The 135,979-nt window shown below is 43.1% G+C and overlaps 3 protein-coding genes, 2 non-coding genes and 1 pseudogene across 12 annotated transcripts; 4 read left to right on the top strand and 2 right to left on the bottom strand.

The window, feature by feature from the left end:
* Positions 1–27,894: 27,894 nt before the first annotated feature.
* On the bottom strand, positions 27,895–30,652 carry LOC116907279 (annotated as a pseudogene).
* Positions 30,289–60,585, top strand: LOC116908309 (zinc finger protein OZF-like). Of its 5 annotated transcripts, none has more exons than XM_032911590.1 (9): positions 30,289–30,513; positions 30,738–30,837; positions 47,368–47,534; positions 48,664–48,818; positions 49,497–49,585; positions 50,360–50,486; positions 53,609–53,689; positions 54,766–54,845; positions 55,245–60,585. In XM_032911590.1, the coding sequence occupies exons 4-9, from the start codon at positions 48,794–48,796 to the stop codon at positions 56,655–56,657; spliced, it is 1,815 nt and encodes a 604-aa protein (XP_032767481.1). In that variant the 5' UTR covers positions 30,289–30,513; positions 30,738–30,837; positions 47,368–47,534; positions 48,664–48,793; the 3' UTR covers positions 56,658–60,585. The 5 variants fall into 5 exon arrangements, with proteins under 5 accessions (XP_032767481.1, XP_032767480.1, XP_032767483.1 ...); XM_032911589.1 differs by having other exon boundaries at positions 30,289–30,502; XM_032911592.1 differs by having other exon boundaries at positions 30,289–30,502; positions 48,717–48,818.
* Positions 60,586–62,465: 1,880 nt separating this feature from the next.
* On the top strand, positions 62,466–90,587 carry LOC116906911 (zinc finger protein 426). 4 transcript variants are annotated; one of them, XM_032909828.1, is made up of 7 exons: positions 62,466–62,879; positions 67,842–67,992; positions 77,463–77,545; positions 78,457–78,583; positions 86,084–86,164; positions 87,561–87,643; positions 88,249–90,587. In XM_032909828.1, exons 2-7 carry the CDS (start codon positions 67,965–67,967, stop codon positions 89,506–89,508), a joined length of 1,662 nt encoding a protein of 553 aa, XP_032765719.1. In that variant the 5' UTR covers positions 62,466–62,879; positions 67,842–67,964; the 3' UTR covers positions 89,509–90,587. The 4 variants fall into 4 exon arrangements, with proteins under 4 accessions (XP_032765719.1, XP_032765720.1, XP_032765721.1 ...); XM_032909829.1 differs by having other exon boundaries at positions 88,252–90,587; XM_032909830.1 differs by lacking the exon at positions 67,842–67,992 and having other exon boundaries at positions 62,469–62,617; positions 62,823–62,879.
* Positions 75,611–75,717, bottom strand: LOC116908333. The gene has a single exon (XR_004388888.1). It is a non-coding gene; the product is annotated as a U6 spliceosomal RNA (small nuclear RNA).
* Positions 90,588–91,712: 1,125 nt separating the features above from the next.
* Positions 91,713–91,874, top strand: LOC116908434. Its single transcript, XR_004388964.1, has one exon. It is a non-coding gene; the product is annotated as a U1 spliceosomal RNA (small nuclear RNA).
* Positions 91,875–102,117: 10,243 nt separating this feature from the next.
* LOC116908113 (zinc finger protein 26) lies at positions 102,118–120,637 on the top strand. Its single transcript, XM_032911394.1, has 9 exons — positions 102,118–102,230; positions 109,619–109,771; positions 110,209–110,291; positions 110,910–111,018; positions 112,999–113,084; positions 113,818–113,944; positions 114,964–115,047; positions 115,641–115,723; positions 116,670–120,637. The coding sequence occupies exons 2-9, from the start codon at positions 109,747–109,749 to the stop codon at positions 118,941–118,943; spliced, it is 2,871 nt and encodes a 956-aa protein (XP_032767285.1). The 5' UTR covers positions 102,118–102,230; positions 109,619–109,746; the 3' UTR covers positions 118,944–120,637.
* Positions 120,638–135,979: the final 15,342 nt, after the last annotated feature.

A 135,979-nucleotide genomic window follows, 5' to 3' on the forward strand; every position in this document is an offset into this window, starting at 1 on the left:
AATTGTACTTCCGTTCAGTTACGTATTGCTGATGATCAAAATGAATGCAGATGCGCTCCTGAAGACACAGCAGAATACAGCAAATGCAAGCGTGTACCAGCAGGAAAACCACTGAACTGAGAACAAGGACCCCTGTTGAAGGAATCAGAGAAAGAACTGAAGAGCTTGAAGGAGCTCGAGACCCCCATATGTACAGCAATGCCAACCAACCAGAGCTTCCAGGGACTAAGCCACTACCTGAAGACTATACATGGACTGACCCTGGACTCTGACCTCATAGGTAGCAATGAATATCCTAGTAAGAGCACCAGTGGAAGGGGAAGCCCTGGGTCCTGCTAAGACTGAACCCCCAGTGAACTAGACTGTTGGGGGGTGGGCGGCAATGGGGGGAGGTTTGGGAAGGGAACACCCATAAGGAAGGGGGGAGGGAAGGATGTTTGCCGGAAACCGAAAGGAATAACACTTAAATGTACATAAGAAATACTCAAGTTAATAAAAAAAAAAAAAAAAAAAAAAAAGACACGTGCTCCACTATGTTCATCGCAGCCTTATTTATAATAGCCAGAAGCTGGAAAGAACCAGATGCCCTTCAACAGAGGAATGGATACAGAAAATGTGGTACATCTACACAATGGAATATTACTCAGCTATCAAAAACAATGACTTTGTGAAATTAAGTAGGCAAATGGTTGGAACTGGAAACTATCATCCTGGTGAGCTAACCCAATCACAGAAAGACATACATGGTATGTACTCATTGATAAGTGGCTATTAGCCCAAATGCTTGAATTACCCCAGATGCCTAGAACAAATGAAACTCAAGACGGATGATCAAAATGTGAATGCAGATCGCTCCTGAGAGACACAGCCAGAATACAGCAAATACAGAGGCGTGTGCCAGCAGGAAACCACTGAACTGAGAACAGGACCCCTGTTGAAGGAATCAGAGAAAGAACTGGAAGAGCTTGAAGGAGCCTAAAGGACCCCATATATGTACAGCAATGCCAACCAACCAGAGCTTCCAGGGACTAAGCCACTACCCAAAGACTATACATGGACTGACCCTGGACTCTGACCTCGTAGGTTGCAATGAATATCCTAGTAAGAGCACCAGTGGAAGGGGAAGGCCTGGGTCCTGCTAAGACTGAACCCTAGTGAACTAGACTGTTGGGGAGAGGGCAGCAATGGGGGAGGGTTGGGAGGGAACACCCCTACAAGGAAGGGAGGGGATGTTTGCCCGAAACCGAAAAGGGAATAACACTCGAAATGTATATAAGAAATACTCAAGTTAATAAAAAAAAAAAAAGGAAAAAAAAAAAAATAAAATAAAATTGTTTGAGATAAAGTCTCACTGTGTAGGTCTGACTAGTGTGGGACTTCCTACGTGGGCCAGGCTGGCCTCGAACTCACATGGAGATCCACCTGCCTCTGCTAAGGGCTGAGATCACAGGTGTGAGCCACCACACTAGTTTTACTTTGTTTGAGATGGAGTCTTGCTTTGTGGTCTTGGCTGAAAGGGTATTTGCTATGAAGCCTAGGTTGGCCCTGAGCTCAAAGCAAGCAATCTCCTTGCCTCAGCCTTCCCAGTGCTTGGACACAGGCACGTGCATTACTCTAGGTTCCCAGTTGATCTTGTACCTTGAAAAGGAAAGCATTCTGCACAAGACCCACCATAACCTCCTGCTGTTGCTCCTGGAGTTAGAACAGATAAACCCAGGCAGACGATGTACTTAGTCAAGAGAAAACACACTCGGCTAAACCACTCTTGCCAGGCGCCATCAGGGAGAAGCTAAAAACTATCAGGTGATCTTCCTGAGATGGTTCTGCCATGGAATTAAATCTACAATGGATTTGCTCCTTTAGGCAAGGCGGAGGAGAATTTCATTTTAGGAAAGATCCCTGTTATTAATATGCTTTTCCTGTTAGTAGGTATTCATGTAAACATTCTCTGTTGTAAACTTCTTATTCGTGGTACTGGCTGAGGATGATCTTCAAACTCCTGATCCTTCTGCCTCACCTCCAAAGCTCAGGGAATCTTGCCACACACCACCATGCCTACCACCCAGTACTAGGGATGGAACTCAGCACTTTGTGCATGGGGTCCAAGCATTCTAATCACCTGAACCCCCGCCCTAGCCTCTGGGCTGGAATTCTAAGTTGCTTGAAGAGTTTGTTGTAACAGCTTAACTATGTTGAATTTATGAGGACATCAAAGTCTCATCGGCACCTTTTGCATAAACCTAGAATTATATGCATTTGGAAAGTGACCTGCACTGGGGTTCTCAGTCCAATACCTGCAACTCCAAGGGCAATAAAAATGCGTAACTAGGAGAGATGGCTCAGTGGGCAAAAGGGACTTTCCATGAAACCTGGTTATCTGACTTCAAACCCTATACCCTCCATGGGGAAAGGAGAAACTTAACTTTGACCTCCACACAAGTGCTGTGGTACATGCATGTCTACATACATACATACATATGTACATACATACATACACACACGATAAATAAATGTAAAAATTGATCTGACAGGATTAGGTCACACAACCATTATACTCTGGCCTCAGTGAAATAAAAAATATGTGGTGTTCTTTGTTGTTTGTTGGGAACTAGGGTTCTAACACAGGGTCTCATGAACACTAAGCATTCATTCCACATGTAAGCTATGTCACCAGCCTGAAACGTGACCTTGACAATTATTTTAGCCTCTGTGAGTCAAAGATTCTCAGCACTCCTTCTGAATGAGACAGTTTTCAGACAGGGACCAACAGTTTGTTGTAACATGGGCAAGGGTTCCAGGGTCTTACTCTACAGCCTGGGCTAGCTTAGAATTCACTACGTATCGCAGGCTGGTCTTAAATTTGAAGCAACCCTCACACAGCCCCCACAGGCTAAGATTAAGGCACGAGCTACCACATCCACCTTGGTTTTGTTTATGCAGTGCTAAGGATGCAGCCCAAGGCCTCACACACGCTAGGCTGGCACTGCACTGGGTCCAGCCTGGAGCCTGTGCTTTATGGGCTATTTTGGTGGGGGTTTTCATAAGGCAAAGTGTTAGGAACCAGGTGGTCCCACACACAGCCTGCCTTCAGGGACTTAGTGTCAGCCACGTCATCACCAGCAGCCAAATGGAACACATGTCCTCTTTTTAAGGTCCCTGCCATCACTGCCTGCTCTGTTTCTCACTCTGTTTTTGCCTCACTCTTTTTCCTCCACCCTTGATCAGAGACAACCTTTTTATAACTCCCTCCCCCCACTAAAATCTCTTTAGTGAGATCTGTTGTGTGGTATATCTCTGCAACATTCTCCCCTTCCCCGATCCATCAAGGTATTCTTCCTTCCACAGCAAAACCCTAACACAAAGTATAATCAGCAGATGAGTATGGAGGGCCGCTGGCTCAGGGTCTGTGAGATACTCTATGCTCTAGACATCCTGGTGTGTAGCCAGCAATTATAGTTTCGAGGCTCATGCTAAGAGGCTGAGAGGCTGGGGATTTGGCCCGGTTGGTACAGTGCTTGGCTAGCATGCAGTAGGCCTGGCATCCAACCCATTGCATAAAGCCAGATACGGCGGTGCATGCCTATAATCCCAGCATTCAAGAGGTGAGTACAAGGTCGTCCTTGGCTACACAGTTTGAGATCAGGTTGGAATATATGAGACACTATCTGTGTCTTCCATCAAGAGTAGGTAAGAAGATATGAGCCAGAAGCATGGCCCCAAGACTCCGGGAAGCCATTACCATGATGGAGTCTCTGAAGGAAAATGGGAGGACATGTAGTGTGAGATCTTATGTGTGGAGATGAGAGAATCATTTGAAACTGTTGACTCCATCCTTCCACCATGTCCCAGGAATTGAACTTAGGTTGAGCTGTCCCATCAGCCCTGCACATATATGGCTTTAGTAAGTGTCCAACACTTTAAAAGAGGATGTTTGTAGACCAGGGTGGCCTCAAACTCAGGAATCTGCCTGCTTCTGCCTCCCTAGTGCTGGGATTAAAGGTGTGCACCACTATCTCTGGGTGACTGTATTCCCTCTTATGCTGTGAGCCAGTCTTTTTCACCTTAACTTGGTTCTTTCAGGCACTTTGTCAGGGCAAGGAGAAGAATATGCTCAATATTTTGTACTCAGTATGAAAAACAAGCCCTTCTCAAGGTCTTCCCTCTCTTGCTGTTATGTTCAAACAACAAACTCTCATTTAAAATTACACCTCTCCACTGACTCTCACCCCAAGGTGGCAGTATTGTGCCCGTTTTGATGGTCACTGTTTCCCTACTTCTGAACAATATGTGGACTGTGAGATGCCCTCGGAATCACTACAATGAAGCAAGTATGGTGGTGTATGCTCTGGTTAAGGTTGAGAGAGAAGGATCATGAGTCCAAACTATCCTGGGCTACCAAAGAATCGGCTTTTTTTTTTTTTTTTAAAGGGTGGCCCGACTCCCTGAAATTATCTTTCTACCAAGGCTCACCTAAAAGCGTCGGGATCACCAGATACCTGCAGCCGCAAGACTTAAGAAGGGACTAAACTAAGTGTTTGTTGACAGATTAATTTTTTTTCTTCTGAAAAATAAAATCAAAAACCCAGAAAGTTCTCTAGCGGCTTTTGGAGAGGGGAAGAGACAAATGAAGACAAACTCGAGTCAGGCATGGAGGCTACGCCTTGTAATCCCAGAACATCGGGATTACTGGGCCAGGAGGATAGACGTTCGAGACCTCTCTTGCCTACATTCCGAGACGATGTCTCAAAATGCTTAAAAAAAAAAAGAACAAAAACCACCCCGGATACATGGTGTCTGATAGGATGCTTCCTGCGAGCCCAGGCGCGCTGGCTTCTCCGCCTCCTCCTCCATCCGAACCCTCCACGCCACTAAAACCGCTCCAGCCAGGAAAGGACCAATCCAGAGTCTACACCAATTTGTTCTTTAACAAAAGTGGATGGCGGCGGCGGAAGAGAAGACTGCGTTATGGTGTCACTTCCGGAACAGCTTCAGGCACGGCCCGCGAGCTGAGGTCCAGCGGCTGCCAGTACTAAGCGCACCGCGACGTGGCTGCCAAACACACACCCACCTAGCGCGCAAGTTTTATTGTCCAGCTAGAACAGGGGAGGCGGGCATCCTTCCTGGGGGTGGGGCATTCTTTCTGGGGGCGGGGCCTGTTGTGCAGGGTCGCTTCTGTACCTCGAGGGCAGGACCTCCTTCTTGAGGGCGGGGTCTCTATCTTGAGGGCGGGACCTCGTACTCTGGGCTGGGCAACCTACTCTTGGGGTGAAGCCGCTATCCAGGTTAGGTGACGTAGCTTCTCTGCCCAGGATCGGGGCGGCTACTACTGACCCAGAGGCCATGGCTGGGAACCCAACCGTCCAGGTTGAGTACCAGAACCCTACCCTGGAGCGGGTCCATGATCCAGCGGGGAGCCCAAACTTCCAAGTTCGAACTGGAGGTGGGGCCCAGATTGGGTGTGTGGTGTGCACAGCGGGATAGACCTGAAGAACAGGGTTTCGTGTACGGACTTGCCCTACCGGATGCTCAGAAAAGCCTTGCGTGTCTGTCGTCTAGCTATTCACTAGAGCAGTCCAACCTACGCAGACTGGTCAGAAGTCACGTAATGGGAATTTCAGTTCTAAATGCACAAGGGCGCAGAAACTGAGAACAGACTGGCAAGATGAACAGGACTGGGCTCTACTGTAATCCTAGTATCCAGGGTGTGGCTCTTCTGTTGAGCCCCTGTGTACTACGTATGAAGTCCTGGATTCTAACAACAGCACAGCAAGGGAGAACAAACAAACAAAACAATAATACAACAGCAGAACTTTAAAAGTTTTAGGACTTATTGTGATGGAGGAAGGGTACCACTGAAAAATCTATTACTTGCTTGCTGTGTCTTTTTCCTTTTCTTCTTTTCTCCTTCTCCTCCTCCTCCTCCTTTTTTTTTTTTTTTTTTTTTTTTTTTTTTCGGATCTGGGGACCGAACCCAGGGCCTTGCGCTTCCTAGGTAAGCGCTCTACCGCTGAGCTAAATCCCCAGCCCCCTCCTCCTCCTTTTTTAAAGTTTGTAATGGGGATCAAACCTAGGGCCACCTTGAACCTGAGGACCTGAGATCTATCCTTAGAACCTATGTAAAACCAAAAGCCTGGTGTGGTGGTGCACATTTGTAACCCCAGATTACAGATCTGGGGTAGAGAAGGAAGAGGAATCCCAGGGATTTACTAGCCAGCCACCCTAGGCTACTTGCTGAGTTCCAGTTCAGTGAGAATTGTTAACATGCCTCAACCCCTTGCAACTTTTTTTTTATTCCTCTAGGGATGGGCTCTCCTGTTTGCACAGTGGGAGTCTGAAACTGCAGTCCAGGCCCCCAGCCTTTTGGTTTTCTTCAGTGTAGGCATTGGGTGTATTTGGAGTTGGGAGCGGTGCAGGTATGGCCTGGGAAGAATCCCTTTCAAATTAACTTTTTTGAGACAGGTTCTCTTTCTTAAATTCTATTACAAATTCATTTAGCGTATATATTTTTGTGTGTGTGTGTGTGTGTGTGTGTGTGTGTGTGTGTGTGTGTGTGTGTGTGTGGGACATCTTGCAGGAGTCAGTTCTCTCCTTTTACTATGTGGGGCCCAGAAACTGAACTCAGGTCCAAGAACTTGGCAGCAGAGACATCTTGCTGGCCACCCTTGTGTGTGCTTTGTTTTGTTTTTAACTCATTTTGAAAAACAACTTGTTTTTTCCCCTAATTTGAGCATGTGTACAGTCTAAAGAATAAAGTTCATGATCATCATGAGTAAAGGAAGCTGAATATGGGAGATACAGGCCTGTGATGCTAATACTTTGGAGACAGAGGTAGCAGATTCAGGGATCCAAGGCCATCCTCCACTACATAGCAGTTTTGAGACCAAACTACTGGGCTTCTGAGACCCTGTGTCAGACAAGAGAGAGAGAGAGAGAGAGACAGAGAGAGAGACAGAGACAGAGAGAGACAGAGACAGAGACAGAGAGAGAGAGAGAGAGAGAGACAGAGAGAGACAGACAGAGAGAAAGACAGACAGAGAGACAGACAGAGAGACAGACAGAGAGACGGACAGAGAGACAGACAGAGAGAAGAGCTAGGATGTAGTAGCGTGATGCTTGCCTAATCTATGTAATGGAGGGACCCTAGATTCCATCCCCAAACACCAAAGAGAACTTGTAAGAGGAAAAGATTACTTACAGAAGTTTGACTTGAAAATGCTCTTGTGGAAAAAAATACAAATTTCCTTCGGCTGGAAAAAAAAAGAGGAGAAATTAAATTATGCTACCCTTGTTGAATGAAATAGTTTTGAAAACAGTAGCATGCAGACTGTGCAAAGTTAGTTTAAAATCCTATCAGTTGAGCCGAGGTTGTGGTCCAGGGTCAGAGCAGACTAAAATTGTATGTTGGCCCAGCTCCTTCCTTCCTTCCTTCTTCTCACTCCCTTCACCATCCCTCCTCCTCTTTCCCTCCCTTCCTCCGAGTCATTTTCTGCACTATGGATCCAGCCTTTGCCCGCCTGCATCCTGGGGAAGTGCCCGGGAGTACGGACTCCCCATTACTACAGTCTCTGCTTGAGGTTCAAATGGTGAAGGATGCCCGTCTGGGACTGCTAGAAAAATAAACGTATTTTTCCAGCTTTTCCAGCTGGAAAGATGCCTCTGTGGTTAAGAGCATTTCCTGCTCTTGGCGACAACCTGGGGTTTGAGTCACAACACCCACAGAGTGGCTCGAAACCGTCCATAACCTCACTTCTAGGAGATGGCTTGCAGTGGTAGTAGGCATGCAGGCGGTGTGCAGACATACATGCAGGAAAACCGTAACACATAAACATCAAAAAATTTAAAAGCAGTCCCGTTGTGCCCAGCTCAGGGATAGCTCCTGGAGGTTGGCTTCTCTCCTTGACCACCTCCAGATGAGCACCCCATCCTCTTCTGTAACAAATGAAGCCCAAGGCTCTGCAATTGGAAAGGAGGGACTCCAGGAGGTTGGCTCAGCTGGGGCCCTTGGGAAAACAGTGAGGGTCTTCATTAACAAGTACTAGGTTGGGAACAGGGTCTCTTAACTGAGGAAAATGGTGAGAACAGAGAGGAGACACAGGTTTAGAAGGCCTTAAAGGGCTTATTCAGACAGCACTGGTCCAGAATTTCCGAGAGTCCAGTCATACAGGCAGTGTGGGGTGAGGAGTAGGAGCAGGGCTTAAGAACTGAGCACAGCAGAGCACTCCCACCTGCTAGTCCTCCTGGGAGTCAGTCTAGGGAGGGCCAAGGCTGGCCTTACATCCCACTTCTAAGCCTTGACCTCCTAAAGTAGCTGAGTCCTGGGAACACATGTTAATCCCATCGACCCCAAACCCTACGTGACCTGACTTTGTGCAGAGTGGAGGCAGAGAGGGTGAAGTAGTTTTACAAAAACCTAAAACCATTAAAACTTCCTGAACTTGCAATACATGGTGGGGGAAGAGAACTAATTCCTAAAAGTTTCCCTCTGAGCTTCACATAGGCCCCCTTCATAAGTAAATACTTTAATTTAAAAAAGTTCTAGCTGGGGGTGGGGGGAATAAATAAATAAAAAAGTTCTGATTGGGCTGTTAAGACGGCTCAGGGTTAAAGGCTTTTGCATAGGATTTGAGTTCCCAGTACCCATGTAGAGCAGCTCAAAACGGTAACTCTGGCAGCTCTAGAGGGATCCTATAGCCTCTGCTGGCCGTGTTCTCCTGCACACACTGCATACAGACATATCCATAAAAATATAATATCTTTTAACATTCTGAAGAACTGGTCTCCAGCCTCTTGCCTCCACAAGGTACCAGCCCCCTCTTGACAGGATGGGGCCCAGAGAGGGAGCTGTTGGCACAATGAAAGGCAAGATACTTAGATTTCCAAGATGACTCCCAGACAAGGCCCCTCTAAAGCTGGGGTACTTCTTTGTTAGAAACACCCCAACCCTTGGGAGAGTGCATGGCAGCCTCACTGGAAGGGAACCAGGTCGGGAGAACTTTCGGCTGGAGCCAGAGGTCATCGGTGGAGCCCCAGAGGACCTCGTCCCTGGAGTCACCATCTGTTTGGTGGGGTTTGTGGTTCTGTTTGTTTTTGAGACAGGGTCTCACTATGGAACCCTGACTGACCTGGAACTTGCAAAGATCCGCTTGCCTCTGTCTCTCCCAGTGCTGTATTCAAGGTGCCTGCTACTCCAATTTTACATTTTAAATTTATTATTTTATGTATATGAATGTTCCGTCTGCATGTATGTACGTATGTACACCATGTGTGTGCCTGCACCTGTGAAGATCAGGAAGGGGCATCAGATCCTCTGGGACTGGAATTAGTGTTAGTTCTGAGCCACCCTGTGAGCACTGGGAATCAAACTTGGGTTCCCTGCAAGACCCACAAGTGCCCTTGACTGCTGGGCCAACTCTCCAGTCCCCTAGAAATCATCTTTTAGGTTTCAGTGGAGGATACTGTCAGCCTCCCTGGACTCTGGTCCAGATCCAGGACAGCTCAGAAAAGCGAGGACTCAGAACCTGCAGGGCTGGCAGCTGCTCCCAGGGCAAGCTCTCTGGCCTGATTTCCAGGAACCAGGTCAGTGAATTCCTCCATATTCGCATGGTGACAAGGAAGCTGTGTATTCCATCTCTCCTCAGTGGGATAGGCTTAGGCAAAGTGGCAGGAGTCATGCCGACTACACAGGTACATGCAATAATAACATGGATGAATTATGCACTACATAAGAAGTCAGGTGTAAAAAGTACATGTTTGCTGTGATTATTTTGAGGTGGGGTCTCACTGTTGTCCACGCTGGCTTCAAATGGACTGCCTACCTGAACTTCCTGAGTCGTAGTGGCTTGGTTTGGTTTTAGTTTTTCGAGACATGTTATTGCACTGTATAGTCCTGGCTGTCCTGGAACTTGCCCTGTAGACCAGGCTGGCCTTGAACTCAGAGATTCACCTGCTTCTGCTTTCCGAGTGCTGGGATCCAAGGCACGCACCACCACTGTCCAGCTTGTATTCAGTTTTAAAACTAGGGTAAGGGCTGTAGAGAAGGCTCAGCAGGAAAAGTGCTTGCCTCTAAGTCTGATGGCCCAAGTTTGAGCCCCAGGACCCACACGGTTGAAGGAGAGAAGTGACTCCCTTGAATTGTCCTCTGATCGCTGCACAAAAGCTATGACATTTGTTCACATCTGCACACACACACACATATGCACATAACCAAATACATAGCAAAGTTTTCCCATGTACTTCTGGGCCCATTTACAGTTCACAGGCTGGTTAGGTCACATGGTACAAGGAGTAGCACCATCAAAAACAGGCTCAGCTATAACCCTCAAGGAACAAAAGCCCTGCGGGGGCACCAGCCCTAGCAAGATCAGGCCTGCCTGCAGAAGTCAGCCAAACGGAGGCAGAGTGGAAAGGCAAGGGCTGCTGGCTTAAATTATTGCAAGCAATTCGTAAGGGAGGAGGCCATGGCGGCAAGTGTCGAAACCTACTCTCCTGAAGCAATGTGTCCGAGTCTCTTCTCCCAGTGCCTGAGTTGGCTGTAAAAAGGTACAGGGACTTCGCAGGCCAAGTCAGCAGGGACTTTGGCGGTCATCAGCTTGGCTTCTCTAGCAGGCTGGAAGCCATCTTTTCATTGTCCATGATGACGTCCGACTGATGTGCTGCAGCTGCAGGTAGTGTTAGCAGCTCAGGATCAAGGACCAAGGGTGGCAGTGATACTGAAGATGGCTGTGACCTGCCCACAGTGGCCCATAGTTGACATGCTCAGTGCCCGGAGGGGCTTCCTTGGTGGCTAGCTAGAGCAGGTTGGAACTCAGGCTGCACAGGACTGTATAGCTGTTCAGATAACAATCTTTGTCTGTTTAATAAATTGGGCAAAAATGGATCCTCATGGGGGGGCTGGAGAGATGGCTCAGCAGTTAAGGGCACATCTGCTCTTGCAGAAGACCTGAGTTCTTTTACCAGAATCCACATCAGACGGCTCACGACTGCTTGAAACTCCAGCTCCAGGGGCTCTGCTGCCTCTCGCCTCCAAGGACAATGAACTCAGTGCATATCCTCCCCGCACACATACATTTTAAAAAATTCTAAAAAATAAAAATGTCCTCCCCGAGTATGGGTTAGGTGGCTTTTAAAAAGGAACGGTTTCAGTTTGGGAATAATGTTCCCTGTCTGCTCTAAGGGATGCTTTCACAGAATGCATAGGTCAGCTATTTGGGCGAATCTGCAAAGCAAACAGTAGAAAGGCTGTCAAAGGGAGAGACAAGAGCTTAAAGCAACACCCAGAAAAAAAATTAATTAAAAGAGTGAGAACTGCTGGGAAGATGACTCAGGGGGTGAAGAGCTTGCAGCACAGGGGTGCCGACCTGAATTGAGTCTCAGGATGCAAAGAGGGCTCTGTTGTCTCAGGCGTCCATGGAATAAATGAGAGGTGGAGACATAAGACACCAGAAGCTGGCAGCCTGGCAGTCTGAGTGGGAAAACAGACCCTGTCTCAAAGTAGACGGTGAAAGCCAAAGCCTGAGACTGTCCTCTGACCTCCATGGTGCATGCAGAGCTGCACTCTGTACTCATACATGGGAAGACACACACACACAGAAACACACACACACACACACACACACACACACACACACACACACACACACACAGACACACACACACACACACACACACACACACACACACACACACAGACACACACACACACACACACACACACACACACACACACACACACACACACACACAGACACACACACACAGACACACACAGACACACACACACACACACACACACACACACACACACATACACACACACAGACACACACACAGAGACACACAGACACAGACACACACACACAGACAGACACACAGGATACACACACAGACACACAGACACACACACACACAGCACATACACACACACACAAGGATACACACACAGAGACACACAGAGACACACACACAGACACACACAGACACACAGACACACAGACTCACACACAGACACACACACACACAGACACACACAGACACACACACACACAGACACACACAGACACACACACACACAGACACACACACAGACACAGAGACACACACACACACTATACACATATATGCATGCGAAAGGAAAAGTATTGACTCAGGACCCCCAAGACCAAATTCTCAGCACATTAAGACATTTGTCCCAGAGGGACAGAGGATAGGGATAAGGGACAAAGACAGGATATACAGGAAGAGACAGAATGGGGAGGGGAACAAAGGAGAGGGGGAAGGAGTATTCATCCCAGCAGGGAAAGGACTGCCTCTGGATCAAGAGGAGACAGATGTTAGCTCATAGAAAAATGGCAGTTCATAAAGGTAAAGGAGGAACCATACCAGGACGAGATGTTTAATTTTAATTGGGACTGTTAATCAGGGCAGCCAAAGGGGACTTTTTGTTTCAAGCTGGTTCGTGGTGGTCAGCTTCAGGAGAGGGAAGTGGCCAAATAAGGGAATAGACCTTGGGGGCTAGCTTTAGGAATGCAATCTGAAGGGTTTTTTTTAGCAAGGCAGAAGGAATTGAGGGGAGGGGTAAAGCCTAGAGCAATGTTTACCACACTCAAACTGGCCAGAGTCAGCCACATGTGAGGACACGCTCAGAAGGGTTTTGAAAAAGGAACAAAAATAAATACAAAGAGAAAGCAATATGAAGAAGAAAACAACAACAAAACAAAAAATAAGAATGAAAAAAAAAGTTCCAGTAGTTAGGAGCACTGGCTACTCTTCAAGAAGACCCAAGTTTGATTTCCAGTCCAGGCATGGTGTTTTACAACTGTCTATAATTCCAGTTCCAGGGAACTCAATGTTTTTTTCTGGCCTCTGGGTACCAGACAAGCAGGTGTAGCACAGACACATATGCAGGCAAAACATCCATACACATAAAATAATAAAAATAAATAAAACCTGGATGGTATGGTGGCATTCAACATTACTCCCAGCACTCAGGAGGCAGGGTCAGTCAGATCACTCAGAGTTCAAAGCCAGGCTGGTCTACATAGTGAGTTCAGAGTGACATTGTGAGGCGCTTTATCTCAAAACCAAAAAAAAAAAAAAAAAAAAAAAAAAAAAAAACAAAAACAAAACAAACAAACAAAAACCCAACAGCAACAACAAAAACAACCAGGCAAAAGCAAATGTAAACTCCACAGAAATAAAAATGAGTAAAAATCAGTCAGGCATAGTGGTGCACACTTGTAACTCAGGAGGCAGAGGGAGTAGGATTGTTTTTGGAGCCAGTCTAAATTGCATAGAAATAATGGCATCATCTAGGGCTACTAGAGGCTTGGGGAAGCCCTGATTACCTGGCTAATGCAATTGTATGAGTTAGGTGTCACTCATATTAAACTGGATGCAAGAGACTTAGAGTCTCCATAGAACCTGCAATGTGCAATGTGTTCCAAGAGTGGAACGTAAGGGCTTACACTGCAGATGCACAGGGCAGGCCAACTGACAGGAGCAGCATGTTGGAACTGGCTCTGAGGGGCACACAGGGACAAATACCTGAATGATGGTTTGTGACACACAGCTAATCACCCATGCTACTCCTTAAAGGATTGTGTGCAAACAATGGGAGACTCCTGGAAGCATCCAATGCTTGTCGGAGTGGCTGATAATCTCACTGCCATACCTTTAGGAACTCAAATCAGGAGTAGGACAGTTGAATATTTAAATATTGATTGATTGATTGTGGTGGGTTCAACTCATGCCACACAGTGTGTGTGGAAATGAGAGAGCAGCTTGGGGAATTGGTTCTCTTCTTCTACCATATGGATCTTGGGGATCAAACTCAGGCCATCAGTCTCTCGGCAAATGCCTTTGCCTTCTGATCTGTCTCACTGGCCCTGAGACGTGATAATTAAAACCACATCTCCTGCTTATAAGCGAATTATCAGGACTCTGCTAACAAGCGATATAGACAATTTATTGACTGTATTTTTAAGACTGTAAAATTAAGTGCTTTTAAAGGTAATACAAAAAGGGGGATTGAGCGATTGGACTGTGGGAAAGTAACCCTCCTATGTGCATCATGGGAGGAGAGCTTACATTTCTCAGAGACCAACTCTCACTGCCCTTCTTCAGTCAGAGGTGCCGTCCATGTGTGTGATAAAATACATGGAGTGGCTAGCCAAGAACTGAAACAGATGTTTAAAGATAACGCCTCGCAGGTACAGACAGCATCCTTATCCTCTGGAAAGCCCCCAGCTGATTCGTCTCTGGAAGCCCCATTACTATAGTGGCTGTTGCTTCTCTGGAAGCCCCCATTACTATAGTGGCTGATGCTTCCCTGAAAGCCCCCATTACTATAGTAACTCCTTTTGCTTTATTTGTTGATTTGCTCTCATAACTGGAAAGCCCAACTTCAGAAGCTAGGGTGACCTGCAAAGACTGTAGACCCCTTGTTAAGGTCATAGTTGGTTGGTAAAATGGGTCAGCTACCATATTCCTGACTTTAGTGGATCCTGGAGATGAGGCCTGTTTCATTTATGGTGTTCCAAAATTGCTCAAAGAGGAATCAGTTACAAATATTAGATGAAGGGAGGGGATTTATGATAAACAAGCAACGATTCCATTTCAAAAAGTGGCCAGCTGCCTAAATGGGAGGGGGGATGGAGTAATAGTTCCCGTTTGAGAGTAGATTGTGAACATTGATATGTTAAAAGGATCAAAACTAAATTAAAATGATGGAACTTATCAATGTGGAGTCAAGACTTTCTTGTAAGCCTCAGCAGGCACCTGGGCTGGTGAGCTACTAAGGCAATTCAAATGAAGCAGTACCACCAGGTGGACGGGAAGAAACATCCGGACTGTGGAGGATTGGGAAGTATACATTTTGGTGCCTACTACTACTTAGTGGAAAATTCCATATGGCCTGTTAGCAAAGTAAATGATCATGGAAGAGGACCAAAGACTGCCGGAGTTAAGTAAGGAGCTCCCCTCGCATCTGCTGTCCAGGTGATGTCACCTCTTTAGAGAAGTACAGTGCCATCCAGGCACTTGACCCTGTCATAGATCTGGCTAATGCTTTCCTCACTGTACACTTGTCCTGATCAATGCAAGCGGTTTGCTTTTACCTGGCAAGGGCAAAGTGATGTGTTAATAAAAAGATAAAGAGGTGGGGGGGAATGGTCTATGGAAATATGGGGGAGGGGAAGTGCATCCCTTCCCCCTGAGGGACCAGTCACAGGATGGTATAGTATAGAATAGAGTTTATTCAGGGCATGGAGAGGGGAGTTAAGAGGGTGGTAGGGGAGAGAGAGAGAGAGGAGTAGAAGAGTAGAGGCTGGCCGTGAACACAAGGAGATGGAGAGAAGTGGGGAGGGGAATGGGAAGAGAAGGGACAAAGGGGGAAAAGGGTAAGAGCAAGAGAACAGAGAACAAAGAGAGAGGAGGGGCAAGCAGCCCTTTTTTTTTTTTTTTTTTTTTTTTCAGAGCTGGGGACCAAACCAGGGCCTTGCGCTTCCCTAGGTAAGCGCTCTACCACTGAGCTAAATCCCCAGCCCTGCAAGCAGCCCCTTTTATAGTGTCAGGCACACCTGGGTGTTCCCAGGTAACTATAGGGGTGGAGCTTAGACAGAATGCTAACACAAAGAACATATATTTCCATGCCTACCCCAAGGATATATTCTTGGTCCTATCATATGCCACCACGTCACGGCAGAGCATTTAGAGAGCATAAAGGTGTCTGTCTCTATTCGAATGATGCATTACGTCATAATACCATCCTGCAGAGGGTGGAGAGAGCTACAGAGTCAGAAGTTTTAGTGTTAGTGACTGCAGGATTAAAATAATTTGGGTGGGAAATTAACCCTGTGAAAATTCAAGGAATGGAAACTACCATTTAATTTGGAGAAAAGTATTCTGTAATCAAGGCAGACAGTAAATATTACCTAAATTCAGACGGAAGATATTAGTAGTTCCCATTCTACGGGATAAAAAGAGAACCCATTGGTCTAATTGGATTTTGGCACCACCATCTAGAATAGTTTGAATCTCCTACAAAAACAGTTAGAAACAAATTTCAGTTTGCATGGGACCTAAGCAGGGGCGAGCATTTGAACACATAAACCACAATATTTGGCCTTAGAGCTCTGGCTGGCCACAACAGGCCCCACTGCATTACAGGTAACAGCTAATGGATGTACGCCAACTGGATTAATGGCAGGGATGAGGAGAACAGAGGGGCTTCAGGCTTTTGGAATAGCAATCTGTCCTCTGCCAGCGAAGCATGATCCCCTTTAGAGAAACACTTGCTAGCATTTTTCTGGGCTTTGATTGAAACTGAACCATAACTAAATGCCTATCACGAAATACTGATGAGAGTCCACAGTACAATTACAACACAGACACATCTCAAGCCCACCTCTCATAAAGCAGGGCACACACAGGAGCCTGGTGTCTTTAAGTGGACGAGGCATGCGCAAGACTCGGCTTGGATGGAGTCCGCTCCATCCGAGCGGAGTCTTGGCTACGTGAATAAACCAGGAATGTGCTCCCAGCAAAATATTACTGTCCCCTCCCCCGATGTTGCAACAGAGTCTACAATTACGTTCGGGGAAGTCTTTTGATCAATGGTCTTCACAGCCTCTGGTATGAGCAGCCAATAGGCAGAGTGACATGCTGTCTATAAAGCTGTCCCAACTGACTCAGGACAATGCCGTGTGTACATAAAACTGCTCTGTGGCAAATGAAATGGCCATTTGGATGGGCCTGAGAGTGAAAACATGAAGGGACCACAAATGGCAAAGAAGTGTGGGGAAAGCCTACATGGGAGGATATTTGGTCAGTCAGTGATACTGCACTTCACGGTGATGCTGTGTGTTTACTTGCCTCCACAGAACAAGCTCTTCAGAGGAGGAATCCAGACTCGTCAGCTCTTATTTCACTGAGTGTGTAGCTCCCTCTGAGAAGCACTAGGGAGCTTCTCACGAATGTGGGCATTTTGGAAAGTATGCTGCTCACAGGTGGGCAGAGGACTATAGGATACCTACTATTTATCAGGACATCGTAAAGCAGACTGTTCTCAGAGGTGTCCTCCACCAGCAGACGCAGAAGTGGGATATCCTGCATCACTGGAAAGATCGTATTCATCAGAAAAAGTCATTAGGACAGATCTGGCAGATCAATAATGTGAGAGCATTGACCTGATCTCAAAATTGTCAGTCTGTCTCTGTGGCAGTAGATTCTAATATGTGGATAGTTGATTGTATGTCCATGTTACCTAAATGAATTCTATATGGACTCCTTAAACAAAGTTATGACACCCCCATACAAACCTAGAGTGATAATGGAAGCCACTTCAAATTTACAATTAATATACCAGTGCACTAAGATGAACAGAATAAAATGAATTTTTTCACGTTCTCTGTCATCTGTAAGTTGTGGATTTGGTAGAAAAAAATAGGATGTTATATTGGTCAGGATTCTCTACAGGAATAGAACTTGTAGAATGAACCTCTACCTATTTATCTATCTATCTATCTATCTATCTATCTATCTATCTATCTATCTATCATCTATCTATTTATCCATCTATCTATCACCTATTTATTATATATGGGTTTACTATATATCATTTTATTATATATTAGATTTATTAGAATGGCTTACAGGTTGTGGTCCAGGTAGTCCAACAATCTATGGATGTCTACTAATGGGAGATCCAGGAATCCAGTAGCTATTCAGATCATGAGGCTGGATGTTTAGCTGGTCTTCAATACACTCAGAAATTCTGAAGAAGTGGGCTCTAATTCCAGTGGATGAATGGACTTGCTAGGGAGTGAAGGCAAGGAGGCAAAAAGAGTTTCCTTCTTCCTTGTTCTTTATAGAGGCTGCCACCAGAACGTGTGGCCGAGATGAAAGGTAGACTTTCCTACCTCAAAAGATCCGAATATGTGGGTGGTGGTTGTGGGCACCTTTATTCTCAGGCAAAGGCAGAGGCAGAGGTAGGCAGATCTCTGGGAGTTCAAAGCCTGCCTGGTCTACAGAGTGAGCTCCAGAACAGCCAGGGCTACACAGAGAAAACCTGTCTTTAAAACCCAACCCCTTAAAATAAGATCTGGATTAAAGGTGTGTCTTCGTACTTCAAAGATTAAAAGTGGGTCTTCCCACTTCAAATGATTTTATTAAAAAAAAAATCTCTCACAGGTATGCTCAGCCATTTGGGTTTTTGTTAATTCCAAATATAGTGAAGTTGACAATCCAGAATAGCCATCAGTGGTTAAGAGCACTGACTGCTCTTCCAGAGGTCCTGAATTCAATTCCCAGCAACCACATGGTGGCTCACAACCATCTGTAATGAGATCTGATGCCCTCTTCTGGTGTGTCTGAAGACAGCTACAGTGTGCTTACATACATAATAAATCAATAAATCTTAAAATAAAAAATAGCTATCAGAGATGCCAAAACAACAGCAGTTAGTGACTGCTTATGTGTTTCATATATTTATATTTATAATTTAAACATATATTTATATTAAATTTATGAATATACTTATATTCATTCATATAATAAAATAGGGTAAGGTTCATTCCATAAGTGGAAAGATGATTTACTCGAAATTGTACAGATCCTAATAGGCCATAAGACAGAATGGGGCACCATTAATACGAATGATGACTCAAACTCTCCAAACTGTAGCTGGAGACAAAGACGAAGTGACAGTCCTGTTACAGTGCTAGGAGACTAAGGCCGGTGCTCCTATGCCTTTGTGGGCAAGTCCTGATGGGTGCGACTGCATCTGTACCTTCCCATGGAGTCTAGGCCACACCTACTGGAAGTGTACACTAATCCCTCCTAGATTGTGTGGGCTGGTCTTGGTAAAGCCAAGTCTGCCCATCCGGGACCTCAAACACTAAGTGGAGTGATGGGACCAGATCATCAAAGAGAGATTAAGGTGACTTTACACACTGTCAGAGCACAGATCTGCCCGTGCAAAGGTGTGACAAAAAAGAGCTTGGTTAGTGCTCTTTCCATTCAGTGGAAAAGGGACCCCCTGAAAGCACTCCCCATGCTCTGAAAATTGTGACATAAATTTAGAACAGTACAATAGTGGTCATCTACACAGAAGATGGTCAGCTATCGTATATACTCATTAATCACATGGATTTGGTGGATCCTGGGTTTATTATTTGTTTATTTATTTTTCTTGAGACAGGGTTTCTCTGTGCAGCTCTAGCTCCCCTAGAACTTGATCTATAGACCAGGCTGGCCTCAAGCTCACAGAGATCTGCCTGCCTCTGCCTCCCGAGTGCTGGGGTTAAAGGCATGTGCCACCAGGTCTGGCTGGGTCCTGGATTTTATATTGGTTGTGCCTAATGTCTCGGTATGTTGCTGAAGGCTGCTTGATTGTTACCAATTCAATATTCTTCCTCTGGGAGCTATGCTAATTTTTGTTGCTGGCCTGACCACACCACTCCTGTCAGGCTGGTGGTTTAAAAGAGGAAGACAACTGAGGTATTTTCCCAGGCCAACAAGGACATCTCTTATTTCAAGAACATTACTGATTAGCCCCTGATAAGGAACTTTCATTTCACCATGTGAGTCCCTAGAGAGACTCAAACGGATGACAGGAACTTTACCTTCATCAAAAATAAAAGGCAACCACGAGATTGACCAGTAGGTGAAGGTACTTGCCACCAAACATGAGGACTGAGTTTGAAGCCAGGAACCCATGAGCTCATGTGGTAAAAAGAGAATCTACTCTGACAAGTTGTCTCAACATTCCCAAGGATGCTCTGCCACGGGCACAACTGTGCTCTCCCTCCTGGAAATAAACGAGTGTAGTTTTTAAAACAACTGAAGGGACTAGAGAGGTGGCTCTGAAATTAAGAGCACTTACTTCACTTGCAAAGGCCCTGGGCTTGGTTCTTAGCACCCACATAACAACTTATGACCATTAATATGAGGGGGTCTGATACCCTCTTCTGACCTCTGTGGATTCCTGCGCATGTGTGGTGCACTTATGCAGATCCAGGCACCCACATAAACACATAAAATAAAAACAAGTTGAGCATAGTGGCCCACACCTTTAGTACCCCACACTCAGGAGGCAGAGGCAGGAAGATCTTTGTGAGTTCAAGGCCAGCCTGGTCTAGCAAGTGAGTTCCAGGCCAGCCAGGTCTATACAGAGAATCCTTAGCTTGAAAAACAAAACAACAACAGCAACAACAAAACCAAATTTCAGGTTGGCTTTGGCTCAAACTTTAATCAGTTCCCTTTGGGTGTTCATGATAGTTACAGTCCTAGAAAACAGCCTCAAGGGCCAGTGAAATGGCTCGGCTGGTCAAAGGCTTGCCACAAAATCTAGTAATATGAGTTCAGTCCCTGGGGCCTACATAAAGAAAGAACTGACTCCTGAAAGTCGTTCTCTGACCTCCTCACTCAGGCCCCAGCAGGCCTACATACCTCTTCTACACTCCACCTTCCCCCCAAAATAAATGTGCAAGTGTAATTTAAAAATTAAAAAACAAAACAAAACAAAACCCTGGGGTTAGAGCAATAGTTAAGAGGGTGTAGTGTTCCATCAGAAGACCTGGTTCCGTTCCCAGCGCCTATGTGAGGAGGTTCACAACCACCTGTAACTCCAGCTCTAAGGGAGATCTGATGCCCTCACCTGACTCTGTGAGCACCTTTACTCATATGCACAATATACATAATTAAAAAATACATCTTTAAAAATGTCCTTTGCTACAAAATCACCTGATAGAGACCGGAGTCAGTGGAGACATTTGTAAGTGCTACAGGTATGGACTATGCTCTGCACCATATCATCCCTTAACGCTAATCCACTAGACACCTACAGACTTTGCCATTACCGATGGTTAATCAGTACTGTTTTCGTAGAATCTGAATCACTCCAAGAATACAATGTAATTCTTCTGGCAATACCATTTCTGCACAAGCCACATCTAGCTTTTGAATGGTGTCTGCTTTAACATATCTTCTGATCATATACTAGTGAGATATATGGGCTCCACAATAGGGATATAGGGTATATACTTCTTAATAACAGATCCTTACTATAAAGAACTCTGCCTTTTGTGTCAGGCATACTCTTCCTCCATCCTTGACAACCTCTCATCCTTGTACCTACTTTGACTTCAGTAGCTGCACTTTTGCTAGCGTTCCAGGGCTTACTACTGGGTTGCAAAATGAAATTTCAGGTTAGAAGCTTCACCACTAGCGAAGTGAGCAACACTGTCTTAGCCTTAGCTGCTGTTAAGAATTAACCAAGCTGCTGCTGCTGCTGCTGCTGCTGCTGCTGCTGCTGGTGATGCTGTTTCCTCCTCCTTCTCCTTGGGGTGTGTGTGTGGCAGGGGAGAGGGGGAGGGGAGAGACACCAAATGGCAGTACAGCAGGAGGGCCTGGAGGACCCAGGAGGTCCCAGGATTAAGAGGCCAGTGGCTTCCTTGGAGGATTCTGATTTAGATTCTTTAGTGGTCTTAGGGCTTGTTGTGACGCTGTGGCAGCCGAGATACAAGGACGTAGAAGAAAGAAACTTTGCTTTTTCCCTGCTTGCACTCACTCTTGCTAGTTCTGTTACCGAGGCATTTCTTAAGCAGTGTTAGAGTCAATTTCTTTGGGATTCCAACATAGATTAGCAGCTCTCCAGGCATCCTTCAGGACTCCTGGGCTGAATTGGGACAGCTGAAACATTCAGTTTTGTGGACAGATTAACCACCGGATTCCTGGACATTCTAGCATGACACATGTACCCAAACTGGATCCTGTAAACGAACACAACACAGATCTCCTTTTAATACATTGTAAGGGGTTGAGTGAGAAAGTCACTTACGAGAACGTCCCATATTTGAATACTTGTTCCCTGTTGTTGATGCTTTTGGGGACATTTAGGAGGTGTGGCCTTGATGGAGGAAGGATTTAAAAGTTCAAAGATCTGAGCCATTTTCAATTAGTTTGTGCTTGTGGTTCAGTATGTGAATTCAACATTCTGTTCCCGCCACCATGCCTGCTGCCTGCTGCAATGCTGCCCTGCCATTATTGGTCTGGCTCTCTGAAACTGTAAGCCTGAATATATTCTTTCATACCTTGATCATGGTGTCTTATTATAGCAACAAAAAAGTCTGTCTGTCTGTCTGTCTGTCTGTCTATCTATCTATCTACCTATCTATCTATGTATCTATCATCTGTCTATCATCTATCATCTATGTACGTATCTATCTATTTATCAGCGATCTATCTATTATCTATCTATGTATCTATCATCTATCATCTATCATCTATCTATCATCTATCTGTTTGTCTATCTATCATCTATCTATTATCTATCTATCTATCTGTCTATCTACCTATCAGCTATCTATCTATCTATCTATCTATCTATCTATCTATTATCTATCATTTGTCTATCATCTATCATCTATGTATCTATGTATCTATGTATGCATGTATGTATGTATGTATCTATCTATCTATCTATGTATCTATCTATCAGCTATCTATCTGTTATCTATGTATCTATCATCTATCTATGTATCTATCATCTATCTGTCTGTCTGTCTATTATCTATCTATCTATCTATCTATCTATCTATCTATCTACCTATCAGCTATCTATCTATCTATCTATCTATCTATCTATCTATCTATTATCTATCATTTGTCTATCATCTATCATCTATGTATCTATGTATGTATGTATGTATGTATGTATGTATCTATCTATGTATCTATCAGCTATCTATTATCTATGTATCTATCATCTATCTATGTATCTATCATCTATCTGTCTGTCTGTCTATCTATTATCTATCTATCTATCTATCTATCTATCTACCTATCAGCTATCTATCTATCTATCTATCTATCTATCTATCTATCTATCTATCGATGTATCTATCCCTATACCTTTATAAGTTCTATTCCTTTAGGGAGAACCTTATTATACCCTGCCTTCTTTTGTGTGTATGTGGGGGTGGGGCACTGGGGGCGGGGACTAAAGAACAAATTCAGAGACTTCTGTATGCTGGGTTAAGTGCTCCACATTTCCAGCTCTTCATGTTAAAATGAGATTTATTTCTGTGTATATGGGGGTATATGCACAGAGCGTGGGTGCTTATGAGTACCAAGAGAGTGTAGGATTCCCTGGAGATGGAGTTACAGTGGGGTGTGGTTTTATCGGATGTGGTTTCTGGGACTCCAACTTGTATCCTCTAGAAGAACAGCAAGTGCTATTAACAAAGCCATCGCTCCAGCCCTGCCCCGTACTTAAAAACCAAACCAAACCACATTAACAAAAAACAATCAACTTTTTGGGCGATGGTCTATGTATTCCTGGCTAGTCTGGAACTTTCTATGTAGACTAGGCTGACCTCAAACTCACAGATATCCCATATCTCTGCCTTCTGAGTGTTAGAACTAAAGACATACACCATCATGCCTGGATTTAAAAACTGTTAATATTTTTCTTTTAGTTATCTATGTGGATACTGAATTACGGTGGTGCTCTAGTGGAGGTCAGAAGGCAACCTTTGTAAGGTCACATCTCACCTTCCACCTTTACTTGGGCAGAATTGAACTCTCTCTGTAGACTAGGCTGGCTTCAAACTCACAGAGATCTGCTTGCCTTTGCCCCTGCTGGGTGTGCCGCCCCCAACCTGCCTCCATTTTTTGAAGTTATTGTGTCTTTTCTTTTTTTTTTTTTTCTTTTTTTTTTTTTTTTTGGAGCTGGGGACCGAACCCAGGGAAGTTATTGTGTCTTATTTTGCCTTCTTAGGGAGTTGGAGGCCATCTTGGCTACAGAAGAACTTGTCTCAAACAAGTAGAAAAAAAAAACTAGTTAACAATTATAGTTTGAAAGAAAAATGTTGGTTGGAGAGAGGACTCAGTGGTTAAGAGCATTGACTGCTCTTCCAGAGATCCTGAGTTCAATTCCCAGCAATCACATGGTGGCTCACAACCATCTGTAATGGGGTCTGATGCCCTCGTCTGGCGTGTCTGAAGACAGCGACAGTGTATTCACATACATGAGATGAATAAATATATCTTTTAAAAAAAGAAATGTCTCCCATAAATTTAGGGTTTGAACATGTGGTCCCCAGCTGGTGGCACTGTTTGGAGAAGTCATGAGGACATGAAGCTTTGCTGGAGGAAGGATGTCACTGGGGTGGGCTTTGAAAGTTTAAAACCTTGTTCCTCTTCTAGTTTACTCTCTCTCGCTTCTAACTTGTGGGAGTTGTGACCTCCAGTCTCCTGCTTCAGCTGCCATGCTTGACTGATGCCTGGATTTTGTTCCATCATAGATTCTTATCCCACGAGAAACATTAGCCCAAATAAACTCTTCCTTTTGTAACTTCCTTTGTAACTTAGTTTTGGTCTTTATCGCCAATCAACACCGATACGCCTTTATACACACACACATTTTTAAATGTTTATTATTTTATTATGCGTATGAGTGTTTTGTCTGAGCGATACTTTTCCTGGTGCTTGTGGAGGGTGCCCTGGAACTGGAGTTATAAACGGCTGTGGTCTGTCATGTAGGTGCTGGAAATCAAACCTGGGACCTCTGGAGGAGCAGCCCATGCTTTAAATGCTTGAGCCATATATATCAATATCAAATATATCATATACTATGTAATATTGAATGTACAGTATACTACACAATATTAAGTATATATTCTACAGTAGCAAATATATTATGTAGGAATATGTAATATTAAATGTATTACATGAGTCTATATTAAATACTTAACAAAATTTTATTTCTATGTCTGGGTGTTTCACTTGCACTTCACCTGTGCACCTGCTGGATGCCCACGGAGGCCAGAAGAGAGTTTTGGGTCTTTTGAATCTGTAGCTTTAACAATTGTGAGTCTTCATGTGGGTTTACTGGAAATTGAACTCCGGTCCTCTGGAAGAGCAGCCAGTGCTCTTAAACTGCTGAGCCGTCTCTCTGTTATCCCTCCTATATACTTTTTATTATACTTATTTTGAGATTGCATATGTGGGGGCATGAATGTGCCATGTTATATATAGGTGTATGTTAGAGGAAAACTTGTGGGAGTCGGGTTCTACCCTTTGGGTTCTGGGAATTAAACGCAATTTATGGGCCTTCAAGGCAAGCGCCGTTATCCATGTGCTACCTTGGTTGCCCCATGGACAATCAAGCCTAGCCTTTTGGATTTATTTTTGCATAAATAAGTTAAAAATGTAGGAGGCTCGGGCAACTTGAGGGTGAAATAACAAACAGGATAGCTGTCAGCTGTCAGACTTTCTTACCTTTGGAGTGTTTAGCCAAGGCTTGCACTGAACTCTTGATCGTCTTGCTTCTACTTCCCAGGTTCAGGGACTCAAGGCATGAGCCATCATGCCCAGCTTGCCTCATCACCGCACCTACATTGTATTTATTTATTTTCTGTGTGAGCTGGGGCACACATGTGAAGGTCTGAGGACAACCTGGGGGAGTTGGTCCTGGGTTTCGATCTCAGGTTCATCAGGCTTGGTGGCGGGCACCCGGGCCATCTTGATAGCCCTTGCTCTTTATTTCTATATTTGTAGAGCCCAGGGACACCAGTCAGCCGACAGGGAAAGGCTGCAAAACACTCAGTGGCCTGTTTGTCTCAGCACTACCAGCTTTTCTGGTTTGATACTATCTCTGGCTTTGAGATGGCTCAGTGGGTAGAGGCGCTTGCCACCAAACCTAATGATCTGAGTTCAATCCTGGGATCCCTGAGTTCATGGGATCCACAGGACGGAAGAACAGCACCAAGTCCCCTGCGGGTTGGTTGCCTGATGTCCTCACATGCACCAAGGCATGCATATGCACATACACAAATAAATGTGATTTAAAAAAATTAAAACCAAAGGTTGATATCAAGACGGGCTCAAACTGGTACGGCTCTGACCTGCAATTTCAGTTTTGTACATGACCAACCCAAAAACTCCCTACTAGGAATGCGATCCCCCTTACAATAAAGTCCACACCTTGCGTGCTCCATGGATTGCTTTTATGAAGGAATGAAATCAATACTCATCATATTTTTCTTTTCTTTCTAAACCTACTGTTGGCTTACTTGTGAGACGCCTGTCTCTGCAGGAAAATCTGGTAGTTGGAGGAGCTAAAGCTCAGTGGTCAAACACTTGCCATATATTTAATCTCCAACACTGAAAAAATGAATAAAAATAAGGAAACCTAGCTTCGAAGGTGGCACATGTGTGCCACTTAGCATATGTAGAATTCAACTTTGCACAGCCCGTTGTCTGCTCTCCCTTTCTGGGGATCAAACTCAGGTAGTAAGGCCAGCACAGAAAGCATCCTGACTGACTGAGCCACCTCGCTGGGCTTCCTTCCTTCCCTCTTGCCTTTCTCGTGTGTCCTGCCCTACCTGTTGCCTTTTCCCATCAAGACATGAAGACTGTCATTATATCTCTCAGTGTTCACAGCTGGCTAAGGTTGACGATTCCTTTCCTCCTTTGGTAGCATGCATAATACCTTCCAGTGTTATGATGGCTGGCCAGTAGGTATGAAGATTCAAGGTCAGTTCCATGACTTAAGTATGTGGTGTCTTCAGCAATGGGTTCTTACTGTTAAGTTCTAGAAGTTATCAAGTAAAATGACAGTAGATTTCACGTTACCCTAGTCAGAAGGGTTAAGGTCAAGAGTCATAACAAATGCTGATGTGACTATGGGGCAAGAGGAACACTTGCTGCTGGTAAGTCTAAACTGTCATAGTTACTATGGAAATTAGTGTAGGTTCCTCCAAGAGCTAGAAATAGATCCAGCACATGACCCAGCTCTACTGTTCTTGGACATATAGAGGGCTTTACATCCACCTACAGAGACGCTTGCTTGTGCACCGAGGCTCTGGCTGCTATAGCTGGGAAATGGAAACAGCCTAGATGTCCACCACCCGATAAACAAATGATGAAAATAGGGTACATTCGCACAGCAGATTACTGTCCAGCTCTTAAGAAAATGAACCTCTCAGGTACATGGACAGAGCCAGCAATAATCACTCAGAGTGAGGCAACTCGAACCAAGGAAGAAAAATACCACAGTTTCTTTCCTTTGTAGATGTTAGGTTAGAATTTTTAGATGTGTGCATTTCATCTGTAATATCCACAGAGATCAAGTAAGTAGAGGGCTGTAGAGGTGGGAGATCAAAGGAAGGAAGATACGATGCAGTGATATAGAGGGGGAACGGAGAATAACAGAACAGGAAAAGTTAAATAGGGCGGACATGGGAGGGCCAGGGAGAGAAGGGAATAGAAAACGAGAGCACACTACAGACCCTTTAAAGGAGCCATATGAAACTCTACTGCAGAGGCTTCTAAAATATATACATGTATACAAAATATTAATGGAATTACTCCATTATAGGATGAGCATCCCCACTAGACACAAGCTCACAGATAAAAAGTCCAGTGCCAGGCATGTACTATGCCACTCTTGTCAACCTTACACATTACTTATAAGTAACCATCCATCTTATGCAGTTACAAACGCTGACAGCTATAATAAATGATCGGCCTGCCACGGGCCCACAACTGGTCAAGATGCAGAAGAGAGAGATGCCCAGTGCTCCTAACCTCTGAACCATCTCTCTAGCCTCTGTTTACATAATCTCGCTCTTATCTAAAGTTTTCTCTTATTTTAGATTTATTTATTTATGTATGTGAGTACACTGTAGCACCAGAAGTGGACATCAGATCCCATTACAGATGATTGTGAGCCACCCTCGGGTTGCTGGGAATTGAACTCAGGACCTCTGAAAGAGCAGTCAATGTTCTTAACCGCTGAGCCATTTCTCCAGCCCCTGTTTGTATATTCTTTTTTTTTTTTTTCTTCAGCTTTTAGGAACTTTATTTTTAGTTCCACCTTTCTCCCCTTTGCTCAGGCATCTGCAGGGCAGCTCAGGACCACTCAGTGGTGGCTCCAACCCACTCCGTGGCCTGCGCTGTGGGAGCTGCTGACCAGTCCTCAGTGGCTGGCTGTGCACTCCAGTCTTCCGGGGGGAACTGCTGCACCGGCACAGAGCGCACCTGCACACTCTCAGATCAGTCGGCCACCTCAGGCTGAGCAGCAGTGAACTCAGGCGCTGGTGCAGTCCATTCTTACCCTGGAATTCCTCCTTGGTCACAGCCTTCTCAGCAGTAGCCTGCTCCTCCTTCTCAATCTTCTCTGGGTCTCTGTAGAAGATCAGGCATAACCTCCCACGGGTGCTCCTGGGAGATAGTACCCCGCATGCGCAGTACTTCCCGGGCCAGCATCCACCACATCAGACCCACTGAATGAGCTCCCTTGTTGTTACACGGGATGGCAATGTCCACATTGCGCAGGGGAGAGTCTGTGTTACACAGAGCAATGGTGGCCGGGTTGACATAGAGGCCTCTGTGAGGGGCTGGTGGTCAGCCCTGGGATCGGTCACCACTAGAAGCCGTGGCTCCCTGAAGGCTGCTTGGATCTGGTTAGTGAAGGTCCCAGGTGTGAAAGGGCCAGTGCTCTTAACCACTGAGCCATCTCTCCAGCCCCTTAAAGATTTTTTTTATTTATGTGTATGTGTGTGTCTGTGTGGGTGGCTGCAGATGCCAGAAGAGGGCATCGGATCCTCTGGAGCTGCGGTTATTAATGGTTGCTAGCTGCCTGACATGGACACTGGGATGCAATATCCTACGAAAGAGCTGCAGGCTGCTCTTCCAGAGGTCTTGAGTTCAATTCCCAGCAACCATATGGTGGCCCACAACCATCTGCAATGGGATCTGATGCCCTCTTCTGGTTTCTGGTGTGTCTGAAGACAGCTACAGTGTACTCACATAAATCTTAAAAAAAAAAAAAAAAGAGCTGCAAGCACTCTTAACTGCTGAACCATCTCTCTAGCCCCTTGTATGTGTTCTCTAGTCAGCAGAGTAATAAGGTTTCATTTGTACCTTGTATTGGTTGACTGACATTTATTCTGCAGCTCCCACCTCCCCAAAATGTACCCTCTTCTTCCTCCCAATTTAATGCCTTATTTCTACTCATTATTATTGTGGTGATGTATGGGTGTTTTTCTTGCATGTATGTCTGGGTATTAGATGCCCGTCTCATGCTCATGGAGGACAAAAGAGGTATCAGGTACATTTGCAACCGGAGTTCCACATAGTTGTGGGCTGCCATTGGGGTACTGGAATTTGAACCAGGGTCCTTTGGCAGAGTAACAAAGGTTCTTAACCACTGAGCAATCTTTCCAGTCCAACTTCTCGATTTCTTTAAAACATCTTTTGTTCCCCCATTCATGGTCCCCTTTCTAGGTTCATGACTTATACTCACAGTCAGTCACAGTCATATATACCCCCCCCCTCACATTAAAAGCCAGGATACATATGAAACTATGAATAGTAGTTTATATCCCTGTCTGGCGTTGAACTCACAGAGATCCACTTGTGTTTGCCTCCTGGGGGATTAAAGGTGCACATCGCTATGCCTGACCTAGTTTTACTCTGAATTACTCCAAAAATAGAAAACACCCAAGTTGTTAAACTGCCTCTAAAAAGTAAGTCATTTGGGCCCAAAAGCTGACTAAGTGGGTGAAAGAGAAGCTGACTTCTATTCTTGAAACCCACAATAAGAGAACTGATTCCTGAAAATTGCCCCCCTGAGAACTTTGCCACGTACATAACTGCTTATTCTGTTGAACACATACACACACATACACACACCAAAAATCAGGGAAAAAAAAATGTTAGGAACTAAGCATTTTGGATACAGGGTTTCATGTATCCCAGGCAGGCTGGCCTTGAATTTACTATGTAGCCAAGGCTGGCCTTGAACCTCGGCTCCATCTCCCAAGTATGGGAGAACCATCTGCGGTACTGGAGATGGATCCCAGGGCTTTGTGACGCTAGGCAGGGACTCTACTAATTGAGCCCTGAATGGTGATGGTGGGTAGTATTTTTATCCTGAAAACATGACAGAATCAACGACTGAGGTGTTAGCACCGTGTCCCGAGACACACAAAGGCAGGTCCACATAAAGGTGTCTGGAGACAGCGATAACCGAATGGACCAGACGGATCCTTTTTCCAGGGTTGGCAGATTGTGCAACATGGCTAAGGGCACTGCGAGCGTGAGGGAGAGGCGGGAGAGAAAAGCTTTTGTCAGCTGCATCTCCACCGGGGCGTCCCCACCCCCATCCTCGCCCCACCGGTCCGCCATCAACCAAGGCGCACCCCGGCCTGGTCCCGCCTCTCGCCCCGCCCCCGCATTGCTCCCCCTTCAAGGTCTCGCTTCTGACCTCGACCTCTCGGCTCTTTTCTAGTCTCAACTCCCCTCTCGAGCCCACCCGAAAAAGGGCGCGACTGCGGGGACGCGGGAACAAACAAGTTTTCCCCTCTAGCCTGGAGAGCTCCAACGTGGCCGAGAACTCCAAGGCGGAAATGGAAGTGACGTCACGACCAGTACCCCCCCTTTTCTCCGAGCTCTGAGACCTTCTCGGCGTTTGTCCGAGGGCTCTCCACGCAGCTCGGTGAGGATTCGGTGAGGAGGTGCGGGGGCGGCACGGGGAGGGAGAGGACTCGGTAGGCCTCTGCGGGGAGGCGGGCTGAGCTCTGCTCGCGGGGTCCCGCGGCTTCCCCGGCTCTGCAGCCTTTCCAGGTGCGGCGGCCCGAGTGCGCATCACGGCTCAGCCCTGAGCTGCTTGCACCCACCTTTCTTCTAAAGCCCGTGTAAAGTAACCTTCGTGGAATTGCTTTCCTCCCCAGAAAGAATAAACTTTCCGCCATTGGCATCACATTGAGACGCTGCGTTTTCCATTCTTGGACCGGGCGATTCTGTTTGCTGCAGCCGAGCTTTGGCTGAAAGGTGGGTGAGGACAGCCTTTTCCTCTTGTTTTTCTTTTTTTTGTGTGTGTGTGCGTGTGTGGAAAGGAATGCTTTATCCGATTATTTCGCCTTCGTGGGACATATGTTTTACCCGAGACACATTGCATTCTGATTTTTTAAAAAAGGCAACTTCGTTGTAGACTTTTGCAGGGTGCATTATCTGTATGTAAATAGAAACGTACAAAGACCCGGGTCTTTGTGTGGAAGAAAAGTAAGGAGACCAAGTTACTCTTCATTTGATGCTGGGGTTGCAACTCGGAGCCTCACGATGCTAAGCACTCTCCTGCTGAGCTACACCCTAGCCCAAATAGTTAGCTATTGTCTGAATGTTGTAGGCCTGTGCCTCCTTGCAGACTTTAAAAAATGGAGGCTTTGTTAGGTTAGTACTGATTGAACTGTTTGGTTTTTCCAAGGAAAAATAAAATAGAGTTTATGTTGAACTATTTGAGAATAAGTTGAGAATTTCAGGCATGATACTTTTACATAATGGGGTAATACATTTTCTAAAAAAAAAATGAAGATAGTGAGTGACCCAGTAAGAACTTAATACTGACCTTTCAGCCAAGATAATTAAAAACAATAATATTATCTAATATCTTCTTTGTGTGAAATCAGAATTCTTCATTGTTATAAGATAGCTTTTTTGGGTGTTTTTGTATCTAAGATCTTTTCAAAGTTTCTTTGTTTTTTTTCTAATAGTGGGAATTGAATCTAGGGCTTTGTGCATGTTTGGTAGGCTCTCTGCCACTGAGCTAGAAACCCAGATCTCTTTAAGGCATCTTGTTTAATATATTTTAAATTGTTAATTTTTAAAAAAAAAATTAGATGTTTATGTATGGGGTGTGGGTTTATGCCCTTGAGTGCAGTGCCCTGGGATGTCACAAAAGGGCATTGGGTCCCTAGAACTGGAGTATAGGAGGTTGTGAGCCACCCGGTGTGGTGCTGGGAACCAGATCTCTGGTTCTGGAAGAGCAGTCTGTACTTTTTTTTTTTTTTTTAAAGATTTATTTATTATATATAAGTATACTGTAGATGTACATCTGACATCAGATCCCATTACAGATGGTTGTGAGCCACCATGTGGTTGCTGGGAATTGAACTCAGGACCTCTGGAAGAGCAGTCAGTGCTCTTGACCACTGAGCCCTCTCTCCAGCCCCCCAGTCTGTACTTTTAACGGGTAAGTCTTCAGTCTCCCTTTTAAAGGTGTTACATTGAAATTTTCAGATGTCTTTTAGAATCTTTGAACCTAGGGTGGGTCATGTTTGTTATAGTAACTTTTTAAGGAGGTGTGCATTTTCGACATTTCTGTGTATATTTTGATAGTTTGTTTCTGTTGGCATTTTTCTCTATATAAAATATTTTCTCCGTTTTTGATTGTTTATAGCTCTTGCCTAGACTGTGTGAGGTCCCAGGTTTCATCTTCAGCACGACAGTGAAGGGGAGGTAGTGAAAAAAAATACAACTTCAGCCTGTTCTTACAGTAATGAATGTATTACAAATTGATCAGAGCTTTGGAAGGTCATACACTCTACTGAGTTTGTTACACTCTTGTTATATGAGAGTACATGAAGGTAAGAGGTGTGTGTGTGTGGGGTGTGTGTGTGTGTGTGTGTGTGTGTGTGTGTGTGTGTGTGGTGTGTGTGTGTGAGAGAGAGACAGAGACAGACAGACAGAGACAGACAGACAGAGACAGAGAGACACAGAGAGAGAAACAGACAGAGACTGAAGTGGTGAACTTAGGGCCTTGGACATGATAAATAAATGCTCTGTCATCGAGCTCTGTGCCCAGTCTTTTAACTGCTAAACTACATTTTATTTTGCCCACACGAGTGTATGTATATCCTAGGGTATGTGGTATCTCCTGGGGTATGTGTCAGGAGTCCATTCCTTCATCAGGTGGGTCCTAGGAATGGAACTCAGGGTTTTAGTCTTGGTGGCAAATGCCTTTACACACTCAGCCATTTCCTGGGGCTGGGGCTGGGGTGGCTACTGCTGCTTCCTCTTCCTCCTCTTCTTTCTCCTCTCTTCATCTTTGCCCCCCCCCAGCACAGATATTTCATATACCTTTTTATTTGACAATGTTGATTATATAAAATAATGGGTTTATTATGACATTTTAATTCATATGATATATTTTGATCATATTCACTTAGATAGAAGTGGGTTCTATCTAGGTTGAGATTAAATGACAGGGTATAGGAATAACCACCTTGAAAGTGAAGGGTGTAGGAGGTCAGGGGACATGGTAAGCAGTGACTAGTTATATTTGTACAGTGCAAGAGGAGAGCTTCAAGAGTTAATCCCATGGGTGACAGTAATCTCACTTATTTTCTTTGGTGGTACACGAACTCTAACAAATGGGTAGTGGGGACAGGCAGGAGTATCATCGCAAGTTTGAGGCAACTCAGGACTGTACAGCAAGACATAAATAAACAAGGGGCCATGGTGGAGAACACTGGCTGCTCTTGCAGAGGACTTGAGTTTGATTCCTAACATCCACGTGGCAACTTACAACCATCTGTAACTCCAGTTCCAGGGAACCCAGTGCCCTCTTCTGGTTTCCATGGGCACCAGGCACATAAGTGGTGCACATACAGATGGAACCGTCATAAAACAAATAACTAACAACACAGAGCAGGATAGAAAAGTCGCCTGTTAGTCATCGGTCTTAGGAAATGTTTGTGCTCCTCAATAGTCAAAGCCCCTCGGAGTGTTTTCAGACGGCTTCAGGTTCCCCAACCCGAACTAGGACTCAGTTTCCCTGGGGGAATGTTCTAGTTCTTCTTACAGGAGGAACCAGACCTGTGTGACTACTTAACAGCTACCGTAGGATTTGGAGCCACTCCAGGAGTCAACAGCCAGAAGACTCACCTGCCATTGTGGTGTGTCTGAAAATAAAAGGGGCCACTTTGGCTTGACAGTGTCCACGTTCTATATTTACCATTCAAGGGTCAAAAATTAAAAATTGATGATATCAGACAAATAAAAAAAAAAAAAAGAAACAAAAAGGAGCTTGAGTTCTAGGCCAACCTGAGCTACATAATGAGTTCTAGGTAAGCCTAGGCTACGTGAGGCCTTGTCTCAGAGAATTCAACCAGATCCCCCCTGCCCCCCAAAGGGAGTTGTTACCATACGGTTGGTAAGGTTGTACGTATACTGCTGGTATGGGGTTTAGTGCAGGTATCATTTGGACTATTGGTAGTAGCTGATAAGTTTTCACATGTGAATATTAAAGGGACTCAACTATGAACTGAAATTCCGTTCAATCAGAAACAACCGTGGGAGCTGGAGATGCGGTTCAGTTGGCGGAGTCCTTGCCTAGAGTGTAGGAAGCCCTGGGTTCTGTCTCTAGTTCCGCATAAACTCGACTGTGCCGTGTATTTCTTTAATCCTGGACCCAGGAGATGGAGACAGGAGAATCATCTTACCAAGCTGGAGGGATAAATCGATAGATAGTGAATACCACACACAGAGGGATTGCTTTGACGTCTCCGTTCCTACCCCTTGGGCTCTGAATGCTAAACCAGTGTTGCTCGCCGAACTGTATTCCTGCCTTCTACCCAAGAGTGTCTGCCCCAGTCAAATCTGGATTCTGACTTCATTAGAAAACACTTGTTTAAAAAAAATTGGCAGAGTCCAGGCAGTGGAGGTGCTCGCTTTTGATTCCCGCACTTGGGATGAGAAGCAGGCAGATCTCTGTGAGTTCAAGGCCAACCTGGCTTTTCGATGGATTGAGTTCCAGGACAGGCAGGGTTATACAGAAACCCTGTTTGGAGGGGGTAGGGGGGGACGAATGAAAAAGAACGAACATGTGCATCTTTATGTATTAGTTCCTAAGAAGCTTTAACACATTTAAAACATCACACGACTGAAGGTGTTGAATACCTGAGCTATGTAGCGAGAACCACAGATGGGGGGGGGAAAGAGCTCGTGTATTGTATAGCGTGTGTTGAAGAAGCACTTGAGGCACCCTGCACCAGCCTACAGTGTGGTTGCTCAGCTCTTTTACATGCGTTTGACACTTGACATAGTAATTAAACAAGACTGTTCTGCCTAAGAACGCACACGGGAAGTCGTAACTCTTCCCCGAAGTGAGGAGAAACAGTTTCCAGTAGACATGGTGTCACCATCACAAGCTATATCCATCAGTTCTCACATTGACATGCATTCTGGGTGAATAGCATTGTTACTCAAAGATTAAATTTGAGCTAGGACAGTAACTCTGACCTGTAATACTAGCTACTGGGAAGCCAGGGTAAGAAAATGGAGAATTCAAAGCCATTAAGGGTTATAAAGTAAGGTCAAGGTCAGCATGGTCAATGTAGTGAGCCCTTGTTTCGTAAGTGAAAAAGAGGGTTGGCTGTCTCAGTGGTAGCAGATGTGAGGCCTTAGGTTCATTCCCAGTACCAGAAAGGATTCTGGGAGCTGAATTTGAAGCAGAGTCTCGTAGAGGTAGGATTTTGAGTGGAAGGTCAACATGGATTATATAAGGTCAAAAGGAGAATTAAAAACATTTTATCTCGGGGTTGGGGATTTAGCTCAGTGGTAGAGCGCTTGCCTAGGAAGCGCAAGGCCCTGGGTTCAGTCCCCAGCTCCGAAAAAAAAAGAACAACAACAACAACAACAACAACAACAAAAAACATTTTATCTCCAATATTAAAAAAAAAATGGAAAGGAGTTTGAATGCTTAGACACAGTTATTACACTGACTGCAGCTCTTCTCATGGAGCTTAGGCTAGCCTCAAACTGCAGCCCAGGCTGGCCTTGAATTCTGTATCCTTTTGCCTTGGTTTCCCAGTCATTAGGACTACAGATATATGCTACCGCCCCTGGCTTTTTACCTTTTTTCCTCCTTTTCAGGTAATGTTTCCATATTTCCCCTCAGCAAGAACACTTATCTACAGAACACCCTTCATCCTCAGTGTGACTTCCATTGTCTCTTCTTTAACCGATTTTTTTTTTTTTTTTTTCGGAGCTGGGGACCTGGGGACCGAACCCAGGGCCTTGCGCTTGCTAGGCAAGCGCTCTACCACTGAGCTAAATCCCCAATCCCTACCGATTTTTTTTAAGTGTGTGTTTGTGTCTGCCTGTTGTCTGTCTCTCTGTCTGTCTCCAAAGGCCAGAGGAGTTGGATCTCCCTGTGGTTGGGGGTCTAGGCAGCTGTCAACATTAGTGCTGGGACGTGAATTCTGGTTCTGTTCACATCCTTAGCCACGGAGCCATCTCTGCAGACCCTCTCCTTTGTTTTACTTCGAGCTGCCACTTTCTTTTAACTTTATGCTGTCATGAAAGCAGACGGGACTCCAAACTTCCCCTTCTGCTCAGAATGTGTCCCCGTATCCCACTTTCTCTTTGGTTCTTGGGAACAATTGCTGCAGCCAGTAGGTTAGTGCCATTTTGCCTTTTTTTTTTTTTTTTTTTTTTTTCTTTTTTTTTTTTTTTTTTTTTTTTTTTTTTTTTTGGGGCTGGGGACCCGAACCCAGGACCTGCTTCCTGGGGCAAGCGCTCTACCACTGAGCCAAATCCCAACCCGCCATTTTGCCTTTTGGTTAGGTATTTGGTTCTAGGCAAAACTCAGATGACCAGGTGACAGTCTTCTTTCTAGTGTCTCCTAAGGAATGCTGCCCCTGGAGTCAAAAATCTAGGTTCTTGGAACTAGATACAAAATGTCTGTGTGTGGAGTCAGTTTCACATGTCCTCCTCTGTGTTCCCACTCAAGCTCTGTGGGGGAGACCCGGCCATGCAAAGTTGTGATTCAGCCTTCCGTAGGCTCTGTGTTAGAAGCAAGTGTTACACTGCCCTGACATGGATTATGTGGGCAGTTGTTGCATCTTTTAGAGGGAGTTTTGCTGTAGCTCAGAATAGCCTCACATTCACTATCCTCTTCTGCCTCCTGGCCTACATGCCAACATCACCCCATCCATTTGGAGTTCTTTTGCAGGGTGGTGGGGCTACAGGGTTTTTTGGGGGGGGGCAGTCACATGTAGCTGAGTTTGTCCTGGAACTCACAGTGTAGTCCAGGCTAGCCTCTTAAATGCTGGTGTTACCGTTGTGGGCTCCCTTTCATCACTGTTGTGTGTGTATGGACTTTACCATTATTTCTATAACAATACTGTGACAACCACATAGCATGGAGATTGCTGTATTAGGATGCTTTTGTCTTTTAGTCGGGGTCTCATGTTGCCCCCTGCCTTGCCTTTAACTTACTATTTAGGGATTAAACCCCACTCTACTCCCATCCCCAGAGACAGGGTTTCTCTGTATAGCCCTGGCTGCCCTGGAACTCACTCTGTACACAAGACTGACCTCAGACTTACAGAGATCCGCCTGCTTCTGCCTTCTGAGTTCTAGGGCTAAAGGCATGTGACAGCTCCATCTAGCTCAGGGATAATCTTGAACTCGGGAACTTTAATCTCTACTTTGTAGGTGCTGAAATTTCATGTTCTAGTGCCTGGCTTATGCCAAGGATGGAACCCAGGGCTTCATACATGCTAGGCAGGTTCTCTGCCAACTGAACTACGGTCTCAGAACTTAGATATTTCGAGTAATCTGGTGATATCATATCAAGAAGTACGTAAGTAATACATAGATACAATACGATTGTATGTAAGGGATTTAAGCAGCTGCATGTTTTAGGGTCTCCAGGGCACCTGGGACCCCAGGGAACATCTGTGTACTAGAACAGTCTTGGGCTGGAGAGATGGTTCAGTGGTTAAAGCCCTTTCTTGGTTCTGGAGAATTGAATTGGGATCCCTAGAACCCACATAAATATTGGGCGGGTGTGGCAGCTACTCTGTAATTTTAGCACTTAGGAAGCAGAGATAAAGGATCTGTTGAGTAAGCTGGCTAGTTAGACTAGCTGAGTCTTCAAGCTCTGAATAAGATGGAGGGCAATTAGGGATGGCTCTTGATAAATGGAGTTCAGGCCTCCTCATGAAGGAACACACTTGTACCTAACGAGTGCCTGTGGTAGCTGTCACCGCTTGTTATAAAGCCCAAGCTTTTGGCTATGCTTGAGGAATTTTTTTTTCTTAATTAAATCACTTGAAGTAGAAAGGACCAGCTAGCTCTCTGGGATCCCCGGAGTGGAATATACAGAAGGTGATAAGGACATTTTAAAGCTGTCTGTCCCCATCAGGTCCCTCTGGCAGTTGATCTCGGCAAAGGAAATTTCTGGCTGTTACGCAGTGAGTAATTCCAGCTCCCAAGGTGTGTCAGCATTTATCAGAAGTTCCAAGAGCTGGGTAACTGTGGATACTACTTCAGGGAGGGGAAGGGCTAGTTCGAGTAGAAGGAGGAATTCCGAGATGCACTGCAAACAACTCAAGCTCGTACCCCTTTACCTTGTGCTAAGGAGTGAAGCCAGGGCTTGAAGTTGCCAGGTGAGCACTCCGTGCTACTGAGTGCATCCTGCCCATGGGCCTACTCTCTATGATCACTGTAGATGGGGTTCAGGCAGGTCACAGATACCCTGATACCTTCAGACAAGGCAGCCCAGAGTGTGTGCGTGTGATTGTGCATGTGCGTGTGTGTGTGTGTGTGTGTGTGTGTGTGTGTGTGTGTGTGTGTGTGTGTGTGACAAAGACAGAGAGATAGACAGGAGAGGGGGGCTACAGACAGAGACAGTCTAACTGTGTTGCCCAGGCTGACCTGGAATTCCTTAACCTTGGTTACAAGTGTGTGCCCCATACCTGTAGTAACTTCATATAGATGTCCTTGTCACCAGTCTTGTTTGCGTATACCCTTGACCATCCAGGCAAACGGTTGACCTTTCCTCATGAGTCACTGTACTGGTGTCCTGGCAAGGCGAACAGCAAACATTCACTTATCGTTTGCTTTCTAAAAACATCTCTGTGTGTATGATGTGTGTGTGCATATGAGGTGTGTGAGTGTGTGTGTGCATATGAATGTGGAGTCAGGGCAACCTCAGATGTGGGTCCTTGCTTTCTGCCTTGTTTTGAAGCCGAGTCTGTTTTTGCCTCTGTGTCTGCCAAGCTTCTGACATTTCTGGGCTGCTTCTCTCTACTTCCCACCTCCCTGTGGGCCCTGGACACTGACATTCATGTTATTGCTGCTTCTGGGTTTTGCATTTCTGGGGATTTGAACTGAGATCTTCATTCTTGCCTCCTCCTCAGCCCTCGGGGATGATTTTCCATAAATACAGATCTTCAGAGTTCAGGGGGACCGCAGAGCTTCATCTCTTTGCTGTGCCTGTCATGAGTCTCATTTGTGAAGTAGGCCTTGTCCTAAGTTCATAATGCAACTGAAACCAGTGTCGGAATAATCTCACAGCGCTTGCCACAAGATCTCCAAGTTTATTTTTGCTCACAGAACTTAGGGTCTAATTTTTTTTCCTTCTTTTTTTGTGGGGAGATTTGGTCTTACGTAGTGCAGGCCAGCCTTGAACTCTGAGGATGACCAGCCCTCCTGCCTCTGCCTTCATGGGGTTGACACAGGCACATGCACTTGCTCCTAGTCCGGGTTTTATGTAGTGGTGGGGACAGGGCACAAGGTGTTATGTGTGCTAGCCAAGCTTGCTGCCCATTGAATCAGATCATCAGCACATTCAGTGGTTTCTTTTTGCCAAGGGGTCTTGGTATAACCATCAGACTGGGGTTGATTTTTGTGCCTCGCCTCCTGAGTGCTGGCATTACGGGTGTAGACCACGCGCAGCTTGAGTGCAGTGTTAACTATTCTTATTTGATGGCAGATTGATGTCGCATGCCCAAACATACCGCTGGATGGGCCAGGTGACTCATTTATTTTAGGAAATTCCAGCCATTTGACACGTTGATAGCTTGTAGTTGTTCAACCTTTATCATATGCCAGGGCCAAGATGTTCCTCCTTTTAAAAATAGCTTCATCCAGAAAGTGTCCCAGGCTTGGTCCTAGTTACCTGAAAACTGACATTGACATGGAAACAGGACAGTCTCCTTCCTCATGGTCCATGTCTGAGAGGGACTGTTAGCAGCGTGCTGCTTTCTCTGGTCTGCAAGGTCATTTAAACAAATGCTGGAGAAGCCTGTACTACAGCCCAAGCGTCTACAGAAAATGTTCTTGGTCTCAGTTCTTAAAAGTGGCTGTAGACTGGCTTAAAAAGAAGAGAATTCTGTCATTTGCGGCTGTGTAGATGAATGTGGGTATTTCTGTGAGGGTGGTTCCACAAAGGATTAGATCATGAGGGCTTTAACTTATGATTTGATCCATTGATGGACTCAAGGTTTTTGCAAACGATTGCATAATTTATTTGTATAAACTATGATGGGTCTGACTTAGGAAGGCCATTGGACATGTTCTTGGGGGGTGTGTCCTGTCTTGGCTTCTGGTTACTCTGCTGCTCTGTTTCCTGCCTACCCTGTGTGAAGAACCTTGTATGTCAGATGCTCCTGCTGCAGTGATGCTCTGCCCAAGCACACACACCAAGTGTCCCTGGGCTGATCCCTTGGAAACCAAGCAAGTAAAAACCTCTCTTCAGAAGTTATTAATTTATGCCAGGCATGGTGGTCTTTAATCCCAGTACTTGGGGACAGGAGACAGAGGCTGGCAGATCTATGAGTTTGAAGCCAACATGGTTCACATAGTGATTATCAGATCAGCCAAGGCTACACAGTGAGGCCCTGCCTCCCAAAAGGTAGGTGTGTGTGTGTGTGTGTGTGTGTGTGTGTGAGAGAGAGAGAGAGAGAAAGAGAGAGAGAGAGAGAGAGAGAGAGAGACTGTGTGAGATGTGAGAGAGCATGTATGAGAGTATGTGTGTGTGAGAGTGTGTGTGTGTGAGAGAGCATGTGTGTGTGTGTACATTTCTCTCTCTGATATGTGTGTGAGAGTGTGTGAGAGAGTATGTGTATGTGTGAGAGAGTGAGTGTGTGTGTGAGAGCGTGTGAGCGTGTGTGTGTGAGAGAGAGTGAGTGTGTGTGTGACAGAGAGAGAGCATGTATGTGTGTAAGAGAGTGAGTGTGTGTGACAGAGAGAGAGAGAGAGCATTTGTGTGTGAGAGTGTGTGTGTGTGTGTGTGAGAGAGCATGTGTGTGTGAGAGTGTGTGTGTGTGTGTGTGTGTGTGTACGTACATGTCTCTCTCTGATATGTGTGTGTGAGTGAGTACATACATGCCACTTTGAGGTTTCTCTTTCCACTGTAGGTTCAGAAATTAACTCAGGCTGTCAGTCTTAATCCACTGAACCACATTGCTAGCCTAGTAATTCCTTCTTTTAATTGGCTGGGTAGCCTATACCTGGGAAAAGTGATAGAAGGGTTTAGATTACAAACATTAACTTGTTATGAGGCAAGGTCGTGTGTATCCCAGTCTCGCTGAGAACTCACTCATCAGCCAAGGATGACTTCGTTCATCACCCTCCGTGTGCTGGGTTTTTAGGTCTCATCACCAGTCTGGCTAATGTGCTGGGGCGTAACTAAGGCTTCATGAGAGGTGGGCAAGCATTCTATCAACTGAGCTACCTCCTCAGACTGTTTTGTTATTTTAAAGATTCGTTTTACTTACTCTGTGTGTGTGCATGTGTTTTGTGTATATAGAGGTCAAGTGACCTTTCATTCTCTTCTGGCCTCAGCGTGTGCACATGCATTTGCCTACAGCCTCATGCACGATCTCACGCCCACACCACCCTCCACTGACTGTCTCACTTATTTGTTGGTCGTGGTAGGTGGGTTCAGTGAGTGTATTGTGTCACATGGTGTGTCGACACCTGTATTCCCAGCATGCATTTCTCTCCTGTGGGGTATTGGCTCGCTCGTGTGCTGTACTGTAGCTTGTCCCTGGGTTTTGTACTACTGTGAGTCGAGTTACAGCAGCAAGTGCTCTTGAAAGCTCATTAGAAAAAAGAGCTTCCTGCTTCCAGCCATCTCCCCGGAATGAGGGTTTTCAAGTAGGTCGAAGGTTGTCTCCTGAACAGCCAGTGGGCGTAATGTTTCCCTGGTCAAGGGGGCTCAGGAGGTGGTGGGTGCTCAAGAGTGTGGTTTTCATCTGAGCCCAAAGGGAGGCCTCCAGCTCACTTTCACACTCTTTTCACTAAAGGCATCGTGGGGTCCTTTGAATTAAAAATTTAAAATTTTTTTGTGTAAGTGTTTTGCTTACCTGTATATCTGTGCACTGTGTGCATGCAGTGATCTCAGAGGCCACAAGAGAGTGTCACATTTCTGGACTTGGACTTACAGATGGTTGTGAGATGCCACGGGGGTGCTGGGAATCAAACTTGGAGGCCCCTGAGGAGTAGCAGACCCTGTTAACCTCTAAGCCGTCTCTGGCCCCTGTGTTGAATGGTTTATTGTATTTTTTGATGAACATGGAGTCCTCTGCCGCAGGAATGTTAGGCAAGTGTTCTGCCAATGAGCTCCATCTTTAAGCCGGTTCTGTTCATGTTTGACAGGGACTCACCGTCCCCCTGCCGGCCTCAAAGTCAGGCTTTGTACCTCAGTCTCCATGGACATCTTGTATTTGTAATTTTTCTTTTTATAGAGATTGTGCCTCATGTAGCCCAGACTGGTTTTGAACTCACTGTGTAGCAGAGGACGGCCTTGAATGTGTACTCCTCCTTCCTCTATGTCTGCTGTGAGCTGGGGTTAGAGACGTGTGCTACCGTCCCTGGTTTATGCTGCTAGAAGTACAGGCCAGGGTTTTGTGCACTCTTTGCAAGTGGTGCTAACTGTAGTACAAACCCAGCCACTTGCATTTTAAATGAAAAACAACCCTTCATTTATTTTATGTGTACAGGTATTTTGATTCTATGTATGTCTGTGCACCATATATGCTATTCCAGTGGAAGCCAGAAGAGAGCATTTGATCCCCTAATCCTGCCTGGTCTTACAGAGTCAGTAGTTAGCCACTATGTGGAAGAGCAGCAGATGTGCTTAACCACTGGGCCATCTCTCCAGCCCTTGTATTGTAACATTGCAAATACAAACATCATATTTTCTAAATGCCACAATATCACTCAGCCAAGTCAGCTGTGTGCACTAGTGTGATAAGGATGATCTGTCCCTCAAGTTGTCTTCATTGTCACCATTGATTGTGACCCATTGATAGCAGTTAAAACCCTCCACGGCTCTTGCATGTATAGTCCACCCAGACTCCCAGGAAAGACTCCTGTCTTTGTCATTGACAGACGTTTGTCAGAGAAAGATGCAAGGCTTCTCTCTCCATGGAAGATGAAATTAGGCCCATTTTTCCGAAGTTTCATCAGTGATCTGTCTGTGCCTCCTGGCTGTAGGCCTTAGATGCTGACCATTCAGACACAGGGGCAAGGCACAAGACCAACCTTCAAAGGCAGTCGGCTCCAGGGACCTACTTCCTCCACCTGGGTGCTGTCTGTCATCTCTAAGGTGGCCTGTGATGGATTGCACTGCTTTCCACCTGATAGCGCTGGCCATCACCGGGAGAGATGGTCTAGAATAGGCTGATGTCGGTGGGCGGCACCCCAGTCTAGAGAACATGGTGGATAGATTGGGTGCTGGACTGAGAGGAAGGCACGGAGCAGTGTTCTTCATTGCCTTCCGACTGCAGATCAGTGTGACCAGCTGCTTCAAGCCCCGACCTCATGACTTCATCATGGTAGACTGTCCAGATCTGTGAACCAAAATAAACTCTTCTTACTTTACTTTGGTCACGACATTTTATCACAGCAACAGAAACACTAAAATACCTGTCAGGTTATGAATGCCTCAGATTGGTGGACCGTTAATGAGGCCACTTTCCGAACGTGTTCTTTTTCATTAAAACACCCTTTTGTAAGAGACTAAAGCAGAAGCAAAGTGTCTGCTGGGCTCTTTAGGGACTTCTTTGTCAATACAATTAGTGTCAATCTCTTCACTGTAGCCTCGGTAGACTCTTCAGACAAGGGCAGAAACCCACCACTTCAGTTCTTCCCCAAAATACCATAAAAACAGTCCTTAGGTCACATACTGACATTCTTTGCTACTGAAGAATTGGGCTAGATCTGCACAGTTCAAATCGCTCTCAGGAGCACAGTCTTCCATATTCATAGTATGATAGCCCATTAAGCCCCATTTAAAGCATTCCACTGCTTTCCAGATCCAAAGTCCCCAGATCCACATTCTTCCAAACAAAAGCACGGTCAGGCCTATCACAGCAATACCCCACTTCCTGGCACCAACTTCTGTCTTAGGGTTTTACTGCTGTGAACAGACACTATGACCAAGGCAACTCTTCTAAGGACAACATTTAATTGGGGCTGGTGTACAGGTTCAGAGGTTCAGTCCATTATCATCAAGGCAGGAACATGGCAGCGTCCAGGCAGGCATGGTACAGACAGAGCTGAGAGTTCTACATCTTCCTCTGAAGGCTGCTAGCAGAATACTGACTTCCAGGCAACCAGGACAAGGGTATTATATTAAAGCCCACATCCACAGTGACTCACCTACTCCAACAAGGCCATACCTCCTAATAGTGCCGCTCCCTGGGCCAAGCATACACAAAGCATCACCGCTACTGACCTGCCAATCTAGACAGAAATCCCCAAGTTCAGTAAGAGACCCCGTCTCAAAAAATAAGAGCCGTAGAGGAAGATACCAAACATGAATTTCTGGCTTTCGCAGATGCCTGCACAGGGGAGTACAGCCACATACACAGGTAAACAAAAGTCCATTCACTTATCCTGCATATGTGTGATTAGCTGTGCTTGTGCCATGCCATATCCATTGAGGCCAGAGCACAGTTTAGAGATATGGGAGTGAAACTCAGGTTAGACTTGACGGCAGCCACAAAACATTCCACTGGAAAGCTGGGACTAGGGAATTGCAATTTTGAGACCAGCTTGGACTGTGAAATAAGGCAATGTCTCAAGCTCTATTTCCACTTAGGCTGAAAAGGAAACAATTAACCGCTGTTGTTAGCAGCAAAAGCAACATTTGTTTGGCCTTTCAAGGCAGGTGCCATAGTTGGCACTGTAATGCAGCACCCAGAGATAACAGTGCGAGTCATGTGATTTACTGGATATCTTTCTCACTGTAAGGAACACTGCTACTTCCTGTATTTGAGAGGCCCCAACATGGATTGGCAAGGGACCAGAAGGACAAGATTGTAGGGGTAATTGTAGTGGGCACTATCTGTCATTAGAGAGAGTGTAAATGTGATTTTTAGGACATTAGCCCATTTAGGATTGTCAGCTAGAGAGAAGGCTGCATAGGGATTTTATGTGGCTGCGTTTGCTTGGTGGATAATGAGCTGTGAGACTTCCAGAGTTCATTGAAATGCCACTTGGTAGTGCACTCCTTAGGCTGGTGTTCTACTGGACTTATGAAATCTTAGTACTGTTTGTGGGGAGAGAGCATATGCCACAGTGCCATGTGGACATCTGAGGACAATGTTCAGAAGTCACTTCTCTCAGTCCTAATGGGACCTGGGGACAGATAGGACTGGAGTCATCAGGCTTGGCAGTAAGAACCTTTGCCTGACCAAGCCATCTCCCTGACCCTTATTTATGTGTGATGTGGGGAGGAGGAGAGGATGGGGAGGTGGGGAAGTTGGGTACTGGAAATTGAACCTAGGGTGTGACATGCTTGCTAGGCAAGTGCTCTAACACTGAACTACACTTAGCCTTTTTTTTTTTTTACTTTTTGAGACAGGAGCCTGCTAACCTGCCCAGGCTGGCCTTGAAATCATTCTGTAGCCTAAGCTGGCTTTGAACATATCTTTTTGCTTCAGCCTCCCCAATAGCCCAGTAGCTGGGATTACAGGTCTGGTGTTTTTAAAAGATAACATTGTTTATTTAGCTGGCTTGAAGTCTTTTTGCTTCTGTTTTGGAAGTGTTGAGATTACAAAGCTACCCCCATTATACCTGGCTTTCATGGTTTTTTTTTTTCTTCTCTTTTTTTTTTTTTTTTTTTTTTTTTTTTTTTTTCGGAGCTGGGGACCAACCCAGGGCCTTGTGCTTGCTAGGCAAGTGCTCTACCACTGAGCTAAATCCCCAACCCCTTTCTGCTTCTTCTTCTTCTTCTTCTTCTTTCTTCTTCTTCTTTCTTCTTCTTCTTCTTCTTCTTCTTCTTCTTCTTCTTCTTCTTCTTCTTCTTCTTCTTCTTCTTCTTCCTCCTCCTCCTCCTCCTCCTCCTTTTTTTCTTTTTTAAAAAGAGCCAGTCTTCATTTATTGCAAGATAACAATAAAAGAAAAAAAAGGAAATTTATTGAAGAAATGAAAACAAACTTGAAAAGGAGAAAGTCAAGCTCTCTGGCTGTGCATACAGCTTTAGTGGTTGAGCACTTGCCTATTGTGCTCAGAGTCCTAGGTTCTGTCCCCAGCATCACACGAAGAAGGACTTCGATAGCACATGCTAATACTCAGAAGGTAGAGGCAGGATTGTGAGTTCAAGGCCAACCAAGTCTTCCTGTTTGGAGGGGTGGGGCGGATAGAGAGAAGAAAAAGCCAAAAGAAAATGGACACTTTCTATTTTGAACACCTAATACTCTTTATTGAAAAAGGTAATCCATACTAAAGAGCTGGCAGTTTTGACCTGTCTTTGACCCTGTGCCAGTATGAAGAAGAAAGGGCCTTTGTGTATGATTCTAGTCTTGCCAGCCGAGACCCTCGTCCTTGAAATGTGCTCTGAGCTTGTGTGTGTGCAGAGGCCAGAGGTAAATGTGGGTGTCTTCTGCAGTCGCTCTTTACACTGCTTTTTTAGTTTTATTGTTATTTATTGTGTTTTCTCTGCCATGTGTGAGTACACGGGAGGCCACAGGAGGCCATTAGAGTCCCTGGAGCTGGCGCTAACAGGTGGTATGAGTTGCTGGGTGTGGATGCTGAGAATTGATGGGGTGATGGGCCCTCTGCCAGAGCAGCAAGTCCATCTCTGTTCCTCATCCATCCTTACTTTTGAGACAGGGTCCCTTGCTGCACCCACAACTCCCTGATGTGATGGGAGAGGCCAGGGAGCCTCCCCAACACTGTCCGATCTTCATGTGGGTTCTTGTGCTTGCACGACAAGCACTTTACTGACAGAACTGTCTCCTCAGTGGGGTTTAAAAAAAATTCCTTTCTTTTCTTTTCTTTTCTTTTCTTCCTTTTTCGGGTTTTCAAGAAAATTTAAAATTGTTTATTTTAATTATCATTACTATGTTTTTTTATATGAATGGGTTTTTGCCTGCATGTGTGCGCGCCCCTTTTATGTCTGGTGTCCTCAGAGGGTGTTGGATCCTCTGGGGCTGGAGTTACAGTAATGTGAAATGCCGTGTGGGTGCTAGGAATTGAACCCAGGTCCTGCGGAAGAGCAGCCGGTGCCCTTAAGACACCTAGCTGTCTCTCCTGCTCTCAGTTCCTTCTTAAAAAAGAAATAAAATACCTGTCAGTTCTTGTTCTAATCCAACGATGATATAGCCAGTGCTAGTTCTCTTTTTGTGTTGCCATCTTGTCCCAAACCAGTTTTCAGTTTTGTGCTTCCTGTGTGCACTGCAGGGCTCTCTCCTCACCCGCTTGGTTTTTCTTGTAGTCCTTATGAAGTAACATACCAGTTTTTTTTTTTTTTTTTGTTATGATTATATTTCCCCATAGGACTTCTAGATCTTTACGGAACAGAATATTTTCTGTGTCCTTCCCTGCTCTGCTCATGCCTGCCACAGGAATAGGACTTCCTAATCATTTGCTGAAAGAATTAAAGAATAAGCCAGACCTGAGATAGACCAGTACCTCCAGTACTTCCAGTAAATGAAATAGAAGAGGTAAGATTATTTGTAATAATGTTTTTATTTTAACCCGTATATTGAGAATACCATTTTACTACATTATAAAAATTCAGATGCTTACTTTCTTTCCAGACATGTTTGATTTATGTTTATAATAAATGAGATGAGTAGTTGTAAGAGATTCGGAACCCGGGGTGTAGAGTGTATGTTTAGCTTGAGGCCCTGGGTCTAGGTCAGTCTCACATGGGGAGGGAATTTAGCCCCATGGCATAGTCCTTGGCTCATATACACAAAGCCCTGGATTCTGTCCTCAGCATCACATAAACCAGGTCGGGGGCGGGGTGGGGGACACATCTGTGATTGTGAGGTAGAAGCAGAAGGATCAGTGGTTCAAAGTCATGCTCAGCCACACAGTGCATTCAAGGCTAGCCCTTGTATTACATGATAGTCTGTCCTTAAAAGAAGAAAGGGGGAAAAGAAAATAAGTGGATTCAATAGATAAGATATTTCAAGCTTGTTTTCTTCTTTAATTTTTTAAAGAAAGGTTGTCTTTCTGTAGTTGAGGTGCTAGCTTACAGCCTTCCTGCCTTAGCCTCTTAAGTGCTAGTATTATCAGTGTGTGCTGTCAGGCCCTGGGCCAGACATACTTCAGAGTTCTCAATGACAGTCATGTTGACTTAAAAACAATTTGAATTTCAGTTTTTAGAATTAAGTCATACTGTGTACATACGCAGTAGTAAGTTACGTATGGAACCAGTGGCTCCTGAACAGGGCTGTGGTGGGTCCATATCTTCTCGTCATGGTAGGGAGCAGTAGCAATGGTAGAAATCAAGCTTTGTGGACAAACTCAGCTTCATCAAGTCTCAGTTCATTTCCAAACCGGGTAACACCAGGCTGATCACTAGCGCTGCCTGAATGTGGGTGTTCCGGTGTGGGCCACGGTACCTCCCGTGTAGGACGGTTACGGTAGCACGTGGGCTGATGTAAAGGGCCTAGCACACCTTCTGACAAATGTAGCAAAGATCAGTTGGTATGAGTACGGCTATGTTAGTGAGTAGATGTTTGCTGGCGGGTTTCACATATATAATCTGCAGAGAGTGAGCACTACTGTGTGATGTTTGATGACTGACGTTCGATGTTGTTGATTAACGATTGATGTGAACAGGACTCCATATAACCCTGTATTAAGAGGAATGGAGATTGCCTCTGTCCACTTAGATTCATAAGCTGTCCCGAAGTGATCTTGGCCTCAGGGAAGGGAGTGTTCAGGCACATTTCACCATCAGCATCACGGGATGGCAGCCATTGACTTGTCCCATGGTAAGTCCTTGTCGAAGCTCTTTTTCAGACTGTTTTAGGTCTCTCCTGCACAGCAAAGGCCAGTGGGCAGGACTTTCGTAGTTTTGTCTGTTCATTTTACCAAGAGCTGAAGTGGGCTGTACAATAGTGGTTTGTGATTTAGGGCCCCAGCGTGTGTGCTTGCAGAGGAGATGATGTACAATTGTCACGAGTTCTGTCGCCAGGGGAAACAGAGAGTCATATGTTTCTTTTTACATTTTCTTTGACTTATTATTGTGAGTATGTGTTTGTATGAGTGAGGGTAAATGTAGAAGTCAGAGGACTTTTAGGGGACTCAGTTCTCTCCTTCCATGTGAGATCCTGGGATTAAACCCTGGGCATTAAGCGTGAGCACTTGAATTAACCAAATGTGCTGTCTCACCAGCCCCAGAGTCCGTGTTTTATACCTTAAGTTCCTTTATTTATAAAGTGAGAAGAACACTCTCTTTCTCAGTTGGCAGCCCAGTTCCTAGCTCGCCCTCTGGCTCCAGGGGAGGCGTATGTGCTGCGGCATTTTCTTGGTAGGACTATGTATTTATGCGGTTTGATGAGTGTTCAGATGACAGGGAAATGTCACACTGTCGTGGAGTGACTTCATGGCATGTGAAGGTGGGCATTAAGGCAGCTCTGGGATTTTATGCTGTCTTTCTTTCCTGTCAGGCCTTCTTCCTAGAGAGCCTATCTACGTCTACGAAGCAAACATAGAGGTAGAAGGAACAGTGACTGACAACCAGGCAAACTGTTACCAGGTAAAGAGAGGGAGTGTCGTTCTCCCAAACAGAGCCTTTTCATCTGTGATCCAGATGCATTTCCTTTTAGAGTCTAGAGTTTAGACAGACTCAGTCTCTAGGGCTTCTTAAAGGAAGTGCATTCTCACTACTGGGTGAGAGTATCTTTTCCCTGGGGAACGGAGCCTTGTAAATTTCTGTTAGTGCTTGTTAAGGTGTTTGCTTGGCTGGGGATGGAGCCAAGGACTTTTTATCCATGCTCATCACATGCTCTACTACTGGGCTCTACCCCCAACTTCACTAATCGATCTTTGTTTGTTTTAGATAGAGTCTGGCTATATAGCCTAACCTTGAACTCTCTGTATGGCCCTGGCTGGTCTCAGCCTCCCTCTCCAGTGTTGGGGATCACAGACATGGGCCCCCCACTAAGTAATCTTGAGCTTCATTAATAACTGTGTAACTCTTATTTTGTTGGGTGCTCTGACAGGTGGTAAGGCAGGTGAGAGCACTGTTTCCTCAGATCTATTTATCAGATACCTGCAGTTTGCTTAGGGACATGCTGCAATGACACAGTAGGACCAGAAGAGCTTCCAGCCTGGCCGTGCTGGTGGAAATCATGCTTTAAAGTCATGCAACAGTCGAAGGTCAGCAGAGAGTGAGTGTAGAGAGGAGTTCCTGGGGCCATGGAACCCTGTAGCTGCTCGAGGCTGATCTGAGAACCACCTTCCTAATTTCCCATTGAGGAACTAGCAGGACTGTTGTTTGGCTCAAACCAACCTGTGTGTAATGGTTTAGGATTCAGTGACCTTCGATGATGTGGCTGTGGAGTTCACCCCGGATGAGTGGACTTTACTGGACCTGACTCAGAAAAATCTATACCGAGAGGTGATGCTGGAGAACTACGAGAACTTGACTTCAGTAGGTAAGGCTGCCAGCATTCCTCGTCGCCTTTTATGAAACAGATACATATTACATGCTTCTTAATGTGTTAGAGATGGATCATGTTAGTTATGAATTTAGTGAAATGACATCAGGGCAGGCTTTCTCGCTGAACTTAGAGCTCGGTGTCTTTCAGACACTAAGCCCCAGTAGTCCTATCTGCACCCTTCACAGCACCGTAGTTACAGGCACACTGAAGACCATGCTCAGCTCGCTATGTGGGTCGCTGACATCCTGACGCAGGTCCTCGTGATTGTACAGCAAACACTTTTAGCCAGCAAGCCATCTTCCCAGGTCTAACAAGCAAAATTCCTGGCGTAATACATAACAGTCTACAGTGGCAAATCTTTTTTATTTTTTTCCTTTTCTTTTCTCCCTCCCTTTCTTTAAAAAAAATCTTTTTATTTTTTGAGATTATAATACAGTTACACCATTTTGCCATTCCCTTTCCTCCCTCTATACCTCTTCCTATATCTCTCTCATATATACTCCTTGCTGTCTTTCACATTCATGGTCTCTTCATTAATTGTGTGTGTTCCTAACTCTATAAATATAATCCACATGGTTTTACTTGATGTATGTTTTTAAGACTGACCATTTGGTATCGGATAACCAGTTGGTGCTCTCTGCCCCTGTGGAATTATTTCCCCACTCTCAGCTCACCGTAGTTGTCTGTGGTTCTTTGTGTAGGGTTGAGGCCTGGTGAGCCTCCCTCTCCAGTGTCCTCCCTGCCCAGCTCCTGTTGAAGCAGTCATGTTGCTGAGACTAAGGCAGCCTCTGATATTATGAGACACAGTCTCACAGCAGACTCCTTGATCCCTGGCTTTTATAATCTTTACACCCCTTCTAAAATGTCTTCTGAACCGTAGGTGCAGGAGTTGTGCTGAACATGTATGTGTTGGGACCAGGCTCTACAACTTCGCGTTTTGATTCATCATGGCTTTCTGTAATAATTTCCATCTGTTACAAATCGATGTTTCTTTGATGAGGGATGAGGACTGCACTTACTTGTGGGTGTAAAGACATGTATTTGGAATGTAGGTGGATTGTACTTGTTTAGTAAAGTGGAGACTGTAGGCTCTCTGAGGTCTGTGGTTTCTAGCCTAAGCTCCCTCTTCTCAAGCGGCTCTTCGGGCCGATTGGAGAGCGTTGGTCGTGTGTGTCATATTTCGTATCCTTATGGTTGTTAGGCCATGCTGGTTGCCGAGGTGCAGAGGCGTCAGAGCTCGGCTGGACGCTTGTTTGCTTCCCTGTTGTGGTACCTTCTGGTGCCATTAAAGCTAGTCCTCAGGTCAACTCTCAACTCAGGCCTATGGGCCTGTGTTCGATGTGAATGGTGTCCTCACCAGTAGGAACTTAACCTTCTACCTCTGTGGGATAGCCAAGGGGAGCAGCAAAAGTGTGTGCTATTTTTGGAGTCTAATGTTTTCAGACGCTGTTTCTGCTATTTTGCCCTCCCTCCTTGTATATTGTCTCCCTCCCTCCTCCTGATTAAAGCCCTCCCCCATTTCCCCGTTTCCTATCTCCGATCACTCACACTCTGCTATTCTCCTCTTACTGCCCCACGCTCCTGACTGTGGCAGTGGTCCGTTCTCCGTTCCTGCTCTCTGCAGTTTCTCGGGGTTGTGTATTCACGTCTGGATGAGGTGTGGAGTGAGGAGCCTCAGAGAGGAGAGAACATGTGACCGCTGTCTTTCCGGGTCTTGTGCACCTCAGTCCCTGTGACCCATCCTTCACCTTCAAACGTCACGATTTCGTTTCTTTCTCCACAGCTGACTGGTATTACATAAGTTATGTGCACCACACTTTTGCTGTGCATTTGTTGGTTGAAGGACGTGTAGGGTGTTTCCAGTCCCCAGCTACTGTGATAGAGCAGCAGTGAACATGGCTGAGCAGGGGTCTGGGGTAGGATTTTTTAGGCACGTGCCAGGGAGTGGCGCAGCTGGGTCATGTGGGAGGTTTACGTTAGCTTTTGGAGAGTTCTCCACACTGATTTCCATAGTGGCCGCACCCATTTGCAATTCTGTCAACAGTGATTGACGGTTCCCTTTTCCCCTCCTCTCTGTCAGCGTTTGTTATTGGTTATTTTGCTGGTCTGTGTCATTTTGCATGGAATAAGATGAGATCTAAGCCTTTTGGATTTGCGTTTTCCTCAGTGCTAAGTGTGCTGAGCATTTACAGAAGTGCGTTTGATTGCGTTTTCCTCAGTGCTAAGTGTGCTGAGCATTTACAGAAGTGCGTTTGATTGCATTTTCCCCATTCCCAGTTCCTTCCAGACCCCCCTGATGATGCACATTAAACACGGATTTCTCAGCCAGTATTTTCTTTGGAGAACTCTGATTTGCTTTTGTTTCCTTTCATTCTGCTTTATTTTGTTTTTTAAGATATGCTCTATTTACATAGCTCAGGCAAGTCTTGAACTAAAACTCACAAAGATCTGCTTGCTTCTGCCTCCCAATTGTTGGGATTAGATGTGTGTGCCACCATGTCTGTCTTCCTTTCCCCTTCTCTCCCCTTTCTGTCTCATTTTTCCTTCCTCTTCTGCACTTCTTTCCTCTTTTCCCCCTCTTTCCTTTACCCTCACTGTGACCCTCTATTTGGAAACAGAATCTTTTGTATGTAGTCCAGGTTGGCCTCAAACTTGGAATTCTCTGTCCTCATCCTCCCAAGTTAAGGGATTTTAAATTTCTTCCACTCCTGTGCCCAGTGTAGTAGACTTGGTGTTGTCAAGTGTGTGTGAGTGTGTTGTACTGGGTTGTGCATCCTTTGCTGGGTATGAAAGCCTAGGGCAGTGCACATGCTAGGAAAATGCTCTACCCCGAGGTGTAGCCCTTCTGGAAAGTGTACAGTAACTTCCGTTTGGCCTTCATGGAGTAGAACAAATCAGTCCTTTTTGAACATAGAAATGTCTTTTCTGAGGTGCTAGAGATTGTACTGAGAGACTTGCATGTTAAGCTACATCTTTCCCTTCCCCATATTTGAATTTTAACTCAACTTTGAAAGAATTGCCTTCCTCTCACTTGAACTATGATTTCCTTGGCCATAGGAAAGTTTGTTATCGCCTGTTTGAGTCCCTTCCACTCATATATGTTTCTGTATATGCAGGATGTCAGTTCTTCATTCCTAGTCTGACTCCCTGGCTAAAACAAGAAGAGTTAGGGGTGGCAGAAAGTGCTCTCCCTCAGCGTGAGTATTCATGGGGAAATCTGCTTTGATGACCTTGGTATTGTTTTGCAACTGTAATCAAATTTTCTTTTACTGGCCTCAGAAATTGAATCCATTTTTCTCTGTGAGATAATCTGACATTCCCCATAATCCATTATTTCTGTGTATTCAGGCATACCCATGATCTTACAGCCTATGCGTTCCCTTTCCTAAATTTAGTATTTCAATGTTGTTTTTCCAGAGCTTTCTGACTTTCCTGTTGCTGGAACTGTCACAGGGTCAGTTTGTAGTTCATACATAAAATGTTGACTCTGCTTTTTTTTTTTTTAATTATAGTTTTTTTTGTTGTTTTTGTTTTGGAGGTGCTGGGGATTGAACCAGGGCTTGGGCCTGTGAGGCAACCATTCTACCTACTGAACAGTCTTATTGCTAAATTTTTCACAGCACAGCACAGCTGTGGAGGCCAGAGAACAACTCCAGAGTCGTACTCTCTTTCCACCATGTCACTACCAAGGCTTGAACTCAGGTTGTCAAGTTTGGTGACAAGGTGACCTTCACCTTATATTTTGGGACCAGATCTCTCATGGAGGTCTGGGGTTTACTGACCACGCTAGGCTGGTTGTCGAGCAGTGAGCCTTAGGGAATCTGTTTGTCCCTGCCTTTCCAGTACTGGGATTATGAGTTTGTGCCACCATGCCCGGCGTTTTAAAGTGGGTTAAAGGGTTCAAGCTCAAGTCCTTGTGATTTAACAACTAGCCGTCTCCCCGGTCTCTTTTTCCCGTTTTTCTCTTAGTATAATTGAAACAGTCTTAGAATTACAGCCCAGGCTACTCTTGAAACAGTCTAAGGTTCTCTGACTTAGCCTCTTATGTATTAAGATCACAGTTGGGCACCATTATGTCTGTCAGTCTTTATTTTCTTATCTTTTTTGGTTTTTAGCCTTAGCCATTAAAGGCTGAGACAACTTTCCAGCCCTCACTTTTATTCTCTTAATTTGCATAATTTGAAAAGAAGAACAAACGGCTCTCGCCCTTTCATTCTTGTACACACCATTCGTTTTCTGACCTTCTTACGTTCCTCTCTCTATTTAACTTAAGAATTGGAACTGCAGCCTACAATTGACGACTCAGAGCTGGAGAATTATTTTAGGATGCAAAGTTCCAGTGCAACAGAAATGGTAAGATCAGCAAGGACTTTACACTTCACACTCAAGAAGGGGGTGGGGTCCTCTGTAGTAAACCATACAAAAGAGACCTTTGAGATGCATCGTATGCGTCTGAGAGGAATTGACGTTTCTGAAGAACTATCTGCAGTATCATGAATTAGGAGATTCCCCAAATATGTCATAAAGATTCTGTCTCATTGTCTCCACAAATACCTATTCCCACATGTGCCGTTAGACCTGAAACTTTTAAACAGTTTTATGGGGCCACTTTTTTTAGTGCATATAATCAATCATTAAGATTTTGGCAAAGGGATCTGTCGTTCAGTTTAGAAAAACTGGAGCTCAGAAAGTAATGGCATGGAAAAGAAACTGTAAAGTCCATTATGAACATAAAACTGTTTTTGTCCTCAGGTGGGCGATTCATCCCTTCAAGAGCAGTCAGGAAACCACAGTGAAGGGGACCTGCGTGACTCTAAGCCATGTGGAAATGTGTTGGGTGAACAATTATGCCTTAACACAGAGGTGAGCACGCAAAGTCAAGGCTACAGTTCTGAGTGTAACTGGTATGGGAAAGACATTCTTTCTTTGCTCAAGGAAACCTCTACTGGACAGAACGTTTCTGAGCTTAATCAGTGTGGGAAACTCTTCAGTCTGACTCCAAACATCATGTACCCGAGCACTAGCACAAACGAGAAGCCCTTCGAGTGCACAGACTGTGAGACAGCCTTTTTCAATCAGTCTTACTTTCAGCCAGATATGAGGCCTCACAATGGAGGAGAGCCCTATGACTGGAGTAAATTCGGGAATGGTTTCATTCATCCTACAAGCCTTGCTATGCATCTTCCAATTCTCAATGCAAGAAACCCCTACAAATTTGAGGAATGTGGAAAGGACTTTCAGTATTTTGCATGCCTTAATAATCCCATGGGAATGTGCACTGGAGAAAAATTCTGTGACTGCAAGGAATGTTGGAAAGCCTTCACGGTTTCCTCACACCTAACTCAGTATGTATCGATTCACACTGAAGAAAAATCCAAAGTGTGTAAGATATGTGGGAAGTCCTTTGCTAATTATTCTCGACTTTCTGCACATGTAAAAACTCACAACGAAGAAAAGCCCTTTGTATGTAAGGAGTGTGGAAAGGCCTTTAAAAATATGTCATACCTTAATGATCACGTTAGGATTCACACTGGAATAAAGTCGTACAAATGTATGGAATGTGGGAAGGCCTTCCTCCGATGGTCAGGCCTTACTGAACACATAAGAGTCCACACTGGGGAAAAGCCTTACGAATGTAAGGAATGTGGGAAGACCTTTTCTAGATCTACTCAGCTCACTGAACACATAAGAACACACACTGGAATCAAACCTTATGAATGTAAGGAATGTGGCAAAGCCTTCACTCAGTACTCGGGCCTCGCCACACATGTACGAATCCATAGTGGAGAGAAGCCCTTTGCATGTAAGGAATGTGGGAAGGCCTTTACCAGGACCTCTGGCCTGATTCATCATGTGAGAACTCACACAGGAGAGAAGCCTTTTGAATGTGTTCATTGTGGGAAAACCTTCATTACTTCCTCCCATCGCACTAAACACCTGAAAATTCACAGTGGCGAGAAGCCCTTTGTGTGTAACATATGTGGGAAAGCGTTCATATATTCCACATCCCTGAACATCCACATGCGAACCCATACGGGAGAGAAGCCCTATATATGTAAACAGTGTGGGAAAGCCTTCGCTGTTTACTCACGACTAAGGAAACACAGCCGAGTTCACACTGAGGAGAAACCCTATCAATGTGAGGGTGTGGGTGTTGCTACTTAGCCCGTCTGTTGCCACCTTTGAGTATTGACAGTGACACCAAAGATCATCAGATTAGTCTTAACTGCTTCGTGTGGGTGACAGTGGCTCACACTGGCCTTGAGACACCATCCTAATTTTTATGAACTAGGACATTTAGGTGCCCCCTCAAACTTTTCTTTTGGGTAGTGCTGAGGATTGACCTAGAACATCACACACGCTAGGCAGGCACTCAATCGCTGAGCTACCTTTTCCAGTTATCCTGGAACCCTTTTTTCATGGATATCTTGAGTCTGAGCACTGTGGGTCATAAATGAGGCCAGCATACAAGGTGGCTTCATTCTGATGCTTGACTCTTCGTGATCATAACGTTTCTAAATGCTATGAAATAAGACAGATCTGACCCTTTTGTTGGTTAATGGCTGCCACTGTGGCTTGTCAGTGTGAAAACTCACTGCAAGTCAAGATAATGCAGGACACAATTATCTTGTGGAAAGACTCTCCTAGGTAACTACTCTGACCCCAGTGATTCTGATGAGCACACCAAGAAATAGTTCCTGATTTTAATAGGTAGTCTGTTTACAGACGTTAACCCTGTGATCCTTTATAAAACTCAGAAAGCCCATTCTGTCCCATCTTTTGGATCCATTTTGGACTGGAGTGACAGTAACTTTGTCCATATTCCTCAGTTGGTTGGGCTTGATTGTCTGAGGGTTGAACTGAGGGTCTTGACGCTAGGCAAGTATTCTGCCACCAAGCTGCATTCTTAGCTGGCTTAGTCTCTTAGTGCAGACTTTTCAGTTACTGTACTGTGGATAGGCTGGGTTTGTTAAGGTACAGTTCCCTTTTGTTTTAACAATTCCTTAGCTTCAGTGTTCTCCCCTTTCATATCTTACTAAAAGCACTCAGGAGAAACCAAGTTGCTCCAAGTTTGAACACTTTAATTACAGATAAGTTTCCAGTTCTATCGCTCTCAAGTTCTAACTTCCACACAAAATGCTAGAATACAGATCTGCTTGGTTCAAGATCACTACATGGCACTGGTTGGTTTTTCTTCCTGTTCTAATCACATGTTCCTTCTTCCTAACTAAGGGAGTCCTTACCAGAATAGCCTCTACCTGTCACTCAGCTTCAAGGCTACTTGCATGTGTTTAACTGCTATTTTTACAGCAGTGCCACAAAACACTATAGCCAGTGCTGGCAAAATGGCTCAGAAGGTAAAGGTGCTTGTGAGCAGGAACTGAGTTTGATCCCAGGAACCCTCATAGTCAGAGGAGAGCAGAGTGCTACACAGCCTCTGCTTCTAGACACATACCACACCTGCACACGCTTGTACACACCGTACAGATAACACACAACAGCATAAACCAAGTTGCTTTAAAGTTCCCTCCTAAAGAAATGAAATTTTAGGTTAGCATAGTATTGGGTTTTATTATGGCGTTGTCATATCTATAGACCATTATACTTCTCATTAGCTTACCACTTTTGGATAAAACCTTAGGGCTGCGGGTTCCGCTCGGTGGTGGTAGTGCTTGCCTGGCATGTGAATAGCTAGTTTTTATCTCCATCAGTGGACAGACCGTATACAGCAATCTATTTTCTCACACAAGAATAGCAGCATGGGAGTTAGTGAGAGGATGGTTCAGAGGGCGAAGCTCTTGCCCTGCAAACACAAGGACCAGAGTTCGTTTTCTCAGAACCCAGTTAAGTGCCATGGAGGCCACCTGTAATCCCAGAGCCTGGGAAGTTAGACGGGAATCCTCAGGCGATTGGGGAGTTAGGTTACTTGACTCTATGAGCTCCGGGTTCAGCAACAGACCCTGCTTCAGTACACGAAACGGGAAGTGACTGGGGAAACCTGGCATTACCTTCTGGATTCTGCATGCCACGTGCAGATGCGGGAACACCAACATGCACACGCACACACGTGAAAACAGGAACAGCATGTTTGGCGGCTTGCGGAGTAGACTCTTCATGGCATGCAGTCGCTTTCACATGACAGAGCCTGAAAAGGAGGTTTTTTTTTTATCCTCTTCTGATAAAAACCACAGCGTTGTGGGATGAGGTTTCCCCTCATTGTCCTGGACTATCAGATGAAATTCTAAAGACCCGATCTGAACGGTCATGCCGAGGGTTAGATTTAATATGAATTTGAGAGGGTCATAGATTCTTTTGGGCCCCCAGACAGGTAATCCTATTTGTAGATAATGAATTTTTTTTTCTATTTTAGTTGTTTCCTTACATAAATTAGTATGATGTCCAGCACACTAGTGAAAGTAGTTAAAGCATATTTTTCTTTAGAATTATAATGAGGTATGCTTTCCATTATACTGATTTGCTTATTAGGATAGAGGGTTGTTTTAATATCTGGATTTTTACATAATGATTTTATAGTCTTTCTTTATTTGTGAGGCAAAATTCCCCTTGGATTTATTAATTGCTTTCCCTGTATCCTCTGAGATGACCACACTCATTTGCATTCAAGTACCTAGGATTTCATTGTTTCAAATAGTAAATACTGGAATGATTAAAGGACTCTAAAATAAAGGCAGTCATTTTATCAATGATTGTATATTAGTTGCCTGATGTTAATTTTAAGTTCTTAGATGCCTTCAACTTGGCCATTACGGTTCATTTTTGTTCTGTGGGACTGCTGAGGATGGAACCGACCCGGATGAGGCAGCCCTCTGTCACCGAGCGGTCTGTAATCTTGAGCCGAATGGATCGTTTCTACTACTTAACGTTGCTTATGCTTACTCACATGAAGATTGTCATAGATATTCTCAAGTAACGATGGCATACAAGTTTTCCTTATATGTAAGAAGAAATGGCGCAGGGGTAGGAAGAGTGCGCCTGTTCAGAGTGCACAGGACTGTCTGTGGTCTCAGTCCTCAGCGCCACCAAAACAGCCATGCTAAAACGAACTGACTGGCTCTTAGCTGTAGATTAGAACCGTGTCATTTACTGCCATGAATATATTCCTCTCCTTTCCCAAACTCTAAACCTGTTCAGTTATCCTGATCTAGATTAATTGATACTGTTTTAGGTACCCATTTTCTATTACCATAAACTGCACAGCATCTTATGTGTATGGGACACCTAAGATTTACAATATCATTTAAATTTTTTCGAGTATATTTTTCTAGGCATGCTTTCATTTTCACATTTGAAATTTATTTTTTTTTCTTGTATTCCTGATGTTTCCTGGTTGTATAATTAATTTACTTTGGGTCTGCCTTGCATTCTGCAATGATTTCTTGTAATTAAATTGAGTTAATCTTCAACCAGTATTCTTTTGGAGAGTATTTGTCTCAAACTACAGCATGTTGCCTCACACTAATCTTAGGGACTGGGAAGCCAAGGCAGGAGGGTCACAGATTTAAGGGTAGCCCGAACCTGGGCTACCTTGTGGACACTGTCTTAAAAAGACAAACATGAAAAATAAGACAAGACAAATGTTCCCAAAGGAGGAGTTGGGGCCTGGTAGATAATTTGGGAGGGAAAAAATTTGTCTTGAAATATTTAAACTTTCCAATATAGTTTTTATTCCGTTGACTCTGGCAGGTATTGACATGGCTAGATAGTTTAATTTTTGTATCCTTGGTTAAAAAAAATTTAGGGGTGGGGTGCTAGGATTCAAACTGAGGGCTTTACACATGCTAACCACTGACCTATAACCCAGGTGTAGATGTGTCTTTTATATATACTTTAGTTAGAGTTTTAAAACTCTGATTACTTGAAAGATCCTGATTAACAATTCTTTTAGACCATTATGTATAATGCAATTAGTAACAAAATTGGATTTTTAGCAACTTTTTTCTTCTGTATTTGTTGCATGTACCTTTTCTGTAATGATGTTTTTCACTGAAATTTCACCCAGTGCTTGGATTTGTGTATTCCATTTATCTTTTAGTTGCTATTCTAAACCATTAAATCCAGTTTTAAAATAGAATGTGTTGATGGTGTTTCTTTCTGAGTAGACGAGACCGCTTGCATACAGTTTGCTCTCATTAATCTCCTGAGCATAACAATTGCAGAGACCTAGAAGCAGGTTCACTCCTACACTGACATAGATATTCAAAGTAGCAGAATTGATGTCATAGAGGATTTGCTTAGGAGACATTAAATCATACAAAATAGGATTTAGCCAAAGGAGTGCTGTTCCCCAATACCTCAAAGATAAGTAGTGTGCTACTCAGGCCTGTTAGGTAAATTCATGGTGCTAGGATGTAAACGTTCGCTAGGATTGACTATCCATTAGACCAATCCCCAAAGAATGTACCTCTGACATGCAGCTCAAGGGGACAGAGCACAGGCGCAATGGATGTCAGCCCTGCCCTGCCATAAAGTTCCGGTTCTTTAAAAAAAAAAAAAAAAAAGCATAGTTCTAGGCTGGAGAGATGGCTCAGTGGTTAAGAACAGTGACTGCTCTTCCAGAGGTCCTGAGTTCAATTCCCAGCAACCACATGGTGGCTCACAACCATTTGAAATGGGATCTGATGCCCTCTTCTGGTGTGTCTGAAGACAGCTATGGTGTACTTGTGTAAAATAAATCTTTAAAAAAAACAAAAACAAAAAACATAGTTCTGCCAGCTGGGTAACATGACCCTGGGCCACATCTATTGGAAAAAACAGCACTGATGTACTTAAGTAATCCTGGTGATATTTTTGCTGTGTAAATCTCCCGTCTGTCCAAGTGGCTAGACTTGTAGTCTCCTGTCTCTGTTTAAATTGTTCAAAGTCTAATCAGGGGCTGGACCTAAAAGTTTTAAGGATGACTGTGTGTAAAATGCATAACTCTAAGATGTATATATAATTCAGTAAAATCTTATATTCAAGATCAACTCTTATTTGGGTGTTAGCCCAACTGGCCATGTGCTTTATGTAGTAAAGAGCTTTTCCTTGAGCTCTATGTGTGCAGTGATTTTGTTTTTACCACTGAGTCATTGGCATATTGTTTCTATAGCAACACAAGTCCCTGATGGAGCAAATTCATGGCAGAGAGGGTAAATGGGTCTCTTGACAGACTACCCATTGCATCCTGTGATAGATCAGGGCTATAAATTCTTTTAAGTTCATCAGAAGGTGATTATAGCATCCTTTCTCTTGATTTCACATCGACCAACAGACGTCAGCAGAATTCAGTCCTGAAAGTTCAAGAGGCTTCTAATGACATTACAGTTCTCAGCTACTCAACGGTTGCCTTCTTAAACTGGCTCTTCATTCATGTTATCAGGGGAGCATCAGAATCCAGGAGTGTAGAATCTGAGGGACTGGGCATTTTTGCTGTGACTTGAGATGACAAAAACCAGGATTTGAACTTGCTTTTTGATTACAGCATTCAATAGAACCAAGGACTTAGGAAAACAGTTGCTGGGACAAGTCCAAGGCCAACCCAGTAACTACTTGAGGATTCCCAATCAGAAACCTCGAATTATTCCCATTGGCTCCTGAGCCTAGTGAGGTAGGGTCAATCTGTTGAAGCACCCTTTATGGTCCCAACCTACCAAAAACAATTCCAACACCTCGAGAGAGGTCTAGATAAGTACGGAAGCGAGCCTGCCTTCTGTTTCCTACTGAGTTAAGGTGCTCTAGAAAGCAAGGGTTCTAAGAGTGCAGGGGAGGTTGGCCGAAGTTTCTGCCGAGCTTCCTGTGGGTTTAAGGACTTACTGCCCCACCGATTACTTCCTCTCCCACCCGTTCCTGGGCTCACAGCCTGGATTCTAATTCTGTCTTGTCATCAAGAACACTTTTGGCCTCCCATAGTAAAGCTATTACAGCGCCCCCGCCATCACACTGCGGAGAAACTAGTAATCTGACAGTTCAAGGGAGCCTCCCTGGCTCTGCAACCAACCGAGCGCGAACGGAAGTGACGTCAGGCCCGCGACCGTCTTTTCCGGCTCTTATCTGCACTGAAGAGTTGGGAGTTATCTGGCCTTTGTGAGTTCTGCGGTGCAAGGGCTGCCTGGAGGTTGAAGGGGAAGGTAAAGAACGAGAGTGCTGAGCTCTGCTCTCCCTGCCACGGCGCCTCAGGGCGCGGCCAATTCTGAGTCCTGTCCGGCTGTCAGTCACTGGGCTGGGAAAGTGCCCAGAGGGCGGGTCCTGGCGGGCTGCATCCAAGATGCGCCTGCTTTTCAAAAGCCGCCCAAGCAACTTCAGTGGAAAAAACTGTTTTATTTTTCTCCTCAGAAAGAAATGAATTTTTGCCGGAGTAGTTGGAGTGACCTTGCGATTTCAGCACCTCTGGTGAGCACTTAGTGAAAGGTGGCTTCTGTTAAGGGCCGTATTCCTTTTTCAAAAAATTAGAAACGAATGTCTGGGGTGAGAACTTAATTCATATTGTTAGACTGTATTTTATTTAGGGTGTGCGTGTTTTATTTTGACCATTAGCTTAAGCTACAAAGACATGTTTCTTAGTTACTTAGCATGTACGTCTTGAGAGAGTATAAACGTTGGTAGACCTCAAGTCCATTCATAAAAACCTAGCCGACAGGAGTTTACTCACAGCACACAGGAGGTGGCAAAAGGATTTCTTTGAGTTCTTGGCTAACCTGGTGTACAAAATGAGTTCCAGGCCAACCAGTGCTGAATGGTGAAATATTGTATTTAAAAAAAAAAAAAAAAGTAAAAACCCAATAAACAATAATAGCGAGTTCCAGAGTTCCTAGGCCTGTGTTTGTTTTCTCATCCCTTTTATCTCCCTGTGCTTGTGATCAAATTCAGGGCCTTGTACATGCTACACATATTTTTTTCTTAGGTTTTAGGCCTAGTCATCACTAAACTGCTTGGAGCTCACAGAAGAAATGTGGAAAGCTAGATGATTAAAAATCATTGGATTAACTATTAAGAAGATTGATAAATTAGGGTTCTCTCCCCAACAGTTCCCCCCATTTCTCTTTTTAAAAAAGTCTTAGATGTACTAGCATATTTGATGGTCCAGTGTCTGAGGTACTGTCACCTCTTTGCAGCAGTCTGTGTCTACTCTTTCCCCAGAAGATAAATATATTGTATGGTGACTTGTTTGCTAAGATGTGAACTGAAAATAAAGGGTGACATGGTGGCATATAGCAGTAATCTCAGGAGTCGGAGCAGTAGGAACATGATTTCTTTTCTTTCTTTTTAAGAGCTATTTATCTTATATATGTGACTACCCTGTCACTGTCTTCAGACACACCAGAAGAGGGCATCCGGTCCCATTACAGATGGTTGTGAGCCACCATGTGGGTGCTGGGCATTGAACTCAGGGCCTCTGGAAGAGCAGTCAGTGCTCTAACCGCTGAGCCATCTCTGCAGCCCTCTTGCTTTATCATCTTATTCTGGTGAATAGTTGTTTCTTTGTGTTTCTTCTTCCCCTTTTCTTCTCTGCTTCCTCCCCCTTCCCCTCTCTCCCTCCTCTCCCTCCTCTCCCTGCCCCTCTCTCCCTCTTCCCCCTACTGCTCTCTCCCTCCTGTTTCTTTCCCTAAGCAGCATTTTTGCTGTCTCTGAACTCAAATGAGTAAAATAAAGGTACTTTTAAGCTTCAATTTTTAGTTTTTTATTATTGGGTCTTACAGTGTTGTGGTTCAGCCTTGGACAACTGTCCTCCTACTTTAGACTTCCCAGCACTGTGACACGCGTGTCTGCCTTGAGTTAATGATTGCATCTTCGCTGTGTGATTTTTATTTTCTAGTCTGTAGATTGAACCCAGAGCCTTGTACATTCAAGGCAAATGTCCTACAGCTGAGCTCCAGGCCAACCAAGTTAATGATTTCAGAATGACCCCCACTGTTGTTATAAAAATATGAAAAATAAAAACATAAGGTTGTCTTTTATCCTCACTAGATCTGGCACTGTGGTGCCCCCAAGGTATCTGCTAGATATCTTAATTCTCAGTCGGCAAAGTGTCTCACCTGCTCTGCTCCATCCCATATCACACTGCCAAAGGCCTCTCTCTGAGTCTGGCAGCAATCTCTCTACCTATCTAGTTCCCAAGGCAAGTTTCCATACTAGGAACACAGATCCCAACTCCGTGGTAGCCCAGACCAGCCATAGCACACTTTCTTACACTTAAATATACACATGAAAGAACACACAACACAATAACCTTTGACCCAATTGATAAGATATAATTGCCCACCTAAACATACAAAGCCCAATATACATCCATCCCTTAAGAACATTAATAACCTGTATATACACAGAGCGGAATCTTAACGTCAGCCTCCATTGTTGTCCCTTGGCTCCTCTCCCTGTCCATCCTGTCTCTTCCTCCTTTCCGTTCCAGTCTCCTCCTCTTCCTTCAAACTTTTCTCCCGCCCATCCTTCCTTCTCATCCAATGACAGGCCTCCTTCTATCTTGTACCTGCCTCACCTGTGACATCATCCCACACCCCACTCAGGAGCTTGAAGTACAGTGTACTGTAATAGATTATGAGTGTTATTAGTCTTTACATTTTCATTTATGGTTTTTGAAATAGATTTTTATGTTAATCCTAGATGGCTTGGAACTCCCTATGTCTCCCATGCTTTCTCTGCTCCTACCTCATGACTCCTGAGATTTTACATTTCTATATTTCTGTATTTAATGTAAATAATATAAAGTCTGTGGTAAACTTTTGTCATGTGTAAGAAAATAATAAAACCAAGTTCTATGTTTCAATCTAATTCAAAATCTAAAAGTTATGTGACTTAATTTTCATGTGTCAGACTCATGGATAGTACCTTGCAGTGTATTCCTGTTCCTCGGGGTTATGGCTTCATAAGCAAAGCCCCCGTGCACAAAATTGAATATTGCTATTAATTGTGTTCAAGTCAACAACTAGCATATAGTTTTTACTTATATTTTAGCTAATGTTTCATTTTAAGTGCCTGTTTCCTTTTATTTATTACTCTTGTGGGGTGTGTGTGTGTGTGTGTGTGTGTGTGTGTGTGTGTGTGTGTGTGTCTGTGTGTTGAGAGGACAACTTGGTAGAGTTGGTTTTCTCCTTCCATCTTGATGTGGGTTCCCGGGATTGAACTCAGGTCTCAGGCTTGCATGGCACGCACTGCTCACCGAGCCTCTCACCAGCCCCTCGGGCCTGTTACCCGTGGGTTAGCTGTGCCTTTCCAGGCTGCCTCTGAAGTACCTCAGCAAGTTTGTCATCACTCACAGTCCATTCGGACAGCACCTTCACGGTTCACACTTTCCTCTAGGACCACGAGTGTGACTTTGATAGTGTTTTTTTTTCTGGCACACATATTGTGTGTGTGGGCTTGCGCATGCACATGTGTGCGTGTAGGACTACCATGGCATTTATGGAAATCAATTTTCCATTAGAGACCTCTGGGTCTCCAGACATAGAACTCAGTTTCTCAGGCTTGGTGGCAAGTACCTTTACCCACTGAACCGTCTCACTGGCCCTGACACACTTTTTTAACAATTTAATCTATTTTAATTTATTCATTTTTCATCTCACTCGCTGCCCTCCCTTCTGTCTCCCTCAATCCTCTCCATCCCCCACTTCCTTTCTCCTCTGAGCGGGTGGTGGCCCTCCTGGCACATCAAGTCTCTGTGAGACTAGGTGAGTCCTCTCCCATTGAGGCCAGGCAAGGCTTCCTAGCTAGAAGAGCATATCCTACATATAAGCAACAGCTTTTGGAATATGACCCCTGTTCAGTTGTTCAGGACCAATATGAGGACCAAGCTGCACATCTGCTACGTGTGTGCCGTGAGGCCTAGCTCCAGCCTGTGTATGCTCTTTGGTTGGTAGTTCAGTCTCTGGGAACCCCAAGGGTCCAGGTCAGTTGACTCTGTGGGTCTCACTCACTCACCCTTTTTTATTTTTTAATTATGCTTACGGGCTGGGTTGAGATGGGGGCCAATTTGGAATAGTTGGTTCTCTCCTTCCACGCTGAGCGGCTCTTGAGTTTGAACGGCACTCACAAGGCTTTATCTACTGAGAACCCCTTTATCTACCGAGCCATCTTGCTAGTCCTACTGTTTTGTTTCTGGTGGGAACAAATCCTTTATTTTAAATTTTTACTGACAAATTGAAGCCCATGGCTAGCCTCGTTAGTGCCCTTTGATGATCCTTCACTGTGAAGGGTTTATCAGTGTTCCTCAGGCCTTGTGGAGTGTCTGTCCCAGTCGCTTTTGTTGCCTTACTCTTCTGATAGAAGAAATTGCCCTTCTCAGCTTTGGGCCATACATCAAGCCAGCAGATGACATCCCACCTACTGTGCTGCCTGAGAACAGATTATCACAAATGCCGACTCCGTACCCAGCTGCCCATAATCTTCCAGGTCACGAGTATCCATTGTAGCAGGATAAAGATGCCTCCGGCGGTACAAGTAAGACACGGTGGCTGCTGATGAGGTTTAGGCCTTTTGCCGGGGCGGTCCCCTATGTAGCTTATCTGACTTAACCCAACTACCACCAAATGGCTAGCTCTGTCCCTCTGTGCTCTGGTGTGGTCATTTTCTGTTCCCCTCCATGTCCATTCTCAATGACTGCTTTCTTTTCTCTTGGACATTCTGTCTGCCGGAAGTTCCACTCCCTATTTCCTGGCCAGCTCCTGGCCCTCAGACCTTCCTCATAACCAGTCAGCAGCAAGATGACCTCCGACACATTTCCAGATTGCCTTTAGGCAGGAGTGGGAGGACAAGTATTTACCAAGTAGAAAATAGGGTGATGGGCCTTGGAAATGACAGTACCAAAGTTCTGCCAGCACTCAGCCCTCTGACAGTACAGAATTCACAACCGAAAATACAGAGACACACAATGTGAAGAAAGCTTCCTCCAACAGCCCGTGAAGCTGGCTTGGACACTAAGTACAAGCCAGTGTTGGCTCAGATCCGGGCCCTCTGATGAATCATAACTGTGGGACGATGTGGGACGATGTAGTCCCCGTTCCCAGGTGGATCTCTTAGACTCTGCTCAGGTTTTACAAGGAGCTCCATGGGTTTGATGTGTGAATAGCAATGTGAGTTTGTGTGCTGTGGGTGGATACTGCTGCACGGTGAAAAGGCGGTGCAGCTCAGTATGCTGCCGCTGCCGTCACCATGTTTCATACCTTCGTCTTAATTTCCTTAATAAAGGACAAGGGCAGGCACTAGCACACTTGTTCAGACTTTATGTTGTTGGTAGCATTAAATGCCGTAGTCAACTAGCTGTCTCGTTATCACTAGTGTTGGAAACTACTGAGCTTTGCTAAGCGTGTTCTCCTTTGTTGACTCTAATGTCATACTCAGTTTTGTTTTGAGACAGGATTCAGGCTGGCTTTGAACTCCCTGTGTAGCTGAGGATGACCTTGTACTCACGGACTTCCTATCCCCACCTCCTGAGTGCTGGGATTCCAGGTCTGCATCAGCCGGATGGATCTTACTCAGAATACCACTTTCTGTGAGTGCCCGTCCCCTTTCTAATGGCATCCTGGGCTTCAGCTGGGGCCCCAGGCAGCGGCACAGCTGTTTCTTTTTGCTTATCTCCCCACGTTTTCAGTACTGAAACCACTCCCGGTGTACAGCGTTCACGCCAGTCCCCTCTCACGTGTTACCTCCCTCCACCATCAGCTCGCTGAGTAATATAGGCAGTATAATGGGCCCCCTTATCTCCAGGAGAGACTTTTCAAATAAATGTGTTTTAACATCATTTGATCATTCGTGTACTTTGTGTATATATGCACGTGTAGTTTTGTGTGTTTAGATACACATGTGGCACTCAGAGGTCAACATCGGTGTCTCCTGCCTATCTTAATTCTTGAGTTAAGGTTTCTCATTGAAATTGAAGCTCACCATCTTGGCTAGACCAGTTGGCCAGCACGGCTCTGACCCCACACTCCTTCCAGCGCTGGGGTTACAGTCATGTGCTAAGTTATTAGATTTTATGTGGGTGCTAGGAATCCACACCCAATGTCTTCATGCTTACACAGCAAGTATTTTGCCCTGAAGCCATTTGTTCAGGTCCTATGGGAGGTTTTTTCTAAGGATGTCAGTAGATGCCTCAAACTGTAGAGAGTATAGAACTCTGTATACCATCTCTCCATCAAACATATGTATCTGTGATTTACAAATTCAGTACAGTAAGAGATGAGCAGAAATAACTGAGATATTGAACACTTTGAACAATAGACTGTAAGTTAAGTGGATATGGTTTCTCTCAATGTTTTATTGTCCCATAGCCACCTAATTTCTTCTATTCAGACTGATTGATCATGAATAGCATACTGAGATATAAATATGAGAGCAATTAGTGTGTTGAGTTGTGTGTTACTAGGATGTGCCACAAACACAAAGCCTTTAGTATTGACACTCATTCAGCATGTTTTGTCAAAATCATATCATAGTTGCCAGCCAACACCTTATCATTACCCTTAGCAATCGCTTAGTGGCAACCTGACATACGATATCATAAAATGCCCGTGATGGCTGGTTTCTTCTTCCCTTTAGAGTTTCATACATTGTATATTTATCATATCCATTTCCTCTACACCTTCTCTCGGATCTCTTCCCTCCTCCCTCCCTGCACAGCTTTTATGCTTCTGCCTCCTTCTCCTCCCTTTCTCCCTCCTCTTGTCATACAATTTGTGCTGCCCAGATCGTGCAGCCGCTGAACTGTGGACAACTGATCCTCCTATGAGCTGAGGACCAGCTGTTCCTCTGCCAGGTGTCAGACTCGGTCTCCTTTCCCCTCGGTGTGGGATTTGTCTAGTTTGAGCTTGCAGAGTTCCTGGTCATGTTGTCACCACCTCTGTTTGGGAAACACATTCATGGAGGTCATTTGTGGCTTCCAGCTCTTTCTACTCCCTTTTCCATGATGATTCCTGAGCCTCGAGAGGAAAGGTGTGATAGAGATGTCTTATGGGTTGAGCAGCTGACCAGTTGTGGGTCTTTGTTGATTGCCATGTACCTCAGGAAGCTTCTCTGATGAAGAGTTAGAGATGTACTAATCTACTGGTGTAGTGATAAGTTATTAGGTGTTTTCTTTTTTAATACTATGTCTATTTAGCAGAACAACAGTGGGAGGTTCCCCTAGGGTCTCAATCCTATCTAGCCTCAGTTTCTTGGTTCTGATAGCACTAGGTATGGGTTCACAGTTTCTTGGAATGGGTTCAATCTTGTGCAGAGAGCCTTAACTCCAATCAGAAAGTATTCCCATGACATTTGTGCCACTTCTGCATCAGTGGGCACATCTTTCCAGACTGTTCATTATTGTAGCTTGCAGAGGTCATAGCTGGATAAGATTTGTGATTCCCTTTCTCCCTTAGTGTGCATAACATTCAGCACTATAAAAGCTAGGCAGTAGGGATGAGGCTACCAGTTTGATTTCTTCATGTGCTAGGACTAAAGTATGTGGTGTCTGCAGCAATAGGCTCGTATCCTCACGTTGTGGGTAAGCAAGAGCCATGGTCTGTAATGTTTGGACGTCTGTGCAGCACAACTGACCAACAAACCCAGAAAAGGTAATTTGTTCCTGGCACTGAACTTTTTATGTGTTAGCCTGTGGTAGCCAGTAGAGGTATTGTTGTGTGGTTATAGGGTAACTCTAAGTCCTCTTTATGTAAGTCTGTATTTTAGGAAGGTAGGTTTCCTTATAATATTTTCAAAAGCCTTTTAAAATTGAACCCATTCCAAGAAACTGTGAACCCATACCCAGTGTTTTCAAAAGCCATGTCTTTCCTGTATTCCCGCTTTTGTTCTGCCCTCCCGTCCCTTCTTCATTTAACCCATCTTACTGGATTATTTATTTTTCTCCTCTGTGATGTGATAGTTAGCTTTTTTTTTTTTTTTTAAGATTTATCTATTTATTATATATAAGTACACTGTAGCTGTCTTCAGTCACACCAGAAGAGGGCATCAGATTTTATTACAGATGGTTGTGAGCCACCATGTGGTTGCTGGGATTTGAACTCAGGACCCTTGGAAGAGCAGCCTGTGCTCTTAACCACTGAACCATCTCTCCAGCCCAATAGTTAGCTTTTAATTGTCAACTTGTCAACATAGAATTACCTGGAAAGAGTCTCAGTAAGGAACTGTGTTAATCAGGTTTGCCTGTGAGCATGTCAGTGGGGGCATTGTCTTGAGTGTTAATTTCAATAGGAAGGCCCACTCTGTTGAGGGTGCCACCATTTCCTGATTTTGGACAAGAGAAATATAAGACATAAAGGACAAGAGAAAGCAAGCTGAGTATGAGGGAGCAAGCCAGCAAGGACCCATTCCTTTCTCTGCTCTCGGTTGTCAGTGATGTAAATAACTGCTTGAAGTCCTGCCTAGGCGCCCCTCAGTGACAGACTGTAGTTTCTAGTAGGAAGCCAATAAACCCATCAGCCTCTTAAGTTGCTTTCAGTAAGATTGCTTAGTTCATGGTTAGGTGGTGGTGGCACACCCTTTGATCCTAGTACTTGGGAGGCTGAGGCAGGTGGATCTCTGAGTTCAAAGCCAGCCTAGTCTACAGAGCAAGTTTCAGGACAACCAGGGCTACACAGAGAAACCAAACCAAACAATACAAATGACCAAGATTGTTTAGTTCAGTGGGCAAAACCACTTATGTTCTAAGTCTTAAAACCTGAATTTGATCCCTGGAATCCATAGTGGAAGGAGAGAACACGTTCTTGAAAGTTGTCATCTGATCTTAACATGTACATGCCTACACATACACACAAAATAATAAATATTTTTAAAAGTCTTTAGTGTGTAGTGAATGTGGGTGGCTTTTGTCCACCCACAGGGGAGAGAGAGAGAGGGAGAGAGAGGGAGAGAGAGAGGGGGAGAGAGAGAGAGAGAGAGAGAGAGAGAGAGAGAGAGAGAGAGAGAGAGAGAGAGAGAGAGAGCCATTCCAGCTGCATCCTGCTGCCTATATATTTCTTATACAAAACAGACAAGGAAATCCCAAAATTATGTTTCAGTAACCATCATTCTCAGCATTTAACTTTGGCCAAATACCCACAGGTACATAATTCTAACACTGCAGAAGCTGAGAGCAGGGTAGGAAGTTCAAGGCTACTCTGGACTCTCAAGATCCTGTTTTGAAAACATTACTTTGCATGAGAGGTGTCTGGTCTTGGGTATGAATAGCAAATGAAGTGTCTGGTTGAAATGGGTTCCAAACCCTTGCCGTAGTCTAATGGTACTCTTCCATGTTGTATGGATTTGGTTTTATCTTTTTGTTCAGTTTTCGAGGTTGGCTTTAACCTCACTGTGGCCAGGAGTGACCTTGAACTGATCCTCTTGCCACCCTCCTCAGGGGAGGATGACCAATGTGCTTTGTCACATGTCACGCTCTCCAGTTAGATTTATAATCCAGTGGGAGCTAAGTCAGACTGGTGTCAGGTGACAAGTGCTAGCTGTCACCCAATTGCTGTTTAAGATATTGAGCTGTGCTAGAACCATGGCTCAGCAGTTAAAAGTACTTACTGCTCTTCCAGAGGATCCAAGTTCAGTTCCCAGCATTCAAGTCAGGCCACCAGTAATTCTAACTCAGGATATCTAATACCCTCTGACACGTGCACTTGGACACCTGTGGTGAGTGCACATGTGTACACACACACACACACACACACACACACACACACACACACACACACACACACACACATGAATTACCAGGAATAAAGGTGCACATTTTTAATCCCAGCACCTGGGATGATCAAAAAGGAGGAGGGCCAGTAAGAGGGCTCAGCCGGTAAAGGTGCTTGCTGCTAAGTATGGTGTCCTGAGGCCAATCCTGGGGGCCCACATGGGAGGAGAGAACCACCTCCAAATTGCTCTTTGATTTCTCCGTGTGTGCCTTTGAGCACACTCACACATACATATAGTAAAATGAAACCTTTAAAAGGTACAGAGATGCTCAGTGGGTAATGCGATTGCTGTGCAAACTTGGTCAGAATTCAGTCTCTGGAACCCACAGTTGAAAGAAACAGCCTTCCAGAGTTTTGGCTTACTTTCTCCTGTATACCATGGCACATATACACTCGTGACACAGGCTATAATAACTAATGATGAAATATAGATATGTAAAGGACTAGAGAGAAGACTCAGCTGAAGTGTGCTTTCAAGTCTAACAGCTAGTGTTCAATCCCTCAAACTCACAGTGAGAGGACAGGGCCTATTTCTGGAAGTTGCCCTCAATCTTACATGTGTTTTGTCGTATACCTGTTCCCACACCACATCCATCATCATCATCACCACCACCATCACACTTTTAGACCAGAACCACTAAATTCATGGTTTTGGGGTGCTACAGAGATGGCTCAGCAGTTAAATACTAATGTTCAAAATGTGTGCCCAACCTGTAATATAATGTATATAGCAGATATTTCAAGGCAAGTCCATAATTACAGGAGACGATATTAATTTATTCCTCCCAGCTGTATTCTTAAGTAGGAGATAAGTTAGATTAAATATCTTGGGAACAGAAAGCTCAAGGCATGAGAGTAAAAATGTTTATTAGACCAGATACAAAGTTTTAATGAAGTGAGTATGTTATGGGGCTGTAGAGATGGCTCAGCTGGCTGACAGCCTGAGGGTGATCCTGTAACACACACAATGATGGGAGGTGAGAACCACTCCAGATATTGTCCTCGGACTTATACACGTACACGCACACACACAAACACATGCACACAAACACACATATACACATGCACACACATATACATATAAACACATGCATACACATATATATACATAAACAAATACACATGCGCACATTCACGTAAACACACAACTACACATACACACATGCACACATATACACAAAGACATACATTCACCATACATGCACACAACACACAAACACACATATACACACACATGCACACACACAAACACATGCACACACAAACACACATATACACACACATGCACACACACACACACATGCACTTGGGAGATAAAGACCAGAGGATTAGACGTTCAAGGCCAACCTTGGCTACACAGTGAGTTCGAGGCCAGTGCAGGACACGATACTGTGGTTTGTTTTGTTTTGTTTATTTACAGTACTCTAAAGGTGGAGACAGGTGGATCCCTGGTCTACAGAGCAAGTTCCATGTTAGCCAGGGCATCACAAAAACTCTGATCTTGAGGGAAAAAAAGGAACAAGAAAAAGAAAAAAAATGTGAAAAGTAAATGAAAGCAAACTTGGGTGTGGAGTTTAAACACTGAGAGGTAGAGCAGGAGCACCAGGGCAAGTGCCAGCCACCCTGGGATCTGAGGGACCGAGTGGGAGGATTGCTGCGAGGGTGAGGCCAGCCACAGCTGTACAGTGAGATCTTGACTCAGGCAGACACACAGACCCCCTAAGACAAAACTCCACTGTAGAAAGACGGGTCTCGGAGAAGACCCAGAGAACAGGAGTTGAGCACGGCCTGGCTTTGCGCTCACCTCCCCGGTGCCAGTGGGAAAAGGCATGTCTTTTGAGTTCAGTGTTTTCTACCAAAACCTTGCTGAGGTTGCTTACAGCTTAAATTATATTCTGAGGTTTCTCCCTGCCCAAATACCCTTCCATTTAAGAACTATTTAAGATAGTTCAGAGGTAGAACTCTTATCTACCACATATGAGACATGAGTTCTATCTCCCACACCTGTAAAACAGATTTAAATACTACCACCAAGAAAAATCTACCTGGAAACAAAAGAATTATTTTGGGACCATAAAGATGGCTCAGTGTTTAGGAACACTGGGGATCCAAGCACTGGTGTCAAGCCAGATGTCCAGCAAGCATGAGTAACTCCAGTCCTCAGGAGAGTGGAGACAATCTGGCTTTCAGCATTGCTGAGAAAACAGGAACCCTGGGTTCCGGGAGAGACCCTGCCTTAAATGAACAAGTGGAGAAGGATCAAATAGGGCATTGGACACCTCTGGTCTGTCTGCAACACACACACACACACACACACACACACACACACACACACACACACACAAACACACACACACACAAACACACACAAATAAATAAGAAAGTAATGATTTGCCTGTGTACATACAGTTTTACCACTTGTTAAAGATGAGAGAAAGTTTGTATGCTAATGAAAGAAACCCTTACCTGCCTTCAAGTCCTGCATCACCATTTATCACTGGATGATAAATGAGGAACAGTGCTCTGTGAACATAGACGCTTTCCTATTCTGTTTTAGAGTTTATGGTTAACTTCTCTGCATGTGTATGTAGCATATGATGTGGGGAGGAGGGTACACATGCCACCTCATGAGCTGAGAAGACAGTTTACTGTGATGGTTCTCTCCTTCTGCCTTTACATGGATCCTGAAGAGCAAATTCAACTTTTCAGACTTACATTATCCGGTGGCAGATACCTTTATTTGCTTAGCCATCTTGCTAGCTCCCTGTTTGAGAGGTTTTGTGTTCCAGGATAGCTTTGAACTCATAGCAATTCCCCTAACTTAGTCTCCCATGGGCTGGCATTATACATTATAAGTGTGCAACGCTAGACTTTGCTTTGACTGTAGATATTTTTAGGGCAGTGATATCTACTGTGAAGGGTGGTGATAATGATTAATTGAACACACACACACATACACACACCTCCTTGCACATTGTCTGCTACATAAATAACATTTCTCACTGAACTACAGTTAATATCACTAGGATTCATGTTTCATGGAGTACTGTGCTTAGTGGTCTTCTTGTGTATTTCCTGTATATAGTTTATGTGCAATTGATAGATAATGATAATTTGTGTTAATTAGCGATTGCTATGACAGGAATGCTAACAGTTGTGTACACCGGTGATAGAGCGCCACTGTTCGCTAAAACTCATCAGCTGCACCAAAGCGAGGCTTGCCTCAGTGAAAGGAGTCCTCATGCACACTTCCGTGTTACAGGATGGCAGCTCCTGATTCGTTGTCCCACAGTAAGTTCTACTGACACGATTTCTCGGAATTCCTAAGGTTCCCTAAGTAGTACTGTATATAGTAGCACAGTGTTCTAGGCCACAATAGCTTATGTTACTGACATTTTTACTTTTTTTTATTTATTCTCTTCTCATATATTACATCCTGAATGCAAAAATATGGAATGTGTCAAGAATTTGCGTGTCATCCTTGCATAGGGACCATGCTAATCTCGATATTGTTCCTCATTACGATTTTAGTAAATGTGCTGCCGAAGCAAGCAGTGATTCTTTTAAAATAATCTAAAACGGTGGTTCTCAGGAACAGAGAGATGGCTCAGCTGTTAAAAACACTTATTGCTCTTGTAACTCCAGTTCAGTTCCCAGCACTCAAGTAGTGCCTCACAACTTCCTGTAACTCCAATTCCAGGGGATCCAATGCCTTCTTCGTCTGACCTCTGCAAGCATTAGGAGGTATACATGTGGTGCACAGACATATGTGCAAGCCAAACACTAATACACATGAAATCTAAATACAGCAGGGTCGTTCTTTGAGAAGATACTCAGTAAGTAACAGCTGTGCACATCTGAGTTTGCCTTGTCCCTTTCCTGTGAAGGGGTTAAGCCTTTCACTGCTTTCAAGTGTTTCCAGGCAAGTTATCTAGTACTTGAAAGGTGCTCTAGGGGTTTTTGTTTTTGTTTTTGTTTTTGGTGGGTCCCTCCGTGTGTGTGTGTGTGTGTGTGTGTGTGTGTGTGTGTGTGTGTGTGTGCGCGCGCGTGTTCGTGTGTATGTGTATGTGAGTTCATGTGTATGTGCATATGTGGTGTGGGCACGTGGAAGTCAGAGATCCACACTGGAAGTTTTCCTCAATCATTCTCCACATTTTTTAAAGGTATGTTTTCTTCCTTTCTTCCTTCTTTCCTTCTTTCCTTCCTGCCTTCCTTCCTTCCTTCCTTCCTTCCTTCCTTCCTTCCTTCCTTACTTCCTTCCTTCCTTCCTTCCTTCCTTCCTTTTTGAGAGAGAAAGGGGAAGTGGGGAGGGAGCACAACTTTTAGGAGGCAGTTCTCTTCCACTGGATTGTTCTTTGGAACTGAACTCAGGTCAGCAGGCTTGGCAGGAGGTCCTTTACCCACTTGCTGGCCTACAGGGATATTGAAACTTCTCTGAAGTACGTTACAAGGGAAAGGTGCAGTCTTCTTTAGGAGTTTTATAATCATGACAAGTAACGTACTTGTTTTAGATTTTATATATATATAAATGAGTGTGTATTGTCTGAATGTTTGTCTATGCATCTTGGGGGTAGGGCCCACAGGAGCCAGAACAGAGTGTCAGAACCCTTGGGACTAGACAGCTGTAAGCTGCCATGTGGATGCTCAGAACTGAACTTGGGTCCTCTGGAAAAGAATCCAGTGCTCTTAGCCACTTAGCCATCTCTCTATCCCCCAAAATTTTTCATTTTTGGGATAGGGCCCTATGTAGCTCATGGAGGCCTCAAATTTGCTAGGAACCGGTTGATGGCCTTGACTTTCTGATCCTCTTGCTTCTACCACTTGAGCTGGGATAACAGATATGCATCACCACACCCAATTTTTTTGCTGAGATGGAAGGTGGCACTGCATGTGCCAGGCAAGTGCTGTACTGAGCTATGGGCCAGCCTGAAAAGGTAATATCTTCAGAGTATAAGCCTCCTGACTTGTGGACTGAGGTTGTTATTAATAAAGGTTACCCTAATAAGCTGCATGCCTTGCCTTCTTTCAGGTTGTAGATGGGGCAGGACTGTTCTGTGAAGGTGGGAAAGACCATGCAAGTGTGTGAGAGAGAGGCGGGGAGCAAGAGAGGGAAAGGGAGGAGAGAAATAGGTTGAGAGACTCAGAACGAGAAAGGGAGAGAGCAGTAGGGAGGGAGAGATCAGTATGGAGTTAGATCGATTACATACGGCTTTCGTTGTAGGCCAGAATGACTTCTGTGTCTTTGGATGAGAATTCTGAAGAACTGAGTATTTATACCTCTCTCTTTTTCCATAAGGTCCTTCAGGGGACTCAGTCTGCCTTCAGGAAGAAAAAGTATCAGCAGAAATGATGTTGGTTGATTGCCTGACAAATTATCAGGTAAAATGTGTGCATGCGCACACACACGGGAAAACATAAATGTAATGATGTGTGAATTCAGAGAACAATTTGCAGGATTCAGTTCTCTCTTTGTGTCATGTGTGTCTGTGGATCACACTCAGATGGTCAGCCATCTTGCTGACCCCTGGTCAGCACTGCATGTTTCTTCCTTTGTTGGCTGCTCTGATAGATGACAAGATAGACAACAGTGGCCTTTTCTACAGACGTTTATTCATGTATGCTCATCTGTCACATATCTTGGATGCACTAGTCAGTGCACTTAATACAGAGAAGTACCGTGGTATTTTCTTGTGTACTGCTGATATCAGTTGCTGTTCAGCAGTGGCATGTGACTTGAGGAAATCCAGAGTAAGAATAGGGCTGGGGATGGAGCTTAGTGATAAGAGTCCTGTCTAGTGTGCTAGTCAAGGGTCTGGGGTATTAGGGAGATGGTTCAGTGGGTGAAGGGCTTGATCCCCACCACCCATGTAAAACATGGCACTGTGGGTAGAGAGGGGTGGATTCCAGGCCTAGTCAGCTAGTGTAGCTGAGACAGCAAATTTCCAGGTTCAGTGAGAAACCCTGCCTCAGAAAATCAACTGAAAAAGAAATTCCAACATCAACCCTTGGCTTCCACATGAACTTGCACAGTTAAGTATTCCTACCACTACACATGTATACATACACAGAGACACACACACAGACACTCAGACAGACACTACATACAGACACACACACACAGACATACACAGACACACAGACACATGCAGTTTAGTAAAGCCACCTAACCCTGGTGTTAGATAATCGGAGGCCGGGGAGTTTTCTGTAGATGCTGGGTCCTATTTCTTCATCCACCCATGATCATTAACAGTTCTCATTTGGCTCAAACCAACATGTCTGCAATATTTCAGGAGTTAGTGAGCTTTGATGATGTGATTGTGGACTTTACCCAAGAGGAGTGGACCTCACTGAACCCAGATCAGAGAACCCTCTACCGAGAGGTGATGCTGGAGAACTACAAAAACCTGGCCACAGTAGGTGAGACTGCTCTTGCTACCAGCAGCCCCTTGTGTACTGACTGTTTTAGGAGTGGTGACAGCAAGTCTAATAAGACGGTTCCATCCCTAACTCCATGTTGTTTTGTTTTGAGTCGGGGGATCTCAGCATAGCCCTTGCTAGCCTGGAACTTGAGATGTAAAACAGGCTGACTCAAACTCACAAGAGATTATCCTTGCTACTGCCTTCTGGGATTAAAGGTGTCTACCACCCTAATATGTTTTAATCTACCAGGGTGTTTTTTAAAAGTCCAAGGTTTCTTCATATATATTTTTGCTGGGCATGGTGGCACATGCCTTTCATCCAGCACTAAGGATGCAGAGGCAGGCACATCTCTGAGTTTGAAGCCAGCCTGGTCTATAGAGTGAGTTCCAGGACAGCAAGGGCTGCATAGAGAAACCCTGTCTCAAAAACTGCCTCCTACTTCCCAAAAGAAAGTATATATTTTCCTTCTCCATATTTAATAGGCTAAATTGGAAACAGTGTAAAACTGTTTATCATTTCTGTGTCAAAAAATTCTCTGGAGTTTGAGAGATGGCTCAGTGGTTAGAGACCCATCAAGCCAGCTCAGTCAGTCAACAGGGTCTCAAGGGAGGGAGTGAGGATCGAAAAGAGAAAGACAGTTAGACAACACTGTAACATGTCTCTTGCCAGTGCTGAGGCTGAAGAGGGTTTACTTTTTCCCAGGCAGTTTTTATATCATTCTAGGTACTTGCAGAAAATAGGGTTAGTTCTTAGATTAAAGAGAAAGAGATCGAACAAGGTAATAAACTAAGCTCCCTGGTCAGTGTTCAGGGCCTTGTCAGGATGACTAAGATAAAAGGAATGTCACACATTCCTAGCCTGAAATTTATCTTGAGCTTTGTATTAGCCCAACTGGGAACATAACATTCTTATCTGAGCCTACTTTCTTGAGCCCATTGACTACTCAAATTTCTATAAGTGGCACCAAGAGCTCTCCACATCTCTCCCTTTTTATTTCATAAGCAAGACTGCTTATGTCTTAGGTGGTTCTGACAAAAACGTCTTCCTTTCTTGTCTTGGAATATGCATTTTCAAAAGTAATGCTATTCTGTCTTAGGTTGGTAAGGCACTGTGCAGAAACTTACCCAACCTTGGCTTGCCAGTCTGTTAAATTAATAACTCTGTCTGGGGTTCCATTTTTAGTTTCAAGCCTTGTATTTTGGCTGCCAACATGTTGATGTTGTTTAAGGCAGGGTTTATCACAATGGGCAGGAATAAAAACATTCCCAAGAAGGGCTGGCATGGTCAAGCTGTATATGCTGTTCTTGAAGATTGATCAAGATGGAAAAACTGACTTCAGGCCACAAATAATTTTATCAGCAGTATCTGCAGCATCAAAACTCAGCAGGTCAACATTCTTTAAATCCATAATCTCGATATGCAAAGTTAAAACATCCAGAGAGGTGTTAGAGTTATGCCAAATACCCTGCAAATGTCTGAACTTTCCCCCCAATTATAGGGACTATCACTGTAAATTTTAGAAGTGACACAAACCCATTGGTATTTAGCATGACACTCAAGATGGCCTCCTCTCCAATAATTTGAATTGTATCATAAAGAGCATCAATCTGTTGTTCCAAACGCCTGTCTAAATCCTCCTGAATACTCAGAGCTTTAATAATGTTTTTTGCTAACTAACAAAAGTATGTTTTGACTTCCTGTGTCAAAGCAATTGCAGAAGCAGTGGTGCCAGCGTTAATGCAGTTAGAGCTGCTGTACCAGCAATGATCAAGCCTGCTACCCTCTTGCTTCTCTTTAAAGCCTGACTCACTTCTTTCAGTATCTGCAAACTTTTTTCAGAACATCAAGGTTCTGTAATACTCACAGGCAATAAAACAAAGGCTGATTGATAGACCATCAAAACAGACACGCCAGATTTCAGTACATTAACACAATTAGAAAGTGTACAATCAACATAACTTACATTAAATATTGTAGAAGAAACAAAAGTAATTTTAACATGGCCAATTAATCAAAGATTAGGAGCCATAACACATGCACTAACAATTGTTGGAGACCCAGATCCTGTTCTAATTTTATCCACTGCAAATGTGACTTCATACACGGCAGTTGTCAACTTTCAAATATGTCTCTGAAAATGTCCAGAACCAGCCTTCCAAATGAAGACTGTTATTTCCTTTTGTCTAGTATTGGATTGATTTTCAGACAAGTCCATGATTGAGTCAGAATAACGTGTCACATTAAAGGAAAGAGAAGAGAAATGATAACTTCTCTTATTTGATTAACGTTTTGAAGTCACTTTCCACAGTTTCCAGTTCAGGTCTAAGAATTTGAGGCAAGGCAGCTTGTCCAGACTGGGATATAGGCAAGCAAAGTGGGTCAGGAACATATGTCCAGTACAGCTTCCCTGCCACCACTGTCAGGGCACTCAGCAAGCTCACAGTCAGCATCATTCTTTGTCCCAGCATCAGCATGTCTCACCAGTCACCGGCAGCTACCACGCTCCTTCAGCATCCTGTGGGAAAAAGCACAAACATGCCCTCTTCCCCTATTAAATACCTGATCAGGGTCATGCCATGCCAGTAAGTGGATTCTTCCATTTCACCTAGGCATAAGTATGCCCAGTTGTAGGTGCCACAGACTCAGCAGAGAGTTCCTTCATCCAAATTTTATAATGTAAAATAAAAGAACATGATTTAAATAAATTTGTGGTGTGTGGGGATATAATTCCCCCTTTTTATTTCATGAAGATACTGTTTTAAAGTTCTACAATAGCTTGTCCTTGAGGAGTAAAAGGAATCCCAGTAGTATGGCCAATAGTGAACTCTTGACAAACATCTCAAAGGCTTGACTGCAGCAGTCCTTTCTATTATCTGCCTTAATCTGATTTGGAACACCCAGGACAGAGAAACATAAGCAATGAACAATTTCATTTCCAGTTGCTTCTCCTGTTAAAGCAGTTGCAACAAGAAAGCCTGAGACGGTGTCTATGGTCACATGTATATATTTTAATTTTCCCAGATCAGAAATGATTAACATCCATTTACCATAATCGAATAGGTGTGAGTCCTCAAGGATTAACACCATTATGTGGTACAGGAAGAAACTGAGGACATTCAGGACAAGTCTTTACAGTTTTGATGATGTGAAGAATGAGACTGCATGGCTAATTGTTCCTGTGTGAGACCTACAGTCTGCCTGGCATACAGATCTGCTGTGGCCTTGCCCTCACTAAGCGGTCCAGGCAACCCAGTATGAGCTCTTAAATGGCCTATCAAGTTAGGCACAGTATGTCCTCTTGAATTAAGTTATATTTGCGTAAATAATTGTAAAATTTGAGAATTAGCAGTAATCTAAAAAGAACAGTTTCAAGCAATTGTAAACCAAGAGCATTATATTGGCTGTGAGTATACAAATTAAAAGCTTGGTTTTTCAACATTTCAAAAGCAGTGGCTACAGCACCTAACTCGATTATCTGTGCTGCAGCAGGGAAAGTCAAGAGAATAAACGTGATCCAGTTACATATGCTGCCTCCCATTAGATGAGCCATCGTAAACACAGTAAGTGCATTCTCTATTGGTCGTGTGTGCAAATTTACAGTAAATACAAAAGCACACATAGAGGCAAGTTGTAACAACTTGTCTTTTGGATAATGATTTTGTCTAATTATTGCCTGAAAAGTTTGCACATGCAAAAGGCCAAATATCAGTATTCTGCAATAACCAATTTATTTGCTGTTTGGAATAAGGAATATTTCATCAAGTTCTTTCCCAAAATACTTTTGTGATTCTAACCTACAATTCTGTATTAACACAGCAACAGCTTCAGAACAGAGTGTTAAAACTTCCTTTGGAGATAAGGAAAGATGAGTTCACATTAATGGTCCCTTTTGTCAAAGGCCTGCTGTGGGTGCAAACAACCAACAAGTGATCGTAGTCTATATAATGCGTCTGTTGTTGACCATAGCTTCCTCTACTTTCTGCAAAGCTATTTTCCCTCATCAGTTAATCATAGAGGGGAATGAGGATTCTCCTTGAGAATATCAAACAGAGGCTTAAGTCCTCCTGTGGTGATCATAAAGTGAGGTCTTAGCCAATTAACATCTAACAGATTTTGAAAATCATTTAAAGTAAGTGAGCTGTCTTTTCTTATTTGACTCTTCTGTGCCACATTGTTTAGCATATAACTGATGTCCCAAATATTGAAAAGGATATTGCCTTTCAATCTTTTTTGGAGCAACAACTACTCCCCCAAAATTTAAAGCTCGTTGTATAAGAGCAAAAGCTTGTAGTAAAACTTCCTCAGAGGATCAGCTAATAAAATACCACCCATATAATGAATAACATACACTGAGGGATTCAGGTCCTAACTTCTTATATTGAAGCAACAACAGAGGTTTTATATAAGGAAGGGCTACTAGCCATTCTCTGTGGCATAAGTTTCCAATGTGTTCTTGGAAATTACAAGCAGACATGCTAATTGCAAACCTTTACAATCATGAAGATGCAAAGGAATAGTATAAAAAACAATCTTTTAAATCTATAATAATCTTATACATATTTTTTGGAGAGTAGGCAAGCCAGGTTGTAATGCTCCCATAAGTTCTGTAGTTTCATTAACCTTTCATAAATCTTGTGTTAATCTCCATTTGCCTGATTTCTTCTTAATTACAAATATGGGTGAGTTAAAATCTTGAGCTTATGATTGAATTGTGAACTGCAGCCAGTGGAGCATTGGCAGTTTAACTATAATTTTTAAGTTTCTTTTGCACTATTGGAGCATAACAATTTTGGAAAGCAAAACCAACTTTTAACAGTGCAAACAACCCATTCTCTCTAAAATCAACACCAAGTTCATTACTTTCTTATTACAAACTTTGGCTGCCAGTTCTTATGTATGAGTGCATGATGGTGCAGTTTTTAATTTCTCATTATTTTAAATCTTATCTTTTATAAGTCTGGTTTCTAAATATTATCCCAGTTTTGGGGTACCTATAGAGACCTGTTTCCCTGGGTTGGCTCATGCCACATGCTGTTTAAAATGACTCCAACCAGTTTTAAGCTAACTTTCTGTTACCAGTGTTAGAAATTTTTAATCATACCCAATAACTTGTAAGTCAGTAATCTATAACCAAGACATACAGAGCTTATTTATACTTTTAAGACCAGTCAGAAACAAGCATGGAGTGGTCACACACTGTTGTAAAATTATAATAAATATGAGGTTGTCTTTTATCCCCCACTAGGTCCAGCACCACAGTAGATATCTTTATCTCAGTCAGCAAAGCCTCTCATCCACTCTGCTCCATCTCATATCACACTGATGATGACTTCTCTCTGAGCCTGGCAGCCATCTCTCTACCCACCTAGTTCCCAAGGCAGGTTGTCACCATGCCAGAAACACACATCCCAACTCTGTGGAGCTTAGTGTCCCAGCCGCCACACACTCTCTTAAACTTAATTCACCACATGAAAGAACACACAACACAATAACCTCTGATCCAATTGATAAAATATGAATGCCCACCTAAAAATACAAAGCCCTATCCATCCCTTAAGAACATTCACCTCAACCTGTAAAGGTACAGAGTGGAATCTTAACATCAGCCTCCATGTTCGCTCTGTAACTTCTTTCCCGTTTCCTCCAGTCTCCTCCTCTTCCCTTAAACTTTTCTCCTACCTACTCTTCCTTCTCTTCCAATGACAGGCCTTGTTCTATCCTACACCAGCCCATGATACCTATGACAATCCTACATTTTACCCTTTTTGTCTAATTAAAAAAAAACTTTCCTCTGAAATATAAGCTGAGCACAACTATCATCATTTTGTAATTAAAAGCATAAAATATATCTACCACCCAGTCCAACTCTCTATCAGTTAAACAGAACATTTAGTTGTCCATTCCAGCTTAAGAAAGGCGTCACATCTATATTATATCTTGGCTAGCTTGTATACTGTCTGATAACCATCCAATAAAGTATGTATATTCAGAGTTCAACTGCCTGATAGGCTATCAAACAACAGTCAGTCCTCAACCCCTTCAGAAATGTGAGAGTACCAAATATCTATACACATAGGAAGCCTAACACGGCTTCTAGAACGGAGAGGTTGTAGTGATAAATCTCTACTAGCACAGTCCTCTGTAGGCAACATGTGAGCTCAAGTCATCAGTCTTCTGGCCCAAAATCAACTGACAGACTGTTGAAATGCAGAAATCTTGAAGGGCTGATAATTCTGGCTTTCACAATTGTCAGTCTATTCTGCATAAGGGGTCCTCCTTGGACAGTATCAGTCTGCAGATGAAACAGGCCGTTCTGCCCAGTGTCTGCCTAGCCACAAAGTATTGCCTCACCTAGAGGTAGAGATGCTCTATCTACCTACCTTCACCTGTATGACAGTCCTACAACACACATCTTACGTGTTTAGACTAGACTGCTTTTTTTCTTCTTTTAAACAAGTTAAAACTAAATCAAGGGTGGACAGCCAGCAGATAAAGTTTTAACCATTGTTTCTGTTGAACATGAAACACAGAGCAACAATCAAGCAGAGAAATGAAAACACAGACATAAAGTGACAGACTTGGATAGATTGGCACGCCAAGGACAAACAGTAGACAGAGAGGGAAGAGAATTAAGTGTGCCACCAAAGGGACCCAGATATCCTACCTAAGGGACCCAGAACCAGAGCTAGCCATTTCTCCAGTAGGAGTCAGAGAGGTGGCACAGCATCTCCCGACCACCTCCTGTCCCTAGGAGAGCTCTGAGACAGCTTATGTTCATCTTCCTTTTGGGGGCAGGTGGGAAGCAGCTGGTTACTGCCTGAGCATGAGGCCCTGAGTGAGATCCCCATCTCTCAGGTGTTAATCACTACATGCACACCCACATACATGAGCACATATACCCACATACAAAAGAATAAGTAAATTAGAAAGTTTAATTATCTTGACGTCTGTGATGAATAATGCTTCATATGAACCGATTGTAGTTTATTTCCCCAGAGGAACAAAGATCTCTGTGTTGCAATTCTCTTGGTTCCTGTTTGAATAAAGTAAAGTCCTGGGTTAAGATATGGCTCAATGGTTGAGCACCTGCCTTCATAAGAAGGGCCCTGGGTGCAATCCCCAGTCTTGCATAAAGAAAACTCTAGTTCTTTATAATGTATATATGATTAAATTAATTAGGGTTGTAGAGTCCAGAACAAACTAAACTTATGAGGCAGGACTGATACTTGCATTATTTGTCCTTTGAAGATAATTTCTCAGTTATTATCATAGCTCTAGTCTTGGCCAGGTTTGGTGACAACTTCTGGAATTCAAGCACTTGGGAGGCTGAAGGAGGAAGATTTCTGTGAACTTGAAGCCAGCCCTAGCTAGATAGTTTCACTTATCTCAGAAAGCTGGAGGGAGAATAAAAAGCAAAATTCTAATTCCTACACCCTGGGAAGTTGTGTCATTTTTCTGTATGAGTCTTTTCACTAACATGCCTTACCTTGTACACAGGATATCAGCTCATCAAACCCAGTGTGATCTCTTGGTTGGAACAAGAAGAGTTTAGTACAGGGCAGAAGATAGTTTTTCCAGGTCAGTATTCATGGAAACTCTATTTAATGAGAGTTTAGTCTGTTTGTAACTGAAATAAACTTAAAAAAAAGCCCTTGTGTTAGACTGGAGAGATGGCTCAGTAGGTAAAGGTACTTGTGGCCAAGCCTGACAGCCTAAGTTCAGTCCCTATAACCCATGTGGTGGAAGGAGAGAACCAACTCCCAAAGTCTGGCACACTCTGTATCTGAGCTGTGATGCAAGTGTGTGCACACACACTCAGTAAGTGAATGGATGGATGAATGGAAGGGCCTTGTATTTCTGTATTTGATGTGTGTATACTATGATGTGTGTATGATGCATGTATTGCTGTGTGTTTGATGTGTTTTTGATGTGTTTGATGTGTGTATGATGTGTGTATGATATGTGTTTGATGAGTGTTTAATGTGTGTTTGATGAGTGTTTGATGTGTGTTTGATAAGTGTATGATGTGTGTATGATGTGTGTGATATGTGTGTGATGTGTGTTTGATGAGTGTATGATGTGTGTTTGATGAGTGTATGATGTGTGTTTGATGTGTGTATGATGAGTGTATGATGTGTGTTTGATGTGTGTGTGGTATATGTTTGATGGGTATGTGATGTGTGTTTGATGAGTGTATGATGTGTTTTTGATGTGTGTGTGTGATGTGTGTATGTGGGGGCATGCATGTGCTGCTGTAGTGCGTGTGTTGGGGTCAGCTCTCACCATCTACTTTGTCTGGTAGTGTGCTTGTTTGCTATTGCATGTGCCAGGCCCTAAAACTTGAGAGGATTTCTCTGTCTCAGTATCCCATCTTGTCATAGCTGTACTGGAATTACAGACACAGGCTGTCATGCCCAGCCTTAGGTGAGTTCTGGGGATCTGAACTCAGGTGCTCACACTTGCACAATATCATTTTACCTGTGGAACCATCCCAGCTCCTATAATGAAGCTCCTCAAAATAAAATTTGTCTCAGAACTCTGAGCAGAGAAAGAAAATCTTCAGCTTCCAATACTCTTTTAGTTTATTTCTAATCAAAACTTTCTTTAAGTTTATTGCTTTGAGAAATGCTCTTTTTTTCCCTAGAAATTTTCTACAGTGTTTCCCTGGTAATTTCTATTCACCATCAGTTTTGACTTTTATAGAATAAACTTTTAATATGACCAGTGTCCTTATCCTGAAATTCCTGAAATCCATCTAATCAGGAACCTGGGGTAGGATGGTTATGGAGTCAGTGCAGTGTGGGCCATGCAGTGAGTTCAAGGTGAGGCTGCTTAGTCTCAAAAACAGGACAGAAAAAAAAATACTCATCTCTCTCTTCTCAAATTCAAAATAAAGGAAATGAGCCCTATTTTTAGCTCCAGTTAAAAAATAACTCCATTTCTTTTTCTGTTTGTTTTTCTGTTTTCACTTCAGAATGGAAAATACAGCTCGAGACCCAGTGTTCAGCATCCCAGCAGGAGCTTTTGAGGGGTAACATATCCAACGGGATGCAAACGGTAAGAATAAAAGATGTCTCTTCTTATTCTCGAGGGATTAGAGGTTAAAGATGTGTCTTTTGTAGAGTACTTACTTGGCATGGTCGAAGCCTTCTGGGAGAGAAAACTAGAGATGTCTTTAAAGGAGATATCGAGAGTAGCAGATAACACACAAGACCAAATGTTTCTGATGAAAACATTGTGCCCCCAATGTGTAAAGTAGCTCACTGCTCCAGAACGCATACAATGTGTAATGTAGCTCACTGCTCCAGAACGCACACAATGTGTAATGTAGCTCACTGCTCCAGAACGCACACAATGTGTAATGTAGCTCACTGCTCCAGAACGCACACAATGTGTAATGTAGCTCACTGCTCCAGAACGCACACAATGTGTAATGTAGCTCACTGCTCCAGAATGCACACATTGCATCTTTTTCTTGGAGTGGCACAGGAATCTTTTAAAGATTAGAGCAGGTGACTGAGTAAGCGTTTAGTCACACCACTGGAGCGTAATTAGCAGAGTATGAACTGCATATATATAATAAAAATTACAGCATTTTGTTATGGGACGGTTAAAACCTTACCAGTTGGCTGCAGTAAAATGGTGTTTATCCCTCTTATCAGCAGACAGGAAGTGACACAGGAAGGGGCCTCTGTGACGGGACACAATATGGAGACTTCTTCAGTGAACTCTCACCCCTTAGGACGGTTATGAAAACTCGACCTGCACAGGATAATTATGACAGTAGTCAATGCAGGAAAGACTTTCTAATGCTTCAGAGGAAAAAGTGTGCTGGTGAGAAACTTTCTGAGTTCAATCAGAGTGAAGAAACCGGTGCGATCCCAGGTAAAGCTTATCAGAAAATGGCCACACAAGAGAAATGTTTTGAATGCAGTGACTGTGGGAAGTCCTTTATGAATCAGTCACATCTTCAGACACATCAGAGAACTCACGGTGGAGACAAACTTTATGAATTGAATGAGTGTGGGAGAAGTTTTATAAACTCAAGACTTGCTGTGCTTATAGAAACTCTCAATGCAAAGAAACCTCACAGATGTAAGGAGTGTGGGAAAGGCTACCGATACCCTGCGTATCTAAACATTCACATGCGAACCCACACTGGGGAGAAACCCTATGAGTGTAAGGAGTGCGGGAAGGCCTTCAATTACTCCAACTCATTTCAGATCCATGGGAGAACTCACACAGGGGAGAAGCCCTATGTCTGTAATCAGTGTGGGAAAGCCTTCACTCAGCACTCAGGTCTGAGTATACATGTGAGATCGCACAATGGAGACAAGCCCTACGCATGCAAGGAGTGTGGGAAAGCCTTCCTCACATCCTCTCGCCTTATCCAGCATATACGAACTCACACAGGAGAAAAACCTTTTGTGTGTGTCAAATGTGGGAAAGCCTTTGCTATTTCTTCAAACCTTAATGGGCATCTGAAAATGCACGCCGAAGAGAAGACCTGTGAGTGCAAGATCTGTGGGAAAGCATTTGGATATCTTTCATGTCTTAATAATCACATGAGAACTCATAATGCCAAAAAATCCTACACATGCAAGGAGTGTGGGAAGGCCTTTAACTATTCCACCCACCTTAAAATTCACATGCGAATCCACACCGGAGAAAAACCCTATGAGTGTAAACAGTGTGGAAAAGCCTTCAGTCATTCCACTTCATTTCAGATCCATGAGAGAACCCACACTGGAGAGAAGCCCTACGAATGCAAGGAGTGTGGCAAAGCCTTCATCTGCCCCAGTTCCTTCAGGATTCATGAAATAAGTCACACCCACACGGAAGAGAAACCCTACAAGTGTCAGCAGTGTGGAAAAGCCTACAGTCACCCTCGCTCACTTCGCAGACATGAAAGAATTCACTAGAGAGAAACCTAGTTGATGGAAGCAACGCAAGAAAGTCCTCAGTTGCGGCCATTTGCTTTGCAGACATGATGGTACTCACACTGGGGAGAAACTGTTGAAGTTAGATGCATAGCTTAGAGCAGTGCTGTATGGCCGTACTGAGCAACAAATACTCCATGTCAAAAAATTAAAGCGGCTCAGTGGGTAAAGCACTTGAATGTGTGGCAACTTGAATTGGACCCACATCCCTGTAAAACAGACAGATGTAGTGGCATGCGTCTGTATCCTCAGCATTTCTACAAGAGAGGAGGCAGAGGCAGCAGAGTCACCTGGAAGCTTGCGGCCAGCTACTCTAGTCTGTGCAGCATGGCGGAGAGGAAGACTCTGCCTCAACCAGGTAGAAGACCTAATGCCTCAACGTTGCCCTCTGGTTTCCATGTGTCTGCCCACTCTCCCACAGATACCACAGGAATAGAAAATGTTTAAAGAATTGAAAGGAGGGCTGTTGAGATGACTCAGCAGACAGAAGCATTCTCCATTCAATCCTCACTATCCGTCCGTTTTCCATCCCTGGATCCCACAGCGTAAGGAGAGAATTGGCTCCTAAAAGCTGCCCTCTGACCTCCACATGAATGCTGTGGCATGCACCCCCCTAATAATATTACATTTTAAAAATTCAAATGAGGGACTATAGAGATGACTCAGTTACGAGCACCTGCTGCTCTTGCAGAAGACCAGGCTTCAGTTCCCAGCACTCACATGGCGGCTTTCAGCCATCCATAACTAGGTGACGGGAATTTGACCTCTTCTGACCTCAGTGATCACTCAGCATACACATGTGCAGGCAAAACATGTATAAAGCAAAAATAATAAAATGAAGTTGCAGTGAATCCATTAAAACTGGCTAATGTCCCCAAGAGGTTAAGACGAAGCAGGAAGTACACAGAGAAGACCATGGAACATCAGACATCCTTCTGCAATTACAGACAGTAGCTACCACAAGTGTCTCTACTAAGGCCTCCAGAGGAAACTACCTGAGTTATGCTGATCTCTGATTTTCAGCCTCCAGATTCTAAGAAATAAATAACCATTTTGCACTACCTGGTCTGTTACTTTGTTGCATTAGCTCTAACAAATTGTGTGTGACTTCATATAACACACACACACAACTTTAGATTACCCTGAAGGTCTAGTTATATGCAGATCTGAGTGCAGTGACCCCTGTTTTATAATCCTACAATTTGAGAGGTGGAAGCAGGATTTTAAGTTAACGACCTGAGTTATAACAAGATCTTGCCTTGCCTGCCTGCCTCCTTTCCTTCCTCCTTCCCTCCTTCCCTCCCTTTCTCCCTCCCCACTCTCTCTTTCTCTCTCTTTTCTTTTCAATATCCCATCTTAAAAATATCAAGGGGCGGGGTTAAAATGATGGCTTAGCAGTTATGAGCACTTGCTGCTCTTGCAGAAGACCTGTATTTGGTTCCCAGTGCCCACATGGTGGCCCACAGTCATGTCTGTAATTCTAGTTGCATGTCACCTGATGTCCTTTCTGACTCCTGAGTCCACCATACATTCAAGGGTGCACAGACACACAGGTCGGTAAAACACTGAAAATGATGAATAAGTCTTAAAAATACAAGTAGCATGAAAATGGTGGCACACTGATACAATCTCTTCGGGTATCAAGGCCAGAATGATCAGTGATCCAAGGCCAGTATTGGCTGCATATTGAATTTGAGGTCATCCTAGGTGCCATGAAATCCCATCTCAAAATAGAAATAAAACTGGGTTTGGTGGTGCATCTTGTCATTTCATCACCCAGGAAGTGGATGCAGGAGGACAAAGAGTTCAAAGTCACCCTTGATGTGGTAAGATTGAGGCAGGCTAGGGCTCACTGAGGTGCCTGTGGTGATTTGAATGAGAAAGGCTCATGTTTGAATGCTTGGTCCCCAGTTAGTGGAACTGTTTGGGAAGGATTTGGAGGTGTGTTTGATGTTTCAAAAGCCCATTATCTCTTTCTCTGCCTGTTGCCTCCAGATCAGGATGTAAAGCTCTTAGCTACTGCCCCAGCATTAAGCCTGCCTGCTTCCCACCATAAGGATCATAGGTTGGCCTTCTAAACCTAAACAAGCCTCCAGCAAATGCCTCTTTAAAACAAGAATTGCCTTGCTCATGGTGTCTGTTCACAGCAATAGGACAGTAACTAAGACACTGTCTCAAAAACAAAAGGAAATGCCTGGCAGGGGAGAGCTATGATCAAGAAGGTGGTTTTCCCATGGTATGCCTTATTCATTGACCATCAAATGTTCTGACCTCTGAGTTTCCCCAAATATAACACATTTGACTGTATTGTTTGTGATAATTGGGAACTGCATAACTGCTAAGCTACCTCTCTAGTCCACAAAAAGTTTTATAACATGTCTTAATAGATGTATATTATGTTTTACATACATATGTAATATGTATACTATATTTTGTTGTTATTTGATTTACTGAGGTTTTGTTTCTAATATTTCTCTTTTCTTCAAAATCTCAAATTCCTTGTGGACTTTTTGTTTTTCAAGACAGCTTCTCTATGTAGCCCTGGCTGCCTTGGAACTCTATAAATCTATCTGCCTTTGCCTCCCAGTGTTGGGATTAGAGGTGTGCACCGCTACCCTCAGCTTCCTTGCTGAATTTTTCCTCCGCATTATTAATGTTCTTGTCCAGTTCCTGAACTGACTTCCTTATTAATTCATCAGCTATTTTTAAATCCTCTTTGAGGCTCCTGATCATTTTAAAATCTGGATTTTTCAGGACCAGCGAGATAGCTCAGCAAGTGTTGAGAAGCCTGGGGACCTGAGTTCACCCTCCAGAATCCACATGGTGGAAGGAGGGAAGTGACTTCCACACAGTCCTCTAGCCTCCATGAATACATATGCACACGCACACAGACACATGAGAAAAAGAAGTCTAGATTTTTAAAGTTATTTGTCCAGCATTCTCAATCATTCTATTATTTTTGGAGTCAGTAATTGAAGAATGTGGTCTTTGGGAGGAGTCTTCTTGCCTGTTTTTGTTTTGTACGGTTTTTTTTTTGTTTTGTTTTTGTTGTTTGTCTTGAGATAAGGTTTCCCAGTGTGGCACTGTCCATCTGTGCAGGAACTCACTATAGATCTGCTCGTGTTTCTAAGTTGTGATTTACATATGTGGTTGGATGGGTATCTCTTCTAGTTTTATTTGAAGGTCTTAGCAAGCAGTCTTCTTTTTAGAGGTCACCCCTGGTGCTATTCAGAGAGGAGAAAACCAACTGTTATAACAACAATAGAACCAAAGAAACCTGATACAGAAAGCCGGTTAGAATCAATTGACATTACCTTTACCACCAATGATCACACAAAAGAAAATAGTGGTAAAATACTGTAATCCACTGAATTAAAATTAAGGTAAAAGTGGGCCAAGTATGATGTCACATGCGTTTAACATCAATACTTGTGAGGAAGAGTCAGGCAGATCTATGTAGCGAATTCCATCTTGCTGGCTTTGTTTACCAACTTTTAAAAGTTAAAAAGTTTGAGGCCAGCCTGAAATACACACATCCCCTCATACAAAGCTTCTGAATTCAAGAGTAGCAGTCCCACTCAAATATATAAAAGGTGTTGGGTTTCACCAAGGATACAAATGAACAGCAAGTACAATAAAAGATGGTCAAGTCACTAAACAGGGAACATCAATCCAAATCCCAGCAAAGGGCTGCACTGTTTTGTATGTATTTAGCATGTGCAAGGGGTAGATTCCCTGCAAAGTAAAGATGAAGTATCATTTTACCTCACTGATGATCTGATGATAGCTGTTATCCACAGCAAATAGGAAAGCTACATAAAAATAATAGATAGACAGACAGATAGGTAAATAGATAAGAAGGGCTGGCAAGATGGCTCAATGGGTAAAGACACTGGCTGTCGTGGATGATAACCTGAGTGTGATCCCTGGAGCTCACATGTCAGGGAACAACCAACTCCAGCGGAATTTCTCTGACCGTCACATGTGTGGGCACACCCCCACGCAATACAAAGCGAAACTAAGAAATAGAAAAGTGAAAAAGTAAGGAAATTTTGTTACTGGTAGTAAAATGGTGTAGCAGGTTTGGAAGCTTCATGATAGTTTCCCTGTCACTAAACTTCATGATTCCGTGATATCTTCTTTCCTATAAACCCAAAATACCGAGGGCTGGAAGTCACAGATATATTTGTACCTCGATGTTGATAGGATGATTTTTGACAGTAGTGATTGCTTCAAAGCTCAAGCAAACATCTTTTCATCATGCTTTTTATATTTCCTGGGACTGTGCCCCAGATCTGCTAGCCATGGATAGCACAACCCTGTGGCTGTGAAGCCTGTGGCTGTGAAGAGCATTACTTAATGCTTTCAGATCTGACCCAGAAACTCCTGGATAAACTGCCAAGTAGCATCTTTTAGACTGTCATGCAAGCGACCTCCCTGGTCGCTTTCTCTGTTGGGAGCTCCGTTCTACCCACTTAGGCACCACGGTTACCAAGATGGAGGGAGCCTGCTTGGTCTAGGGTTGCAAAAGATTTGCCCCACTTGTTCAACTTTAGATGCTGCCCAAATTATGCCTGGATGCTACTGCCACCTTGCGGTCACATATTTTCTTCCTTAACCTGACAATCACTTGAACACACTGCATGCCATAGTTTTATTATTATTTTTTTTTACATTAAGATTTCTGATCAATTTGTAGTTTATTGTTGAATATGATACGAGGTATAGATTTTTAATTTTACATGTATTTGTTGGGGGCTTGCACATGACAAAGCACTTGTATGGAGGTCAGAAGATAACATAGGGGAAGGGGGATTGACTCTCTCCTTTTAAACGATGTAGGTTCCAGGAATCAAAATCAGGTTCTCAGGCTTGGAAGACAGCCCCGAGGTATAGATTTTACATGAGTACAGCATTTCCTGGCTGTCTTGTAATTTCCCGTTTTAATTAGTGTGTGTGTGTGTGTGTGTGTGTGTGTGTGTGTGTGCGCGCGCGCGTGCGCGCGCGCACGCACGTAAATGTGTGGGTGGCTACACACAGTGGTGAGCACATTCAAAAGCCAGAGGAGGACTTCAGCTGTCCTGCTCTATCACTCTTCCTTATCCTCTTGAGTCACAGTTCTCTCACTGAATCTGGAGCTTGCTGCTTTTAGACTAAGCCAGCAAACCACACCAATCCTCACGCTTTCCTTCTACCATTGCTTGGGTACAGGTGCATAGGACCATCCCCAGTTTTTATGTAGATGCCAGGGATGCAAACTCAGGTCTTAGGCTTATGCATGGTATCTCGTATCCACTGAATATCTCCTAGCCCATCTCTTAGTATTCTTAGTGGTATTCCATTTTCTCTGTATACATTCTTGGGAATACCTGGTCTTATCAGTACTTTTGCAATGCACAGATGGTCTCAGGCCATATGGTGAGAATACAGTATAACATAAAAATAGACAAAGAACAAGTCATCAAGCTGCACAGTATGCTGGTTAATGCTCATCAGTGTGACGTAAACTATGTAACTTCTATGAAAAGGAAGTCTTAATTGAGGAATTGTCCTCATCAGATTGGCCTGTAGGCCTGTCTTTGGGGACATTTTCTTGACTAATGACTGATATTGGAGGGCCCGGGTCACTGCAGGTGGTGCCGCCTCTGGGTAGGTGATTCTGGATGGGATAAGAAACCGAGCAAGCCAGCATGCAGCATTTCTTTGTGGTCTCTTTCTTCAGTTTCTGACTCCAAGTTCTTTTTTCTTTTCTTTCCTTCCCTTCCTTCCTCCCTCCCTCCCTCCCTCCCTCCCCCCCCCCCTCCCTCTCTCTCTCTCTCTCTCTCTCTCTCTCTCTCTCTCTCTCTCAGTTCCTGCCCTGACTCCCCTCAGGGATGAGCAATGATTAAAATAGGTGGTGTCGGTGCACTCAGGAAGCAGAGACAGCCAGATCTCTGAGTTCAAGGCCAGCCTGGTCTACAGAGAGGATAGCCAGGGCTACATATAGAAACTCTGCTTTGAAAACCAAAACAAAACAAATCAGATATGTAAGGTGAAGAAAGTTTCACCCAGGTGGCTTTGGGTCATTGTGTCTACCACAGCAACAGGAAACTAAACTTAAACAGAAATTGATACCAAGATTGTGAGTGTTGCTATGATCAACCTACCCTTGTTGGTTTGGGGGAGGATAGTGGAAAGATTTTAGATCTTCGGGCTTGTAAAAGCCATTGATTCTCTGAGCTTACTGAGTCGTTATGCGAGTTTGGGAGATAGGAATGTTGAGAGAGGTGCAGATGGTGGAGGTTGCTTGTGAAATTTCAGAGGAAAGCAAAGATTATGGGGGCTGTTCGTTTTATAGTTTGAATAGAGGATCTGTGATTTCTGGTCAGCTGGGGCTGAAGACCCGCACTGATTAACAGGAGACCAGCACCACTGACAATTGTTGACTAGCTGGAGCTCAAAACTCAGCTGTGACTAAGGACACCAGCATCAGTGAGGTGAAATCTGGGACCCTGCATCTCAAACTGGCAGCTGAACTTGTTGACATGTAAGAGTTTCCCATGTGGTAATGGTCTGCGGGACTGAAATCTACAGAGTGGAAGGGTCTTGGAGAGTAAGCCAGCCTTACACTGCATGGCAGAGTCAGAGTCCCTGAAGAAAGGCCACTGGTGAAGGTACAGCCTTAGTTGTAGTGGACCCCAACAACTGGAGGGGACAGGACTGTGGCAGGTTGGTAGGCTCAGGCCAGATCTAGTCCACAAGTTGTGTGTGCTGTGGATGGCAGAGCTGAAAAAGTGGAGCAGCCTAGGCCGTTTGGAGAATAATATTTATATGTTTGAGACAGGGTTTCTCTGTACAGCCTTGGCTATCCTGGAACTCACTCTGTAGACCAGGCTGGCCTCAAAGATCCACCAGTCTCTGCCTCCCAATTTCTGGGACTAAAGGTGTGTACCATCGCTGCCGGGAGATAGTGATTCTTTTCTTTGTTTCTTTGACAGGCTTCCCCTGCACAGTCCTGGCTGTCCTGGAACTCAGAGATCCACCTCCCTCTGCCTCCTGAGTGTTGGGTGATTTAAAGATATGCCCACCACACCTGGCTTCTTATGTTGAATATTTGAAAAAGACCAAACTTGTATTTTATTTTATTCTTCTCTCATGTGACTGAAAGGAGAAGTATCAGCTCAGGACCCCCCAAGGCCAAGCTCCCAGCACAAAAGCAATTTGTTTGCCTCAGAGGGACAGAGGGCAGGGAATAAGACACAAGGACAGGAGATGGAGGAGGGGAAGGGAACGCGGTGGGGGAGGGAAATTTGTCCCAGAGGGGAATGGAACAAAGGAATGCCTCTGGATAGAGAAGAGACAGCCACATTGGAAATTGGCAGTTTATAATGGTACAAGGGGAAACCTCGTGTTAGCATGAGGTGTTTAATTTTAATTGGACGTGTTAGCTGAGTCAAAGGGAACATTTGATTGATGGACCTGAATACATTGATTGATAGCTGGACCTTGGTAGTCAGCTACAGGAGGAGAAAGAGGCCAAATAAGCAATCAGATATTGGTAGCTTTAGCAATGTAATCTAATGGTTTTTAGCAAGGCAGATAGAATGGGAGAGAAGGGAAAGACCTGACAGAGCCATGCTGGAATGGGCTAGTGTCCCTTCATTAACCACAGCCTCCCAGTCCTCCCCAGCTCCCCTCCCCTCAGACCCACTGCTCCATCAGAAAAGAGCAGGCCTCCCAGTGATATCAACCAAACACCGCCTAACAAGTTGCACTAAGACTAGGTACAAATTCTTATTACTAAGGATGGACGAGGCAACCCAGTAGGAGGAAATGGTCCCAAGAGCAGCCAAAAGAGTTAGAGACACCCCTAGTCCCACTGTTAGGAGTCCCACAAATATCCCCAGCTAAACAACCATAGCAGGTATGCAAAGGACCTAGTGCAGACCCACGCAGGCTTCATGACTGCTGCTGACTCCTGTAAAGAATAAAGAGTGTAAGGAGACTTAACTTTTAAAGGTGGGAGCACTTAAGGTTACACTATATTTTATATTATGACACTAACATGAGATCTTGGGGATAAACAAGAAAAGGAAAGGTTATGGTTGAATAGTGTGATGTGTCTGTGTCATGGTTGAATAGTGATGAGTCTGTATCAAGGAGTCATTTGCGCTGGTTAGTGTTTTGTAAGCTTAATACAAACTAATCATCTAGGAAGAGAAAATGTTAATTGAGGGATGCCATCATCAAACTGGTATATGGAGAAGTCTTTGGGGGTATTTTCTTGATTAATGATTGATGTGGGATCCCCAGACTACTGTGGGCGGTGCCACCCAGGGGCAGGTGGCCCTTGTACCGGCCCATTACATTGTTGGTTCCTCTGTAGTATAAGAAAGCAAGCTGAGCCATCTAGGGAGAGCATGCTCGTAAGAAGTGTTTCTCCACAGCACCTACCTGACTCCAGGTTCCTGCCTTGGGTTTCTTCTTTGACTTCCCCTAGTGATGGACTACAATGGTATGTTTAAGTGAAAAAAACCCCTTTCCTCCCAAATTAGCCTTGGTTGGTGTTTATCACATGGATAAAATGTGAACCAGGACACAGAGCAAATACAAAGTAATTGAAATTACAAAGTAATCAAGGACTATAATAATTCATTACAATGCTCACACAGATAAGACAAAGTAAAGGAGCTTAAAGGCCAGTGGGAGACAGAACTCCATGCACACAAGCAGGCTTACCAGTATGGAAGAATCAAGGGAGAGGCTCTAGGAATACTAATGGAGCCAGAAAAACTTTCCTGAAGCTGAGGATGTATCTCATTTTGTAGAGCACTCTCTTAACATGCACAAAGACCCATGCTCCTTTCCTTGTATATAATGTTCTGTGGTGGCTCACACCTGGAATGCCAGCACTCAGGTCACGGAGGCAGGAGGAGCAGATGTTCAAGGTCTTCCTTGGCTGCATAGAGTTCCAGGCCTAAGAGTGCTTTTCTGCTATCTTGTGGAGTGAGTTCTTATCCCTAGCCTTGACTTTCAGGTCTATCTAGCTGTCCATATATCATGTAGAGCAGGTTCCTGGTCCAACCTCCAGCCCCATTCTGGGCCATGGATGCTGTTTACATGATTGACAGATTGCAACCCAATCCTCATAGGAGAAAAGTAGAATTTTTGTGCCTGACCCAGCTCAACATTGCTAATTCCTCAGGTACCATCTTGGTAGTTTTTCTGTAGTTACATGAAGCCTGGCTCTAAACATAGATTCCCTTTTGGCTTTCCCAGTAGTAGGGCATATTTCCATGGTTTCCTCATGTTGCCACCCATATAGGGGAGTGGGTGTTAGAGCTCAGGTTTGACTTACACTGTGGTAAGACCTGAGATCCTGCACAGTATGTTTATCTCTGACACTAGTCTACAGGAGCTGGGAAAGCTTATATATAAAGCCCTAAAAATACACAAGAACTGTGTCGGGTGTGGTGGCTCATTCTTTAATTCCAGCACTTAGGAGATAGAGACAGGCAGAGTTCTGTGTGTTCCAAGGCCTCAAGCTCAGCCTGCTCTATGTAGAGAGACTCTGTCTCAACAACAACAACAACAACAACAACAACAACAACAACAACAACAACAACAACACAAACATAGGAGGGAGAGGAAGGTGAGTTTCTTTGAGTTTGAGGTCTGCTTTCTTTACATAGTGAATTCCCAGGACAGTCAGAGCTACATAATAAAGAGACCCTGCCTCATAGGCCTCCCCAGAGAGAGAGAGAGAGAGAGAGAGAGACAGAGAGAGACAGAGACAGAGACAGAGACAGAGAGAGAGAGAGAATGAATTAAAAACTAAGATTTATAAGTATGCAAGCTTAATGATCTGGGTTCGATTCCCGTGACCCACAGAGTGAAAAGAGAGAATTGATGCCTGTAAGTTATCCTCTGATCTCCAAAGCACACCAAAGCACACCAAAGCACACATGTCCATGAACACACAAAACAGAAATTCAATAAAAGCTAAAAAGTACTTAGCAACTTCTCCTGTGAAATCTCTAGTGAAAGGCCAAACACATTTGTATATTTACTACATGAAATAAACTGCTGGGTGGGCAACCTCCAGACTGTGAATGACCCACAGGTTTCAACTGCGACTCACAAATGCTCCAACTTGGGTGTCTGTGAGCAAATCCTGCAAGGGCCTGCAGGGCTTAAATCAGATAGTCAGGACAGCGTCCGAGGCTAGCTTATAATCACAATTCACCAAGACATTTGAAACCAATCTCATGATATCTAGTTGCAACAAGTAAAGGTGGTGACAGACAGGTTAAGTCACAGCACACACACACACAAACACACACACATGTATGTATGTATACACACACACTCACACATACACACTCACACACACACACACACACACACACACACACACACACACACAGGAAAGGAACACTGCATGACCACTTTCATTCCAGGAGCAAAACATAATGTGTAAAGCTCTCCTAGAGGGCCAGGGCTCTCTCTCTCTCTTTCACACATACACACACACACACACACACACACACACACACACACACACAAAGGAACACTGCATGACCACTTTCATTCCAGGAGCAAACATAATGTGTGTAAAGCTCTCCTAGAGGGCCAGGGCTCTCTCTCTCTCTTTCACACACACACACACACACACACACACACACACACACACACACACACACACGCACACACACACACTCACACATATGTATGTATACACACACACTCACACACGCACACATACACATATGTATGTATGTATACACACACTGACACACACGCACACATACACACTCACATGCACACACACTCACATATGTATGTATACACACACTCACATGTGCACACACACATACACACATGTATGTATACACACACATACACACTCACATGCGCACACACATACACGCACACTCACACTCACACATATGTATGTATGCGCACACACTCACATGCATACACACATTCACACATGTATGTATGTATACACACACACACACTTTGTTTTTGTTGTTCTCCTCTTCCTCCTTTTCTTTGACACAGTTTCTCTACATATTAGCCCCTGGCTGTCCTAGAATTCGCTTTGTAGATTAGGCTAGCCTCAAATTTATAGATGTCCACTGGTCTGTGCCTCCTGAGTGCTGGATTAGTGGAGGGCAGAAAGTTAGAGAGGAAAAAGACAGCACACAATCACAAGATACTGGTGTGCACGTCTACAGGTATCTCATTTTAAGTGTATCTTCAATGAATACAGATATATCAGTACACACACACACACACACAATCTTGTGGCTTCCTAAGTTATATTTCTCAAATGATGTAATTTATAATAAGGTTTAAAGATTAAGTGAAGTTTAAAATTTAAATAACATTTAAAAATTAAGTAGAATATATTAACTGGTTTACTCTTAAGGAGTTTCTGTTTGTAAATGAAATTGTAAGATGGTTTTATAAGGTACACTGTTCAGACATAGGGTCGAGAGGACCGCTAATATGTTAAATTCAAGATTATAGACATTTTGGCCCTAAGTAAGTAGAATTTATTTGTCACCTCATTATTTTCGTCTTGTTTTGAGATGAGTTTTCATTTCGTAGTGCTGGCGGGCTTGGATCTTGTTTTGTGAATCTAGCAGGCCTCGACTCAGGAAGATTGTCTCTGCCTCTGTGTGTTGTGGTTGCGGGAATGTATTGTCAATGGACTGATTTTTGCTTTTAACACCTTAGTTTGAGATATTTTTATGAGAACACACATTTTTCTCTGTTGCCAATTTTTTGGCTGTATCAGTTCATATTTTAAATTTTTCATCAAAAAGTCTCAGGGTGAGAGGCTTTTTTCTTTTTTCATGTCCTCTCCCCCGTCTTTCTAGACCGTCTAACTATCAACGATTAGAATTTAGCATGGTATCCAGATAATAAAAATAAAGACTGTAGTGGTTGAGTGGAAGTGATAGGCTGGTTCACAGACCTGACACTTTATCTGCCCAGGAAGTGCAGAAACTAAGAGGAGGTAGGGAAAGTTTGTGAGCCTCCTGAGACCCCGTACTTCCCGGTCTGTGTTTAACTTTGCTCTGGGATTGGTCGTCGGGAAAGCTGTTCTCGCCCAGAAATCTTGCTCAAACTTCAATTTCATCCTTTACTGGGTTTTTAACCCCCGCTGCGGAATCAATCGGCATCCGGGTCCCGGGAACCGAAATTTCTATTCCGGAAGGATTCCGACTCGATAAACGGAAGTGAACCGCGGCTCGCCTCCGTCTCTTCCGGTGTGGCTTCGCGCGGCCCTGTTCTCTTTTTCTCGACAGTAGCAGGCCGGCTGGGCGGGTTCTGGTGAGGCTGGGTGAGGGGATGGGCGGTGGCGGAGGTGGGGAGTGAGGCCCGGGTGTGGCCTCGGTGGCGGCTCCTGGTTCCGCTCGTCCCGGGGCTGCGCGTCTTGCCCGGTCGCTTCTCAGAGGCCAGGGCCCTATAGTTCTCCGGTCCTGCCGGGGGCCATTTCACATGAACCGTATTTGAGCTCCCTGTGCCTTCGAATGTTGTCCTTGCTGCCTCGAACGCCTTTAAGGTAATCTTACAAAAATTTTTTCTTTCCATAAAGAAAAGAATTTCCGCCGCCGTTGGAGTCCAGCTTGGCTACCCATCGCCCCACGAATCTGGCCATCCGCTTCACTGTGAGCAGTGGGAGGAATTTGATGGAACAGAAAAGTTCCAGGGTGAGGAGCTTTCTAGTCTCTCTCACTGTCAACGATAAGAACTTAGCATCCTTCCTTTTTTTAGAAACCGATGCATTCCATTAGTTTTGTTTTATCTGTCATCTATCAATCAATCTATGTTCAATCTGTCTGTCTGCCTGCCTGCCTATGTATGTATGTATGTATGTATGTATGTATGTATGTATGTATGTATGTATGTATCTATCTATCTATCTATCTATCTCTATCTATCTATCTATCTATCTATCTATCTATCTATCTATCTATCTATCTATCTATGTATACATCTAATCCCCCAAACCCGATGCATCCACTTAGAGTTATTTCATTTAGGCAAAAAGAGAAAGCGTTAAATGCTCAGACTGCATGTTCGTTGGTCAGTGCATGTTCAGATCACAGAGCATCTCTTACCACTTCTCTTCATCCCAACAGAAAGTATTCACAAGTGAGAAATAGGGAATTTGGCACTGAAGGGATGGCTCATGTATCCTTTGAGCAGAGGAAAGCTACTGATTAGTTTGGGTTAATTTTATACCCAGACAGTTTGCTGAAGTTGTTTATGAGGCTTAGTAGTTCTCTGGTGGAACTTTTGAAGTCACCTAAGTATACTATCATATCATCTGCAAGTAGTGATATTTTGACTTCTTCCTTTCCAGTTTGTGTCCCTTTGAGCTCCTTTTGTTGTCTGATTGCTCTGGCTAGGACTTCGAGTACTGTATTGAATAAGTAGGGAGAGAATGGATAGCCTTGTCTAGTCCATGATTTTAGTGGGACTCCATTTTTAGTTTGATGTTGACTACTGGTTTGCTGTATATGGCTTTTACTAAGTTTAGATATTGGCCTTGAATTCCTGATCTTTCCAGGACTTTTATCATGAAGAGGTGTTGAATTTTGTCAAATGCTTTCTCAGCATCTAATGAAGTGATCATGTGTGTTTTTTTTCCCTTTGAGTTTGTTTACATAGTGGATTACATTGATTTCCATATATTGAACCATCCCTGCATCCCTGGGATGAAGCCCACTTGGTCATGATGGATGATCATTTTGATGTGCTCTTAGATTTGGTTTGTGAGAATTTTATTGCATATTTTTGCATCAATATTCATAAGGGAAATTGTTCAGGAGTTCTTTTTCTTCGTTGGGTCTTTGTGTGGTTTAGGTATAAGCATAATTGTGGCTTCATAGAAAAAATTGGGTAGTGCTCCATCTGTTTCTATTTTGTGCAACAATTTGGGCAGTATTGGTATGAGGTCTTCTATGAAGGTCTGATAGAATTCTGCACTAATCCCATCTGGTCTTGGGCTCTTTTCGATGGGAGACTTTTAATACCTGCTTCTATTTCTTTAGGAGTTATGGGACTGTTTAGGTGGTTTATCTGATCCTGATTTAACTTTGGTACCTGGTATCTGTCTAGAAACTGACCATTTCATCTACATTTTCCAGTTTTGTTGAGTATAGGCTTTTGTAGTAGGATCTGATGATTTTTTGAATTTCCTCAGTTTCTGTTATTATGTCTCCCTTTTCATTTCTGATTTTGTTTTAATTTGGACACACTGTCTGTGCCCTCTGGTTAGTTTGGCTAAGGGTTTATCTATCCTGTTGATTTTCTCAATCAACCTAGTTCTGTTGATTCTTTGTATAGCTCTTTGTGTTTCTGCTTGGTTGATTTCAGCCCCGAGTTTGATTATTTCCTGCCATGTGCTCCTCTTGTGTGCATTTGTTTCCTTTTGTTCTAGAGCTTTTAGCTGTGCTGTCAAGCTGGTAGTGTATGCTCTCTCCAGTTTCTTTTTGGAGACACTCAGAGCTCTGAGTTTTCTCTTAGCACTTACTTTCATTGTGTCCTATAAGTTTGGGCATGTTGTGCCTTCATTTTCACTAAATTCTAAAAAGTCTTTGATTTCTTTCTTTATTTCTTCCTTCACCAAGTTATCACTGAGTAGAACATTGTTCAACTTCCATTTATATGTGGGCTTTCTGTCGTTACTGTTGTTACTGAAGACCAACCTTAGTCCATGGTGATCTGATAGGATGCATGGGATTATTTCAATCTTCTTGTACCTGTTAAGGCCTGTTTTGTGACCGATTATAAGGTTAATTTTGGAGAAGGTACCATGAGGTGCTGAGAAGAAGGTATATTCTTTTGTTTTAGGATGAAATGTTCTATAGATATCTGTTAAATCCATTTGGTTCATAGTTTCTCTGTGTCTCTTTTAATTTCTGTTTCCATGATTTGTCCATTGATAGGGATGGGGTGTTGAAATCTCCCACTATTATTGTGTGAGGTGCAATGTGTGCCTAGAGCTTTAGTAAGGTTTCTTTTATGTATGTAGGTGCCCTTGTATTTGGAGCATAGACATTCAGGATTGAGAGTTCATCGTGGTGGATTTTTCCTTTGACGAAAATGGAGTGTCCTTCCTTATCTTTTTTGATAACTTTTGGTTGAAAGTCAATTTTATTTGATATTAGAATGGCTACTCCCGCTTATTTCTTTGGAACATTTGCTTGGAAAATTGTTTTCCAGCTTTTAACTCTGAGTTAGTGTCTGTTTTTGTCTCTGAGGTGTGTTTCCTGTATGTAGCCAAATGCTGGGTCCTCTTTATGTTAGTCCAGTCTGTTAGTCTCTGTCTTTTTATTGGGGGATTGAGTCCATTGATGTTCAGAGATATTAAGGAACAGTGATTGTTGTTTTCTGTTATTTTTGTTGTTAGAGGTGGAATTATGTTTGTGTGTCTTTCTTCTTTTGGTTTCATTGCAAGGAGATTACTTTCTTGCTTTTTCCTGGGTGTAGTTTCCCTCCTTGTATTGGAATTTTCCAAATATTTTTTGCAGGGCTGGATTTGTGTGAAGATATTGTGTAAATTTGGTTTTGTCATGGAATATAGTATCTTGGTTTCTCCTTCTATGTTAATTGAGAGTTTTGCTGGATATAGTAGCCTGTTCTGGCATTTGTGTTCTCTTAGGGTCTGTATGACATCTGCTCAGAATCTTCTGGCTTTCATAATCTCTGGTGAGAAGTCTAGTGTAATTCTGATAGGTCTGCCCTCATATGTTACTTGACCTTTTTCCCTTACTGCTTTTAATATTCTTACTTTGTTTTGTGCATTTGATGTTTTGACTATTATGTGACGGGAGGAGTTTCTTTTCTGGTCCAATCTATTTGGAGTTCTGTAGGCTTCTTGTACGTTTATGGGCATCTCTTTCTTTAGGTTAGGGAAGTTTTCTTTTATAATTTTGTTGAAGATATTTACTGGCCCTTTAAGTTGGGAGTCTTCACTCTCTTTTATACCTATTATCCTTAGGTTTGATCTTCTCATTGTGTCCTGGATTTCCTGGATGTTTTGGGTTAGGATCTTTTTGTGTTTTATAATATCTTTGACGGTTCTGTTGATGTTTTCTATGGTATCTTCTGCCCTCTCTGTCTCTTGTATTCTCATTCTCTCTCTCTCTCTCTCTCTCTCTCTCTCTCTCTCTCTCTCTCTCTCTCTCTCGATTTATTTATATTATTATATAAGTACACACCAGAAGAGGGCATTGGATCTCATTACAGATGGTTGTGAGCCACCATGTGGTTGCTGGGAGTTGAACTCAGGACCTCTGGAAGAGCAATCAGTGCTCTTAACCACTGAGCCATCTCTACAGCCCCTCTTGTATTCTCTTGATGATGCTTGTGTCTGTGATTCCTGATCTCTTTCCTAGGTTTTCTGTCTCCAGAGTTGTCTCCCTTTGTGCTTTCTTTATTATTTCTATTTCCATTTTTAATTCCTGGATGGTTTTGTTCAATTCCTTCACCTGTTTGTTGTGTTTTCCTGTAATTCTTTAAGGGATTTTTGTAGTTCCTCTTTAAGGATTTCTACTTGTTTACCTGTGTTGTCCAGTATTTTTTTAAGGGAGTTATTTATGTCCTTCTTAAAGTCCTGTATCATCATCATGAGATGTGGTTTTAAATCCAAATCTTGCTTTTCCGGTTGTTTGAATATCCAGTATTTGTTTTGGTGGGAGAACTGGGCTCTGATGATGACAAGTAGTCTTGCTTTCTGTTTCCTAGGTTCCTGAGCTTGCCTCTTGCTATCAGGTTGTCTCTGGTGTTAGCTTGTCTTGCTGTCTCTGACAGTGGCTTGACCCTCCTGTGGACCTGTTTTCTTTCAGCTGGATCTGGGAACAGAGAGCTGCTTCTGCGTTTGTGTGTCCTGAAGCCTCCATGCGTGTTGCTTGGAGCAGAAGAGTTGGTCTTACCTTTGCTGTCACGTGTGTTGGGGTCCCTGGTTTTTGGGTTTTGGCGTTTGGCTTTGGGCTCTCGGCGCATGCAGAAACCGGAAAGCTGTTTTTTTCTTTCTTGATTTATTTTTTTCATTCAGTAGTGAGTTTGGTTTCCATGAGTTTGTAAGCTTTCTGTTGTTGATGACTGGCTTTAATCCTCGGTGGTTAGAGTGTTGTTTGAATTTTTTTATAGCTGTTGGCAAGTTTTGCAGAAAGTTCCATGTGGTGCTGAGAGGAAATTACATTCGTTTGTGTGTTTGGGTCAAGTGTTTTTGTAGGTTTGCTAGGTCCGTGTAACCCCAGCATTTCTCTGTTTACTTTCCGTCTGGATGGCTATAATGATGAGAGCGTCAGTGTGTGATTTTACCTGTAGTCGTGCTTCTGTCACAAACTGGGGTCCCCTTGTGTTTGGTGTATAATTGTCTAGAATTGCATTATCTACTTGGTGGGCTACCTTTAATGAGTATGTAGTGTCCTCTCCTGTTTCTTCTGATCACTTCTGGTTTGAAGTCTTGTCAAGTATTAAAATCTACACACTTCCTGTGTCCATTTGTTTGGCATTCCTTTTTACATTGTTTACCCTAATGTCTATCCTTTATGGTAAGATGTGTTTCTTTGATGCTGCAGGAGGATAGGCCCTATTTTCCAATCCAATCTACTAGTCTGTGTCTTTTGTTGGGGAATTGAGCATATTAATATTGAGATTTATCATTGGGCAGTGTTTATTGATTCCTGTTAATTTTGTTATTATGTTCCCCCCCCTCCCCAATTTACTGGGTGTGAGATGGTCCTGTGTTTTCTTAAGTGTGCTTAACCTCTTCAGACTCAAGTTTTTTTTTCACTGTCTGTCAAGTCCTATTTATGCCCTCCAAATACCACAAGTCTTGCCTCGGCACGTGCTGAGGTGCACGTGTCTGTCTCAGCTGACATTACTCTGCCAATCAGCCTGATTCTGGAAGGGCAAGAAACTACAGCACACCACCAGAAGTTTTTTGGTGTTTCTCTTTATGGAGTTCCAACAAATAGAGCTCAACTATGCAGTATAAGGCAGACCAATACATGCCTGTTGTTAGCATAGAATCCTTAATCACATGTCCTTTCACATTTGCTTCAGCAAAACATTCCTTCACAGGTCTGCCTTAGCTTTTCACACCTCTGTCCACTGTAACGAAACATCTCTTCACGTGTTTGCCCCAGCAAACTCCATCCAGCCAACTTTCCAAAGAACCATTTAGCCATCAACATAATGTTAGCCATCATGTTGTTTGTTTTATGGAGACAACAAATAGTTTCTAATCTAGATGGTGTGCATCTTGGTGAGCTCTAACCATTTGTATTTATTTGAGGCTAATACTGAGGGGGATTTAGTATTTCCTATCATTTGTGTTGATTGTTGTTCTGTCAACCCTTCCCTTAAACTAGTATTAGGAATTTGCTGTTTTGGATATGAATTTCTTCCTGGTTCTCCTTTGTTCATGAATGTGTTTATCTGAGGCAACGTCTTCTTTCTTGTGCTCTTGTGAATGACCCTGTCCTCTGTATACATTCCTTATTTCCACAGTGTGGGTTTGGTTGTGATTTTCTTTCTCTTTTTTTAATTTGTGCTTGTCTCAAAATGTTATTTCTATTGGTTTTTGTAGGACTAGATGACTCATTGGTTAAGAGTTACACTTGCCAAGGACCTGGATTTAGTTTCCAGTTCCCAGTGCCTACATTGTGGTTTATAATAATCCATAATATTAGTTCCAGAGGATCTGATCCTTTCCCACCCTCCTTGGGCTCTAGACACACATGGTGCACATATATACAATTAGACAAGATAGTCATACACATAAACATAACATTGGTGTTTTTCCTGTTTTGTTTTTGTTTTTCAAGGCAGGGTTTCTCTCTGTAGCCCTCACCCTGGAACTCACCCTATACACCATATTCTTCTGGAACTTACAGAGATCCACCCACCTCTGCCTCCTAAGTGCTGGGAAGGTGTGCACCGTCCATCATGCCTGGCTGAGTTATTTATTAAGTAATCTTTTTAAATGTAGTAATACAGAATATAGGATACAGAATGATCCAGCCTACTGTTGGTGGTGCGATTCCTGGGGTCTTGGGGTGTATAAGAAATCAGAAGGGGAAGCTAGAAGCTAGTAATAAACAGTATTCTTCCATGGTCTCTGCTTCAGGTCCTGCCTCTACGTTCTTGCCTTTAGTTTCTGCCCTGACTTTGCTCATTGTTGGCCTGTTTGTTGGAAGTGTAATATGGATAAAACATTTTCTCCCCAAGTTGCTTTGGATCATGGTGTTGTATCATTGCAGTATAAACTTTAAGGTGGTGATTTTGTCTGCATGTATGCTTGTATATTGTGTATTTATTGATGCCCAAGGATGGTAGAAAAGGTTGTTGGGTTCCCTGGGACTGGAGTTATATAGATGGTTGTGAGGGTGCTGGGAATTGAACTGGGGTCCCAAGGAAGAGTTATCTTCTGAGCCACCTCTCCAGTCCAAAGTGTTATTAAGTAATTTATGTGCTTACTTTCCTGAATTCATTATATGTTGCTTATTACGGAGTATAATTTATGTGAACACACACACACACACACACACACGCATTAATAAAAATGTTCTGGTGTTACTTAGAGTACTGTATTAGTTACTTTTCTGTTGGTATGCTAAGATATTCTGACCAAAGCCACTTAAGAAAGGAAGGATTTATTTTGGCCTGCAAGTTCCAGAGGGAAAGAGTTCATATAATAATGGAGAAGGTATAACATGGCATTAGGAGCCCAGAGATCACATTTTCATGTGCACACAGCTGAGAGATCAGGAAGTGGGATGGAGTTTATAAAACCTTAAGGCCACCCTCCGTGATGCTTATTCTTAAGCAAAGATTCACCTTTTACAAACTCCGTAATTTTTCTCAACAGGATTGCCAGTCCCCAGCCAACCGTGTTCAGATACATGAGCCTGTTCAAACCACAACAAATACATACAGTTCCTCAGTTAGTGCAGGTGCTGTCAATAAGCCCATGTTAAAGGGCATACATTTTTAATGGTTTTCATTATCTTACCTGCAGAGAGCTAGTATATAAAGTCTGATGACTGCTAACTGTTGCTTTTTTGACTGCTCTTAATAGAAATCTAAGTCATCCAGATTAAAGAGAAATGAACATCGTCATTTTCCACTTTGATGCATAAGTTTTCCTGACGTGTTCTTGGAGTCACAGGAGAATTTGGTCACATATTTTACCATCAGACTAAAACGATGGACATTACTAGTTTGTCCTGTGGTAAGTCCTGCTGTTACTGTTGTTGAGAGATTCTCTTGTAGGTCTACATAATGCAGAGCCAGAGATCGGTCAGTTTGTTATGGAGCGCTGAGGTGGGCCAAAGAGGACTTTTGTATATCTAGTGTCTGCTTGGGATCAGGCACTGCATAATCATCACTGATTCTTTTCATCATAGGCAATTCAGAGTTAGAGTTCTCAGAACTTAAGTTTCCTTGGCTTTAAAGTGAAACTAACGTACTGTTCTTGACGGGTAAGACAGTTCATCTGTTTTACAGTGGGAACTGTAAAGATTGCTGTGGCATTGTGGTTACTGGAGTTTATATTTGCAAGTTATCTTGAGCGAGCCAAGTTATGTATCACTTACAAACAGATGAGCTCCCATCCTCATGGGATGTGGGCTTCTTGGCAGCTGTGGATGGATGCATCTTTTTTTCCAGAGAGTCTGTTCTCTGGTGACCAAATCTGCAGTCACGAAGAAGAGACAGAGGGAGAAAGCACGCTGGGAGAAGACTGTGATAAGGTATGGGAGAAGACTGTAATAAAGCATGCTGGGAGAAGACTGTAATAAAGCATGCTGGGAGAAGACTGTAATAAGGTATGAGGACCCCAGCCCATTGCAGGGAGAGGTCTTCGTCTTTCCATGCAGACAGACTTCTCTCTCAGGATTACCAAAGTGGCCCTGAGAAGGACTAATTCTCCAGGAAGAGGAGCTTTTCACATTGCTGTAATGCTGAATTATTATCATCATTACTTATTAGTCTTGACCCTTTCTGTGTCAAGTACTAGTTTTTTAATAGTGTTCTTAAAGACGATAAATGTATGCATTATTTTCTCAAAAACTTTGTTTTCATATGTACCCTGTTTATAAAATATGTCCAGGAGTATTATCAAAGAAAGAGGGAAGAGGAAGAGGGTCAGGGTGTGGTGAGATAAGAGTATTAAAATGTGCCATTAAAGCCACTTGATTAGAGTAGATGGATGGAGAGTGAGTGTGGACACCAAGAAGTCGGGACTAGGGCCACCGAACTCCAGGGTAGGCATTGAGCTCCCTATCCTTATTCTTCTGAGAGGACGGTGGGGAGATTAACTTGATTGAAACAAGCATGTGTGGGTGGTTTAGGATGTGGTGACTTTTCAGGATGAGGCTGTGGATTGCGCTCAGGAGGAGTGGGCTCTAAAGGATCCGACTCAGAGCAGCAGACCTGGTGATGTGGCAGTGGAGGACCACACACACCTGGCCGCTGCAGGTAAGTTGGTAGTCATTCTCATACGATGCTTCGTGTGGAGCAGGCACATATTCTGTACTTAGTGTGTTTAGAAACTTTGTCCAATCCAGGAGATAGCAATGATAGCAGTTTCTCTTCTAATGTTTACACTAACATGCTAGTTTAATGGGGGAGGGGTGTACATCAAACTTTAGTACCTCCTATGTGGTGTATGTGCTTCATTACTGAGCTTCACATCTAGCACACTGTGGGGGTGGGTGGTTTGGTTTTTTTTATTTTTATTTTTATTTTTTATTTTATTTATTTATTTTTGAGATTTAAGGTGATGGTAGTGCACCCCTTTAATTTCAGTCTTGGGAGGCAGAGACAGGTGGATGTCTGTGATTTCAAGGCTAGCTTGGTCTTACAGAGTTCCAGGACAGTGAAGCTCTACTCAGAGAAACCCTATCTCAAAAAGAAAAGTAAACAGAAGGTTTATTGGCTTAATTGTCTTTTTGTGTATGAGTGCAGGTGCACATATGCCAACAGCATATGTGGATATCAGACAATAGCTTACTGGGAGTCAGTTCTCTGTGCCTACCTTGTGTTTTGAGGAAGGGCCATTCTTATTATTTTAGCCACTGTACTTCTGTCCAATTCACCTATTTCTGCCTCTCATCTCCCTGTATGAATGCTGGGGCTAGGATTACAGATGGGTGCCACTGCATTTGATGTTTTAATACTTAATGTCCTAGTTTGCTTTCCGTTTGTTTGCTGTGATAAAACACTGAGTAAATAAGCAACTTGGGGAGGAAAAGGTTTCTTTGGCTCACAGGGTGTCCTCCATCCAGGGAGGCCACGGCAGGAACCTGAAATAGAAACCACGCTTACTCCCTTACTCCCTTAGCTTGCTCAGCCACCTTGGTTCAGATGTGGCAGAAGGTCTGCATCAGTTAACAGTCCAATAACAGCCTTCCCACGGGCCAGACTGAGGGAGGCTATTCCGTTGAGGTTCCTTCTCCCTCAAATGTGGGTTCTGCTGATTGAACCCAGGTTATCAGTGTTATATGGAAAGCGTGTGTACCTGATGAGCTATGTTGATGACCCACTGTGGTGGTCCTTAAAGTGTGCATGACCTAGATCTGTGGAAATGTGTGTTCTTGTCTTTACGTTTGACAAATGGATGAGCACTTTCTAGTTAGTATCCATTTTATGACTGCATCTGAATTTGATGAACTATAATATTTGTAAGTTAATGGTTTATTTCATTCCTTAGCAAATATTGCAGTGATTGATTTTGTCAGAAATGATAATAGGAAGTTGACTAATATTTTAGTGCTCAGAGATCCTTGGGGTCAGGGGATTAGAGCTTTGTCTTTTTAGTCCTTTTTGAAATAATTGCTGTTCTTATTAGAATTATGGACCAAAACCCAGGTTTGATTGTGCATGCCTGAAACCTCAGTAGGCTTGCACGTTTTAGGGTCTAGCCTGGATTACAAGAAACCCTGTATTGAAAAAAATATGTATTATAGACCTGAATCATAGAAAAGTTTGTCATTTGTTCTATTAATGCAACTTTGTCTGCATAAAGGATATCAGACACTTATCAAGCCCCTTGCTTTGACTTGCTTGAAAGAATTGGGGACCACACAGAAGGTAGTTCCTCAAGGTGAAGGTTTATGAAGAACAACATTCACCAATGATATACATCATCGATTCCTTTAATTTTTTTCTGTGGTATACTTTAAATAGTTGATTCTCCTGCCTTAGATTGATGTGTGCTGGGATTGCTGATGCTCACACCGTGCTGTACTATTATGATATTTCTTGCCTTTTCTCTCTGGTACCATGTTTTATTTTATTACCATGTATTGGTTTTGGCAGAATTAGTAGTTTGCATTTTTTTCCTCTAAATCTTCAGTTTGCTCATGAGCCAGGCTTATTTATAAAAGCATGGAGACATTTTAAACTTCTTTGCTACACTGTTCTATTACTTAAACCTAATCTTGGGTTTAATTCCAGAATTGGAAAAGCAACTACAAACCAAAGATTCAGCACCAGAGCAGGATTTTCTGACGAGACACACTTTCATGGAGACACAGCAGGTGGTAAGTTCAAGGAAAAGAATATTCCTTATTTATGCACTTAGCCAAGATTGACAGGTTTGTTTGTTTGTTTATTTTTTAGTAAAGTCATGGGGAGAACTGGGTTTTTCAGTAGAAGGAACAATCTCTTACTGCAGAAGATGAGTACTAAGGGGATCCAAAGTTAAAGTGCAGCTGACCAAGAAGCACCTTTTCTCCTGAGTAGACTTACCCTCACAGCAAAACAAAACAGCAAACCAAAATTCCTCACCATGACTGACTTTTCTAGTTGAATTTCTTCAGAAAGGCATGTGTCTTACATTGGTGAGGGATTCCCCTGAAAACCATCTCAGCGCTTTAGTAATCATCGATCGGTCTTAATTTCTGTTAGTGATTAAGTATTTATTATTTTGTGTTCTGACAAATGGTAAAGATGAAAATCTTCATTTTAAAAGAAGTAAACTTAATTTATAATCACATAACAAGTTTGAAATATACTTGGAAATGTGCCATAAGATAGGGGGTAAGATAAATAGAGTTCCTTATGTAAGTTTATTCGCAAAAGGTGCAGCAATCCGTGAGTTCTGCAGGTCTACAGAGTGACTGGATAGAGAGATGCTCTAGGGATATTGAGACCTGAGATAGGTATGATGGGGAACCTTAGTCTCTCTTATAGGCACGGGTGTTATCTCCTCGTTCTCCAGTGAGCGCAGGTGATATTTACTTTGCTCAAGCTGGCATTTGTGTGATGGTTCAGGATGCAGTGACCTTTGAAGATGTGGCTGTGGACTTTACCCAGGAAGAATGGACTTCCCTGGATCCAATTCAGAGAACCCTCTACCGAGAGGTGATGCTGGAGAACTACCAGAACCTGGCCACAGTAGGTGAGACTGTGCCACCACTTGTTCTAACTTCATAAGAGAACAGAAATACTGCTCTAGAGTATGATGTCAGCTCAGAGAACAGTGGGGAATAGCAGGCGAGGTCCTTTATCATAATTTAATACATCATGGCAGTTCTCAACTAATGGTGGTTAGTAGCATCACTACTGCTATACTAATAATGTTATTCTGAAATTCTTCCTCTTCTTGATTTGTTTTGTTAGGTTGGCTTCAAGCTCTCAGCAATCCTCCTGTCTCAGTTTTCTGAGAGCTGGGATAACAGATGTGGACTGTCATACTTGACTGTCATTCTTAACCATCTTTTTGAATCTGTTTCTAAAGATAAGAACTAGGGCTATCATCATTCCTCCCTATGAGGGTGAAGACCCACGCTGGGCACATTTCTCTGTTGTAGAGTGCTTGTTTAGACACATGAGGCCTTGGGTTTGATCTGTGTTCCTGGGGGTGGGGTGACTAAATAACACTGTAATTCATAATTAAATAACACTGTATTAAGTTTTACTGGGAGAAATGGTTTAGTGTATTTTATTTTACATTTTTTAAAGCATAAAATTTTCATTAATAATGAAGGAATAGGAATATTACATGTCATTAATAGTTTATTTATTTATTGACAGTAGTGGGGGTAATTTAGAACCTTTAGTCCAGGTAAGTGCTCCACTACTGAACCATACCCTTACCATTTTTTGGTTTCTTGAGACAGGTCTCACTCTAGTTCTATAGCCACGACTGTCTTGGAACTCGTTTCCTCTTGCCTCAGCCTTGCGGGTGTTGGGATTACATCTATGCGTAAACAGTCTTGGTTCTTTCTGGTGGTTTTTAAATGTGTGTTTAATTCTGAATCTGGATTTGATGGGTCATAGAAATTTTCTAGTTACCAAATGGCATAAATATTTGTATTCCGAGGTCTTTGTTAATAATTTTAAGTCTTTCTTGAGAAATGTTTTCTATGGCGAGTGTATATGAGCCTTTTCCATTGATGTATCTGTCTCGGTGCCTAGGAGGTCAGCTGTTTAAACCCAGCCTGATCTCTTGGTTGGAGCGGAAAGTAGAGTTGACAGTAATGGAGCAAGGAATTCTCCAAGGTTAGTATTTGTTGAAAACTTTTCTTGTTGTCAAATTCTGTATGTTTGGAAGTGTGATGAGGGCACTGTTAAAAGCCACCTTTAATCCGAAGGCCGGGGGCTTAGAAACACAGTTTCCTTGGAAAAAAGCTAATGTGAAGCATCTGTGATGCACCTGTTTTTTATTTTCTCTGTTTATTCTGTTTACTATCCCATTTAATTTTAATAGAAAGATCTATACATTATTAAAGGTGTGACACCATATCCTATGCTTGTCAAATTTTAGACTTAGCCAGTTGCTTTATTCTCTCTTAGTTTTATTGTTCAATGTATTTTAATATGAAAAAAAACAAGTGAAATTCTGGTCTGGAACTGCACTTTATTGACCAGACTGACGTGGGACTTACAGAAGTCTGCTTGCCTCTGGCTCCTAAAGGTGTGCACCACCACTCCTGATCAAATGAGGTGGAGTTTTTTGGGTGTTTTAAAAAACTTAACCTTTAATTTGTTGTGCAAGTGTGTGTATATATATATATATATATGTGTGTGTGTGTGTATGTGTGTGTATATATATGTATATATATTGTTTTGTTTGTTTGTTTGTTTTACTTTAGAATGGGAAATGCACCTTAAGACAAAAAGGACAGCACTTCAGCAGGATAGATTTTGGTCAGATATGTCTAATGGGATGCGACTGGTAAGTCTCATAAATTTACTTTTATATTTATGGGTGCTTTGCCTGCTTTACGTGTTCCATGTTCATTTTTGGTGCCCTTGGAGAACAGACAAGGGCATCTGATTCCTTGGAACAGGAGTTACAGACAATTACCAGCTGCCCTGTGGGTGCTTGGAAACTAACCTGGGTCCTTTGGAAGAGCAACAAGTGCTTTTAATCCCTGAGCCATCTCTCCAGCCCCAGGATATTTCTTTTTAAAAAATATTTTATTTGAGACTATCGCTTATAATGTATTTTGATAATAATCAACTCCTATTTCTTTTGACTCCTTCAAGATCCCGCCCCCTAAACTCTACATTCTTTTTTTTTTTGGTTCTTTTTTTCGGAGCTGGGGACCGAACCCAGGGCCTTGCACTTCCTAGGCAAGTGCTCTACCACTGAGCTAAATCCCCAACCTCTACATTCTTTTTTAGAGTCCATTTGAATTTGCGCTAGCCAAATCATTTCTTGGTGTATGTAAGGCTATTCACTGGATCATGGTTGACCTACTAGGAGCCATACTCCTAAACTCAAAACTCATCATTTGTCCTTAGTTTCTCAGTCAGGGGTTGGGGGAACAATATCCTACTGTCCAAGGTCAGGGAAAATTAGGGATTTACTAATAAAAACAGATTCAAATGAAAGATTTGAGAGAATTAGCTGTAAACAGGCAAGGGAACTCTTTTATCTTTTCCTTTTTCCTTTACTTTTTTTCTCTTCAGAGTGAGGCACACTACCACTGAAGGTAGCCTTCCCTTGTAGCACTCGCTTCAGCCTCCAGAATGCTGGGATAGTAATAAGCCAGTATACTCCGCATAAAGTGATGCCCCGCGTGTATTGTGAAGTTTAGTGCATCAGAATTCCACATTATAGCTGCCTGTACAAGCCTGAAAAATCCTCTAATCCTCTTTTTACCCTTTATCAATAGGGAAGAGAACTCAGTGGAGGGGAGCTGGGTGACTCTATTCAAGTTGGAACGGTTTGTAGTGAAGATTCATGTCCTCAGACTTACATTAGTACTCCAAGTACAGAGGACACTTCAGCATGTCATTTACGTGGAAAAGACTTTCTGCCACCCCTTAAAGAAACTTCTACTGAAGAGAACATTCTTCAGTTGAACCAGTGTGTAAAACCTTTGACTTTGACACCAGATGTATCCCAGAGAATGTGCACTCTGGAAAAATCGGTTGAATGCAGTGACTGTGGGAAAACTTTTGTTAATGAGTTAGAACTTCAGGCACATAGTTCTTCTCATAGTGAAAACAATCTCCACAAACCAGAGGAGTGTGGACAAGCTTTTACTCATCCTATAAGCCATGATGGGCATGTAATTCCCACTGAAAAAAAATACTATGAATGTAAGAAATGTGAAAAATTTTTTACACATCCTGTGTACCTTAATATCCATATGCAAAGCCACACTGTGGAGAAACCCTATGACTGTAAGGAATGTGGAAAAGCCTTCACCGAACGCTCAAGCTTAATCGTCCATCTCCGACAACACACTCGAGAGAAGTCTTATGAGTGTAAGGAATGCGGGAAAACCTTTATTCAACCCTCACGCCTTACAGAGCATATGAGAAGTCATACGGGAGAGAAGCCGTATCAGTGTGACCAGTGTGGGAATGCCTTTGCGTCTTCCTCTTACCTTACTACACATTTGAGGACTCATACTGGAGAGAAGCCCTTTGAGTGTAACATTTGTGGGAAAGCGTTTACACGCTCTTCTTACCTGCTAGGTCACATACGAACTCACACAGGTGAAAAGCCCTATGAATGTAAAGTATGTGGGAAAGCCTTCAGTGGCCGTTCTTGGCTTACGATACACTTACGGAAACACACTGGCGAGAGACCCTATCCGTGTACAGAATGTGAGAAAGCCTTCACTAGCTTTGCTCAACTAACTGAACATATAAAAACTCACACTGGTGAGAAGCCCTTCCGGTGTAAGGTATGTGCAAGGACCTTCAGAAATTCCTCATGCCTTAAGACTCACTTTCGAATTCACACTGGAATAAAACCATACAAATGTAATTACTGTGGGAAAGACTTCACTGCACGTTCAGGCCTTACTAAGCATGTACTGATTCACAATGGGGAGAAGCCCTATGAGTGTAAGGAATGTGGGAAAGCCTTCAGTACATCTTCTGGCCTTGTTGAACATATAAGAATCCATACAGGAGAGAAGCCCTTTGAATGTTATCAGTGTGGGAAAGCCTTGGCTCATTCCTCATCTCTTGTTGGGCATTTACGAACTCATACTGGAGAGAAACCCTTTGAGTGTAATCAGTGTGACAAAACATTTACACGATCTTCTTATCTTCGCATTCATATGCGAACTCACACCGGAGAGAAACCATATGAATGTAAAGAGTGTGGGAAAACTTTCCCTGAGCGCTCATGCCTTACTAAACACATACGAACACATACTGGAGAAAGGCCCTATGAATGTAAGGAATGTGGGAAAGGCTTCATTAGCTTTGCTCAGCTGACTGTACACATAAAAACCCACAGTTCCGAGAGACCTTTTCAGTGTAAGGTATGCACAAAATCCTTTAGAAACTCTTCATCCCTTGAGACCCACTTCCGAATTCACACTGGAGTAAAACCCTATAAATGCAGTTACTGTGGGAAAGATTTCACTGCTCGTTCAGGCCTTACTATACATTTACGAAATCACACTGGGGAGAAGTCCTATGCATGCCAAGAATGTGGAAAAGCCTTTAGCACTTCCTCAGGCCTTATTGCACATATAAGAAGTCACAAAGGAGAGAAACCCTTTGAATGTGACCACTGTGGGAAAGCCTTTGCTTCTTCCTCTTATCTTAACGTGCATTTGAAAATTCACACTGGAGAAAAACCCTTTCAGTGTACAGTATGTGGGAAAACATTTACATGTTCTTCTTACCTTCCTGTTCACATGCGAACTCACACTGGAGAGAAGCCTTTTCAGTGTATAATATGTGGAAAGTCATTTTTGTGGTCCTCCTACCTTCGAGTTCACATGCGAATTCACACTGGAGAGAAACCCTATGTATGCCAGTACTGTGGAAAAGCCTTTACAGAGCACTCAGGCCTTAATAAACATTTACGGAAACACACAGGAGAGAAACCATATGAATACAAGGACTGTGGGGAAGCCTTCACTACTTCTGCTGATGCTAATGAACATGAAACTCCTCATTGGGGGGAGAACCTTTGAATGTAAGGGATTCAGAAAATTGAGAGCCCTTAATCTATCATTTGCAATCCAAATTCATAGTCTGTACAAGTCATATTAATAAGCAATGTATAAAAACATTCATTTGCTATGTGCTGTAAAAGCAACTCATTCTGAGGACGCTCTGAGTTTAAGGATTGTGGGAGAAATCAAACTTTCATGATCTATGTATGAACTGAAGTTTTGTAATATAGAGAACGAGAACCTTTAGTGTTTCCATGTGTATAGACGCAAGACCTATAGAAATGTCATAGATGTTGTTCTTTGTTCACGTACGGTCTCACGGTGGAGCAGCGTCTTACTGAAGCTTGGGAAGTAACTTTTTACATTTGACTTTATGTGGTGTTTACAGCCTGAACACAAGCTACTTGTGTGTAGTAGGGAATTCGCTTCAGTGACTTGGATGGCAACACTTGGATTTCCTGGGTGCTTCTATATGAACTTTGAATATTTCTACATTTGTTTATTTTTATGACTTCAATTATGAGTTTCTAAATTCCATTGTTGGTTTTCCTTTTTAAAATATTTCTGTTTGATATGAATGAAGCTATTGTTTTTTTACCTAGTATCTGTCCTATGTCCCATGTCAGCATTGGGAAGTAATGGACACAAACTCCCACCTCCTCATTACTTGTTACTTATTTGTTGTGTCTTGCACCCGTTGTACATTGTCCATACCTCCCCTCTCTTTGTTGTTGTTTTTCTTCTTCTTCTTCTTTTTTTTTTTTTGAGACAGTCTGACTTTGTGGCCTAGCCTACTATGAAAATCATGTAGCCTAGACAGATCCCTAGCTCATGGCAGTCCTGGCAGCCTTCTCAGTGCATAGATTACAGGTGCGAGCCACCATGCCTGGCTCTTTCTACTGTCTTAAAAAACCATCATGTTTTACAATAGTGTTCAAGTACTTAACACAGGTACGTTTGGATCTGACCAACACAAATCCCTCACTCTGAGTTCCAAATCTTTGGTAGCCATTATTCCACTCTGATTGGAGCTCAGCTTTTCTTTAGGTTCTGCTTCTTCGATCATGTAGTGTCTATAGTAACTCTGCTTAGCTTCTTTATTTTTGTGACAGGGTCTTGCTGTAGCTTAAACTGACCTCAAACTCGCAACCTTTTTGCCTCAGACTTTACTGCTGGAGTTATAGGTATATGCTGCCATGCCTAGCTGGTGTATATCAATTTACATGGTGTTCTTAAGGTGGAACTGTGGTATGGTCAGTTATTTTAAGACATTTAATTATTCTTTGGTCTCTATGGATACCTAGTTTCCATCCCTTGCTTGTTAGGAGTATTGCTGCATTGACTGACTATAGCTGTCTCTTTAAATTTGAGTTCATTCAGATACAGTCCCTAAAGTGAGTTTGTTATTGTAATGATAAATACAAATCAGTGCGTATGTAACAACGGCCCACTTATATTACCAATGACGTACCTAGTCTTTGTATTGCTTATCTTCTTTTCCTTTCTATATGTCATTTAAAAATGTGAGATGATGGTATCTTCAGATTTGATTTGCATTTTTCTAATCTATAAACAATTTGTATATCTTTGTTAAAATATTGATTTCAGTTATTTATCAATTTAAAAATCAAGATAAGTGTATTTTGCTGTGAAGTTAACTGAGTTACTATGTTTTAGACATAGACCCATTGTAATATATATGGTTTACAGATTTTCTTTTGTCTGTGTATATGCTTTTCCAGATTTGTTTTTTGTATTGTTTTGCAAAATCTTTAGTTTGATATGGCCCTAATTCTTTATTTTTGCTTTTAACGCCCATGGCTTTTTTTGTCAGCTCTAAAATTCGTTGCTGGAGTGTCTCGAAGCATTCTTAGAGTTTTATTGTGCTACCATTTTAGATTTTACTTTCAGGGGTTTGTTTGTTTGAGGTAATTTCACTAATGCAATCCAAGATAGCATAGAACTCACTGTGTAGACCAGGCTGGCCTTAAACTTGGAGCAGTATTTCTTTCCCAGGCCTCTTGAGTGCTGAGATTTTGGATTTGAGCCAGCCTATCCAACTTAACTATATTTCTTTTATGATTATTTAATTATATTTTCTTTTCTTTTAAAGCGATAAGAGTGAGTGTGTGTGTGTGTGTGTACTTTCTGTTTCTGTATACTGTTATTGTTTCTGTTTTGGTGCTAGGAATTAAATTTGTGGCCTCAAGAATGCTAGGCATGTGCTCTACCATCAAGCTATAGTTCTAAATTCATGTGGACCATAAAAAGGGTTCTTTTGTTTTTTGTTTGTGTTTGGGATAATCTCTCTGTAGATCTGGCTGGCCTAGAACCTGCTATGTAAACCAGGTTAGCCTGAAACTCACAGAGATCTACTTGTCTGCCTCCCAGAGTGCTGGAATTAAAGTTATGCGCCCCTATGCCTAGCAATGACTGTGCTTATTTGTAAACAATTTGTTTATATTGTTTGTATCAACATTTTACTGATTGATTTCTGCCTACACAGTGGGTTTTGTATTTGCTGTTCTTTCTTAAGACAAGGTTTCATGGAGCTTAGCCTGGCTTTGAAATTAACTAAATGGTCAAGAACGACCTTGGACTTGTGATCTTCTTGCCTCCATCTCCCCAGTAGGATTCTTGGCATGCACCACCACATTTGCAGTGCTTGAGTATCGAGCTTCACACTAAGTAAACTTCTCCAGCCCTGTAATACATTGTTAAGCCTAAAGTTTTGTTTTTATTGGGCTTAACTGAAAGGTTTTGGTTTCTTATGACTTTGTCTTTTTTTTTTTTTTATAAACCTGTGAAAAAAATGCCATTAGAATCGTTAACGTAGTGTTAATCTACAAAGCACTTTGGGTAGGATGGATGTTTTAACAATGGTAATTCTCCAAGGTGTGTTTCTTACCATGCAATTTGTTTATAGTTTATAGTTCTTGGTAGTTTATACTTTTTCCTGTTTTATTTTGTTCTCTATCATTTTATGTAGCTTTACATGTTATATAGTATTTTGCTTTTTAAATTTGTAGTATGTAAAGACACTATTGACTTGAAAAATTTTACACTTTATGAATTTCTTATAATTTTTTTCATGGATTCCCTGTTAACTGAAACCATTTTACTTTTCTTGCTTGTGTGACTTTTTTTCTTATCCCAATTGCTCCATCTAGGCTTTTCCCAGCATTTCCTGACAAAAAGAAGGAAAGGTAGGTACACCTGTCCTTGACAAGTTTGAGCTTTGTAACCGAATGAAAACTGAATTTGTTTTTCATGTACTGCCATTATTGATGAAGTACATTTCTATCTAATTTATTGACTTAAGCATCAGTTGATATCCTATGTTACATGATCCTGTACATTTCCTGTAGTGTACAAATCGTACATGGACTTTTCTTTAATTTTGTTCATTCAGTATATCACATTTATTTGTATAAACCATTTTTGCATCCCATTTATAAAATCAATCTTGATCACAGTTTGTACGGTCTTTTTAAAAGTTATGTTATAAAATGACCAGGAGATTGAAATTGTCTTAATAAATAATAATTTTTATTATTTGTCATTGAGACAGGGTCTTGCTGTGTAGTCCAGGCTTGGCTTTGAACTCACTGTGTAGCCCAAACTGACCTCAAACTAATGATCCTCCAGCATTAACCTCTTCTGTGTTGTAGCTTCAGTAATGGTCCACTATGCTTGACTGTTTCGAAGGACCTCTCTGTGCTCTCAATAAGTGACTCATTTCATTTTTTTAGGGCATAAATAGATGAAAAAGAGGTAAGATGTTTACTTAATTGCAATGGTGTCATGGTTGTAAAGAGATCCCAGAAATAGAATACTCAAGTGTGGAAAGCAAATATTAGTTTATATGTAGAGAGAAATAGCATTGTGATGTAGTATAAGACTGTTCAGCACTCTTTTTGACAATGAATGGACATTAACATTGAGTCTTAAAATAACTAAGGAAATTGTAGTTGAACTAGACTTGAGACCAAATGGATCTAATAATTCTATACATAACATTCTTCACAAAAGCCAGAGAGTATATTTAATTTCACATGGTACAGTATAAAAAAATCTTGCAGTAGACTCATCAAGCTTTATTTTAAAAATAACTCTTAGACAAGATTGAGTTTAGCTTTTGAGAGAGTCTCATTGTGCATCCACATACCTCTAGCTTCCAATTGTGCCTCAAAAATAAAAAGCTCCATTGTGTTAATACAGTTAGAATTGGCACTGATTCTGTCTGCTGAATCTAGATCCAGACTAAATATATCTCTCATCTGACACAGTTATTTTTGTATAGTACAGTTGTTTTTTTATTTGGGCTTGGGATATACAACATGACATGTTGGGGTCAACAACTCAGGAATTGACTTTCTCCTTCCATCCTGTGGGTCCTGGGAATTGAACTTAGGTGGTGTTGGGCTTGGAAGTAAGCAACTCTCCCTCCTGAGCCAACTTGCCTGGTCTACATAGTTATATTTTATATTTGATATGAAAACATGTAATGTCTTAGCAAATTGCAAAATACCTAGTTGTATAGGCTCTGGAAAAGAATGTTTATATGTATCGCAGAAAATGCTGATTGATGTGGCAGGGACTTCTCTTGGAGTGTAACCAGGAAAGCCCATTTTAGGCTTCATAGAGTCTTCATTTGTCAGGAGCTTAAATGGGCCACTTAACCAACACTTAATGTCTTAGTTTTCAGTGGACAGTATAATTGTCATTCACTGTTGTCACGATAGTGATGTAACATTAGGTCTACTCTTAAGTGGTTATCTCCTTGTTTCTCCTAAACCTTAATCACTGGCAGTCTCTGTTGTGGTTTACTTCATGATTGACTGTCCGTCCGTCCGTCCGTCCATCCATCCATCCATCCATCCATCCATCCATCCATCCATCCATCCATCCATTCATCCATCCATCTATCTATCTATCTATCTATCTATCTATCTATCTATCTATCTGTCTGTCTGTCTCAGATTCCAAGTGTAATACATTTAATGTGCAGAGGTTTTGTTTGGTTTTTGTATGTTTGAGTTGCCAAAATGTATCTCGGTGAACCAGGTACATGTCTATGGCCTCCATGTGGTTGCTAGAAATTTATCTCAGGTCTTCTGGAAGATCAGCCAGTGTAGCATAATTGAAGCCAGGTTGAATTTTGTTTGAAAGCTGTGTTTTGAAAGTCAGATGTCCCCTTTAAGCCTTTGTGTTTGGACATGTGCTCTCCCCCAGCTGGTGGCACTGTTTTTGAAGACAGTGGGTAGGGGTTAGTCTTTGAAGGTTATACTTGCCAACAATTTTGGTCCACCTCTATTCTGATCTGCCAAGGTATGAACAGTCTCCACTAGAGGCTCCTGCTGCTGCAGAACCACTCCAGCCACCATGCCTTTCCTGCCATGAGAGATTTTACCCTCTCATTCCATGACCTCAAACTTTTCTTTTTAAAAATACTGCTTCTGTCAGGCATTTTGACAAATAATACAGAACACACATAACTTTAAATTTAATGTGTATGTGTGTGTGCATACACACATCATATATGTATAAGTGTATACATGTACCCGAGGCAGTCAGATGAGTGTGTTAGATCCCCTGGAAGCTGGAATTACAGGGTGATGTGAGCTAATTAACTACTTGGGCACTTGCAGTTAAAGAGTCCTTTGCAAGAACAGGAAGTACCTGCTGAACCATCTCTTCAGCCTCTCTCTCTCTCTCTCTCCCTCTCTCTCTCTCTCTCACTGTCTACTTGCGTTTCAAGAAAGTGTCTTAAGTTTTTGTCATGTTTATCCTCCCCTCCCTCCTCCTCCTCCTCCTCCTCCCTCCCTCCCTCTCTCCTCCCTCCCTCCCTCCTCCCCCCCTCCCCTCCTCTCCTCCCTCCCTCCCTCCCTCCTCCCTCCCTCCCTCCCTCCCTCCCTCCCTCCCTCCTCCTCCCCCTCCTCCCTTCCCTTCCTCCCCACCCCTTCTCTTTCCGTGTGTATGAGAGGGAGAGAGAGAGAGACAGCTAGAGGGCGGGAGGAAGGGGGCTGTCTTACGTATTTCAGACTGTCTTCAAATTTGGTGTGTGGTCAAGGATGAACGTGAACTCAGACCTGCCTCTACTCCCAGCGTACTGTAGCCATAGGGAGTGTTTGGTGTTGAGGATGGAACCTGGACCTTCATACACACTAGGCAAGAACTCTTTACAACTACATTAACCTTTTCAGATGAGTATATAATGTACTTCACTTATTATAAACACCTTCACCTTGTATTGTCTTCTTCTGATCTCCTGCACCTAAGGCCCCCATCTTCTCTACTTTCAAATCTTTAAAATTTTTTTTCTGTACATGAGAGAAAATAGTTATTTGGCTCTGGCTCTGGCTTATTTTGCTTAGTAAGCCTTTTGGTTCCATCACGTTCCCTACAAATTGCCTAGTTTTTTTCTTTGAATAAAACTCCACTCTGTATGCCATATTTTTTTCATTTTATTATATGTGTTTGTTCCCCATGTGTATGGTTATTGGATCTCCTAGAACTGTAGTTATTGGTTGCGAACCATCCAGCAGTGGTGCTGGGAACCAAATGCTGATTTTCTGAAAGAGCAATTTTGGCTGCTGAGTCATCTCAACCCTTGTTTGTTTGCTTGTTTCTTTAACACAGTCTTTCTGTGTAGCCCTGGCTGTCCTGGAACTCACTCTGTAGACCAGGCTAGCCTTGAACTCACATTAGCCTGCTTCTGTCTCCTGAGTGATGGGGTTAAATGTGGTCACACCAACTATGCTACTTGAGGACTGTTATTGTTAACATGGGTTTGCAGACAACACATGTGTGCCTGCTTGAATTTATGTGCACCCTATAAATGCAGGTCTCTGAAGAAGCTTAGAAGAAAGCATAAGAGATACTCCGGAGATGATATTACAGGTAATAGTGAGGTACCTGATGTGGATGCTGGGAATGGAACCCAGGTCCTCTGCAAGAGCAGTGAGTGATAATAACTGTTGCACCATCTCTCCAGTCTCCACTGGCTAATATTTAATATACACTGATACTGTGAAGGCCGTAGCCTGAGGAGAAATCTCCTCTCAGCTTTGTCCAAGGACAGTTCCTTAAGTTCCAGAAAAACACAAGTGGATTGGCCACCTTCATATAGATGATCTGCTTAATGTAACAGTTAAGAGTTCTGGGGCATAGCTGGACAGGAAAGATGTTACAGCCTGCCTACTATATACTGTGAGGGAACCCTGGCTGCCAATGTTGTATATTGATAAGATTAATATTTGTGACAGCTAAGAACTCAGAAACAACAACAAAAACCTCTAAAGAGCGTAGTGATTGCTAGGAGAAGAGTCATTCTCCCCAGTGGTGTATTTACCTGTAATTTGTCCATGCTTCAGTAATTAGTCCCCACCTATGCTCATGAACAGTTCCAATGGTTTTGGGGCATTCACATACACAAACATATAGAAGGGACTTGTTGGAATGGAGTTCAGTGACACTGAGAGATGAAAGCAATGTGAAAGTGGCCAAAATACATTATACATGTATAAGAATGTCAAAGAGTGGGGCTAGGGAGATTGCTCAGTGGTTAAGAATTGTTGATCTTGCAGAGGATCTGGACCCAATTCCTAGCACATACCTGGTAGTACACAATCAGTGCCCCCAACTCCTTTAACTTCCATAGGCATCAGGTATTTATTTGGTGCACATAACATCATACATACATACATACATACATACACACACACACACACATACAAACAAAGAACAGGCGTGTGGTTTGAATGAGAATAACACTAATAGGCTCCTATTTTGAATGATTGGTTTTTACTTGATAGTTTGTTTTGGGGAAGGATTGAGAGGCCTTGTTGGAGGAGGTGTGTCACTGTGAGGTTTCAAAAGCCCATGCCAGGCTCACTCTTTGCTTCCAACTTGTGATAAAGTTGTAAACTGAGCTGCTCTAGTACCACACCATGCCTACGTGCTGCCATGCTCCCAATCATGGTCATGGATACATCTGAAACTGTAAGCAAGCCCTCAATGAAATTCTTTTTAAGTTGTCTTGGTCATGGTATCTCTTCACAGCAAAGAAACAGTAAGATAAAATTATTTATGGTCACTCTTATGCAGATCTACAATGAAAAAGCAAGTGGAACAAAAAGGGAAGTACAAAATGTGAAGGAAAAGAACACCAGGAAATTTAATGTTGGAGTCAAATCTTACACTTAAGGAGATGAAAAGTTTAAAGAAAGTCCTGATATGAAATGGAATAAAGGGAGTGATTCTCTTGGGGCAAGACTCCACCCAGCCAAATGTCCAACTTGTAATAGAAAATGCTTAAGAAGTTTTCTAAAGCAAAAGAAAATTTATTCAACAAAGGAAAGCATCAACAAATCAAAGCTTATACAAGTGTAATTCAAGGAGTGGGCCAAGTTCTCCAACCCAATCAGAGTCAGCCAAGTGGTTCTGGATTTAGAGTCATGAAGGATGCAGGAGAAAAGTGTTTGAATCTTCCTGTCTGGTAAGGAAAGCTGGGAAAGTCAGGGGTTTGGCACAGGAGTCTTTATTTGGAGGCCCAAAGAGGCCATTGTGTGAAGCTGAGTAAGTGAAGCTGGATTTTGTTGGAGACCCCAGGATTTTGGAGATGCCAGAGCCATAGGATAACTGTTGAGAGCAACACAGAATGGAACCAGCTCAGAGAGGTGTGTTGATATCACCAAAGCTCCAAGGATTGGGAGATGCAAAGGAAACCCATCAAAGCTGGGTCTGCCAGGTTTCTGTCTTGCTTGTTAATTTTCCCCCACTATGCCACTTTCCTTCTCTTTTGGAATGGTAATGTATATTCTATGCCATTGTATAGTAGGAAAAAATTCCTTTTTGATTTTACAGGAGATAGCCTTGAGGTTGGATTAGTGCATTTTTGCATTATGAGACAGTTACAGGCCTTTGGGGGCTGGGGTGTGGAATGTGGTGGTTTGAATAAAAATGGCTTCTGTAGGCTCATACATTTGAATACTTTTAGTTGATGGAGCTGCTTAGGGAAGGATTAGAAGGTATTGCCTTGTTGAAGTAGTCTCACTTAAAGGTGAGTTTTGAGGTTTCAAAATCCCATGCCATACCTAGCCTTTATGCCTCATGGTTGTCTTAATATGTAAACTTTCAGCTGCTGGTCCAGTGCCATACCTTCTACCACACTCCCTACCATGTTGGTTTTATATTCAGCCTCTGAAACTGTAAGCAAAGCCCAGAATTAAATGCGTTCTTTTTAAACTTTCCTTGGTCATGGTGTTTCTTCATAGCAATACAAAAGTAACAAGATAAAAACACAGGCTTGCTTGGTTGATTGAGACAAGGTCTGGCCTGCAACTCACTATGTAGACCAGGCAGGTCTCAGACTGTTAAAATTCTTAATACCACATCCAGCTAAATCTTAAAAAACAAAAAACAAACAAACAAACAAACAAACAAACAAACACCCTGTTAATTCCAGCACCAGGGGATCTGAAATCCTGTTCTAGCATGCATGTAACGCACAGGGTTAGAGCATGCATGTAACCCGCAGGGTTAGAGCAGGCCTTTCATCTTCGTCTCATACAAGATAAAGACACTGTGCAGTGCTGGCACACACCTTTCCTCCCAGCACTCAGGGAAGCAGAGGCGGGGGGTGAGGGGTCTCTGAGTTTGAGGCCAGCCTTGTTTAAAGAGGAAATTCCAGACAGCTAGGGCTACACAGGGTTCTGCCTCAAACAAAAATAAACAAGAATCTTCAAAAACAACGGATAAGCTACACGACAAAATGGTGAAGGAGTTAGAGGAAGGTCAGTGTGGAAAAGCTGCCCCTGTACTACTGGAGAGTCATAAGGTGAGTCTGACAAAGCTGTGGGTTTAAAGGAAGCACACAAGCCTATGCAGATAGCAACATCGTGCTGTTCATGCTGATACTGCTCGACTGCAGTGGACAGAAATGAAATGCTGATGGCAGCAGCTAAGAAGCGTCACAAGAATGAGCCCTACCCACAGTGTAGCCATTCACACCTTTTTAGTGGATGCAAACATTCATACCCATCTTGCTTTCCCCAGTGCCTAGTAGTTATTGTTTTGTTTAATTTGATTCTTGAGACAGGCTGTCCTGGAGCTCACCCTCTAGGAGAGGCCTATCTTTGCCTCTCAAACCCTGGAATTAGGCATGTGCCACTGTGCCTGGCCTAAGATATTTTATTCACTTCATACATGCACCTCCAAAAAACAAACACCCCCCCCCCAAAAAAAAAACCCACCCCAAAGTGCTCTAAAGTATTACTAGAGAAAACTCTTTAGACACTCCTGCATAGTGGAGATAGCCTGGCATCAGTGACATGTAAGTAAGAACCTGAACTCATTGAATGACACGTAATTCATATTCAAAGAAAAAAAAATCACAGTTTACAAACAAGATCATAGTATGGGGAAAATAAAAGAAAAAGGTAAGAATTTTAAAAGGTTGGTAAGGCTGAAAGCTCAGCAAGGTAAGGAAGCCTGCCTTTGCAGGGAGTTGGGTTCCTAGCACCCATGTTGGGGTGCTCACTACTTCCTCTAATGCCTCTCAGGAGAGCATATGCTCTCTTCTAGCCTACATATGCACTCGTGTGTACACACACATCACACAAATTAAAAACTAAAGGAGGAAAAGCCAAATACAAAAAGAAAAAAAAATTAGTCATGAATTGATTTGGTGGATAAAGACGCTCTCTGCCATGCCTAATGATTTGAGTTAGGTCCCTGGGACTCCCATGGTGAAAGGAGAGAACTGATTCAAGTTGCTCTCTGCCTTCCACTGCCATCCTTGGAGTGGCACAAGCCAGAACGCCCACACCCCCACACAGAATAGATATATTAACAAATATTAAAAAAATGTTATCACTCCTAGCAAACCGACCTTGACAGCTTGGACCCTGGTCTGACCCAGTGATTTGCGAAGTTCTAATGGTTCTGGACTTCATCTCAAATGGCCAGTCTCTGGAGGACAAGTGGCATTGTAAGATCAACTGTCTCAAGACAATAAGCTGCCTTCTTATCTTCTCAAATGCAACTCTACTCAGCTAGCCCAGACAACTTTCAACTGCTTTAAAGTGATCCCCATTTCCTGAGGTCAGGGTGGGGTGGTGATTCTCTTCTGCTTGCTCTGGTAATTTACTTTCTTTCACCTTCTTAAAAAAAGTTTTATCTCTTTATCCATTTTTGTAAGTCTGTGCATGTGTGTGATCAGAGGTTGAGTTGGTTCTTTCCCTTGACCTTGTGGGTCCTGGTGATTGAATTCAGGCTGTCAAAGTTGGCAGCAAGCACCTTTATCTGCTGAGCCATCTCTTCCTCCCCACCCTCCCGGCCCCAGACTTGGAGAGAAGAAGAGGGAGAGTGGGGAGATTTGCAGTTGGAACATATAGGTAGGTGGTTTTAAGTTGCCCAATGAAGATGCTGCTAACCAAACTCAGGTCGTCCAGAATACTGGAAAGAACTTTTTTGGGGGGAGTACTTTCTTTTTATTTTTTTAATGGCTATATTTTAAAATTTACATTTCAAATGTTATCTCCTTTCCTATTTTCCTGTCCATAAACCCCCTATCCCATTCTCCTCCCCCTTCTTCTATGAGGGTGTTTTCCTACCCACTCACCCACCCCTTCCTTCCCTCCTCCCCACCCTGACATTCCCCTACACTGGGGCATGAAGCCTTGGTAGGACTAAGGCTTCTCTTCCCATTGGTGCCCAACAAGGCCCGTCCTCTGCTACATATACAGCTGGAGCGATGGGTCTGTACATGTGTACTCTTTGGATGGCGGTTTAGTCCCTGGTTAGTTAGTATTATTATTACTATCTTGTTGGTATTATTGTTATGGGGTTGCAAACCCCTTCAGTTCCTTCAATCCTTTCTCTAACTTCTCCAAGGGGGACCCCGATCTCAGTTCAGTGGTTTGGTGCTAGCATTTGCCTCTATATTGTCATGCTCTGGTGAGCCTCTCTGGTGACTAGGCTCTTGTCAGCTTGCACTTTTTGGCACTGACAATATTGTCTGGGTTTGGTGGCTGCATATGGGATCCAGCCCATAAACAGCCACAGAAAGAACTCTTAACCACTGACTTAAGTCTCCAGCAACCTCTGGTGTCTTTCATATTAAATGTGATCTGTACTGCACCCGTCCCGACAGGACACAAAGCCCAATGTTTCAACTGTTGTAATTGAGACAGTGTCCAAGATAAAAAAAAACCAAAATCAGAAAGGCAGAATGAATAAACAGTTCAGTTTAGTTTATGCATTCCCAGGCTCACCACTGAACCTAAGCAACTCAAAAGCTGTGTGTGAAAGCTCCTGCAAGGGCATGTGTTCTAACCTCTCTGCCCTCCTCTGGAACCTGACCTGCCTCTCAGGGTGATCCCCAACAGCAACGTCCACCCTTGTAACTGCAGCCTCCACCTTGTGGGTCTGTTTCTGCCCCTCTTCCTTGCTGTCAATCCACTGAGAGTCAACTGCACCTTTGTGGGAGTGATAACTGGTCCTGCAGCTGTTATTCCAGGGACAGAAGCACTTTCTGTCATTGCCTTCTGTTAACAATTTGACAGCATACCTAAAAGCTCTAAAAAAGAAGCAAATAGACCCAAGAGGAGGAGAAGGCAAGAAATAATCAATTCAGGGCTGAAATCAACCAGGTAGAAACAAAAAGGACTATACAAAGAATCAACAAAACCAGGACTTAGTTCTTTGAGAAAATCAACAAGATAGATAAACCTGTAGCCAGACTAACCAGAGGGCACAGAGAGTGGATCCAAATTATCAGAATCAGAAATGAAAAGGGAGACATAACAACAAAATCTGAGGAAATTAAAAAAATCATCATATTCTACTATAAAAGCCTATATTCAACAAAATTTGAAAATCTGGAGGAAATGGACAATTTTCTAGACAGATACCAGGTACCAAAGTTAAATCAGGATCAGACAAAACATCTAAACAGTTCCATAATTCCTAAAGAAACAGATGTAGTTAATAAAAGTCTCCCAACCAAAAAGAACCCAGGACCAGAGAGGTTTAGTGCAGAATTCTATCAGACTTTCATAGAAGACCTTATAAGCAACAATGTCCAAACTATTCCACAAAATACAAACAGGAGCACTACACAATTCCTTCTATAAAGCCACAATTACACTTATACCTAAATCATTTAAAGACCCATTTAATCATTTAAAGAGAACTTCAGACAAAATTTCCTTATGAATATTAATGTAAAAATACTCAATAAAATTCTTGCAAACCGAATCCAAGGGCATATCAAAACAATCATCCATCCTGATCAAGTAGGCTTCATCCTAGGCATGCAGGGAAAGTTCAACATATGGAAATCCATGAATGTAATCCACTATGTAAACAAATTCAAGGAAAAAAACCACATGATCATTTTATTAGATGCAGAGAAAGCAATTGACAAAATTCAACACCCCTTTATGATAAAAGTCCTGGAAAGATCAGGAACTCAAGGCCCATACCTAAACATAGTAAAAGCCATATACAGCAAATGAGTAGCTAATATTAAACTAAATGGAGGGAAACTTGAAGCAATCCCACTAAAATCAGGGACTAGACAAGGCTGCCCACTCTCGCTACTTATTCAATATAGTACTCTAAGTCCTAGCCAGAGCAATCAGACAATGAAAGGAGGTCAAAGGGACACAAATTGGAAAGGAAGAGGTCAAAATATCACTATTTGCAGATGATATGATAATATACTTAAGAGAGACCAAAAGTTCTACCAGAGAACTACTAAGCCTGATAAACATCTTCAGCAATGTGGCTGGGTATAAAATTAACTCAAACAAATCAGTAGCCTTCCTCAAAGGATAAACAGCCTGAGAAAGAAATTAGGGAAATGACATCCTTCACAATAGTCCTAAAATAGTATAAAATTAGGGAAATGACTTCCTTCACAATAGTCACAAATAACACAAAATACCTCAGTGTGACTCTAACAAAGCAAGTGAAAGATCTGTATGACAAGAACTTCAAGTCTCTGAAGAAAGAAATTGAAGAAGATCTCAGAAGATGGAAAGACCTCCAAGGCTCATGGATTGGCAGGATTAATATAGTAAAGTTGACCATTTTGCCAAAAGCAATCTACAGATTCAAATGCAATCCCCATCAAAATTACAACTCAGTTCTTCATAGAGATAGAGAAATTTGCAAATTCATTTGGAATAACAAAAAAACACAGGATAACAAAAACTATCCTCAACAATAAAAGAACTTCTGGGGGACTCACCATCCCTGACCTCAAGCTGTATTACAGAGCAATTAGTGATTAAAAACTGCATGGTATTAGTACAGAGACAGGCAAGTAGATAATTGTCAATGGGACAAAACAGCAACCAACAGATTGGGAAAAGATTTTTTTTACCAGTTCTGCATGATAGAGGACTAATATCTAGTCAATACAAAGAACTCAAGAAGTTAGGCTTCACAGAATCAAATAAATCAAACTCAAGAATGGGGTACAGAGCTAAACAAAGAATTCTCAACTGAGAAATACAGAATGGCTGAGAAGCACCTAAGAAATGTTCAACATCCTTAGTCATCCAGGAAAATTCAAATCAAAACAAGCCTGAAATTCCACCTCACACCAGTCAGAATGGCTAATATCAAAAACTCAGGTGACAGTAAATACTGGTGAGGATGTAGAGAAGTAGGAACACTCCTTTATTGCTGGTGGGATTGCAAGCTGGTATGACCACTCTGGGAATCACTCTGGCAGTTCCTTAGAATATTGGACATTGCACTACCTGAGTACCCAGCTATACTACTACTAGGCATACACCCAAAAGATGCTTCAACATATAACAAGGACACATGTTCATAGCAGCCTTATTTATAATAGCCAGAGGCTTGAAAGAAGCCAGATGTTCTTCAAGAAAGGAATAGATACAGAAAATGTCCTATATTTACACAATGTAGTACTACTCAGCTATTAAAAACAATGACTACATGAAATTCTTAGGCAAATGGATGGATCTAGAAAATATCATCCCAAGTAAGATAACACAGTCACAAAAGAACACAAATGGTATGTACTCACTGATAAGTGAATATTAGCCCAAAAGCTTGGAAGACCTAAGAAAAAATCCACAGATCATATGAAGCCCAAGAAGAAGGAAGACCAAAATGTGCGTGCTTCATCCCTTCTTAGAAGGGAGAATAAGATACTTATGGGAGGAAATACAGGGATAAAGAGTAGAGCAGGGACTGAAGGAAAGGGCATCCAGAGACTTCCCTACCAGAGGATCCATCTGATATGCTGCCACCAAACCCAGTCACTATTGCTGATGCCAAGTGCTTCCTGACAGGAGCATGATAGAGTTGTCTCCCGAGGGTCTCTGTCAGAACCCTACTGTTACAGATGAGGATGGTCGCAGCTAACGATTGGACTGAACTAGGGCACCCCATTGATAGAGAAAAGACTGAAGGAACTGAAGGTGGTTGCAACACCATAGAAAGACCAATAATATCAACCAAACAAACTCCACCAGAGCTGCCAGGGACTTAACCACCAACTAGTGAGTATACATAGTGGGACCCATGACTACAGCCACATATGTGACAGAGGATGGCATTGTCCAGCATCAATTGGAGGAAAACCCCTTGGTCCTGTGAAGGATTTTTTCCCCCAATGTAGAGTAATGATAGGGCGTTGAGGTTAGAGTAGGTGGGTGGGAATGGGAAAATCTTCCTAGAAGCAGGGGCACAGGGAGGGGATGTTGGAGAGGAAGAAAGGGGATAACATTTAAAATGTTAAAATGGGAGCAGTGAGCTGCCAGCAGGGATCAGCGAGCTTGGGAATCCAGCTAAAAACCGGAAGTGTCTGGTCGAGAGGAATTTTGCCTCTGTGTGTCCTGAGGCCACCAGTCAGGTCGCTTGGAGCAGAAAAGTTGGTCTTACCTGTGGTCCTGAGACTCAAGTTTGCTCGTGGGGTGTTGCTTATGAGCTCTCCTCGAGGGCAGTAACCAGGAGGACCTGCGCCGCCCTTTCCGGGAGCCCCGGTGCACCAGGGTCTCAGATGGTGTTTGGTGTTTTCCTCTGGAGTCAGAAATGTGGGCAGAGTGTAGTCTCTTCTGGTTTCCCAGGCGTGTCTGCCTCTCTGAAGGTTTAGCTCTCCCTCCCACGGGATTTGGGTGCAGAGAACTGTTTTTCTGGTCAGTCCCTTCAGGTTCCGGCGGTGTCTCGGCGCAGGAGACCTGCTGCTCCAGTGCCCTTATCTACCGGATCCCAGAGGCCATATACAGTTTCCTCTTGGGCCAGGTATGTGGGCAGTGGTGGGCAGTGTTGGTGATCTCTTCCGCTCTGCAGTCTCAGGAGTGCCCACCTGTCCGGGCGGTGAGCTCGCTCTCCTACGGGGTTTGGGAGCAGTCTGATTGTTTTGATATGTTCTTGTATTCGCTTTGCAATAATTTTATTGAGTATTTTGGCATTGATACTCATAAGGGAAGTTGGTCTGAAGTTCTCTTTCTTTGTTGTGTCTTTGTGTGGTTTAGTTATAAGTGTAATTGTAGCTTCATAGAAGAAATTGTGTAGATTTCCTTCTGTTTCTGTTTTATGGAATAGTTTGGACAATATTGGTACGAGGTCTTCTATGAAGGTCTGATAGAATTCTGCATTAAACCCATCTGAACCTGTGGGTTTTTTTTTTTTTTTTGGTTGGGTGTCTTTTAATATCTTCTTCTATTTCTTTAGGAGTTATGAGACTAGATGATTTATCTGATCCTGATTTATATTTGATACCTGGTATCTGTCTAGTAAATTGCCCATTTCTTCCAGATTTTCCAGTTTTGTTGAATATAGTTTTTTGTAGTAGGTTATGATGATTTTTTTGAATTTTCTATGATTCCATTATGTCTCCCTTTTCATTTCTGAGTTCATTAATTTAGATACTCTCTCTGTGCCCTTCGGTTAGTCTGGCTAAGAGTTTATCTATCTTGTTGATTTTCTCAAGGAACCAGCTCCTGGTTTTGTTCATTCTTTGTATAGTTCTTTTTGTTTCACTTGGTTGATTTCAGTTGTTTGAT

The sequence above is a fragment of the Rattus rattus genome, chromosome 8, assembly GCF_011064425.1.
Source record: "Rattus rattus isolate New Zealand chromosome 8, Rrattus_CSIRO_v1, whole genome shotgun sequence".
Lineage (NCBI taxonomy): Eukaryota > Metazoa > Chordata > Mammalia > Rodentia > Muridae > Rattus > Rattus rattus.

What these genes read in the sequence shown, in the direction of transcription:
- LOC116908309 (XM_032911590.1), top strand. Translation starts at nt 48,794, where the DNA reads ATGGCAGCCATTGACTTGTCCCATG. An exon ending in AGAAAGTGCTCTCCCTCAGC is followed by an intron (nt 53,690 to 54,765) that starts GTGAGTATTCAT and finishes ATTTAACTTAAG; the next exon opens with AATTGGAACTGCAGCCTACA. An exon ending in GTTCCAGTGCAACAGAAATG is followed by an intron (nt 54,846 to 55,244) that starts GTAAGATCAGCA and finishes TTTTGTCCTCAG; the next exon opens with GTGGGCGATTCATCCCTTCA.
- LOC116906911 (XM_032909828.1), top strand. Translation starts at nt 67,965, where the DNA reads ATGGATCTTACTCAGAATACCACTTTCT. An exon ending in CAAAAACCTGGCCACAGTAG is followed by an intron (nt 78,584 to 86,083) that starts GTGAGACTGCTC and finishes CCTTGTACACAG; the next exon opens with GATATCAGCTCATCAAACCC. An exon ending in GCAGAAGATAGTTTTTCCAG is followed by an intron (nt 86,165 to 87,560) that starts GTCAGTATTCAT and finishes TTTTCACTTCAG; the next exon opens with AATGGAAAATACAGCTCGAG.
- LOC116908113 (XM_032911394.1), top strand. Translation starts at nt 109,747, where the DNA reads ATGGACATTACTAGTTTGTCCTGTG. An exon ending in CACACACCTGGCCGCTGCAG is followed by an intron (nt 111,019 to 112,998) that starts GTAAGTTGGTAG and finishes GTTTAATTCCAG; the next exon opens with AATTGGAAAAGCAACTACAA. An exon ending in CCAGAACCTGGCCACAGTAG is followed by an intron (nt 113,945 to 114,963) that starts GTGAGACTGTGC and finishes CTCGGTGCCTAG; the next exon opens with GAGGTCAGCTGTTTAAACCC.